The 144,179-nt window shown below is 40.5% G+C and overlaps 4 protein-coding genes across 8 annotated transcripts in view; 3 read left to right on the forward strand and 1 right to left on the reverse strand.

Moving 5' to 3' along the window:
• Positions 1-16,946: 16,946 nt before the first annotated feature.
• Positions 16,947-120,169, reverse strand: LOC140202581 (uncharacterized). 5 transcript variants are annotated; one of them, XM_072267611.1, is made up of 5 exons: positions 120,126-120,169; positions 118,658-118,678; positions 104,765-104,877; positions 64,661-64,730; positions 16,947-19,480 (listed from the first exon to the last, which is right to left on the reverse strand). In XM_072267611.1, the coding sequence occupies exons 3-5, from the start codon at positions 104,841-104,843 to the stop codon at positions 19,105-19,107; spliced, it is 525 nt and encodes a 174-aa protein (XP_072123712.1). In that variant the 5' UTR covers positions 104,844-104,877; positions 118,658-118,678; positions 120,126-120,169; the 3' UTR covers positions 16,947-19,104. The 5 variants fall into 5 exon arrangements, 2 of the variants coding, with proteins under 2 accessions (XP_072123712.1, XP_072123711.1); XM_072267610.1 differs by lacking the exons at positions 64,661-64,730; positions 104,765-104,877; positions 118,658-118,678; positions 120,126-120,169 and adding exons at positions 32,034-32,107; positions 59,045-59,175; positions 61,071-61,195; XR_011887131.1 differs by lacking the exons at positions 64,661-64,730; positions 104,765-104,877; positions 118,658-118,678; positions 120,126-120,169 and adding exons at positions 32,034-32,107; positions 61,071-61,195.
• Positions 61,642-64,100, forward strand: LOC140202582 (small integral membrane protein 30). Its single transcript, XM_072267612.1, has one exon. It carries the CDS (start codon positions 61,669-61,671, stop codon positions 61,849-61,851), a length of 183 nt encoding a protein of 60 aa, XP_072123713.1. The 5' UTR covers positions 61,642-61,668; the 3' UTR covers positions 61,852-64,100.
• Positions 71,125-72,252, forward strand: gpr85 (G protein-coupled receptor 85). The gene has a single exon (XM_072269366.1). It carries the CDS (start codon positions 71,125-71,127, stop codon positions 72,250-72,252), a length of 1,128 nt encoding a protein of 375 aa, XP_072125467.1.
• Positions 120,170-125,266: 5,097 nt separating the features above from the next.
• samtor (S-adenosylmethionine sensor upstream of mTORC1) overlaps positions 125,267-144,179 on the forward strand; it is an 86,593-nt gene continuing 67,680 nt past the window's right edge. The window contains exon 1 of the mRNA XM_072267613.1: positions 125,267-125,468. Within this exon, the coding sequence (XP_072123714.1) occupies positions 125,294-125,468 (175 nt within the window). The 5' untranslated portion in view covers positions 125,267-125,293. The remainder of the gene's footprint in view (positions 125,469-144,179) is intronic.

Here is a 144,179-nt window from a genome sequence, read left to right on the forward strand (position 1 = left end):
TCCCCCGGGATCAATAAAGTATGACTATGACTATGACTAATAAAGTATAGCTGCTGTCTTGCCTTCTTTATAACTACATCAATATGTTGGGACCAAGTTAGATCCTCAAAGATCTTGACACCCAGGAACTTGAAACTGTTCACTCTCTCCACTTCTGATCCCTCTATGAGAATTGGTATGTGTTTCTTCATCTTACCCTTCCTGAAGTCCACAATCAGCTCTTTCATCTTATTGATGTTGAGTGCCATGTTGTTGCTGCAGCACCACTCCACTAGTTGGTATATCTCACTCCTGTACGCCCTCTCGTCACCACCTGATTCTACCAACAATGGCTGTATTGTCAGCAAATTTATAGATGGCATTTGAGCTATGCCTAGCCACACAGTCATGTGTATATCGAGAGTCGGGCATTGGGCTAAGCACACACCCCTGAGGTGCGCCAGTGTTGATCATCAGCAAGGAGGATATGTTATTACCAATCCGCAGAGACTGTGGCCTTCCGGATAGGAAGTCAAGGGTTGTGGGTATGATGGTAATAAGTGCTGAGCTATAGTCGATGAACAGCATCCTGATGTAGGTGTTTGTGTTGTCTAGGTGGTCTAAACCTGTGTGAAGACCCATGGAGATTGTGTCTGCCGTTGACCTGTTGTGACGATAGGCAAACTGCAATGGGTCCAGGTCCTTGCTGAGGCAGGAGTTCAGTCTAGTCATGACCAACCTCTCAAAGCATTTCATCACTGTCGATGTGAGTGCTACCAGATGATAGTCATTAAGGCAGCCCACATTATTCTTCTTAGGCACTGGTATAATTGTTACCTTTTTGAGCAAGTGGGAACTTCCACACATAGCAGTGAGAGGTTGAATATGTCCTGGGTACGCCTGCTAGTTGGTTGGCACAGGTTTTTAAGAGCCTTACCAGGTACTCCATCGGGACCTTTCACCTTGCAAGGGTTCACTCTCTTTAAAGACAGCCTAACATTGGCCTCCAAGACAGAGATCACAGGGTCATCAGGGATCTTCACAGCTGCAGTTATATTCTCCCCTTCAAAGTGGGCATAGAAGGCACTCAGTCCATCTGGCAGTGAAGCATCACTGTCATTCATGCTATTAGGTTTCGCTTTGTAGGAAGTAACATCTTGCAGACCCTGCCAGAGTTGCCGTGCATCCGATATCACCTCCAAACTGGTTCAAAATGGTCTCTTTGCCCTTGAAATAGCCCTCCGCAAATCATACCTGGTTTTCTGGTACAGGCCTGGGTTGGCAGGCTTGAATGCCACTGATCTAGCCTTCAGCAGACGGTGTACCTCCTGATTCATCCACGGCTTTTGGTTTGGGAGTGTACAGTAAGTCTCCGCAGGCACACACTCATCCAAACAGGTTTTAATGAAGTCGGTAACAACTGCGGCATACTCATCAAGGTTCAAAGATGAATCCCTGATTTCAGTCAAGTCCACCGATTCAAAGCAGTCCTGTAGGCACTCCTGTGCTTCCCTTGTCCATACCTTCTTGGGCCTCACTGCTGGTGCTGCAGTCTTCAGTCTCTGCCTACACTCAGGGAGCAGAAGTATAGCTAGGTGATCAGACTTCCCGAAGTGAGGGCGTGGAATAGCACGGTGGGTATTCTTGACGGTCATGTAGCAATAGTCCAGTGTGTTGTTTCCTCTGGTATTGCAAGTGATCTGTTGATGGTAGTTGCTTAGTGATTTTTTCAGACTGGCCTGGTTAAAATCTCCCAAAACGTTGGTGAAGGCATTAGGGTGCACTGTTTCGTGCATGTTGATCAAATCATCTAAAGCTTGCTTGACATTGGCCTGAGGTGGAATGTAAACTGCTACCAAAATGACCCCAGAGAACTCCCGTGGTAGGTAAAAGGGACAGCACTTTAACTGCTAGAAATTCCAGGTCTGGTGAGCAGAACTCGGACAGCACTGATATATTTGTACACCAAGAGGAGTTGACCATGAGGCACACTCCTCCACCTCTGCTTTTGCGAGACTCTATAGATCTATCCTGATGGAATTCATGCATTGGGAAATTAGTAGACCACATAACAACCATAGCATAGTTTAGATAGAGGTCCAGATGCCGTTTGAAGGGAAATTACAGTATCAACTAAAATTATTTTCATGATACAGAGAATGTGATAGCAGCTTCTGAAATTTGCATATTTGCTGCTATGCACAGAAACCTAAAATTTACACAGAGTTACTCTGGTCCTCCATGCATGATCACATTACAGTGCCTCCCCAATGGAGACACCACTGAAGTTAATGCCATGGCAAAACGTTGCATACTTACTCATGGTTTACCCAATAAATACGGCAGAAAGGTTGGACTGCTATTGTGACGGTAGGCTGACTCATAATGAACACTGAATTGTCATTCTAAGAGTGCAAATTTAATCCTATGGTTGTGAACCTCGAAGATTCAAAGTACATATGCAGTATACAACCCTGAGATTCATCTTCTCACTAACAGCCACAAAACAAATAAACACCTTAGAACCCGTTCAAAGGAAACATCAAACACCCAATGTACAAAAAGACAAACAAGTTGCACAAACAGAAAAAAATAAGTGAAAAACAGCACATATAAAATGTCAAGCCACTGAAACAGTCTAGAAATGTTCATAAAGTTTAGCTTAGTTCAATTTTGGGCTGTGTTGTTCATTAACTACAGACCACAGAGTCAGCCCACCTCAATCAAAATTGGACAGCACTCGTGAAACTCATGCTTTTGAATGGTTTTTCTTTGCATCTCCTAGATGTCTCTGTCTCTCTCGCCCCCTCAGTATTTCTATCCCTCCCTTAATTCCCTCTTCATTTCCAATTCTTTATTTCTCTTTCTGTACATCATTAGAACCAAAAATTTCTGTTTTATCCCTCTTCATTTAAAACCTGCCTTACAGAGGAGATTCTCACTGTTCACAAGCTCTAAATCTGATACAGACAACTGTCAGGGTAGTGAATGGTAAGAGGGAGCAAAATGCTGCAGATGCTCAAAATCTGAAATAAAAATAGATAATGCTAGCAGTAGTCATCAAAGCAGGCAGTATTTGTGAAGAGAAAAATAAGCAATGTTAATGTTTCAGGTTGATGGCATTTCATATACAGTAAATGATAATGCTCTTACTTTGCTGTTGACCACAAAATATAGAATAACTCCCCTGTCATAGATGAATGTAGCTAATGGTCCAAGTGACATAATGGTCAAGTCACTGATCTCAAAATCCAGAGATATGTGCTACTGATCCAGATACAAATTAAAATATCTAGATAAATTTTAAGGGGAATAACATCTGGAAGGCTATAGAGAAAGATGGATGAATTTGGTGAGTTCTTTTGGCAGAGAGCTAAGGCATGAAAGGATAAATTTCCCCTTCTATGCTTTAACCAATGTCAAGATCAATGATAAAACTGGAATAATCTGTGATGGTGACCATGAAGCTACTAGATGGTCATAAAAGCATCTCTGGATCATTATGTGTTTTATCTCTTCTTGGTCAGAGTACTGATTCTCCTAACGTGCCTCTGACAAGATGCAAGTTAATCTGTTCAAGAAAACTTTGGAATGGACAATTAATATTGTCCTTGCCACCAATACCCATATCTCATGAACAAGCCAAATGGGAAAAATGTCTGAAGACACATAATTAGACAAAAGCTTTCTTCAAGCCAAAATAGTCTTCGATGCTTTCTAGGGTAAAGGATTAAAATAAGGTACTTTGATTAGCATTTCAAAGTGGAAATATTGTGGGGGGCAAAAATCTCCAGTTCTCAGAGTCTGAATGGGTGAAGGCAAGGCATACATTTTCTGAGCAAACAAATTTGGGGAGTGTACAGGAATTTTCAGAGAACAGTCAAGATAAAGAAGTTTAAAAAAGAGAGGACCAGGGCAATGGATTTAAACAAAAGGATGGAAATGTTGGTGATTGCTAATGTAAGTCAGTGAACACAATTATAGATGAGCAACTTGACGCAGATTAAGACATTATGCTTAATTAATTTTAATGGATGGAAAATCATAATAGAACACTCATTTCTCAATAGATAAGGGTACCTGTCAGCAGTAACAATTTAAAGTGCCTGTGAAATCAAGAACACTGGGGCTATTAATCCTCAAAATCAGATTCTGAGCAAAGCTATATAATTCTATAATGCCAGTCTCCACACAAGCAAGGATAACATGATTACCAAAGCAAGCATCATGGAGCAGAATGATATTACTTTGACATTATCTGCTTCAACATAATATGATGCCCGAGGCTTCCATAATGCAGCATCATAGATACAGATTTGTTTTACTGTTCATTTCTGAAATCTGCACGCAAAGAACTGAACAGTTCTTTATTCAGATTGTTAGCAGAAAATAGTTGGCAATTGCATCACAAGTGCCTGTCTCCTCTGTACTTTGTGATTCAATTTCATTTCAACAAAAAAGAAAATTGTTATTTAAGGACTTTTAATGAGTTGCATAAGGCCTTGAATTTTGTTTTATCTTCTCTCTGACTTATATGCCAATGTACGCAGGACCCCAGATGTGTGCAGTGACATCCAGTCAAATGTGTCATGCAGACAACACTCCTATAATATTCAATGGAATAATTGGGTCACGTGTAGAATATGGCGTTTGATGCCTCCTTTCATGTTCCTTGAAGGTAACCTATCTGACTTGGATCCAAAATAATAAAGACCAACAAGATTGCAGATACTGGAATCTCAAGTGAAAAATAGGACACTTGAAGAACTCAGCAGGTCAAGCAGCACTTGTGGATGCAAAATGGTGTAGGTTGACATTTGGATCTAGATACTGCATCTCCTCTGAGATAAGTACATATCCATCATGCCAGGAAAATCACAACACGTAATTCTACGAGGAAAGAACCCCTTCCCTCACAGAATCGTACGGCAAGGAAACAGACCATTTGGGCTAGCTCGTCTATGCCAATCAGTGGGCACCTTCTCCACTAACACCAAGGCCCAGTACTTGGTCCATGGATCTCTGATCCTAAGTGATTCATGTGTTCGTCTAAGCTTCAACCACTATATTCCACACACTTACCACATTCTGGGTGAAGATGAAGCCCCTCATATCCTTTCTAAATCTCTTTCCCCTTACCCTGAACTTATGTAGGTCCTCTAGCTTCATCTACAGTACTGTGCAAAAGTCTTAGGCATATATATATATATATATATATATATATATATATATATATATATATAGCTTGGATGCCCTAAGACGTTTGTATTTGTCAACGTGGAGCGGAGAGAAAGTTTGTAAACCCAGCGGAGCTGAGGATGTTGGGAATGGTAAGGGTGGAGTGCCGTTGGGCAGGTGGAAGAGAAGGAGTGCCAGGGGCAGGGAGGGGCGGTGTGGGTGCAGATACACCCAGCCCTGAGTCACCAGGCAAAGTCTTTTGATTCCAAACAGTTGGTTCATTGATCATTACAGAATGTCGCTCCGCTGCTTCCCGTTCCCTGCCCTCTCCCTTCACCTTACTCTTACAAAGTGAAACCAAGTGACATAGGTTTCACTAAGTGACATAGGCGACAACAACAAAGCTTCACTTCCAGGTTACTTCCGGGGTGCCCTCAAGGAGGTGACTCATGTGAACAGCTCTGATGTTAATCATCAAATATTCCCATTTTAGACTGCTACAGCTGAAAAGCACTGCTACATCTATGGACCATATAGTAATTAACATTGTTTTAAGGTGATTAAAGTATCTATTGCTGCTGAAAATTGACAAAACACGAATGGGCTCTGGTCGCTGACACGGTTCCCCTTTAAGACAGAAGAGAGGATCCCATGCTGGTTTGAAAGTTTATTTAAGGAAGCATGGGTTTCGGCTCCCACTGTCAACTATCCTGCTGGCAAACATACAGTCTCTGGTAAGTAAAACTGAAGACCTCAGAGCAAGATTGCTGTACCAGAGGGACATTAAAAGCTGTTGCATTTTTTTTGGATTTCACGGAGAATTGGATGTCTCCAACCATTCTGGATGCAGCGATAACAGTTTGATAGCTTCACAATTCACTGCCAAGATAGGACTGCTGAGTCTTTCAAAGGCAGAGGAGTTACAGCAAGGATGGCCAACCTATGGCGCATGCGCCAAAAGTGGCACATTGCACCCCAGTGATAATAATAAAAAGTAAGCCTACTCATGCAAAAAGTATTAACCAAAAACTGATTTGCACAAAAAAAATTTATAACAGGAATTCAAGTAGCTTAGAGCTAGAAATGGGTTTTACTGAGAATAAACCTAAAACTTAGCAATTATTTTTTGCGATTTTATTATTTCGTACACATCTTTTGGCGAATGTTATCTTCTATCACATTAATCTGTTTTGAATTTTTAAAAAATGTTCAGTGAGTCAAACTAGGAAAGAAGGACTTTTGTTCTGCAGTCGTTCCATAACTGTTCAATACACCTTTGATACTTGTTTGATCCTGAGGCGCCAGGCATCTGCACCAGCGGTGCATCACAGGTTTTTGCCAGTCAGTTTACAATTGACACTCATGGACTACGGAGTTGTGCTTTGTTCGTCCTTTGTGAACACTTGCAGTTTTGTACTTTTTCAAAAATTAAGCCTTGTTCTTACATTCTGTTATCCATCACAGTGCAAAAGAAAATGAGCAAAAGAAAAGCAGAAAGTGGTAGTAAGTGTGAATTCAATGAACAGTGGGAAAATGAGTTCTTATTTATAGCAGGTCTGTCAGGAAAACCACTGTGCATTGTTTGTGAAAACACTTTCTCACATAATAGAAGACATGATCTTAATAGACACTATAAAATACAACATCAGACTGAAGTAGAAGGAAAACTGAAGCTAGTGCTTGGGTCTGAGTTACAGAAAGAATATGTGATTAAGAAAAAGGAAGAAATCAAAATAAGACAAAGTATATTTGTTAAAAGTTTCATTAAGGTAAGTAATGTTTATCTTGTTTTTATATTAAACCAATATATCATGTAAAATGCTAAATATGTCTATATTAACATATTTTACAAGAATTGAATGGGGGTACAAGAGTTGTATGGCACATCTGAACTCGTGTGTGAAAAAATTGACGCATGGAATGTAAAAGGTTGGCCACCCCTGAGTTAGAGTATGCTTCATGATCAACTCCTTGAGGTGTACAAATGTGGCAGTGCTATTCCAGTCCTGCTCACCTGACCTGGAACATCTCACGATCAAGTGTCGTCAATATTATCTGCCACGGGAGTATTCAGCCATCAGCTTGGTAGTGATGTAATCCCCACCGCAGGCGATAGTAAAATGCTCTAGACAAACTGAGCGATATAATAAGCAGGCATGAAACAGTGCCTTCCCCATCATTCTGGGGGATTTTAACCAGGATAGCTTGAAAATGTCACTGAATAATTATTACCGGCATATCACTTTTGGAACCAGAGGAGCCTGCACACTGGACCATTGTTACACCACCAAGAGCACTTACCGTGCTGCCCCACACCACACCCACACTTTGGAAAATCTGACCACCTGACTGTACTCCCTGGGTATGGGCAGAGACTGATGACTGCACACCATTAGTGAGGACCAAAAAGGGTATGGACATGAGCACTTACAGGATTCCTCTGAGTCAGCGAACTGGACTGTATTCAGGGATTCATTGTCGAGTCTAAGTGAGAATGCCACAGCTGTCACTGACTTGAGTTGCCGTAGAAGAGCAGCATCCATCATCTTTTTTTGCTGCTGCCATCAGGTAGAAGGTACAAGAGCCTCAGGACTCGCACCACCAAGTTCAAGAACAATTATTACCCCTCAACCATCAGTCTCTTTAACAAAAGGAGATAACTACACTCATTCTATTTCTGGTGTTCCCACAACTGATGGCCTCAAGGACTCTTTGTCTTGTTATTTCATGCTTTTTCATTTCATGTTATTTCATACTCATTATTTATTGCTATTTACTTATATTTTCATTGCAGAGTTTGTTGTTCATTGATCCTATTTACTGTATAGATTTGCTAAGCATGCCTGCAGGAAAAACAATCTCAGGGTTGTATGTGGTGACATGTATGTACTCTGATAGTACATTTGACTTTGAACTTTGAACTTTTGACCTTATTAAAACCTGTGCGGATGAGTGTGTGCCTACGAGAACATCCTGCACATACCTGAATCAAAAGTTGCGGATGAACCAGGAAGTTTGTAATCTGCTGAGGGCTAGATCAGTGGCATTCAAGTCTGGCAACCCAGGACTACAGAAGAAAACCAAGAGTTGATTTACAGAGGGCAATCTCAAGAGCAAAGGAAAAATTCTGAATGAGGTTGGAGGCAGAATCACATGCTCGTCAACCCTGGCAGGGTTTTACTTCTTACAAAATGAAACCTAACATCATGAATGACAGTGTTGCTTCACTCCCTGATGAGCTCAAAGCCTTTTATGCTCGCTTTGAAAGGGAGAATAAAACTACAGCTACGAGGATCTTTGCAGCAACCAGTGACCCTGTGATCTCTGTCTCAGAGGCCGACATCAGACTGTCTTTCAAGAGGGTGAACTATCGCAAGGCAACAAGCCCTGATGGAGTACCGGGTAGGGCTCCAAAAACCTATGCCGACCAACTGGCGGGGTTGTTTAACGACCTTGCCAATCTCTTATTGCTACAGTCAGAAGTTCCCACCTGCTTCAAAAGGGTAACAAATCATACCAGTGCCCAAGAAGAGCAGGGTGAGCTGCTTTAACGACTATCATCCAGTAGCACTCATATCTACAGTGATGAAGTGCTTTGAGAGGTTGGTTATGGCGAGAATTAACTCCTGTCTCAGCTAGAACCCGGACCCACTGCAATCTGCCTATCTCCATAATAGGTCTACAGTGGATGAAATCTCACTGGTTCTTCAGGCAGCCTTGGATCTCCTGGATAATACAAATACCTACGTCAGGATGCTATTTACTGACTACAGCTCAGTGTTTAACGCAATCATTCCTATGGTTCTGACGAAGAAAGCTTTAAAACCTGACCACCCGCTGCAACTGCATCCTTGACATCCTAACCGGAAGACCACAATCTGTGTGGATTGGAAATAACATCTCCACTTCACAATTATCTACACTGGCGCACTTCAAGGATGAGAGCTTAGCCCACTGCTCTACTCTTTCTACACCCATGACTGTGTGGCTAGGCACAACTCAAATCCCATCCATAAATTTGCTGATGACACAGCTATTGTTGGCAGAATTTCAGATGGTGGCAGGAGGGCGTACAGGAGTGAGACAGATCAGCTGGTTGAGTAGGTGGTGCAGCAACAATCTTGCACTCAACGTTGGCAAGACCAAAGAGCTGACTGTGGACTTCAGAAAGGGTAAGAGGAGGGAACACAAACCAATCCTCATGGAGGGATCAGAAGTGGAGAAATTGAACAGTTTCAAGTTCCTAGGTGTCAACATCTCTGAGGATCTATCCTGGGCCCAACATATCGACGGAGTTACAAAGAAGGTCCTACAGTGGCTATATTTCATTAGGAGCTTGAGGAAATTTCACCAAAGGCACTGGCAAATTTCCACAGATGTACAATGTACAGCATTCTAACTGGCTGCATCACAATCTGGTATGGAAGTGGGGGGGGGGGGCTACTGAACAGAATCTAAATAAGCTGCAGAGAGTTGTAAACTTACTCAGCTACATCACAGGCACTAGTCTCCATAGCATCAAGGACATATTCAAGGAGCGATGCCTCAGAAAGGAGCATCCATCATTAAGGATCCTACCACCCAGGACATGCCCCCTTCTCATTGCTACCATCAGGAAGGAGGTACAGAAGCATGAAGACACACACTCAATGACCCAGAAACAGCTTCTTCCCCTCTGCCATTCGAATGGACCCACGAACACTGCCTCATTGCTTTTTTTGCATAATTTAACTGTTATATATATTTATACTTATGGTAATTAAGTTTTTATTATTATGTATTGCAATATTCTGCTGCTGCAATAACACCAAATTTCATGACATATGTTGGTGATATTGAACCTGATTCTGAATCTGATTCTGACCAATCCATGTCATAGAAAGGTGTCGGTACCCACCACTTTACCCTAGTGAAGCCAGAACTAATCTTATTCTCAGTTGAGTTGTTCAAAATATTTGCAGCACATTTGAGTGAAACACATAAAAAGGAGGGAAATATCAATTGGATTAAGAGAGAATAAAAGAATCAGAATTTTTAAAAATTCTATTTTTGAAATTTGCAATTCTCCCATGGCAATTAAAGATGTAAAATGTCAATCTCAGCGAGGTTGGCTGGTAATGTTAAATATTTATCATGAAAAGAAATGCTCATATTGAAATGAACAAGACCTTTTGAGGCAATTTCCGTTCATATCAATTAAATGCAGCAACTTCATCCATTCAGTGCATTTTAATGGTGACCCTAGATGTCAGATGCAATTTTCCTGAAGCTGACAGTGGAATAGTTCATCTGAAATAACAGCTTATGGATTTTCACTTTCAACCTCAGATATGCCATTGCTTTAAATTGCTCTATATACATTTCTGCATAACTAACACAATAGCATTAACCTTACAATTGATTTGACAGCATATTGCAACCATTATAAAATTACAGTTCCAATTAACATATCCTGTATATTCGTGAGGAAATTGTTATCATATGAAAATCAGAAGGAATTATAATTAGAAATTATAAACTATCATCAACATATTCTCTGGCCTGCAGAGGCAGGCACCTCCCAGACTCCACCCAGCTAACAGGAGTCACCCGCCACTTATTTCCAAATCATTAACTGCACCCTATTTAAACCCAGCTTTCATCTAAAGTCATTACTCACTCATTGAACCAGCTGGCCTCAACTAATTGCTTCCAGCTTTCATTTCCCTTGTTGTCTATTGTGTTTAGTATCTGTTCGCTTTTGTTCTGTGGCTCCTCATGGCTTGTTATTTTGCACTTTATTAGGAAAGTGCTGTTTATTCTAAACCCACTCTGCTTTTGGATCAAGCCTCCTCTCCATTTCCTGACAGAATGGGTGAATCCGAGATTTGAGATTGCTCGCCTCAAGGAAGTTGTCTATTGACATAAGCCCCCCCACCCCAATCCAGGAGCAGCAGGAAACCATCAGCCATCTGTTTGTCATTGTTAATCAACTCTCTGTCTTGAAACAGCAACTCCGCAGCAGTCAACTTCCTTCCTTGGAGCCCCATTTTCTGGTGCCAGAATGCTTCAACAGATCCCCAACCTGATGACGTAACTTCCCGTCTCTGTGTATCTTGCACTTCGAGCTCCAGCCATCTCTGTATGTTTTGGACCGAGCCAAGTTTGCCTTCATTATCTCCCTCTTGACTGGGTGCAGTCAGACCTGGGCTGTCTCTGACCAGGACAATAAGACCACTATTTGCAAAAGATGTGAGGGTTTTACCACTGAGATGCACTGGGTTTTCAATCATCTGGGAAGTGGAAAAGAGGCAGCAGATCAGATACTTTGCCTGCATGAATGCTCATGCTTGGGGCTGGATTGCACTGCAGAATTCAGGACCCCCATGGTGGAGCGTGACTGGAATGTGAAAGAACTGTTGGCCCATTACCATCACGACCTTTCGGAGCCCTTGAAAGATGAGCTGTCTACCTGGGAGATGCACACCAACCTCAAAAGCCTCATCCCTTAGGCTCTTCATATTGACAAGTTTTGGAACAACCCTCCAGACCCCCATTTCTGTTCAGCTCCCTTGAGACCCCAAAAGCACGAGCATACAAAGAAACAAGTCATGTGCCTGCTGCAGGGCAGCTGACCACAAATGTATCAAACAGCCACAGTGTCTGGCACTTCCAGGTAGAGATGAGGCAATACGGCAAGTTCTCCCCAGCCACTCATTTCAGCACCATAACCCAGCTCATTCACTCTGTCCTTTCCCAACACCCCGATGGTTGTACAAGTACAGGCGGCTCTCGTGGATTCTGGTGCAGCAGGCAACTTTCTGAACTGGACTATGTGTGTGAAGTTTGAGCCCATCTCTTACCCCTTCTGCTTCATGGCCATCTTGGGGTCTGGGATAGTCAGAGAGAACACAAGGCCTGTGCACATCAGCATTGGAGAGCATTGCGAGTTCATCCAATTCTTCCTGATCAACTCACCGAAGACTTATCTCACCACTCATGACCCTTACTTCACCTGGTCATCTGGTTCATTGCTGAACTGGGGACCCACCTGCCTGACCATCTTCCTGCAGCCTCAGGTGACTTCATCCAATAAATCCGTGGAGACCGAGGAAACACTTGACCTCAGCAGACTCCCGAAGGAATACCACATCCTTGCCATCACCTTCAGTAAAAGGGAAGCTAGCACCCTGCCACTTCACAAATCACACGACTGTGCGATTGACCTCCTCCCAGGAACCAGCCCTCCCCGAGGTCATCTGTTCTCCCTCTCCCCTCCTGAGGCCCAAGCCAGGATAACTACATCGCCAAAGCGCTACGCCACGGCTTAATTCGTCCACCCCAGTATTCAGCCAGTGCAGGAATTTTTCTTTGTCAATAAGAAAGATGGGAGTGTCCGTCCCTATCTCGTCTACCATGGCCTCCATAACATTAACATTACAAACTGCTACCCTCTTCCCCTTGATGCATAGTCCATTTGAAACACTCCGTAGGGCCCTGATCTTCACCAAACTGGACCTATAGAATTCATGTAACCTGATCTGCATCCACCAGGGATGAGTTGAAGATGGCATTCATAAAACCCACTGGCCTCCATAAATACTTGGTGATAACTTTAGGGCTTTACAGTAGCCCAGCCATTTTCCAAAACTTCATTCACAAGATCCTTGAAGGTGGGTGTTCATCAACCTCAGCAACATTCTTATGTTCTCCAAGTACCTCCAACACCACATCTGCGACATCCATTCAGTTCTTCAGTGTGTCCTCAAAGTACTGCAAATTGTAGATATTCCAGTTCCACACAGGAGTCATTTCCTTGCTGGGTTACATCCATTCATCCAAAGGCAGAACAACAGATCCAGAAATTGTGCACCATCAAGCTCCCTCAAACAGTTACAATGCTTCTTGGGCTTCCCCAACTTCTACAGAAATTTCATCAGAAATTACAACCAAATCACTGCTCCTCTCACCTCTCACCTCCTTCAGCAAGTCACTTACCTCACAGATAAGCTGGCCTGCCGTCGTAGACCATGTTTTCAAGGCTCTTGAGATGCTTCACACTGCTTCCAATCTCCGCCATCCGAACCCCTCCAGACCTTGCGTGGTAGAGGTGGGTACACCTGACGTGAGCACCAGGGTCATCCTCTCCCAGCAAGGTCTGAACGGGGAACACACGCTCTTGTGCCGCCGCCTTGTGCATTCAATCCTACACAGTGCTGTTATGGAGTAGGAGATGGAAATCCTCGCCATTAAATGGTAACATGGACTGATAAGAGACACTGAGCACTTCTAGATCTGGACTGGCCAACAGAGCCTTATATCGATAAAACAAACATGCCAACTCAACTCACATCAAGCTCACTCAGTGGTCTTACTCGAACAATTCAATTTTGACATCTCCTACTGACCATGTTGCAAGAATACAAACACTGAAGCCCTGTCGCAATAGTTTGACCCAGCTGAAATGGAGATCAGCCCTTAGCCCATCATCCATCTTCTGAGATCTTTGCCCCAGTCATAAGGGACCTTGATTTGCCAGGCCCTACAGCAAGAGTCTGCTCCAGCTGACATACCTGACAATGGCATGTGCTCTGAGGCACTCCAGTAGGCCCTCCCTTCATCTTCTCTGGCCATCCAGGTGCATGACAGACTCTGGATTTTCTGCGATGCCAGTTCTCGTGGCCCACCACAATCGCAGGCGTGCGTCCATTTATTGCTGCCTGCCCTCAATGTGCCCAGCTGAATTCATCCAACCAGCATCCCTCTGGGCTCCTACAGTCCCTATCAGCTCCGCATCCCCCATGGTTCCACACCACCATGGATTTCATCATTGTTTGCCACCTTCCATTGGGGCCACAGTGATCATGATTGTGGTGGACCGATACTCCAAGGTGGTGCACTTCATTGCCCTCCCCAGACTTCTGTCAGCCTTTCAGACAGCGGACCTAGTTGTCCAACATGTATTTTGCCTCCTTGCTTTCCCTCAGGACATTGTGTCAGAGTGGGGCTCACAATTTGTCTCCCTCTTCTGGCAAGCCTTCTGCTGCCTCCTCCACACCTCATGAGTTTATCCTCTGGCTATCGTCCCAGACCGAAGTTCAGTCAGAAGGAGCCAGTCAGCCAGTGGAGGGGTTTCAGTGATGCTCTGCCGCCTCTTACCCTTCCACGTGGAATAAGTACCTGCTCTGAGCTAAGTTGTCTCATAATCCACACACCACCTCTGCTACAGGCATGTCATCCTTTTGATTTGCTCATGGCTACCATGGAGGAGCCAACGGAGGAGGTCCCATCAACCAGGACCCTGGTTGGCCACCGCCAGAATGCCTGGAGGAGGGTACAGAGCGCTATCCTAGCTCACAGCTGTGCCTATTACTGCCAGGCTAACCACCAGCAGAACCTGGCCGGATTGCTCCTGCCTGGGGACCATGTCTGACTCTCCACCCAAGATCTACCCTTGTGCACTGACTTCTGCAAGCTCTTGCCCAGGTTCGTTGGTCTCCAAGGTCACCCATCTCATCAATCCTGTCACTGACTGTCTCCAGCTGCCACCGTCCCTCGGGGTCACACCTACCCTCCAAGTGTCCTGCCTCAAACCTGTTGTCCATGGACCACTCAAGCCGCCTGAGCGTGCAGCTCCCAGTACTCAGGATGGTGGAAGGTGATCCAGCGTATATGGTTTGCCAGTTGATGGATTCACATCGTTGTGGATGGGGTGTGCAGTACCCTGTTGACAGGGAAGTATGTGGCCCAGAGGAGAGGTCTTGGGTGCCATCTAGTTTCATATTGGATCAGTTGCTCATTAAGGAGTTCCACCATTAAGGACATCCAGATTGTCCTGGGCCGTCAGGTGCCAGCCATAGGAGGGATGTTCCATCAGCCCTGAACATACAGGCACCTCCCAGTCTCCACTCATCCAACAGGAGTCACCTGCCACTCGTTTCCAACTCATCACCTGCAGCCTATTTAAACCCAGCTCTCATCCATGGTCCTTGTCCACCCATTGAACCAACCAGCCTCAACCAGCTGCTCCAACCCTACAATTATTTTGTTGCCTGCTGTGTTTAATATCTGTTCTCTCTTGTTTTGTGGCCCCCTCATGACTTGTTATTTTGCAGTTTATTAGTAAAATATCATATACTGCTCAATTCTCTGCTGCTCTGCTTTTGGGTCAAGCTTCCTCTACATATCCTGACAGGATGGGTAATCCAGTGATTGCCCAGCAGAGTTTGCTATACTAAAGGAAGTCATCCATTGAAATGAGCACACAATCCGAAAGCAGCAGGAAACCACTTAACATCTGCCCACCACTCTCAACCATGCCATTAGGTTCAGGTGTAATTGTTGCCCTGCTGCCATTGGTCTCCTGGACTGGGTTTACTCACCTCAGTGCTGAACTGACTCCACAACTGTCGACTCACTTTCAAGAGCACTGCAGTTCGTGTTCCATGTGCCACTTGTTTGGTTTTTAATTATTTGCACGATTTGTTTTTTTTTTGCATATTGGATGTTTGTCGGTATTTGTGTGTGGTTTTTTGTGGATTCTACTGTGTTTCTTTGTTTTGTGGCTGCCTGCAAGAATATGAATCTCAAGGTTGTATATAGTATACATACTTTGATAATAAATTTACTTTGAATTTTGTACCTTGTGTATATCCCATCACAACCTGGTGACTTATCCACCTTATTCACAACCAGTGATGCTGACACCTCAATAGCAATAGATGAGACCTTGCAGTTTAATACTTCTTTACACAATGCACGCAAAGGAATGGATGATCTTCTGGGGAGCACGTCCTCTGTTCTCACTGGACTAAGGGATCAGCAGGTGACTCTCAAGGTGGGACACTACAACGCGTGTGGAATCTCTGAAAGGACACTGCTCTCTGTAACCCTTCTATTTTGTATTACCCTGTGCTGACATTAAATTCAAATTATTTCATAATTGATGTCTCCATTCATGGGCTGCAATATTAACATAACTGTGACATAAACATCAACAAATGGGCTGGTATGCTCTCATGTCCTTTCTTTACTGCTTGGTATCATTAATCCATAGCATCTTGATTTCATGTTGGTCTCCAACTTCAGACTCTATTGGAATAGACTTGATTGGCCAAGAGGCCTAATTCTTATCTTATGATTTTAATGTTCTTTAAAAGACCCAATGCTACCTCCCTTCTTTATCTCACAATTCCCTAGTAAATTAGCACACTCCACAAACCTCTTGCTATCCTCCCCACCTTCTCCTTGGTAAATATTGTTGCAAAGTACTCATTTTAGGACCTCACCCACATCCTCTGTCTCCAAGTGCATGTTTCCTCCTTTATCCTTGAGTCATCCTAAAAGCTCTCTAGTTATCCTCTTGCTCTTGATGTACTGTATACATATGTAGAATGGTTGAAACTTGATTTAATCCTACTTGCTTAGGACTTTTCATGGCCTCTCCTGGCTCACCTAATTCCTTTCTCGAGTTCTTTCTTGGGTCTGTTTGGTTTTGGCTTCCTAAACCTTATATTTACTTCCTCTTTTTTTTTCTTCTTGGCCAAATTCCCCATCTTTCTCGACATCCAAGGTTCCTCTAGCTTGCCATCTTGTTTGTGTATGACAATTAACTCAACTTTAACATTTTTAAGTTCATGAATTTATTGTGTGATAAAACTTTGCATGCTCACAATTCCACTTAAAACTTGTAACAAGTGTTATCATTTGCCTATACTTTGTTTTATCAACTACACAAAAGCATTTGATAAAGTGAAGCACAGTAAGTTATTTTAAATATTACAGGAAACTCTAAATCTAGATTCGAAAGACCTCCACCTAATCAGAAATCTATACTGTACTGGGAACAAACTGCCGCTGTAAGAATAGATGGAGAAGTGTGTCAGTTTACGAAAATCAAGAGAGGCATTAGACAAGGGTGTGTTTTCTCCCCGATTTGTTTAATGTGTACAGTGAAACAATATTACAAAAAATAAGAGACATCTTGGGAATCAAAGTTGGCGGTGAAAACATCAATAATTTCAGATATGCAGATGACACTGTGTTCATTGCAAGTACGGAGGAAGAACTACAAAACTTGACGTAGTTGTTGAAGAAAGTGCAAAAATGGTTCTATCAATCGCAAAAAGACAGAATATATGGTGATATCCAAAAAGGAGACTCCTATCTGCAGGCTGAAAATAAACAGGGAAGACATAAGACAAGTACAGAACTTTTGCTACTTAGGAAGCTGGGTGACATCAGATGGCAGGTGTGACATGGACATCAAAAGAAGAATAGGGATCGCAAAAGACACCTTTACAAGAATGAAGAGTATAAAGATCAACACTAAACTAGGCATGACAACCCGCCTCAGAGTACTGAAATGTTACATTGGCCAATATCTAGTAACATGAGGAAATGAATTGAAGCAGCAGAGATGTGATTTTTGAGGAGGATGCAAAGAATATCATGGACGAAACAAAATATCTAACAAGGATGTCATGAATAGAGCAAGCACAACAAGAGAAATAATATATGAGATCATGAAAAGGACATGTGATTAGGAAAGAGGAGTTAGAATGCACGGTAATTATGGGAAAGGTTGAAGGGAAGAAAGCAAGAGGAAGGCAAAGACAAATGATGATGGAGACAGCAGCCAGAGAACTAGAAATGAATACCAATGAATTGATCCACTTGACCCGAAACAGGAGTGTGTGGGCCATGGCAGTCAAAGCTCAAACTGGGCACGGCACCAGATGACAATGATGATGATACTATTCAATATGTTTGATGAAAAGAACTTTAAAGGTGTTAACCTTCAATGTAAACGCCCAGTAGACAAAACAAAATTGACACAATGCTTTGATCTTTACAAACACATGGGTCATCCTTTAAAAAAAGTAGGTACATCATTTGCCTGTGGGGCCATCCACCACAGGGAAATCTTTACTCTCAACATTTCAGACTTTCTATATCTGTGCTGCATTGTAGTCTGAAACATAACTTAGCTCTGTGCATGTTCTTTTTCTTCTCTACCTTCTCTTTCAGAATTACTTCTCTTTTCTCTGATTGTAACAATAATTCACAGGGAAATCTCACCTGCACTTTACTCAGCCTCCTCTCACCAAAATTTCCTGAAACAAAGCCTCAGCACTTACACCTCGAACACAGCCACTCCCAAAAATGCCCACCCTGCTAGAACCTGTTTTCCATGCAAATGAAACGCAACTGGACATATCTTAACTAAAAAAAAACAGAACTCTAAAAGCTACTGGCTCCTCTCCTCTGTCCCTGGGCAGTAAACAATGGATAAACAAGCACTTAACTGAAAAAGAATGCTCAAAAAGCCAAGAACTTGTGAAATAGTAACAATACAAAAAAAGTAATGAACAATAGCTACAAACAGATAAATATACTTTCACCCATGACTTACAGTATATGCAACTTATGTATATGGTTACATTCCAAGAAAGCAAATACACAATAACACTTACTGCGAGTTTTTCACTGAACCTGTTCTTATATGTTTTATGCATATGACAATTAACTCAATTTTGACTCTTTGACATCATACTCCTTTGAGTTCATGAATTTATTAGGTGTGATAAAACTTCATATGCTCATAATTTCACTTAAAACTTGTAACAAACGTTATTAAATTTCAAAGGTTTCAAAGGTATATTTAAAGTCAGAGAAATGTATATAATATACATCCTGAAATGCTTTTTCTTCACAAACATCCACAGAAAAACAGAGGAATGCCCCCAATGAATGAATGACAGTTAAGTGCTCTCTCCCTCCAGCACGTAAGCAATAGCAAGCAACAATCCCCCCCCTCACCCCTCCTCCCACGGCAAAAAAAAGCATCAGGACCCACCACTGAGCACTTAAGCATGAGCAAAGCAACAGCAAAGACATGGACTTGCAGTACTCCAAAGACTACTTTTTCTCCCGTTATTCAACATACCACAGGCTCTCTCTCTCTCCCTAATAAGGGTGAAAGAGATGTCTCCGTTTCTCAGTGAGAGGGAAGACATAACAACCAACTCTCTGGTTTACGATGTTAAAAGTCTGTTGCGTTGCTTTTTCCGAGCTCCGTGCCCAAAGAACTTGGGTCCCTGGGCACACAGCCTTAGATCTTCCATCTCCCACGACACACCAACCTCCTGCCCAGACACTGACCTCCAATCCCCCCCTGTCTCCAGAGACACAGAATCTCGGTCCTCCAAAGGTGAGCAGAGCTTTTAGGTCGCGCCCTTGGCGTGCCAAATAACGATCATTTGTGAAACCTCGAGAGCAGGTCCTATTCCCACAATGAACCACAGTCAGCGTGTAACTCCAGGTCAGCGTCTTCAAAAGAACCCTGAAAGGGAAAAATAGAGATATTGAAGATGGAGATAGGGCTGTTTCTGAAGATGCAAGCAAAGGAATGTCCGTTAGGCGCCACTGATTCTCCTAAGCTCCTCTATACTTTGTATTCAACTTGTTTGATAAAATGAACTTTAAAGGTGTTAACCTTCAATGTAAACACACAGTAGATAAAATAAAATTGGGGCATCCACTACAGGGAAATCCTTACTCACAACATTTCAGACTTTCTATATCTTTTCAGATTGCTGCTGTGGCAATCGCCTCGCTTAGGTGGTGGATGGTCATATGAGCAGTTAGTGCATATCGCAAGCCCTGGTTATGCAACCACTGATGCCAGGTAGACAACCTCTGAAGAATATTAATAATGGCTGGGGTCACCCATCTTGTAAAGACACTACCGAGAAGAAAACAATGGCAAACCACTTCTGTAGAAAACTTTGCCAAGAACTATCATGGTCATGGATGCCCATGTCATACAACAAGGCACATAATGAATGAACGAACTTCTATATTATTAAGGAGATCTTGAATTTATACATAATATCCCTCTTTCCCATAGTTCATTGAACTAGCTACATAGAGTCCATTGCACTTCGGAGTCCCTGAAGCATCAAGTCTCACAGACAACAGACATTCCTTAAAGCATCTGCAATTTGGAGATAGCTGCGTGGTTGCTGTGTGGTGATCTCCAACTGTCACTGTTTGGTTGCCAATCAGTCTGCTGGAAGTTCAATGTTCCCCCACTCTGCTCAATTTCTACCCTCATAGATTCCTTGAAATAGCAGCTCTCCTTAGATATTGAATAAAGTCTTTTTTTTGTTTAGAAGCAAATCATTGATGTGTTTTTTGCTTCCAGGATATCCTTCTTGCCTTCTTTCTTCATCTCATTTCCCACTATACCTGATCCCAATCTGTAGATTCCCTCTGCTGAGCTCATTTTACTAACTTTTGGTCCCAATCTTTGTGATTACATTGAATATCTAGTATGTGGAAATCTGAAATAAGAACAGAAAGAGCTGGAAACATTCATCAGATCTAGCAACATCTGTGGAGAGAGGAATAGAGCTAACATTTTTAGTTAATGACTTTAAACAAAAGTGAAGAAATGTGAAAATAAGTGTTTTTTAAATTGTAGAAAGAGGGAAGAATGAAGGAAAGAAAGTGAATGTCTGTGATGGGGAAGAGACCAATGTTGTTCAGGTGACAAAACTGCTACTGGCCCCATCTGATTAAGGCCGTTAGAGAATTTTTAAAAAATGAAAAGCACTTTGCAGCCCTCACGATGCAATATAGAATTCAATAACTTCAGATAGCCAGACTTTCCTGCTTGTGTCAGTTCTAAAGTAAGTCATCCATTCCTTTCCCTCGGATGTTATCTGATTTGATAGGTACTTCCAGTATTGTTTGTTTTTTCCTGATTTCCAACAATTGCTCCATTCTCCTATTCACAGTTCCAACATGCTCTTTTGTTTTTCCATGTTCATTCTAGTTTCTCTCATTAATCTATTAAATGGACAGGTCTGAAAGCAGTACCTGCTCTGGGCAATCTCGGCATCCATTTTATTTACAGACATTCTCTTTGTTCCTTCCATCATTCCCCATTTTGCAAATTGAAAACACACCTGTTTTCTCAATTACTCAAAAACCCTCAAGAAAATGAACCTCCGGGTTGTATAAGGTGACATATATGTATGTATTTTGTTAATAAATTTACTTTGAATCTTTGAATACTGTAAATAAAAATTGAAAAGGCTGGAAACATTCAGCAAGTAAGACAGCATCTTTAAAAGGTTTAAGACTTTAAGAAAAAAACATGGTAGTTTTAAGCTGTAGAGATGTTGTGGGAGGGATGGATAAAACAAAAGGAATTCCTGTAATAGGCTATGGGCAGGCTATGGGGATAGGTTGCAGGGGAACATCTAGCCAATGAATTAAAAAGGGCAATTACGGAGTGATTATTATACAAAGAAGTGTAGGAGGTATGTGAAATCCACAAATGAAGGTCATGTCTCGTAAGTCAAGTAGTATTAATTGTGATACCACAAATTGATAACTCACCATAAAAATTGACAGTTTTGATAGAACCAAAGAAGCTAAGTTATCTTAAGTTGCGGAATTTGAAACTGGTTTGGCTTATTATTGATAATGGTTTATTAATATTTTCATTGTGCTGAGATATAGTAAAAAGCTTGTCTTGTATATTGTTCATACAGATCTAATCATTACACAGAGCATTGAGGTAAAACAAGATAAACCAATAATAATGCAGAATAAAGAATAAAATCTACACAGAATGTGCAGTGCAGGTAAACAATAAAGTGCAAAATCATAATGAGGTACATTTTGAGGGCAAGAGTCCATTTTATTGTACTAGATGTGTGCTTAAGAGTCTGATAACAGTGGGATTGAAGCTGTCCCTGAGTCTGGTGGTGTGTGTGGTCAGATTTTGTATCTTCTGCCCCAATGGAAGAGGTGATAAGAGAGATAGTCTGGCATGAGTGGGGTCTTTGATTATGCTGGCTACTTTACGATCCAGCAAGAAGCATAGACAGAATCCACAGAGGGGAGGCCATTTCCTGTGATGTGCTGAGCTGTGTTCACAACTCTCTGCAGTCTCTTGCATCGTGTACAGAACCGCCAAGCCATTGTGCATTCAGATTGATGTTTTCTATGGTGCTTGATAAAAATTGGTGAGGGTTGACAAAGATATGCCAAATATCTTTAGTGTCCTGAGGAATTAGAGGCATTGATGAGCTTTCTTGGCCTTATGATCAATGTGGTTGCAATCCAACAGGCTATTGGTGGTGTTCACTCCTAGGAATTTGTAACTCTCAGCACTCTCAACCTCAGCACTACTGACATAGACAGGAACATGTGTACCACCACCTACCTGCTCCTTTTTTTTTTACTTCTTTAAAGCCCATTCAACAGAAGATTGTTCAAATTAAAATATCATTGTAATAGAATTACAGTACAAATTGTTTCCAAGACTGACATTCACCACCAATCAAATTATACAGTAGTACCAACACAGACTTCATCTTAATGAGAATATGGATGATGCTTCTGCACAAAATGGTTTAGTGCCCACGTTTAATTTCTCATGAACTAATCATAGTTCCAGGCAATTTCTGGAGACATTGAGGCTTCAAACACATGGGGTGAATTTGGAGTCCCATGTAGGCCATGTTGAGTAAGTACAGCAGATTTCTTCCTGTTGAAGGACTTCAGAGAATTTGTAAAAAAAAACTTCCAAATTGTTTTTATGACAATCTGGAAGTTTTTACAGTCTTCATTACTAGCTAGAGTTGGATGTATTTGTCCAAATTCCAAATTATTAATGGGATATTAAATTCCACAGTTGCCATGACAAGATTTGGCCTTGGTTTCTGAACTCGTAATCCAGGCCTCTATTGGCAAGTTCCCAACTTAGAATGTTTGTGCTGCCAGTTAAATTCTATTAAGTTTGTCAGTCATTTTCTGTCATTTTCTTTAGTTTCACTACCACGAATATCAATATGTCAAAGAAAGGGGTATCATCGCATTCTCTAAATATTCCAAATATTATAACACAGGTCATTGTAATCTTAATTAATACAATGTTGGTGTGATGACAGGAGATTGCCCTGAAACTAAAGAAAGTAATGTTTATAATTCTACTATCCTAATTTATAAAATGAAGAAACACCTCAAGCATGTGGATTTTATTTGCAGTTGTCCTCCATGCATTGTCTTGAAAGCATTCATTAATCAAACACACCCTTCGCCTTCCACCAGATGGTAAGTATTTGACAACATAAGCCTGAGATCATTTTTACTCCAGCCAAAAATGTATTGACTTTTTTTCTGTAATGGATGGGGCTACCAGATGAGGGTATTGGAATTCAGAACTTGGAGCTATCATTCATCACATGGAAAACTCTTCAGATGGAAAAGAGCTAAGTAATTGGATCGAGCTGTCGTTTGTCAATGTGCCATTGCTGATTTGAGAAATTCACAAATAGGTTAAACTGAGAGGATATCCTATTCCAGTGGAAGATAATTACTTGGCCTTTGATATATTGATGCAATGGTGCATGAGTACAGACTGAGATAGTAGCACTGAAAAACTGGGTGTCTTTTGAATTCCTCTGGCCTCTTCATAAGGCATGGCTTTAGTATATTAGATCTCAAATTACATTTCAACTATCCAATAAAGAGAAAATTTAAGTATCACTACACGTATATTTGACTAAAAATATTATCAGACCAAAACTGGGACAATGCAATTTCCTGAGCCTGGTGACTCTAAATATGCAACAAAAGGAACTCTTTCTTTCATGTGAATAAACTTGCTTCCTGTTGGAGTATGTCACCTCAAGTCAGCATGAGTCTAGAGATTAGATTGGACCATTAATGTCTATGTATGGATCATGAATTCTTCATCTGTTTGTGATTCTGCATTTTGAACACATATGGGCTCTCTCCAATTCATTGCACAATTTGTGGAAAATCGTGAAGCAGTTTCACTAGCAGAACTCAGAATTTCCTGCCTCAAGATGCTTACAAAACCTGAACCTAATATTGTTCACTGAAGGAGACAGTGTTGAGCTAGGGTACAGCTGAGGCCTCAATGGAAAATTTGGTGCTTTAAAAGTACATTATGTTATTGCTGAAAATAGAATATTTATGTAGGCACGTGACAAAAATTCAGTCCCATTTGCTTGAAAATGATGCATTAGCCAACTATTTCATGCTCTCACTGGTATTTTTCCACATAATAGAACATTTTGAATAAAAAACAGATTAATAAAATAAGTAAATAAAGTCTCCTGACAAGCTCCTCTCCAGTTCAAATAAATATTCTTCTTGAGGGTGAAGTTTTACATTGAATAGCATTCCTCAAGTATTTCAAGTGTGATGGTGATTGAATTAACATGTTAACTCTTTGATTATGGAAGATAACGTGATCCTCTAGTAAATTTACTTATTGATTTCTACTGACTTTTGATTGTAGGAGCTTTCTCAATACTTCTGGTGGACATCTAACGCCAATTACTCCTTTAGGATGGTGCACTAGTGTTTACCATACTGAGCTCCAGGGTCTATTTGGCCTGATACTGAATACATACAAAAGGGGTCAAGGAAGGAAATTGCCGATGAAGAACTTCAGTTGCTGGTAAAATTTATCTAAGTACACCCTCTTACTGTTAAGTGAAAAGATCTCAAGGTCCTAGTCCTTGTTTTTTTTATTTATTTAGAGATTCAGCATGGTAACAAAACCAATTACACCCACGTGACCAATTAACACACTGACCCATACATCTTTGAAATGTGGGAGGAAACCAGAGCATCTGGAGTAAATCTACACAATTATGGAGAGAACGTATTACAGACAGCAGTGGAATTGAACCTGGTTAGTGGTGCTGTAACAGCATTGCATTGCCACTACAGTAGCATCACTCTACCGGACCAACTCTATGGGGAGAAATTGGATAACCTGTTATAGCTTTTGTAGTGCTTTAATTCACAAAGATTTACATTGAATTTAACTAAGAACTTCTGACCCTATGCTTATTACCAAGTTCTAACCAACAAAAATCACTGGCAAGAAGAGCTTCCTTCACCTTAAGAGCCCCTTTTATTTCTGCTGCACTTTAGTAAATGATGGACTGGGTGCACTCTGGTTTGTACACACCGAATTTAATTAAAAATTAAAAGTGAAGTAACCGGAACAGAAAATTACACATGGAACAAATTCAGCGTGGACTGAACAGGATTCCAAGGGATGAAATTTCATCCAATTGCATGTGACTACAACACGTCACTGTAACAACCTTGGCAGACAGAAATCGGCTCAGTCTGAAATAGTTCTCATTATTTCATCGTACTGTTATAAAATTAAGGCAAGAATTATATAGTTAGTTTGTTTCGACCCACATCACACCCTGATGCCCTGTATTCTACATTCAAAGTACACATTTTCACCATTCAGCCAAAGACTTGCTATGAAGGCTGGAGAGTACACCGTACATGTTGTTGAGCTCCAGATCGGAGTCTGGAAATCTCATCAACAAACTCTGCTCTAATAAACAAGATGTAACAGTTATCACTGCTCTCCCAGAATAGTTTCTTGCGTTTTGCTGAAACTACTGAATGATTTTGAAATTAATTAGATGGAACAGCATTCAGAATTTAGCTATTTAATCCTGGGATCTAATAACAATATATTAGAGCCAGTGAAATGAGTTTACACAGTCTTAATTTTTCTGTTGCTTAAATGACAAGAGGCTACAAAATTGCTATTTGCAATCCATTAACAATGCCAGCAAAATCGGTTAGCTCATAAAAACATTTAAAATGGAAATAAACTCTTTAGGTAATACGGCTCTGCAAAACTGGATCTCAGGGTCCATTTGTTCTGAATAACAAGGAAAATCCTCGCTGTCAGGCCATCGAAGATTAAGATTAGCTTCATTTGTCATGTATACATCAAAACATCCAGTGAAATGTGTTACAGGTCGACCTTCACTAATCCAGCACCATTGGGACCTGAGGAGTGCCGGATTAGTGAAAATGCCGAATTACAGAAGGATCACATTAAACCATAGCTAACCACCTCATCATACCTTTAAAATATCATGTAAATCAGTACAAGTTAGATAATAATGAAACAGAAATATTAAATGAGTAGCAAGTGAAATTTTAATAAAGTAATGTACGGTACAGGGACAGGTAAAATAAAGGGTAAATGTACAGGAATTAACTTATACAGAAAAGTTGAGCACTTCCGCTTTTAAAATGAGACGTTTAATATACCTTCAGGCAAAGTTACATGTCTGCAAGCGTGGGGTTGTCAGGATCATCAACATCTTCATCTTGAAAAATGAGTGAAGCATCAGGAACTGGTGCTGAAACTGGCACAAGTTTCTTCACAAACTGTTGACGTTGGTGGCAGCACATCTGGGTGAGCAGAAGTTGATGGCACTGGATTTTGAAGTGTTAGCTCCCCTGTTGCACTTTCTTTAGCAATTTCTTTGAATATATCTTCCAAGGTAAGCTCTTTCATATATTTTGGTCTCTCTCTGATTAGCTTATCCTGCAGCATATAAACACTCATTATTTCTTGCTCAGTTGTAAAACATCGTTGCTCTAATCCTTTCAGCAATTCACCTGTCAACTTAATTACCCTGTCAATAGAAAATCTCTCCGCTACAGGAAATTGCATCATACCTTTGAAGGCCCTGGGATATAAACTTTTGCCAGTGACCAGTAACTTACATCTATGGGTTCCTGCAGCATTTGGACAGCCTAGCAAAGTCACACAATCTCTCGATGCCTTATACCCGGTTGGCGGTTCTGCATCTGCTGTTGTTCGTGTTCTTCTTGGTGCACATCTCTAATACAAAGCAGTCTCCTCAGCATTGTACACCTGCTCGGGGCTTAATTTTTCATCAGAGACTAACCTAGCGAACTCGTCAACAAACTCTGCTGCTGCTTCCTTGTCTGCTGAACGTTTTTCACCACACACTGCACGAAACTGTACGCCATGACGCTGTTTGAACCGGAGAAGCCAGCCTTCACTATAGTCACACTCATAATCTAGTCCCAGTTCTTCATGAAACACTTTTGCTTATTCCTTCACCATATCTCCAGATAGTTCAACACCTTCACTTACATGAAGATTAAACCACATTATCAGCACTTCATTTAGTTCCGAACTTCTTCCGTCTTTCATTGTTTTTCTTACGCACATCTATTTCTTTGTGCTACTATCAGCAAGAAAATGTGGCAGTTTTTCTTTCTGTTTCTTTATATTGTACACTGTGGAAGAGCCAATGTTGTAACACTCGCACAAGCTTTTCACCGATACACCACTGTCCGGTTTTTCCAAGAGCTCAACCTTATCTTTAATGGATAATGTGCGGTGTTTTCGCTTCACAGCACGAGGTGCATTTCCTTTACTCACTGGGGCCGACAACTGGGGCTAAAAAAGAGCCAATGATACTAATAAATGCAGGAAAACAAGCACGAATCGCCTGTCTGTGCTTACAAGAGCGCGCCAACACGTGAACAGATCTAGCACAATCAAAACAATGTGCAGCAGATTGGTACGGTGGCCCGGGAAATTTGAAATTACAGTCGTGCGGAAAATTTGAAATCAGTGCCGGATTATTGAAGGAACCGGATTACAGGTAGCCGAATTAGTGAAGGTCGACTGCATTTGCATCTTCGTTTGTGATGCGCTGAGGGCAGCTCGCAAGTGTTGTCGCACTTCCCGTGCCAGCATAATATGCTCACAACCTGATCTGTATATCTTTTTGGAATATGGGAGGAAACCAGAGAACCTGGAGGAAATCCACTCAGTCACGGGGAGAAGGTACAAATTCCTTACATATAGTGATGGGAATTGAACCACAATCATCCAAACTGCAGGTGCTATAAAGCATTACACTAACTGCTATACTACCACGCTGCTCTCAATCTATTGCGATGAATATTCTACAGGAGGAAGTCAGTGAGCTGAGCAGCTTCTCTGCCCAGCAGCTGAAGTCCTAGTGCTGGGCTTTGACCCAAAAAAAGGGCAATTCTTCACCCCCACAGATGCTGCACAACCTCCAGCATGTGGCTTGTTGCTCCAGATTCCAGCATTGGCAGTTTCTTGGGTCTAATAACTTGATTATCTTATTCAGAAAAGTAGCTGATGCAAGAAATTGGGGGAGCAAGGTCACAGTCATAAAATAAGTTTTGGGCTTTGCAGCTGAAGTTGGGATATGATTTGGGGCTTCAGATTCTGAAACTGGCTGATCCAGGACAGTTCATGTCCATTGCCAGTAATTCTATGATTAAGCACTCCATTTCCATCAACGTGTTTCACCTTCATCATTATATATATTTTTTAAAAATCATTCAAAGTTCAATTTATTATCAAACTACATATCTGTCACCATATACAACCCTGAGATTTATTTTCTTGTGAGCACACTCGATAAATCCATAATAAAATAATAACCACAATAGAATCAATGAAAGTCCGCACCAACTTGGGCATTCGACCAGTGTGCAAAAGACAACAAACTCTGCAATTCAGAAAGAAAGAAATAATAATAAATAAATAAGCAGTAATTATTGAGAAGATGATATGAAGAGTCCTTGAAAGACAGTCTATAGGTTGAGGGAATAATTCAGTGATGAGGCAAGTGAAACTGAGTGAAGTTATCTCCTTTGGCCCAAGAGCCTGATGGTTGAGTGGTAATAACTGTTCCTGAACCTGGTCGTATGAGTCCTGAGACTTCTGGATGGAGAGGTCGAGCAAGTAGGCAAGAAGCGGACAGCTAATGTGGAAAAAATTAGGGTTATTTATCTTGTAGGAAAAATAAAAAAGAACCTTGTGAAGTGGTGAGAAACTAGCAAGTATTAGTTTAGATAAGTATTTTGGTGCACAGTAAGTAAACATGAAGGTACGTCAAATAAACTGGAAAACAAAAGGTTTATTAGGCATTATTGCAAGCTGGGTGGGGCAGAGAAAGGGATAAAGCCTTGCTGCAAAGATCAATGACAGGACTACTCCTGGAGAAATGTGTCTGATTCCAATGTCCACACCAAGGAAGCTTACACATGCCCTTGAGTTAATTGACCAGCTTGGATTTACTAGGTTGATTCTAGTTTGTGGAGGTTATTCCGTGGACAGGGATTGGATAACCACAAACAAGAGAAAATCTGCAGATTCTAGAAATCCAAGCAACACATACAAAGTGCTGAGGAACTCAGCAGGCCAGGCAGCATCTCTGGAAAGGAGTACAGTCGATATTTCGGGCTGAGGCCTTTTGTCGGGACAGTCCTTCATTAGAATGACATTTTAAAAGAATGTGAACAGATGTCAATGAAAAATAAAATATTCTCAGACAACAATGCCTCATTTGCTTGTTCGAAAGTCAGATAATGTGATTAGTTGGTTGATACAGCTGTTTTGAATTCCTAATTTCAAGGCTCTTGGAATTTGTGACCATTGAAGCAGTTGTAGCAACTGTTATCCTACTGAGATCTTTACTATGGAGATGCAAATTTCTCATTTATGATTCTGTTTGCTCATCATCTGCTTATCACGTTACATCAATCGAATTTCAGAAAGGCTCTACATTTGATATCTATTGAATATATAATTGTTCCTGGTGCTGGAACTTTGGGAAATGAAACTGAATCAATTGTGCTGCTTTTCAGTTCGGACAAAATGATAGATATACAAGTAGATATACTATCAACATCCTGGGGTTTACCATTGACAGGAAACTGAACTGGTCTAGCCATATAAATACTGTGGCTACCAGAGCAGGTCAAAGGCTAGGAATCCTGCGGCAGGTAACTCACCTCGTGATTCCCCAAAGCCTGTCCACCATCTACAAGGCTCAGGTCAGGAGTGTAATGAAATACTCGTCACTCACTTGGATGAATGCAGCTCCATCAACACTCAAGAAGTTTGTCATCATCCAGTGCAAGGCAGTCCACTTGATTAGTACCCCTTCCACAAGCATCCAATCCCTCCACCATCAACAAACAGTTTCAGCAGTGTGCACTATCTACAAGATGCACTCAACAACACACCAAAGTTCCTAAGGCAGCACCTTCTAGACCCATGACCACTACCATCTAGAAGGACGAGAACAGCTGATCCCTGGGAACACCACCATTTGGAAATCCCCTTCCAAGTCACTCACCATCCTGTCTTGGAAACATTCTTTCATTGTTGCTGGGTAAAAATCATGGAATTCCCTCCCTAACAGCACTGTGACTGCAGCGGTTCAAGAAGGCAGCTCATCACCACCTTCTCAAAGGCATCTAGAGATGGGCAATAAATGCTGGCACAGCTGGCGATGCCCACATCCCGTAAATGAATTAAAAAATAAGTAATTGAGGAGTTACAACATGTGGAGCTGATGTCGACTTTTTTATGCCTTTCTGATAATGATCCAGTTGTGTATGCCCTCATAAAACAAAGTACTTCCCAGCACAGGCTGAAGTTAATGAGATAATTGTCCAATGACTGCAGACTGATAATAGATAGGTGTTATTATGCATTCAATTTTTCGATTTTGTGCTCTGCATTTCATAACCACATCAAATTCAACTTGATAAAGTCCTTGAAGAATAATAGAATTCATATATGTTTGTAGCTCTTCAAGGCTCCTGAGCACATAGTGTATCGTCATTGATGAAATTTTAACTTTGAACAAATTTAGCAGCATTTGAAAAGATCTCAACAAGTCCATGAGATTTTACAGTTCCTCATGGAATGTTTGGGAGGAGCAATAGATGTCCACGTTGTGTCAATGAGCTAAAAAAGTACTTCTTTAGTGTATGCTTTGATGTGATATGCATTATTATACAGACTAATCATGGTGTATCTTGAGTTTCTCTAAGAAGATATTTAATGATAATTTAATTTAGTCAATATAAAATAATATTGCAACAAGAATGTACTAATGCATTTTTACAGAATGGACCAGATATTGTTCCATGTTTTTTTGGCATTAAAACAGTATTATGGGTACCCCATTGTCATAGAGTATGTAAACAGGCCATTTGATCCAACAGGCCATTTGACCTTCGTCGGGAGGAGAGAGTGCAGCGCACCACACGTGCGCAGTCCTCCAGTAAAAATTGATATTGTATCAGTTAAATAGGGGTCGTGGACAATTCTGATTTGATGGAGACAGACGTGAAAGCACAGAGGAACATCTGGAGAAATTTCTGAAATGCCCGTTCGCTGCTATCGTTACTGCGCGATCGTGAATCTTCGGGAGGGAAGGCCTCAAATTCCCCGGTATTGCCTGCTGTTGGCGACCGAGATTGAGGTCGAATCGCTTGGATAGAGATGGTGCTCGGTACTCAGTCTCGGAGGGCTGATCGGAGGCTCGAAGTTTTCGGACGACTCGGAGTCGGACTGTGGTCGGGTATGGCAGGGAGAGTTTTTCTTCCTTCTCCCGTCTGCGTGAGACGTGGGACATTTGAGAGACTTTGAACTTTTTACCGTGCTCATAGACTGTTCTTCATCAAGTTATGGTATTGTTGCACTGTTGTAACTATATGTTATAATTATGTGGTTTTGTTTGTTTTTTCAGTCTTGGTCTGTCCTGTGTTTTGTGATATCACACCGGAGGAAATATTGTATCATTTCTTAATGCATGCATTACTAAATGACAATAAAAGAGGACTGCATGTCTTCATAATCATATATGTCCGTACCCATCCATATTAATCCCAATTTCCAACATTTGGCCCATATCCTTCAATACCTAGGAGTTAAGTATTTATATAGACTTATCAGTGACTTAGCTTCCACCACTCTCCTGGCTCTCCTACGTACTCACTGGTCTCAAGTGAAAAAGATCCCTCTCAGATCTCCTCTAAATCTCTAACCACTTACAGTAAATCAATGTTTTCTAGCTTAGTTCACTTCTGATAAACAGAAAGGATTCAGCCAGCCTACCCTATCTATACCTCATAATGTGTTTTGGAGTTATACGAAGAGCGAAAACTTCATTGTCCTTTCTGGATCGTCCATTTACCTACACAGATGCTGCCTGTTCTGCTGAGCTCCTCTAGCTTTTTGTGTTACCCGGATTCCAGTAGTCTCTTGTATCTGTAAGAAAAGTTCAAGTGTTGGTTTCGTTGTGTAACTTCAAGCATAAACAGGCATTATCATTTCCATACAGTATCCTCCATTGATGTGTTGTGAGTTCCTGCAATTCTCAGTGTGTAACACATCAGGTGTTGGCGCATGGCCAAGTGGTTAAGGCGTTCGTCTAGTGATTTGAAGGTCGCTAGTTTGAGCCTTGGCTGAGGCAGTGTGTGTGTCCTTGAGCAAGGCACTTAACCATACATTGCTCTGCAACGACACTGGTGCCAAGCTATATGGGTCCTAATGCCCTTCCCTTGGACAACATCAGTGGTGTGAAGAGGGGAGACTTGCAGCATGGGCAACTGCTGGTCTTCCATATAACCTTGCCCAGGCCTGCGCCCTGGAAACTTTCCAAGGCGCAAATTTATGGCCTCATGAGACTAACAGATGCCTATATAAATAAACACATCAGGTTGCTTTCCTAAAGGGACACTCCACAATGCAAGCTTCATTCTTCTGGTTGCTGAGTTACAATGAGCACACTACAATGATGGGAGGATGTCAGAGAAATCTCCCAGGAATAAGAGGGACATAGACCAGCAGATCCATCCAGCAGGGATGTTCTCTATGAAAACAGAAACCTTCCATAGTCACAGCCAACCAATCCTGCCAGGATGTAGCCAAAACTTTTCTGCAGGAACTTAAAATACGTATCTGAAAGCCTGAACTTTAGAGTGATGGGTTTATACAACATAGAAACAAGCTTTCAGCCCACTTATATTAATCCATGTGCCCACATTGGATATGATTCCTGCTCTGCCTTGCATACTCAAGTGTCTCTCAAATGTAAAGATTTCACCACCTCCTCTGGAAACAAGTTCCAGATGTCAACTACTCAATGAGTAAAAAATGGTGTCCAATCAAATTCCCTTTAAAGCTTCTTCCTCTCACCTTAAAACAACGTTGTCTTGTTTCTGACACCTCTCCCTAGGGAAAAGGATCCTGACTATCTGTCTTGTCCATGCCTCTTGTAATATTTATACCTCTCATGGTAATCCATTGTTGGATCTGCCTGCCCCATAAGGATGGATGGAATAGTAAATGAATTCTCTTCCGCTTAAGAATGAAATTTGAGGAGTTATCTCGATGTAGCAGTGGGCAGTAAACTACGAGATGTAGCAGAGATCAGCCAATGCAACAACAATCCCAATGATTATAAACTGAGTGACCATGACTTGATCCCCACTGGCAAAATAATCCAGAAACACATGTATGGCTACATCTGGGGCAGCAGGAGGCCTCAGGTTTAGTGAGGGAAAAAAGTAGTTGGTGTTTTAGTCATACAGGGAACATTGTGCTCTGAATAAATAAGAAATGCCAGTACATATATTTAAAAAAAATGTGCTGTAGGACTAAAATCTCACTGGTGAATGCGGAAATAAACTTCACTGTATCACTAAAGCTCCCAAAGTTTCCATTACTCACATCCTGTGCTCCTGTACTTAAGAAGAGCTAAATGTGTTGTTAGCACACTCAGTCTGAAAATGAATAATTCCACTGTCAAGTTCGAGCTAGTCACTGGAGCTCAGTGTAATGCTTTACCATGATCAACCTCACACTAAACTTAAAATCCAGTGGGAAGGTGTTATATTTTAACCACAACACTGAGCCAAAAGCAAGTGTAACCTGATTTGTCACAATAGATAAATAGCAAACACTGGAATTTCAGCAGATGGAATGCTGACAGAACTGATTGTAAAAATTGATGCACTCATTAACGATAAACGCCCAAACATGTCCACAGGGAAATGCCCCGAGGTAATAAGGCTTGGAGTACATAATAGAAAATCAGAATGTGTAACTGAAAACAGGCATCACAGTAAAGGTAGGTATCAGTGACAACTTGTGTTACAATTTTTGTTGACCTAAACAGAATGTGGGAATTTGGTACTTTAACAAAAGCCAAGAAACCAAGCCAGGAAGCCAGCAGCACAGTGGTAATAGCCAGTCTTAACATTCAACAAGATTATTGGTTCAAAATGTTTCTAAAAATAAAAGACTGCAGAAAGAGAATGTCCTCCAGGGTAATAAGTAGGCTTGTCATAATCAAATGCACATTGTATCTATTGACAAGTCAAACTGGATAAAAAATGTGTTAAAATTCTGTCTAAATATATAGCTCTACTAGCAGGTGAGTGGAGGCCCTGATTTTCATCATCTAGAGCTGAGGATTTGGATATACACTTCATAGATAATGGTGAATAGAGGTTGGACTAGTCATGATGCTCTTTATTGGCTACTATTCAACAGACTATCAACCCCTTGAAGCTCATCAGTAAGCTTCAAGACCTGGGCCTCGAGACCTCTTTATGCAACTGGATCCATGATTTCCTCATTGGCAGACCCCAAGTTGTACTGATTGGCAACAACATCTCCTCCACACTCAACATCAGCACTCTTGCACCACAGGACTGTGTGCTTAGCTCCCCTACTTCACTCATTTTATACCTATGATTGTGTGGCTACGTTCAGCTCTAATGCCTATTTAAATTTGCTGATGACACCACTTTTGTTGGCCGAAACAAAGGTGGTGACAAACTGGCATACAGGAGGGAGATTGAAAATCTGGTTGAGTGATGCCGCAACAACAATCTCTCATGCAATGTCAGACAAGCCAAAAATCTGATTATTGAATACAGGATGAAGCAGGAGCTCCACAAACCAGTCCTCATTAGAGGAATGGAGGTGGAAAGAGTCATTAGCTTTAAATTCCTTGGTATTAACATATCAGAGGACCTGTCCTGGGACCAGCATGAAAGTGCCAGCACAAAGATGGCATGACAGTGCATCTACTTTCTTAGAGACTTGTGTAGATTCAGAAAGTCACTAAAAACTTTGGCAAACTTCTATAGATGCACAGTGGAGTGTATCCTAACTGGTTGTATCATGGCGCGGTATGGAATCACTGATGCCCAGGAATGGAAGATATGACAAAAAGTCGAGGATACAGCCCAGTCCATCACAAGCAAAGCCCTCCGCACCACTGAGTACACTTGGAAAAGAGTAAACAGTCAACGTTTCAGGCCTGTTCACTCCAGCATCTTGTGCATGTTGCTTGGATTCCCAGCATCTGCAGACTTTCTCGTTTGTGACTGAGTACACTCACATGGAGCACTGCCACAAGAAAGCAGCATCCATCATCAAAAATCCCCGCCCATCCAGGGCATGCTCCCCTTTAATTACTACCATTGGGCTGGAGGTAAAGAAGCCTTAGGTCCCATAATACCAGGTTCAGGAACTGTTATTACCCTATAAGCAGTGGGCTCCTGAACTGGTCTGGATAACTTCACTCACCACTATTCTGAACTGATTCTATGACATATAGACTCAATTTCAAGGACTCGTTACAACTCATGTTCTCCGTATGACTTTTAATTGCACCATTTGTCTTCTTTTGCACATTGGTTGCTTGTTTATAGATTTTTATAGATTTTGTTGTACTTCTTTATTACTCTGTAAATGCCTGTAAGAAAATGAATCTTAGGTAGTATATGGTAATACATACGTACTTTGATAATAAATTTATTTTGAACTTTGACGCAGTGACTTGTACAAGAAGAAGCTGAATCTCCATACATTTCCCAAGCTGACCTTCCCCGACATTGAACTGAGCATATGCACATAACTAATTTCAAGGCCTTTTATTGAAAGTGTCCATGCTCAGTCACCTGTATAAAGGCTTAGATGTACTGTTTTGAAAAAGTTGGACACAGGTTATATTTATACTTTCTCAAATGACAGGAGCCTAGGTATGTAGAGAGGACCGGCAAGCACACAGGCTTCAGTAATCATCTTTAAGAAATATGAGATTATGTACAAATGCACATGCGTGGACACACACACCTTTTCCAGCAGTTGTTAATTGAAATCCTACATACCCCACTATCACTTGGTGCTACTTTGACAGAGCTGCCTGCTGAAATAGTTTCTGATGCGGTAAGAGGTGAGAGACAAATATAAAACAACCAGATCCCAAACACTGCCAACACTCCCCTTCTTCCAGCACTTTCCCAAGCATCTGCAGCAAATACAACATTTGTCCCTTTATTTCTTCTCTTCCTGCTGACCAGGAACCCAAGTCCTGCCAAGTGAAGAAGCAATTCACTTGCACACCTTCCAGTCTAGTGCGCTGTTGTTCATGGTGTGGTCTGCCCTACACTGGTGAAATAAATCATAGACTGGGTGACTGCTTCATGGAGAACATACACTCAGTCCATGGCAGTGACCCAAAACTCCCTGCTGCCTGCCACTTTAATTCACAATCCCACTCCCACGCTGAACTATTTCTATGTAGCCCCCTGCAATATTATGATGAACAGCACCTTATTTCCATCCGAGTACATTGCAGCCATCAGGAACCAGGGTCAAATTCTCCAGCTTCAGATTATTCACTTTCTTTGTCTGTATTAGAACTGGTCATTCCAAACACAAGTCATCCGTCGATTATATTGGTCCTATTTAACTCTTTCTCTCTCTATTGGCATAGATGAACCTAAATCCCTAAATGTTGTATTTTTTTTCCTTTGTTTGAGCTCTCAATCTCTAACTGCCCTCATTTCATGGCTTTTGTACATTTCTCTCTCTCTCTCTCTGTCTTAATATATTATTATCTCTCCCCCTCCCTGCACCTATTTACCAGGTGACCTCAACAACATATCTCATGGCAACCTTGGTCTCACCCTATTATGGATTTCTCTTATCCCGTCCATTCTTCCACCATCCTCTCTGCAAATTAATTAATATTTTTTGCCTCTTCCCCAGTTCTAACAAAGAGAATTTGACCTGAAAATATAATTCAATTGATTTTTGCGCAAATACAGTAATTCCTGAACTGCTGAGTTTACTGGCATTATTTTTAATTTTATTTCAGATTTGCAGAACCTGCAACTTTTCATTGCCATAAATGTGTAAGTTTTGTTCACGAGGTTTATAGCTGCCAGTAAAACCTAGTTAGTTGCTATGAGCATGTTAAAGAAAGCTAAGTCAGAATTGTTCAAGTGTAGGAACTCACATAACAAAATTCTATTTAACACTCTGATGGATATTCCCTTTCCAGGACCCAAGAGACTTATTGCCAACAGCTTTCTTGCACAGCAGCATGACTTTTCCAAAGGGTCAGAGTTCTTTGGACAAAGTTAAACTTTTAACCAATATTCCTTGCTCAGCTTCTTGTTGTAAACAAGTAAACAGTGAGTTCTTATAGGCCCATGTTTAATCAATGTAAAACAATTGGGCTATGCTAATTGGCCTGCATCAAAGCAGACACAACTGGCTAAGTTATTTGCACTATTGTGATTGAGTTTAAGGAAGCTTGCAGATCAGACTCATTTTATCACTTAGCACATGTAACACGGTCAGAGTTGATCTATCAATAGCTGGGATATTTGTGTACCCAGAAAGTCAACCCTCACAACACTAATCCTGGGCATCTAGCTCTCTGTCCTCACCATCTGTGTGAATTACTCTGTAGTAGCAAAAATATTTGAAAAACATCACATGCCGATAATGTCACCTGGTAGCAAAGGAATATAAATGTTAGAAAGCATTGGGGTTTGTTAGAAATGACAAGGAGAATGACAGAAAGACAGGATGACAGAAAAAAGAACCAGAATTCATTCCTCAACTTTTTGTTTCTGGGATGTAAGACTCATTCATCTACAATGCTTTGATATATTCTTTCAGTTTGTAAAAATTGCACCTGTCCTTTGAAATCCTTTGTAGTTTATAAAACTTTTGTAATTCAGAAATCTTTAAAAAATCAGAAATTCTCTGTGAATGTTAAATGTGTGTTAAGAACTATTTGTCCAAATTTAATAATGTTTCAATAAAAATAAAATAAACTGTATTTGAACTACTTTGTTAGCTGGAAGTATCTCTTCCTTGGTAGGAAGGGAGGACCCACCACTTATATAGTGGGTACTTGCAGCAAGACTTCACCACAGAGACTAGACAGGAACATAAGCTAGTCTTTAAAGTCTAGGTTGATACAGTATAACCTCCCTATACTGAGGGTACATGTAGAAATCTATAATCGGATAGGACTTAAAATCTTCTTTTGACTTTACAGCTCTGCGAACGGTAAAACCAATACCATTACAACACCCTATTCAGTATTCCTTGGGTAGTTAATTATCATTCGGCCGCTTCTGCAGTTTGACTTGTATATTCCCTTAGTGGCCATTTTATTAGGTACTTCTGTACTTAATAAAGTGGCCATTGAGTCTATGTTCATGGTCACTTCTGTGTATATTCTGTGACTCGGAAGGGAAGGGGGGAGAAGAGGTATGCTATGGTGATGGGGGATCCGTTGGTTAGGGGAATGGACAGGAGGTTCCATGGGCGAGAACAAGATACTGGATAGTATGTTGCCTCCAGGGTGCCAGGGTCTGGGATATCTTAGATCGAGTCCCCAGCATTAAGTGGGAGGGTGAATGGCCAGAAGTCATGGTCCACGTAGGTATCAATGACATGGGTAGGACGAGTGATGAGGCTCTGCATAGGGAATTCGGGGAGTTCGGAGCTACTTGAAGGGCAGGACCTCCACAGTTGTGCTCTCAAGATTTCTACCCGTGGCATGCGCTGGTGGGTCAGAACAAGGAAGATTATACAGTTTAATACGTGGCTAAGGAGTTGGTGTAGGACAGCGGACATAAGATTTTTGGATCATTGGAATCTTTTCCAGGGAAGGTGGGACTTGTACAGAAGAGATGGTTTGCACCAGAACTGGGGGTCTAATATCCTAGTGGGAAGGTTTGTTAATGCTGCATGGTGGGGTTTAAACTAGAGTTTCAGGAGGATGGGAACCAGAATGTCAGAACAGTTAGTAGAGAGGTTGTGGAGCCAGATGTTGGTAAGACTGCAGATAAAGTTAGGAATCAAAAGGCTAAGCATGGTGCGACTAGTGTCCTGAGCTGCGTATATTTCATTGCAAGAAGTTTCGTAGGAAACGCAGATGATAGTGCCGAAGGTGAGGTAGCTGGATTACAAACAGAAGAAAAAATAAACGGGCAGACTATTATTTAAATGGGGAAAGAATTCAAAGTTCTGAGATGCAAGGGGACTTGGGAGTCCTCATACAGGATACCCTTAAAGTTAACCTCCAGGTTGAGTCAGTAGTGAAGGAGGCGAATGCAATGTTGGCATTCATTTCTAGAGGAATAGAGTATAAGAGCAGGGATGTGAGGTTAAGGCTCTATAAGGTGCTGGTGAGACCTCACTTGGAGTACTGTGGGCAGTTTTGGTCTCCTTATTTAAGAAAGGATGTGCTGACGTTGGAGAGGGTACAGAGAAGATTCACTAGAATGATTCCGGGAATGAGAGGGTTAACATATGAGGAACCTTTGTCCACTCTTGGACTGTATTCCTTGGAGTTTAGAAGAATGAAGGGAGACCTCATAGAAACATTTTGAATGTTGAAAGGCATGGACAGAGTGGATGTGGCAAAGTTGTTTCCCATGATGGGGGAGTCTAGTACGAGAGGCCATGACTTAAGGATTGAAGGGCGCCCATTCAGAACAGAAATGCGAAGAAATTTTTTTGGTCAGAGGGTGGTGGATCTATGGAATTTGTTGCCACGGGCAGCAGTGGAGGCCAAGTCATTGGGTGTATTTAAGGCAGAGATTGATAGGTACCTGAGTGGCCAGGGCATCAAAGGTTATGGCGAGAAGGCGGGGGAGTGGGACTAAATGGGAGAATGGATCAGCTCATGATAAAATGGCGGAGCAAACTCGATGGGCCGAATGGCCGACTTCTGCTCCTTTGTCTTATGGTCTAATATGTAGTGAGGAGCGGCTGTTAATAGAACAAAATTGCAGTCAACAGGATGAGTTGCAACGTAAAAGGCCAACAAAATCGATAAGGGTAAATACAGTACTGAAGTTGTTATATAATAACGTAGATGAATTTGCAACACAGTTGCAGATTGGCAGGTGTGATGTTGAAGGCATCAATGAATCATGATTGAAAGAAGATTATAGGTGGGAGCTTAATATCCAAGGACACACGTTATATTGAAGAGAGGCAGGAAGGCAGAAGAGGCAGCATTGCTCTGCTGGTAAAAATTGAAATCAAGTAATTAGAAAGAGGTGACATAGGGTTAGAAGATGTTGAATCATTGTGGATAGAGCTAAGGAACGACAAAAAGACCTTGATGGGATTTGTATGCAGACACCCAAACAGATCTACAAACTACAACGGGCGTTAGAAAATGCATGCCAAAAGAACAATGTTAAAATAGTAATGGGGGATGCAGGTAATAGGTTGGTGCTGGATTACAACAGGAGGGGGAATTTCTAGAGGCCTCCGAGATGGCTTTTTAGAGCAGCTCATGGTTGAGCCCACTAGAGGATCATCTATTCTGGATTGGGTGTTGTGCAATGAACCAGAATTGATCAGAGAGCTTAAGTTAAAAGAACCCATAGGGGTAAGTGTCATATTATGATTGAATTCACCCTGAAATTTGAGAAGGAGAAGCTAAAGTCAGATGTATCAGTATTACAGTGGAGTAAAGGGAATTACAGAGGCATTAGAGAGGAGTTGGCCAGAATTGATTAGAAAAGAACACTGGCAGGGATGATGGCAAAGCAGCAAAAACTGGAATTTCTGTAAGCAATTCAGAAGGCACAAGATATATACATCCCAAAGAGGAAGAAGTATTCTAAAGGAAAGATGACACAACTGTGGCTAACAGTTGGCTAACAGAGCCAACATAAAAGCCAAAGAGAGGGCATATAATAGAGCAAAAATTAGTGAAAAGTTAAAGGATTGGGAAGCTTTTAAAAATCAACAGAAGGTAACTAAAAAGTCATTAAGAAGGTAAAGATGGAATATGAATGTAAGCTAGCCAATAATATTAAGGAGGATATGAAAAGTTTCTTCAGATACATGAAGTGTAAAAGAGAGCTGACTAGTGGATATCGGACTCTTAGGAAATGACACTGGAGAGGTAGCAATAGGGGCAATGAAATGTCAGACAAAGGGAATAAGTAAGTTGCACCAGTCTTCTCTGTGAAGACACTAGCAGTATGGTGGAAGTTCCAGGTATCAGGGGTCATGAAGTGTGTGAAGTAACTAGATGGAAGGTTCTTGGGGAAACTAGAAGGTCTGAATGTAGATAAGTCACCTGGACCAGATGGTATACAGCCCAGGGTTCTGAAGAAGGTGGCTGAAGAGATCATGGAAGCATTAGTAATGATCTTTCAAGAATCATTAGATGCTGCAATGGTTCTGGAAGACTGGAAAATTGCAAACGTCATTCCACTCTTCAAGAAGGGAGAAAGGCAGATGAAAGGAAACTATAGGCCAGTTAGTTTGACCTCAGTAGTTCAGAAGATGTTGGAGTCAATTAGTAAGGATGAAGTCTCAGGGTACTTGGAGCCACATGATAAAATAGGCCGCAGTCAGCATAGTTTCCTTAAGGGAAAACCTTGCCGGACAAATCTGTTGGAATCCCTTGAAGAAATAACAAGCAGGTTAGACAAAGGAGAATCAGTTGATGTAGTGTGCTTCGATTTTCAGAAGGCCTTTGACAAGGTGCCACACATGAGGTTGCTTAACAAGCTACAAGCCTATGGTATTACAGGAAAGATTCTAGCATGGAAAAGCAGTGGCTGATTGGCAGGAGGCAAAGAGTGGGAATAAAGGGAGCCTTTTCTGGTTGGCTGCTGGTGATTAATGGTGTTCCACACAGGTCTGTGTTGGGATCAATTCTTTTTATGTTATATGTCAATGATTTGGATGATGGAATTGATGACTTTGTTGCAAAGTTTGTACATAGTATGACTATGTAATGAATAGGTGAATAGGTAGTTTTGAGGATGTAGAGAGGCTACAAAAGGACAGACAGATTATGAAAATGGGCAAAGAAATGGCAGATGGAATACACTGTAGGAAGAGTATGGTCATGCATTTTGGTAGAAGAAATGAAAGTGTTGACTATTTTCTAATTGGAGAGAAAATACAGAAAACTGAGGGGCAAGGGGACTTGAGAGTCCTTGTGCAGGATTTCCTAAAGGTTAATTTGCAAATTGAGTCTGTGGTGAGGAAAGCAAATGTGATGTTAGCATTCATTTCAAGAGGACTAGAATATTAAAGCAAGGATGTAATGCTAAGGCTCTATAAGGCACTGGTGAGGCCACATTTGGAGTAATGTGAGCAGTTCCGGACCCCTTGTCCAAGAAAGAATGTGCTGGAGAAGGTTTAGAGGATGTTCGCGGGAATGATTCTAGGAATGAAAGGATTATCTTATGAGGAGCACCTGATGGCTCTGGGCCAGTACTTGCTGAAGTTTAGAAGAATGATTGGGGATCTCATTGAAACTTATTGAAAGTTGAAAGCCCTAGGTAGCGTGGATGTGGAGAGGATAGGGGGGAGCAGAGATAACAGCTTCAGAATAGAAGGATGTCCTTTAGAACAAAGGAGAGGAGGAATTTCTTTAGTCAGAGGGTGGAGAATCTGTGGAATTCGTTACCACAGGCTGCTGTGGAGTCCAGGTCATTGTGTGCACTTAAGTTCTTGATTAGTCAGGGTGTGAAAGGTTACAGAAAAAAAGACAGGAGAATGGGGTTGAGAGGGAAAATGGATCAGCCATGATGAAATGGTGGAACACACTCAGTAGTCCAAATAGCCTAATCTTGCTCCTATCTCTTACAGTGTTCTGGTATAAGTTATTGTTAAGAAAGCTGCTTAACAGAATCAAGCATACTGTGACATGGACTTCCAGTTATCTTGCAATTATTAGGTACAGGCTGTTAGGCATTGCTGGCGTCCAGACACACTGACATTCGCAAGGACTCTGAATAGCTAATCACATTCATATGCACATGGAAAGTATCAAACATGCACATTGACATATATTTAAAGCTCTTTTCAAAGTTTGGAACAGTGCAGGAGAAAAAAGAAGCAGTTTAAATATCTGATGCAATAGCTACGACTGTTTCATTATGGCCAAGCTAATGTCAGAGGCATGTGAGTATTGCAGCTGCTTGTGTTTGAAGAGAGTGCATTCAAAGCACTGCTTTAAACGTTAACACACACAATCTAGAATATCTTATCAGATCATTGAACTGCTGCCACTGTCAATCCCAATTATGTGGTAATTCACTCCAGAAGGACTTTCCAGGAGCTACTATTTCCTTCATTTTAGTTCCAAGTATCATCCTGGAAACACTATCATAGGTGACTTCCGCCTGCTCTTCACCTCATCTGTAAGAATTTGATTAGACCATAGATGCACATCAATTTCCAGAACAGTGGTACTGTGGCCTACGGTGGAGTCACTTTATCACAGCCGAAGACCTGACATTTATTTGCTTTGGAATGAGCCAACATGAGTCACAGAAACATAGAAACCCTACAACACAATACAGGCGCTTTGGCCCACAAAGCTGTGCTGAATATGTCCCTACCTCAGAACTACCTAGGCTTTACCCATAGCCCTTTATTTTTCTAAGCTCCATGTAGCCATCCAGGAGTCTCTTAAAAGGCCCTATCGTTTCCGCCTCCACCACTGCCGCCGGCAGCCCATTCCACGCACTCACCAATATCTGCATAAAAAACTTACCCCTGACATCTCCCCTGTACCTACTCCCCAGCACCTTAAAACTATGCCCTCTCATGCTAGCCACTTCAGCCCTGGGGAACAGCCTCTGACTATCCACACGATCAATGCCTCTCATTATCTTATACACCTCTATCAGGTCACCTCTCATTCTCCATCGCTCCAAGGAGAAAAGGCTGAGTTCACTCAACCTATTCTCATAACGCATGCTCTCCAATCCAGACAACATCCTTGTCAATCTCCTCTGCACCCTTTCTATGGTTTCCATGTCCTTCCTGCAGTGAGGCGACCAGAACTGAGCACAGTACTCCAAGTGGGCTCTGACCAGGGTCCTATGTAGCTGCAACATTACCTCTCGGCTCTTAAACTCAATCCCACGATTGATGAAGGCTAATGCGAAGTATGCCTTCTTAACGAAAGAGTCAACCTGCGTAGCAGTTTTGACTCGGATCCCAAGATCCCTCTGATCCTTCACACTGCCAAGAGTCTTACCATTAATGCTACGTTCTGCCATCATATTTGACCTACCAAAATGAACCACTTCACACTTATTTGGGTTGAACTCCATCTGCCACCTCTCAGCCCAGTTTTGCATTCTACCAATGTCCCATTGTAACCTCTAACAGCCCTCCACACTATCCACAACACCCCCAACCTTTGTGTCATCAGCAAATTTACTAACCCATCCCTCCACTTCCTCATCCAGGTCATTTATAAAAATCACAAATAGTAGGGGTCCCAGAACAGATCCCTGAGGCACTCAGTGGTCACCGGCCTCCATGCAGAATATGCCCCATCTACAACCACTCTTTGCCTTTTGTCAGCAAGTCAGTTCTGGATCCACAAAGCAATGTACTCTTGAGTCAATGAGTTAACTGATGTGGTTATTGTCGGAACCCACACCAACACACTATAAGACACACCACAAGTCTATAAGACATAGGAGCATAAGTAGGCCACTCGGCCCACTGAGTCTGCTCTGCTATTCGATCATGGCTGATTTACCTTCCCTTTCAATCCCATTCACCTGCCTTCTCCCTGTAACCTTTAATGTCCTGACTAATCAACAACCTATCAATCTCCATTTTAAGTATACCCCAATGATTTGGCTTCCACAGTCATCTGCAGCAAGAATTCCATGGAATCACCGCCCTCTAGCTAAAGAAATTCCTCCTCATCTTTGTTCTAAAGGGACATCCTTCTATTGGTCTTAGAATCTGCCACTATTGGAAACATCTTCTTCATGTCCACTCCATCTGGATGATTCAATATTTGATGGGTTTCTTTGAAATCCCCTTCATTCTTCTAAACTTCAGTGAGTACTGGCCCAGAAGTATCAAACACTGCTAATGTGTTAACCATTTCATAACTGGGATCATTCTCCTCTGGACCCTCTCCAATGCCAGCACATCCTTTCTTAGATTGAAGCCCAAAACTGCTCACAATACACCTAATGTGTTCCAACCAATATTTTATAAAGCCGCAGCATTATTTCCTTACTTTTATATTCTAGTCATCTTGAAATTAATGTTAACATTGCATACTCCTTCCTTACTACCAACTCAACCTGCAGGTTAATCTTTAGGAAGTCTTGACATGGCCTTCCAAAACCTATTTGCACCACTGATTTCTGAAATCACTCCCTGTTTAGTCAATAGTCTATGCCTGAATTCCTTCTTGCATGACCGTGTACTTCCCTGTATTGTATTTCAATTGCCACTCTTTTGCCCATTCTCCTAATCTGTCCAAGTCTTTCTGCAGACTCCTTACTTCCATATTACCACCCCTCCAACTATCTTTGTACCATCCATAAAATCTGCAGTTCAGGGGGACATTCAAAGCTTTCTTCGGAGAAATGATATTTAACAAGAGTGGAGCAGACAGCCTGAGAGATTGAACAAGATTGTTGCTTGTCTTTTTTTAACAATAAAACACTCTTCAACTACATGGAAAGCACACAACGACAGTGAGCCTATTAAACGGGGTCAGACTCCCACGGCCCACTTTTCATCAATCAAATCGTACTTCATTCTGTGAAGAGAGTGATAATAGCTTTATAGAGGCTCTTGATTTCTTAGCCAATCAACAAGCCACAACCAATGCAAAAATCATTAAATAGAAGTTAATTTTATTCAATTCTTTCACAAGTAATATATTGCACTCTTTACTTATTCAGCCATTACTGCAAATGCATGTGCAGGTAGGTCGAACTATATCTTGAAGTTAAGCTCTAATTTAGTCCCGCTGGTGTCACTGTCTTGTTGCAAGGACTAATACAGAGATGCTGATGATATAGTTTGGTATTCTGGCTAATTGTGTCAATCCATGAGATAACTATTTTATCCTGCAACTTGATAAGTCTGTTATTCAACAGTACCAGCTTTGGCATTGAATTCCAGATGTTAATGGAAGGATCAACAGATCAAATTCAATGCCTTGGAAACAGCTGAAATTTACGCCCTAGTTTCATCTCTGCTTCTCTTTCCTGTGATTTGATATAAGAGAGCAGCTTTATGAGCCACCAGAGGGCAGTCAGGAGAGTAAACAGGTTGATAGGTCTCTCTTCTTCAAGGGCAACAGTAAACTCATTGCAAGTTTGGTTTTTGGCTTCCTGGTTAGCTTTACTGATCTTATATTTCTAGATTTTGTTTCTGATATGCTAAATGGGGATTGTGGCAATAAACACATTTTTAGGCCTTCTTTTTAGGTCTTATTTTCACCATGGATGTCTAGTTCCTATGCACCTCCATCCCTCACCAGGAAGGCCTGAAAGCTCTGTTTCTTTCTGGACACCAGACCAGACCAGTTCCCCTCCACCATCAATCTCCTCCATCTGGCAGAACTTGTCTTCACTCTCAATAATTTCTCCTTTGGCTCCTCCCACTTCCTTCAAAGAAAAGGGGCAGCCATGGGTACTTGCATGGGTCCCAGTTGTGCCTGCCTTTTTGGTGACTATGTGGAATAGTCACTGTTCCAAGCCTACACTGGTGTCACTCCCCAACTTTTCCTATGCTACATCAATGACTGCATTGGTGCTGCTTCCTGCACCCGTAAAGAGCTCCTCAACTTTGCCTCCAACTTCCACCCTACCCTCAAATTTACTTGGTCCATTCCCAACACCTCCCTCCCCTCTCTAGATTTCTCTGTCTCTATCTCTGGAGATAGCTTATCCACTGATGTCTATTATAAACTCACTGACTCTCACATCTACCTGAACTATATGTCTTCCCACCCTGTTACTTCTTCCCACCCTTCTCTCAAGTCCTCCATCTCTGCCTCATCTGCTCTCAGGATGAGACTTTTCATTCCAGAACGAAGGAGATGTCCTCCTTTTTCAAAGAAAGGAGCTTCCCTTCCTTCACCATCAACACTGCCCTCAACCGGATCTCTTCCATTTCACACAATTCTTCCCTCACCCCATCCTTCCGCCACCCCACCAGGGATAGGGTTCCTCTTGTCCTCACCTACCACCCCACCAGCCTCCGGGTCCAGCACATAATTCTTCTTAACTTCCTCCAAAAAGATCCCACCACCAAGCACATCTTTCCCTCCTTCCCTCTTTCTGCTTTCCACAGAGATCATTCCCTATGTGACTTCCTTGTCCATTCGTCCCTCCCTACTGATTTCCCTCCTGGCAATTATCTTTGCAAGTGGAACAAGTGCTACACCTGCCCCTACACCTTCTCCCTCACTACTATTCAGAGCCCCAAACAGTCCTTCCAGGTGAGGTGACATTTCACCTGTGTGTCTGTTTGGGTCACCTTCTGTATCCGGTGCTCCTGGTGCGGCATCCTGTAAATCAGTGAGAATCAACATAGATTGGGAGATCGCTTTGCTGAACACCTACGCCCCATCCACCAGAAAAAGTGGGATCTCCCAGTGGCCAACCATTTTAATTCCACTTCCCATTTCCACTCTGATATGTCCATCCATGGCCTCCCCTACTATTGCAATGTGGCCACACTCAGGGTGGAGGAGCAACATCTTATATTCTGTCTGGGCAGCCTCCAACCTGATGGCATGAACATCAATTTCTTAAACTTCTGGTAATGCCGCCTCCCCCCCCCCCCCCACCCCAACCCTTCACCATTCCCCATTCCCTTTTCCCTTTCTCACCTTATCTCCTTACCTGCCCATCACCCCCCTCTGGTACACCTCTCCCTTTTCTTTTTTCCATGGCCTTCTGTCCTCTCCTGTCAGATTCTCCCTTCTCCAGCCCTTTATCGCTTTCACCAATCAACTTCCCAGCTCTTTACTTCACCCCTACCCACCCCCTCCCGGTTTCACCTAACCTCGTGCTTCTTCCTCCCCTGGCCTCCACCTTACAACTTTGATCCTCATATTTTTTCTTTTTTTTTCAATATTTTTATTGATATTATATAAATTACATGAATACAAATAAAAAATTCATAAGGATACAAGTAAATAATACGAATTACACTACATTTAAATCACAGTAATATGATCACAGTATCCCATATTCCAAAACATCATGTATAAAAAAAGATTGAATTATGAAATGAAATAAAATAAAATAATTATATTTTATTTTAAAAAATCTACCCCCACTACCAAAATGAGCTGGTTGGTAAAAAAAAAAAAAGAAAAATACCTTACCATATGATATTATAATAATACTGGCTCAGATCCATACTTTAATAACAGTTCAAAAATGTGAAAATAAGTCAGAAAGGGTCCCCATAACATAAGAAAATCATATTTAGAACCAGAAATCGAACAATGGATCTTCTCTAGATCAAGGCACCCGCAAATTAGATGGCTTCAGTTTTGTAGTACTATCCTCAATAATACCAAACATGGCAGTCAAAGGATTGGGCTTAAAGCTGACATTGAAAAGTGCAGAAAAAGTTTGAAATACATCTTTCCAGAATTTTTCAAGGCTCGGACATGTCCAAAACATATGAATTAGTGTGGCCACTCCATTAGCACATCTATCACAGTGAGGGGAAATATCTGCATAGAAACAGGAAAGCTTATCTTTAGACATATGAACTCTATGTAGCAATTTGAATTGTAATAAAGAATGATGAGCACATAATGATGAAGAATTAATCAATTTTAAAATAATCTTCCAGCTCTCATCAGGTATGAAAATCTGTAAATCCTCTTCCCAGTGTCCTTAAATTTCGTCTAAAGAGGCCATTTTCAGTCCCAACAGTAGAACATAAATGTACGATATTGAACCGTTATCAAAGGGTTTCAGATTAAAAATTGTATCTATTATATTCTTATCTGGACTTGTAGGAAATGTAAGTAATTGAGATCTTAAAAAATCTCTAATCTGTAAGTATCGAAAAAAGTGAGTGTTGGAAAGGTTAAATTTCGTTGAAAGTTGCACAAAAGAAGAGAGATTCCCTCCATCAAACAAATCTTGAAATTGTTTAATAGCCTATCTATCCCATTCTTTAAAAGTTAAGTCAATTAAAGATGGTTTGAAAAAACAATCAGAAAATATGAGACTTGAGAGGGAGAATCTCAATAAACCAAAATGTTTTCTAAACTGTAACCAAATCCTCAATGTATGTTTAACCACCAAATTGTCAATTAGTTTATTTAAAGATAAAGGAAGCGAGGATCCAAGTAAAGAAATAATGGAAAACTTTATAACAGAGTTGACTTCCAAAGAAACCCATATAGGGCAATTCTCATGGTTAATGTAATATATCCAGAATGTACTATTACGTATATTAACTGCCCAATAATATAACCTAAAATTGGGTAAGGCAAATCCTCCATTCTGTTTGGTTTTTTGAAGGTGAGCTTTATTTATACAAGGTTTTTTATTCTTCCATATACAGGAAGAAAGAATTCAATCCAAAGAGTCAAAAAAAGATTTAGGAATAAAAACAGGCACAGCTTGAAAAAGGTATATAAATTTAGATAAGATATTCATTTTAATAGAATTGATTCGGCCAATCAGTGATAAAGAGAGAGGCGACCAATTAGAAAGTGTTTTTTTAACATAATTCAATAAACTTAGAAAATTTTCCTTAAATAAATCTTTATAATTCTTAGTAATTGTTCCTCCTAAATAAGTAAATTGTTTTCTTAAAATTTTAAAAGGAAGGTTAATTATCAGTTGGTAATAAATTGTTTAAAGGAAACAGTTCACTCTTCTGTAAATTTAATTTATATCCTGAGAAATGACTAAAATTAGTCAGTAAACGGAACACAAATGATAAGGAATAAGTCATCAGCATAGAGCGACACTTTATGAATAGTACCTCTCCTTAAAATACCAGTGATCTCTTTAGACTCTAGAAAAGCAATTGCTAAGGGTTCTAATACCAAATCAAAAAGCAGAGGGCTCAAAGGGCAACCTTGTCTAGTTCCACATTGGAGTTTAAAGGGTTTAGAATTCTGAAAATTAGTAAGGACCCGAGCAGAGGGAGGTAAAAAAAAATAATTTTTTCCAATGAATAAAATTAGGTCCAAAATTAAATTTTTCTAAGGATGTAAATAGAAAGTTCCATTTAACTCTGTCAAAAGCCTTCTCCGCATCCAAAGATATCACACATTCCAATATTTCCTTAGATGGAGAGTGCATAACATTGAACAAATGCCGTATATTAAAATAGGAATATTGATTCTTAATAAAACCTGTCTGAACATCCGAAACTATAGAAGATATAATATTTTCAAGTCTGCGAGCCAACACTTTAGATAAAATTTTAGTCTCAAAATTGAGTAAAGAGATAGGTCTATACGAAGAACATTCAGTAGGATTCTTATTCGTTTTGAGAATGAGGGAAATGGAAGCTTCGTAAAAAGACTGCGGTAGTCTTCCTACCTTAAAGGAATCAGTAACGATAGAACATAAGTGTGGTATAAGCAAGGAGGGAAAAGCCTTATAAACCTTTCCAGAGAATCCATCGGGTCCTGGGGATTTCCCAGAATGAAACTCTCAAATAGCCTGAGCAATTTCCTCCTGGAAAACAGGTTGATCCAATTGCCTACGATCATCTATCGAAAGATTAGGAATATTTAATTGATCTAAAAAATTATTCATTGCAATACTATCATTGACAGAGTCAGAACTATACAATTTAGAATAAAATTCTCTAAGAGTGTCATAATTTCAAGGGGGACCATAAATATGCTTTGGTACCTGATCCTGAAACATCTAAGAGACGTATTGAAACTAAAACTAAATATGACCTTCTTTTAACGTATCTAATTGAAAGCCAACTAATTGAAAGTCAATTTTGTATTCACAGAGATAAAACTGGTAAGCTACTGCCTAATCAATTGAAGCCATTTTCAGCGAAGTGGTAAATTAAACAAATACATAAAATTAATGGGGACATGACAACCCATATTTTTTATCCAGTCCTGCTGAAGGGTTTCAGCTCAAAACATTGACTACACACAAAAGTGTGCCTGGTCTACTGAGTTCCTCTGGCATTTTTTGTGCGTTGCTTAGATTTCCAGCATCTGCAGATTCTTTCATTTGTTTTTTTAAGCCTTGATTGTAACATTCCAAGTATTTCTTGGCATTCATTGATCGGTTCACTTGGGGCATGGAAAGGTGTAATAAAGATTCACTAGAACTTCATCATGGAAGTTTTGAAGAGAAGCAAAGTGTTTTTTTCACTTGAATGGATAAAGTGCAGGGGCACTTCACATTATTGCAAGAGATTCTGGAAAGTAAATAACATTTATGAACTACATAGTACACTGGATTATCATCACTAAGGAGTACTGTTGAAGTTGAGATACACTCCCCCCCCCAAAGTAATTTAGAAAATATGCTTTTTGAGAAGCTATTTTACTGCCAAAAACTAAGAGGAGGGCTATAAAACTGATTACTTCAGTGTGAAGCAGGGGTCCCCAACCTTTTTTATGTCATGGGCCCCTACCATTAACCCAAGGGGTCAGTGGACCCCTGGCATAAAGCTAATCTCATGAAATTTCATCCACTACTGAAATCACCTTAATGATATTTAAATTTCTGGAAATCAAGCTAAAAATCTACTCCCATAACACTTAAAACAAGACTGCTAATTGATAGGCAAAACTTACAAAACTATGAAGTTGGGTGGGAGTGATACAAGAAAGAAGATTGGGTTCTTTGATTAACATATCTACATTGTCACATGTGTGTAAAAAAAAACTTTTTTCAGCCTGTGTTTCGTTTGTTATGCATGACTAAGGCAGACTAACAACTCTCAATTTCACAACTTTTTCCTCAAGTTACAGAAAAATGATGGGAGTTCCATCAGGATGCTCATGTTGTAAATTATAAATGCAACAACAAACATTATTCTAACTTAAACTCTTGATCACAAACCTACAAAGCTAACTTGGCAGGAAAAAGCCAATGAAAATAACCTGTAACATAAGCCCATTTTAGAGTAACAGTTCTGATTTACAGGAACTCAAATCTGAACAGTTAAATCCCACTGTTGATTTTCTTTAAATGGCCTCCAGTAAGATTTAACCTAGGATTGTCCTACCAAACGTAGGTCTGTAGTTGGCTTCTAGCTCATTATAAGAGCAGCCAGGATTGATTGCTATCTTTGACCATTTCTAGTTGAGCGAAAACCAAGTTAAAGTGAGGGTTTGCTTTCCAAAATGAGTAAGTTTCAACTTCAAAATGGCTGCAAGGCTGGCCCAATTTCAGCAAACACCTGCTCATTGCTTGGAAGTCCCAAAGCAACAACATTCAAATCACATTTATTAAAAACATAGAACATAGAACATAGAAATTTACAGCACATTACAGGCCTTTCGGCCCACAACATTGTGCCGACCATGTAACCTACTCTAGAAACTGCCTAGAATTTCCCCAGCACATAGCGCTGTATTTTTCTAAGCTCAGTGTACCTACCTAAGAGGCTCTTAAGAGACTCTATTGATCTGCTTCCAGCGCCCACCACTCTCTGTGTGGAAAATTTACCCCTGACATGTCCTCAGTACCTATTACCAAGCACCTTAAAACTATGCTCCTCATGTTAGCCATTTCAGCCCTGGGAAAAAGCCTCTGGCTATCCACATGATCAATGACCATCATCATCTTATACACCTCTATCAGGTCACCTCTCATCCTCTGTCGCTCCAAGGAGAAAAGGCCAAGTTCATCCAACCTATTCTCATAAGGTACGCCCTCCAAACCAGAGAACATCCTTGTAAATCTCCTCTGCACTCTCTCAATAATGAGGTGACCAGAACTGAACACAGTACTCTAAGTAGGGTTTGACCAAGGTACATTACTGAAATAAATTGAGAATAAATTCCAATATATTTTTTTTACCCCAACTGCAGTTTTTACAAAATGTTTTTTACATGTGTTGGATTTTGATGTTTTTGATCCAAGGTTCATTTAGAAGTCAGGAAAGAGGCACAAAATTTGTTGCTTCATGATCATTTTATTGAATTAATAAAACAAAGGGAAATTGAAACAGCCAGTGATAGGGGTTTACCACTTGAGACAAGAGGAAGAAACTAAAGATGGCACCTAGCATAAAATTGTTACTGTATTTTTATACTACTTAGATAAAGAAAATTCCATTCAAATGTGTAGATGAGACAACAAATTAAAAAGCATTGATTCGAATACTGTAGTACCAAGTCAACAAATAAGAAAGCACTTATTAAGTATTGCAGAATAAGGAAACTTCCAGAGCTTTCCAGAATTATACTTTGTATAACCACTAGAGGAATTTAAACTGTAATGTGGAAGTTGGAATTATAGAAAGTAGTTATTTGTATATAAGTAATTATGTAAAATACAAACAGATAATCAATTGTTAAACTGCAAAGAAAATGACAATTAAACAAATAAACTCTACTTAGGCTTCCAGCCGAGTACAGGTATTGATTTTCACCAATGTTTCAAATACAAACTCAGCCACCTTCATCAGGGTTGATGCCTGGGCAACTCTAGTCTGGTGGTTTTTATACCCGAGTGTTCTGTCCTTTCTGATTGGTTGGCCCTCATCCAATCAGGTTTCCACTCTCCCATCTTGTTTACAATCAAATTCCAGTTCTTACTTAGAGGGAGACCTTCATCTTCTTTAAAGTCCTTTTCCTCTGGTTTTATTTCAATTGCTTCCTTTACCAGGTGGTCCCAAAAGCCATTGGCGTGGCACAGTAGTTTGGTGCTGTCAAAATCAATTCTATGGCCATTGTGAACAGAGTGTTCTGCTAATGCCAATCTCTCCAGGTAACCCAAACGGATACTCCTCCTGTGCAACACCACCTGGGACTCAGTTTGGCTGGCATTTACAGCAATCCCAGTGAATGCCGAGCAGCATACATTGGCCGGAGGTTGAAACCCACATCAAAGAGTGATGTAAATAGAGGATTTACTTTGGTGCAGAAAATGGACTAAAATTGTCGGACATTGAATCAGAACCAGAATGAGACTTATTATCATGAACATAAGTTGTGAAAAATGTTGTTTTATAGTAGCTGTACAGTGTAAAAACATAAAGGTTACTGTAAATTACAGTAAGAAATATCATAGAGCAAAATAGCGAGCTAGTGTTCACGAACGGTTCAGAAATCTAATGGCGGAGAAGAAACTGTTCCTAAACCATTAATTGTAGAGATAAAGCACAGAAAAAGGTCTATCAACCCATTAAGTCAATGCCAACCATCAAACACCCATTTACAGTAAACCTACACTGATCCCACTTTATCCTCTCTACATTCCCATCAGCGCCACTAAGTTCTACCACTTACCTACACATCAGGGACAATTTACAGTGGTCAATTAACAGCGGCAGTTTCAAGGATTTTTACAGTGGCCAATCAAATTCCTGATCTACACATTTTTGGCATTCAGGAGGAAACCCTCAGAGTTACAGGATGAATGTCCAAACCTGGCCACACACACACACACACACACACACACACACACACACACACACACACACACACACACAACACACAAAGCACTGACGATCATGATTTAACAGAGGTCAGTGGAGCTGAGAAGCAGTGGCTCTGTCATCTATACCACTGTGCTGCCCGTGATTGCATGTGGAAAACTCTGAAAGGCAACTCGTGTCTATCTGAACCTTAAATTATTGTTTTTAAAGAAGGAATCTGATAATGTTCCACATAAGGAATAATGTGGTGTTAGAACTCAGCATTTGTGGAGGGGGAAGGAATTGTCAATGTTTCAGGTTGCATCAGGACCCAAAACGTCAGCCTTTCCCCCTTTACAGATGCTGCTTGACATACTGAGTTCTCCAGCAAGTTGCTTGTTACTCCAGGTTCCAGTGCCTGCAGTCTCCTGTATCTCCACTTAATAATCAGTTGACAAAAATATAAAGACTTAAAATTAGAGGCAATCCATTAGCTGGAACAAAGAATAAGTTTTCAGCTAGGAAACAATAAAACAGGCATCTAAGTTGGCAGACTGTGACAAATAGCATCCTTGAGGGGTCTGTACTGGTCTCTCAAATTTTTCATCATACTTAAACAAGGTTTGCATGATGGAACATGATTCCCTATATCTAGGTTTGTTGACAAGGTTATTAATTGGATCATACGAATGCAAAGAGATTTGATAGGATTAATGAGTGGGCAAAACAATGACAGGTGAAATCCAGTGCAGAATATTCTGGAATATTCATACATGAGGATATTTTCCAAGGGGAAGAAGCTTGAAACTGTGAATGATAAATAATATTTTAGGTTTGAGGTAAAGAAAGCCTTAAAAGTTGGAAAATGGGTAAAGGAAAATATTGAAGGCCTAACAGTATGATGGGTTTTATCTTAAATGAGCTAGAATACAAAGAGGTAGAAGTTCTACTAAAACTATGCACCAACATTAGCTGGCCCCACCAGGCATGACACGTTGACATCTAGGCTCTGCATCTGAAGGCACACACCAGTAATTCACCAGAATGATACACCAGCAAAAAAAGTATGGTTACAAGGACAAGTTCTATCAGCTTGCCTTGCATTTCTATGAACACTGAAGGTTAGAGTGATCTAATTGAGCTATCTCATTAGACTAATATATTAAGGGAGTTGATAGGATAGATTAAAGCAGTATCTCTTCAAATGGGGGAGTCAGTAAAGGTGTCATCACCAATATTATTTCAGCCGTGAAATTAGGATACATTTCTTCACAAATAAATCCATGTAAAGTATCCCATTGCAAATTACCCCCACACCAATAAAGCTGTAATATCAATTCAGTAGAAAATGTTAAAACTGAAATTTAATAAGGTTTAGTTGGCAAGGATATCACAGATTTTGAAATGAAGGCGAGTGGATGGAACTAAAACGCGAGTAACCCATGATTAATTAAATAGCCCATCAGGTACAAGGTGGGTGAATAACCAACTGAAGTCTCTCTCTTACAGTTTGTCAAAATAACTCATTTAGTGTAACACCTGGTTACTTACACAACCTAGCCAAGCGGCAAGTAAAATGTGTCGTACACTCTGTGCTTTCCATTCTGCCCGCTGAAAGGACAAGCAGACCTAATGACGTGGCTTTAAATAAATGCAGCAAGAGATTCATTATGATGATCATTTTGGCTTGATGTTTGGGAACCCCTGCTGTAGAGGATGGGGATTCTACTTACCAGAGTAACCGGAGAGCTCAATAGGACATCTGCCTATGCCAGTTAAATTGTTCCATTTCCCCTTTCATGATTACTAACCATTAACCAGCAACTGCATTTTCAACTTCTTTCCCTCAAAGGCAGCTAGAATTTTCTCCACATGGGAAAATCATGCAAGATTACATAAATGGTGTTAAGTAACACACCCCACAGAAATCAAAATGGTCAGGTTTCTATTTAACCAGTAGGAGGACATTGATCGTGTTGCCTGCCGTCAAAATAATAAACAGGAATTTTCGATAGCGCTTGTACATACTTCACAATATTCAATCTGCAAAATCCTGCTACAATCGCAGCATTCAGTCAATAAAGTATAAAATGATTATGTATGTCCAGTGTACAGTCAGAGTCATAGGAATCCCAACATAAGCATACTTGATAAAATATCTTGGATAAGTAATACATGTATATAGAAATTTATTGGCTTATTTATTTGACAAACTGTTCCAAAAACAATCAACCAATGCAAATATGTATTTGACATGGAAATGAATGTATATAGTCTCTTAGAACACAATTTATTTGGCTAATATCAATTAATGTGGAAATAAAACGCAGGAGACAGAACAGACCCTCTTAATTATCTAGAAAAAGCACTAAAATTTTCAAGAGGCAGAATTTTATCCCTTACATGTTTCTGACACAAACTTTGAAACATTAATTTCTTCAGTTAGAGTATTATTTGCCATCTATTTTGAGTTACATATACTTTCTATGTGTTTTTGAGGCATCTATTAAGATATTAGAATTATATTCCTCAATGGGACCAATTGCTGAGGTATACCTTCATTGAAGTTACATCATTATTATTTTCTTCAATAAAAATTGGCTGCAAGTATTTTTCATTGGTGGGGTCTTAAATACATTTCAATTTATTTGGAATTACATTAAGTGTCGTCCTTGCTTCCGTGCAGCACTGTAATTTCAGTAGACAACCAAGACAGTCGCCCCAGAAATAATGCTGCTTCCACTGAAATGGAGAGATAGCTTTCCCAAATTGTTCTGGATCTTCCATGATACTTTCAGTTAAGATTTGAATTCCTCACTTGAATTCTTATTTAAATTCCTCTAAAAATAAATCAGCTTTCATAGGCAGATCTTTCTCTCCATGGTCCTGTATAGCATTACAAGTAGAACAAATCTAATGCAGTACGTTCTGTTCTGATAGTTAAAACATAAGTTAAATATTCAACTGCAGATGTTGGAAAGGTCAATCAGTTGATTCCTAAGGGATGATTTTTCTGAATGATGTACATGAGAGAGTTCAGTTCCTGGATGTGAAGCAGAGGAATGTGCTGCCTTGCCTCCATTTCTTTGTATCACTCCAAGATGTTGCCATTTCTCCCAGGATTGTGATGGAGTGCAGGAAGGTGTCAAAACCATAGTGTGGTTTATCACAAAGAACTGAACAACTAACAGGTAGGATATACAAGTCAGAGGCTCACATTATGGAAAAGATGAACCAAGAAAATTAGTTCAAACAAAAAGATAGATAGAAAATTGTAACAACAGGAATTCTGCAGATGCTGGAAATTCAAGCAACACACATCAAAGTTGCTGGTGAACGCAGCAGGCCAGGCAGCATCTCTAGGAAGAGGTACAATCGATGTTTCAGGCCGAGACCCTTCGTCAGGACTAACTGAAGGAAGAGTTAGTAAGAGATTTGAAAGTGGGAGGGGGAGGGGGAGATCCAAAATGATAGGAGAAGACAGGAGGGGGAGGGATGGAGCCAAGAGCTTCTCCTATTATTTTGGATGTCCCCCTCCCACTTTCAAATCTCTTACTTACTCTTCCTTCAGTTAGTCCTGACGAAGGGTCTCGGCCTGAAACGTCGACTGTACCTCTTCCTAGAGATGCTGTCTGGCCTGCTGCGTTCACCAGCAACTTTGATGTGTGTTGATAGAAAATTATTAAAGTTTGTATGGATTTGGGTATAGCAACAAAAGTGAAATTCCTGGAATCATTGTGACCTTCCAAATGGATGTTCTGTTACTGGATTATAGAGCCATAGTCATAGAACACTACAGCACAGAAACAGGCCCTTCAGCCCAACTAGTCCATGCCAAACTATTAATCTGTCAAGTCCCATCGACCTGCACCTGGACCATAACCCTCCATACCCCTCCCCTCCATGTACTTAAAATGTTGCAATCGACCGTGTATCCACCACTTGTGCTGACAGCTCGTTCGCTCCACACTCTCACCACGCTGTGGGTAAAGAAGTTCCTCCTCATAGTTCCCTTAGACAGTTCACCTTTCAACCTTAACCCATGATCCCCAGTTCTAGTCTCACCCAACCTCAATGGTAAAACCTGCTTTCATTTACCCTATATATATCCTTCATAATTTTGTAACCCATTATCAAATCTCCCCTCATTCTTTTATGCTCTAGGGAATACAGTTCTAACCTAATCAACCTTCCTCTATAACTCAAGTCCTAGTCCTGGAAACATCCCTGTAAATTTTCTCTGTACTCTTTCAATCTTACTGATATCTTTCCTTTAGGTAGGTAACCAAAACTGCACACAATACTCCAAATTAGTCCTCACTAACATCTTATACAACTTCAACATTTCTGCACTCAATAATTTATGAAGGACAATATTTCAAAAGCTTTCTTTATGACCCTATCTACCTGTGACTACCACTTTCAATGAATTATGGATCTGTATTCCCAGATCTCTCTATTCTACCACACTCCTCAGAGCCTTACCGCTCACCGTGTAAAACCCACCTTGGTTGATCCTCCCAAAGTACCATATTTCACACTTGTCTGCATTAAATTCCATCTGCCATTTTCCAGCCGGTCCAGATCCTGATGCAAGCTTTGATAGTCTTCCTCACTGTCCAGTGTCATCCATAAATCTGCAGATCCAATTAACCATATTATCATCCAGAACATTGATACACATGACAAACAACAATGGACCCAGCACCAATTCCTGCAGCTCGTGACAAGTCACAGGCCCCAAGAGAGGCAATCATTTACTACCACTCTCTGGCTCCTCCCGCGAAGCCAAAGTCTAATCCAATTTACTATCTCATCTTGAATGACAAGCAACCAAACCTTCTTCACCAGCCTCCCATGTGAGACCTTGCAAAATCCTTTCTAAAGTTGAAGTAGACAACATCCACTATGCTGCCTTCATCAACTTTCCTGGTAACTTCCTCGAAAAACTATACGATTGGTTAGACACAACCTAGCATACACAAAGCCACATTGACAATCAGTCCATGTCTATGCAAATACTCATTGATCCAGTCTCTTAGAATACCTTACAATAATTTTCCCACTATTGATGTCGGGCTCATTGGCCCATAAGTTCATAGCTTATTCTTAGAGCTTTTCTTAAACAATGGAACAACATTAGCTACCCTCCAATCCTCCGGTACAAAGTATGTTTTAAATATCTGTTAGAGATCCTGCAATTTCTGCACTAGCCTTCCACAGGGTCAAATGGAACACCTTTTCAGGTCCTGGAGATTTATCAAGCTGAATTTTCCCCAAGACAGCAAACACCTCCTCCTTCTCCGTAATCTGAATAGGCTCCATGACTTCACTGCTGCTTTACCTCATTTCTATAAACTCTCTGTCTGTTTCCCGAGGAAATATAGATGTAAAACATCCATTTAAGATCTCCTCCATCTCTTTCAGATCCACACATAGATTACCACTCCAATCTTCCAGAGCACCAATTTTATCCTTTACTCTCCCTTTGCTCTTAATATACAATATCTGAAGCACTTAGGATTTTCCTTCACCTTGTCTGCTAGTGCAACCTCATGTCTTCTTTCAGCCCTCCTGATTTCCTTCTGAAGTGTTATCTTGCATTTCTTATACTCCTGTATAAGGATTGTTGCTGAAGTCCCATTATATCCCAAGGAACTGATTGGCAATGATTTATCAATCCTATTTCCATCAGAAATGAATGTTTTTATTTATATCATGTACTTTGCAGAATCACATTTCATTATTACCAGTACTGTATGTGAAACATACCAGAATTAATTGTGGTTCCGTGCCAAATATAAAGCACAGAAAAATGCCATAATACGCAACGCAATAGAAGCCGACAATTTACAAGACAATAGTGCAAACAGCCGTGGGCAATCAACAACTAGCAGAACGGTCACATGCACAAACATCAATAACCAAACTTAAATAATTATGACCATATGAGCAGACTCAATAATTATCAACAGAACAAGGAGAGCAGGAAAGACCATTGAACAGATGTTGTGCAGGGACAGTCAGGGTATTACACCACAGTGGCTTTTGTTGAGAAGCTGGACGGCTGCAGGAAAGAAGCTTTGGAGATGGTGTGGTCCTGATGGCGAAGGACTTGTAGTGTCTCCCGAATGGCAATTTAGTAAGGAGGTGACTGATAGGGTGTGCGGAGTCAACAGTAATTTTTTCACCTCTTTTCTTCGCTCTGGCAATGAACAGGTATTTTAATGTCAATAGCTGACAGCCAATGATCTCGTCTGCTGTGCGAACCATTCGCTGCAACCGGTGTTGGAAAGGGAGGAGGCAGCGAGAAACCAAACGGTGATACAGGTGTCACAACACTCTCAGTGACTACTCATTCAAACTACTCCTAACCCACCCGAAGCAATGTCTGCATACCCTACCTACACAGGGACTCGTCGGCCACCTCAAAAAGAGAGTGGAAGTAAAGTCATCCTCAGCATGCGGTCTAGGCCAAAATGAATGTGAAGAAAATAAGTATTACATTGCCAACAAAAGCAAAGTTGCTTACTATCTAGTGTAATGCGAAAGATCAGCTGCATCGAAGAATACTTTGTCCTTCAGATGAAAGTTTAAACTCCTAGACAGAAGATCCGGCTCCGCCGATTCGATGCTGTGGGTGATAATCCCGGATTCCATACCACTGCCCATGCGTCGTTACAGACAACCCCGGCTGGAGAACTGCACACAATATAAACGCTCCTCCGAACCTATGGTAGGAGCTATTGTTCATCATTGATGACAGGAATGAACAAAAAAAGAACAGTTTCCTTTACATAAATAACTACTATTTAACAGTTTTATTAAATAGCACGAGACTAGTTGCTGGTTCTATGTTTTTTTATGGGGAGGCAACAGGTTGGTTCGATTGTCCATGTCGATGGTTGAATGTGTATATTGCAGGAATGTTTACTCATTAAGAGGGCAAAATGAAAAGCGTGAGTGTTATAACACAAACTGAACATAACATAAAGGATTTTAGCGCCGCGGCTCGCCGCTCGGTTCACGCTACCGCCTTTGAATGGAAGCAACGCCCCGAAATTGAGGGCGGAAGTTGAGTGTGATCATCTGATAGAAGGAGATCAAGTGATCAGGCTGTCACATGCAACATGGCTTCCTGGTGGGGATTGCAGTTGGTGTTGGTGCTGGTCACGTTGCTGGCGGCCGTCCCGGGAGCCAAGGCTCTGGACGGAGGGGACGCGGTGGCGCTGCTGCTGGGACTGGCGCTGAGCACGGTGGGGCTGTGCGCCTGCCTGGGCTGGTACGCCCGCAGGAGGAACGGGCAGCTGTGAGCCGAGCCAAAGAGATGCAAGTGTCGCCGCGGCCGGGTCCCCAGAGCAACCGGTTTATCGAAACCCCGAGAGAGATAGGAGGGGGTCGCCGGCGTGCCGAGCTTCCTCGCCGGGACGCTGCAGGGGACTCGCCCCATTCATTTCCCCGGCTGCTGCACTCCTGAACCAGCCACATGGGCGTCTCTGCAAGGCGACAACTTTTGGATCTCTCTGACCCTCCACCCTCCCTAAAGTCCCGAGACCGTGCTATTGACCAGGTGTGCTGGCTCGCAGTCCTTCAAAGTGACGTTTAAAAGTTTCTCAAAGGCCGAATTGGAGCAGCAACTAAATTACAACGCGGAAGTGCTCGTCCTGGCTTCAGTTTTTCCGCTACCCGCAGGAACACGCACTGCTTCTGACGAGAAACTGGGACTTTTACACCTAAGGATGTTTGCGCAAAACGTTCAGTAATCTATCTCGCCAGGGTAAAAGTTGGACATGTGTTCGAGCTGAACTGTTACGTTTCGGTTATTGAAACCCCCCACCTTAGTTTGAATATTGCCACCTGGTGTCGCGAAAACCCAGTGTTTGCGATAACGTTTCACTTCTGTTCATTTGCAGTCTTTTTGTTCCACGCTTCCTTGTAGGCTTAGTTTTTGCATTGCTGTCAGTTGTACAAAGAAACGGTGAGATCAGTCTTCAACCAGTGGATTTCTTTAGTGACTAGAGTACTTAATACTATGCGATTTGTATGAATCTGCCTTTTTTGTGAAGGTAGCACAACGAATCAATTTTTGGTGTGTTTCTTTGAAGAATTGGTTTTAAAACGTGTTCATTAATCACTTAATTGTTCGGCGGGCATCAACTTGTTACTACAGCTGTCCGTTCTATAAATTCGGATGATATAAATTTGTTTATATAGCTCTTGTATTTTTATAATTGTGATAGTGAACATTTTAAACAGCAAGAGAGGAATCCAGATCAGAATTCCTGTAGATTTAAAACAAGCTTCTGGACCATGGGATAAGTCAGCATTTTAGGTTGTGACCCGGCATTAGGACCTGAAAAATTGAGTATCCCATTGCCTCCACAGATGCTGACTGACCTGCTGAGTTCCTGCAGCAGTATTTTTTTTGTTCCGGATTCCAGCACCTACAATCTGTTGTTTCCCCTGTGATTTTGATGCAGCTACCTCTTAAGTCAGGTGTTCCCAACTTTTTAATGCCATGGAAACCTATCATTAACCTGGGTCCATGTCACCAGGTTGAGAACCCATGTCTTAAATTGTGTGGCTTAAAAACAGCCCCAGGCTTAAATTTGTACAGGCTACAGCACAGGTTAACTGACATTTTGCCACTTGCCAACAGCAGAGTACACTGTTGCAAAGCCAACTTAAAATGTGTACCACATCCAATAATCACTGTTATGTATTGAAACATGACAGGCTGAGTTGAACACAAGATAATATGCAACAAGGTTTTGAAACTTTCAACTGATAGCAAACTATTTCAAACATCTGTGTTTGCCAAGCTATATTTTTCAGAAAAGACCATGCCCTGTGAACCAGCTTCAAATGGAGTTTGCTGTGATTGTTAATTAGGGTGAGGCAGGCTACAACACTACCTGGAGCTTGGTTATAAGAAGAATAGTTATACATACTACATTGGGCCTTCATATGATAATTTATTTCCCTAATTAGCATTTGCATAGTGTTTGTTTCAAGCTTTGCTTTCAGAATCTATTAAATGTGATAATTACTCAATTAGAAATTGAAGATTACCTATTTACAAAGATACAGATGATTGAAAACTTTGGCAGTGTGAAGTTTTCTTATTGACCCCACTTTCCATTGAATCTACTTGCAGCTTGTAAACTTCCTGTTCTTTAAGTCTCAAACACCTATACTAGTAGTTTTCATATCCTGAATTATTTTCATGATCTAGTCCATTAATTTTATGCGTAATATGCACACAAGATTGTTGTGGAATATGTGCGAGTCAAGTAATTGTATTAGTGTTACCAATGCTAATTTTATGAACTTATCAATGCATATCTATATTAAAGTCTTGTATAGTTAGTCATATAGAGAACAGCATTGATAAAGTCATATTTTGCATTTGTCAACCATTCGTCCTTCAATAAGTACTCCATTTGATAACAGCCGCAAGGAATATTTTGGTTCATTTACTGTGATACATTATCCTTGTATCAATGGAATAGAAATGTCTAAGACAAGTACTGTAATAAAATGTAATTGGACGTACATTCAATATATTAATAGCTTGTGGTGTGCATTGGCCTTTTGCACCTTCTTATCTGCCTTTATTCTCTTCTCAAATTCAGGATAATTAATCTCTTGAAGTCTTGTGATGTTACTTGTTAGAAATAAAATGCATTAGCTTAAGACCACAAACAATAAAATAGAAGCAGATGTAGGATATTTGGCTACTGCCTGCTCATCGCTCAATAAAATCATGGCTCAACTTTTGCAAGGTTATTGTAGTAAATTAGAAACTTCTGTAGATGGCCATTGTGCTGGTCATATCTTCACAGCCTGACAATCTTTCTGTTGGAAAAATTCTGGCATTGTGTTTTGAAGCTAATTTTCATGTAAATTTCAAATCAGTTCAAGAATATGCAGTAGTTGCTATTTGAAGTATATACCTTGAATCAATTTAGGGATAGGGTAAGTTGAGGTATAGACTGACCATTGTTGAGTTAAATGATTTAATGGTTGAAGGCCACTATCGCCATGATTTTTATTCCATTCCTGTCAGTATTGTGCCACTTGTTTCTATAAATAACTATTAGCTCAGAATTATCAGCTCACCTGTTGTTGAGAATTTTGTAGTCCCTGGTGTCTGCCAGAAGGTATGTGACATTTTGCACTTTCAATCTATCTGAAAACAGATTGAGCAAATATTTAGTTAACTGGGACTAGATACAGATCATTAAGTTGCTCTGTTTCGCAAATAAACATTTAGACATTGAATATGTTTACTGCACAGTTGTGATAATGGTACACTGCTCTCTCATCTTATTGCTAGGCTTAAACAAAATGAATTAGAAGTAATTCTCTGTACTCCCAATTGTCTTAATGCCCTTTGATTGACAGTCCATCTCTTTCTTTCTGTAAGAGAAAGATCGAAAAGCACAGTTAAGCAGGAGGCTCAAAAAGTAAATGCTGCAAAGCAATGCGGGGAGCAATCAAATGTCAAGAACCTACAGAACCAGTACACCTAGCTGATGAAGGGAATAGCTGTTACCTGTAAATATAAACCTCATTGCATCATCAACGTACCTCTAACCTTCAGGAAGATGATAGTTTCAAATTTGGGACTTGATAAGTTGGGGGGGGAGTCAAAATTGATTGCTCAAAACTAAGCAATACTAGAAAACAATAGATTTAGTAGTTAGTCTTAATCGTGCATGAAATTGGTCTTGTGAAGTACGAGCCACATAATGTGGCTAAAATTGCATATGTTGTGTGGAGGAGGGATGAGCATTTTTGTAATTGTGTGTTGATGCATTTCTTAATTTGTTTGCACGACGCATTTTCTCAATTTGCACATAATAGAAATGTTTTTTTCCCAAGTATCAGTAAAATCTATAAGATCTTTCCTAATCTTTTGCCTAATATGTACTTGCAATCTGGTTGCTTGTTTACTCATCCACTGTTTAATGACGTGTTTCAATCTAGTGTCACTGGCTGTGTTCTCAGTATTCTTTCTATTACCCTCTGTTAATACTGTATGTATAGCTTCAAAGTTTCTTCCACAATTAATTTGACTTTTTTTGTTTTCTCCATGCTGAAAACAAAGGATTCTGTTCACTAGCCACTCTCAGTACTGACTTTATTTTTGGTAGCTAAAGACACTTTGCTTCTAATTATATCCATCTTGTACAGCTATCTGATTTTTAGTGTGGTCTCTGTAGTCAGTTTGAAGCATGAGAGGTGCAATAGCTAGATTAGCTTGATCAGCTCAGTTAATTATACTAGCAAACGACAAAGGGTAAGATAGTTGTGATGGTTGGAGTGCCAATATTAAAGACTACATTTCCCCTGTCAGTAATATACAGGACAAGAGAAGTTTCATGCTACCTCAGATGACCAAGGTCAGTTTGTATGTTAACAACTGCTTCACTAAAGTGTTCACTCACTTGAATAGAGTAATTTCAAAGCTACAAATCCAATTTTGGGCCTCCATTAAGCACTATGGTCCTTCAATCTTTTAATTGCATTTGATCATAACGTGTAACATTGTGGCCTGGATACTGTCACGTGAGTACAGCAGTGTTACAGGGTGTTTGGTCTGTGATATCTGCTGAACACAATGCAAATTTAAACTAATCTAATATGCATGCAGTTGTCTGTATCCTGCAGGCCTCTCCCCAACTGTGTTCCTGTTATCTCCTTCGGGTGCTCCTCCCCCTTCGCTTTCTTCCATGGCCTTCAGTCCTCTCCTATCAGCTTCCCCCTTCTCCAGCCCTTTATCTCTTCACTTGACTTCCTAGCTCTTCACCTTACCCCTACACACCTCCCAGTTTCACCTATCACCTACTATGTGGTATTTCTTCATTCCCCCCCCCCTCCACCTTCTTACTCTGCCTTCCCATTTTTTTTCTCCAGTTCCAATAAAGGGTCTTGGCCCAAAACATTGGCTGTTTACTCTTTTCTATAGAGGCTGCCTGGGTTGCTGAGTTCCTCCAGCATTTTGTGTGTGTGTGTGTGTTTTGCTTTGGATTTCCAGCATCTGCAGATTTTTTTTTTGTTTTTATTCCTGTCTAATTGCTTCTTAAATGTCTAACTGCTTCCACCATTTTCCCTGAACCTATGCTCAGTTTGTAACTCTATAATCTCCTTTTAAATTTTCTGCCCCTCACTTTAAATTTATGTCCTCCAGATTCTGACAGTTCCACACTGGGGGAAAAAGACTCTGTTTTCCCCATTTTTGCCTTTGTCCTTATGTACTATCAGGTTGCTCCTCATTCCACACTGGGGGAAAAAGACTCTGTTTGCCCCATTTTTGCCTTTGTTCTTATGTACTATCAGGTTGCTCCTCAGCCTCTGTTGCTCCAGATGAAATAATCCAAGCTTGATTTAATTAGTTCATGTATGTTAAAGATTAGCTTTATTTGTCACATGTACATCAAAACATACAGTGAAGTGCAGGGGGCAGCATACAAGTGTTGCCTTACTTCCAACTTCAACAGAGCATGCCCACAGCTTACTAACCCCTAAATACAAGGGCTAAAAGGTAGCCTGGCTGTGGTGTTGAATTTGCTCCAGAACTAGCTACGGCTTTTATTAAGCAGCTCTTGTTACCTGCAACATTGGCATCTACCCAAAAATATGAAAGTCATCAAAGCACCCTATGTCCAGAAAAAGTCAAGTTCAATCTGATCTAAACCATTTGTTTCTGGATTTCTTCAGGATCTTGGTCAAAACATGGGAGACAAAGCCTAAATTCCAGAGGTGAGTTAATACTAATATTAACTACCTATATCAGAGCTTACACTTGGGGTGTGAACAATGGACGTTCTCCAGCGCAAGCACTCGGCAACATAAGGATAGGTATAATATACAGTATGAACTACATTCCAAGCAAAGTAAGCAAATTTAAATTCCCGTGTTGCCCTTGCATAAGTGAAAACACATTCAACCTGTTTCATTAACACACTTCCCATCTATTATGAGATTGGAAGTGGGCTGTTTGCTGATGATAAGACAGTTTTCAGCTACATTCTCAGTTTCAAAGCAAATGAAGCATTTTGAATGCAGGAATTCTTGGACAACATCCAAGGTCTGACCAATAAGTGACAAGTAACGTTGAAACCACACAAGCTCCAGGTGATGATCATTGTCAAGAGAGAACATAAACAGCTCACATTGACTTCCAATGGCATTTTCATTACAGAGTCTCTGACCGTCAACATTCTCGAGGTCACCAGTGACAGAGCTCAAAAAGAACAGGTACATAAATCAGAATGGTGCAGCAAAGGGAGATGGTTGAAAGAAGTTATCAGCCTAGCAACTCTGCTACAGCCAGCTTCCACTAGATTCCAGATCCAAAACAAGGCACTGCACAAAACCTTCAGCTTAATGGGGGTGTTCACCTCATAAACACAGCATATATGTGTATCCTCTGCTTATCAACCTTGCACCTCTCATTCATTTTCATATCACCTCATGATTTTGAACACTGCCTCTTGTTACATATTATCAGGATGAGATTAAGGTCTAGGCTATATTATCTACATATATAATGTGAAAAACCTCCAGGAACGTTCATACCCTCTAATCAAGGTAGCACCTCTTCTGCACTCTCTCCAGTGTCCACATCCTCTTTATAATGGGGCAGACATTATATACACCAAGTGCAGTCTGACTGGAGTTTTGTGTACATGTAGCATAACTTCCTTACTTCTTGTATTGAAATCCCCATGAAGGTAATGCCTTATCACATTAAATTTCATAGCCGCTTTCAGTGAAGTCTGGACATGAACCCAAAATCACTCTGTACCTCAATGCTATGAAAGGGTATACTGTCTCATTTGACTTCCCAAAGTGCAAAACTTCACACTTTCCTGGATTAAACTCAATCTGCCACTTTTCTGCCCATATTTGTAACAGATCTCTATCATGTTGTATTCTTTGATAGTCCGTTGCACTATCCACCACTCCACAATCTTAGATTCATCCACAAACTTATTAATCCAACCCTCTACATTTTCATCCAAACCATCACAGAGGTCCCCAGGACCTGATGAAGAGTTGTGGCCCTAAACATAGACAGTTTATTCTCCTCCATAGATGCTGCATGACCTGCTGAGTTTCCCTCAGCATTGTGTGTGTGTTACTCTAGATTTCCAGCTTCAGTAGGATCTAATATATTTATGGGCCACAGCAGCAATCCTTGTGAAACACCACCGGTTGTGAAATCTCTAGCCAGAATTAGTCTTCCCCCACACCTGTTGTCATCTCAGATGTCCCTGGAATTTTCAGGGCAAAATATTCTCTGTCAGACATGGTTGACATGATTGAGTCAAGGTATTACATGAGAGGTGCCCCTCATGGGTTTCTCCAGCTTCCTGTTCACAGATTTGCTTTCACATAAATTCCTAATTGTCACCGAGGTACACTGAACTGTGCTCACTAGAGACACCTGGCAAAGAGACAAGGTAAGCCATTGAATTGATTGCACAACATTGTCATTCTTACCTGATTAATTTGCAATGCTTTTTCAAAGCAAAATGACACAATTGTAATGACACACTCAAATAATTTAATCTGTTAAAATGTATTCTCTTGATTCAGCTGTTTCAATGGAAGTTGAAGTCCCCAGTAGATTCAAGATTCCAATTTGTTTATCACATACAGTGAAGTGTCATTTACATTAACAATGATAACAATCAAATATGAAAACTACAAATTTTAAAAAGTTAACAACACAAAAACTGAGCTAACAGTCAGAAATTGAGTGAACTCTAGGACCCTGATTGTCCTATGGGAAGAAAGTGATCCCAAAAAAAGTTAAGTATGAGTACAAAGATGACTTGTGTTACTCTGTCCTAAACTCTACAATACTCGAAACAGCCCAGTTCATCAAGGGTAAGGTCCTCCCAACCATTGAGCAGATCTACATGAAACACTGTCGTAGGAAAGCAGAATCCACCATCATTGGACCCCCTCCACCCAGGTCATGCTCTCGTCTCACTGACACCATCAGGGAAAAGATACAGGAACCTCAGGACACCCCCAAAATCAGGTTCAGGAGCAGTTTCTACCCCTCATCCATTAGGCCCCTGAACCAAACGGCATAATTCACTCAACTTCACGCTCTATCATTGAAATGTTCCTGCGGCAATGGATTCACTTTCAAGGACTCTTTATCTCAAGTTCTTAATATTTATTGTTTGTTTATTTATTTTTTGTTTTTGTATTTGCATATTTTGTTGCCTTCTACATTCTGGTTGAACACCCAAGTTGGGTGGTCCTTAATTGATTCTGTTATGGTTATCCTATTGATTTATTGAGTATGCCCATGGGGAAAATGAATCTCAGCATTGTATATCGTGACATACATGTACTTTGATAAATTTTCTTTGAACTTTGAACTCACCAGACACAATGGAAAATTCAATAATGCTGACGAATCATATACTCCAAGTTTATAAATCTAATTAAACAAAATAAATGGTATACCAGGTCGTTAAGTCATAGCTGCTTGCTATGCAGTTTTGTAGTTAATCTAAACTACAGTATCCTAACTAACTTCAGAAAATAACATAGGTAGAAAAACAAAGTGCAGTCCAAAATTGTGAAGTAACACAGAGTCAATAATCACCATTTGACTTCCCAAAGGCTGTTCATAAATGTTAAGTAGTGATGAATGAGTATGTGCAGCCAAACGCTCATTTTGCATACCAATATAATTAATGAAAATGCGTATTAAAAGCTAATTGTTACACGGATGTAAGTTTTTCAATAGAATATGTAGCAACTAAGAACTGGCGAAATAAATCTATTTGACAATGCAGCGTGTGCCAGAGGTTATCTTTACCAGGCTCGGTCGTTTGTAAAGCTTTGCAATGCCTGGCTGGGCTGAAGTAACATAAATTAGCGTTAATCGCGTTCCCGATGGAGCGGACGTGTTACATTTAAGCGCCTTTGCCTTTGCTGTGTGTATGTGTGTGGAAGGAGGAGAGATGCGACAGCAGAAGACGCGGCAGGGATTACAAATAGGCTCGGTGCGCAGTCTCCGTCTCAGGCACTTGCTATCCATTCACTCCCAGCAAGCTACTGACAGCAGGAGACAGCAACTCCTTGTGACACCACAGTCAGCCCTACAGAGAGAGAGAGAGAGAGAGAGGAAAAAAAACAACACAGGTACGTGCTTTTCCATCTTCCTGAATAAATGTATTTCTGCTCAAGACACGGAAAATGTCGATGAAATGATGCTTTAAAATGTTAATTGTCAGTTTGCTGTGCATCTTTCCACAGAAATAAGAGGCTGCTTTTTGAAATATATGATGATTCATTTTATAGGCTCCTCGCCGTAAATAATTACCCGGGATCGGGTGGATTTTATAGATGCCTTTAATGAGAGTGACGCCCGGGTAGGGCCGGACACGCCAGCTCTGGATTTTTTTCCACCTCTACCTATTTACACAGAAGAGCTAGACGGGAGGGGTGGGAGACTGGATTTTTTTTTATATACCGGCGCTCTCCTTCCATCATGACTCTTCACTGCCGTGGCTGAGGCTGTTGCCAGATTCCCACTGTCTGGATCTATGGCGAACTACAGCCATGCGGGTACTGGGAGCAGCGAGAACCTAATGCAGAATGTATCTCCCCTGGCGACGTTCTTCAAGCTGACATCGCTGGGGTTCATCATTGGAGTCGGCGTGCTGGGCAACCTCCTCATCTCCTTCCTGCTGGTTAAAGACAAGACCCTACACCGGGCTCCTTACTACTTCTTGCTGGATCTCTGCTCATCTGATATCATCCGTTCGGCGGTGTGCTTCCCTTTTGTGTTCCTCTCAGTGAAAAACGGCTCCTCCTGGTCCTACGGGACCCTGAGCTGCAAAGTGATCGCCTTCGTCGGGGTCCTCTCCTGCTTCCACGCCGTCTTCATGCTCTTCTGCGTGAGTGTCACCCGCTACATCGCCATCGCCCACCACCGTTTCTACTCTAAGCGGCTGACTTTCTGGACCTGCTTGGCCATCATCTGTATGGTGTGGACCCTATCGGTGGCCATGGCTTTCCCTCCAGTCTTCGACGTGGGCACTTACACCTTCATCAGGGAGGAAGAGCAGTGCATCTTTGAACACAGGTACTTCAAAGTCAACGACTCGTTGGGCTTCATGCTCATGTTCGTAGTCATCGTCCTGGCCACTCACATCGTGTATCTGAAGTTGATCTTCTTTGTGTATGACAGGCGCAAGATGAAGCCCGTCCAACTGGTGCCGGCAGTGAGCCAGAACTGGACTTTCCACGGCCCCGGGGCCAACGGACAAGCGGCTGCCAACTGGATCGCTGGCTTTGGCCGAGGCCCAACCCCACCCACCCTATTGGGAATCAGACAAAATCCTCAGGGCCAGGGCATGAGGAGGAGGCTGCTAGTCATGGACGAGTTCAAAACGGAGAAAAGAATTGGCAGGATGTTCTACCTGATTACCTTTTTCTTCGTAGCTCTCTGGTGCCCATATCTAGTGGCTTGCTACTGGCGCGTCTTTGTGAAAGGCCCCGCTGTTCCACGTGGTTACATGACGGCTGCCGTCTGGATGACTTTTGCCCAAGCTGGAGTCAATCCGTTTATCTGCATCTTCTCCAATAGGGAGCTAAGACGTTGTTTCAGCACCAACATCCTTTACTGTCGAAAATCCAGATTACCAAGGGAACCTTACTGCGTTATATGAGCACTAGTGCTGTATGTATCTGAGACGGAAATTACCCTAATTTTATCAAGCAACAGACGAAACAGTAATTGTCGTGGTCTGCGGCACTGGGGCCCCTTTTGGTGTTCTGGCGAGGGCGATTTGCAAAGAAACGATCATCAACCTTTCGCAGAATGGTCTTTAATTTATTTCTGCTATCTCTGTGTTAATGTTCAAGGTATTTCAATACAGTTTCTGTGGAAATTAGTATTATTATCATGCCATCTGCACATTCATTTACACGTTTGTTTTTGAACTAACCAATCCATGTCATAAATTACAGTTTTAGAATATATATTGACTTTTATACTTTTTGGAAAAAAAAAGGTCTTTTGCATCCATGGATGCACACCAGACAAAACATGTTTAAATGATTTGACTTAATTAAAAGTGACAATACCTTCATCAGTTGACTGGCGGGTATGCATGACCGACAGGGTTAATGTTTGATTATGTACAGATTAGTTTCCTCAACTTTTCCTTTAAATCTACACTGGATCTAAACTTGTACCAGGTACAGGCACCCTGCCCAAGTGGTTAAGCCTGCCGCGTAATTACATTTATGCAACATGGTTGATGTCTGTTCCTATATTTTTAGACCGTGGTCATATCCACAGCAGAACGAGTTGGTTTCAAACCTTGCACAATCTGTGAGAAATTTGTTCTATGGTTGCATATTGTTTACAATATTTTCCTCCTCATTGTTCAGTTCAGTCTTTCGTGTTTCAACTGTGATATTGTTCTATTATCATTTTATCTCAAAAAGGTGATATGGCTTATACCATTTCCTTAGTGTTGCGGGGGGAGGGTGGAATGTATGTGAATTGAAGTAAAACTGCATCCAGTAAAATGTGTGGGATCTCATCAACATTTTGGAAATAAAATGTATATCATATTATACAGTTATCAATTCGCCTAAGTCCAGCTGCTTTTTCTTGAAGTAGACGATAATTATTTTCGCAAATATGCACAGAATTTCAACATTACGATTCTTTGTAATAAGTTTAAAAGAGATAACATCTGACTGAATACGTGAATGATTGATGGGAACCACAAGATTGATCGAAGGCGTAATACCAAAGAATTCCTGTGCACTTTATTGTCCTTAATTTTCCAATGTTGTGACATTCTTTGTAAGTGTCCTGTACATTAATATAAAATAATTTAACGTGGGAAAAATCGGAGAGAAAAATGTAAAATTGCTTATAGATGTTGTGTATGTAATAACAATTGTGAAACTAATTGAACTGGTATCACTTACAGAGCCATATAATTAATGATCTCTGACTGGAAATTTCTTAGACTTCTCATTCTCTATTCTTACATTTCCCAGAGATTGTTTAATAATCTCATGCCTTACACATTTTCAGTTTTGCTTTTCAATCTGTTCATGATTTAGATTTTGTTTGACGTTTTTGGATAGGCTTATTACATCAGCAATTCGCTTTTATTTCCATTTGTTCCTTAATGCCATTGCATTTTCTTATTTCAATGTTCCTTGTATATATTTTCTTGTTACCTTTCCTTTCTTCAAAATGCTTCCCATTCTTTTTTCAAATTTCTACTTTCTTTAGTTGAATGTACCTGTCAAACATTTATTTTACCCAGTAGTACCATTAATTTCCTATTTCCATTTTATATTGTTTGCTTACTGTGTTATTTTTAATGTTTTTCCATAATATTAATCTGAGAAGCTAGGTACCTTCATTCTTAACATCATTTATGTGTTTAGTTTTCTGGAAGTACCAATCTTTCATAATTACTGAAGGCTCCAGCCCATAACAAGAAATTCACCTAAAATAAACAACAAAATAGTAAATGTAATTTAAATTAATCTTTTATCTTCATTTCCTGATCTGACCAGATGGTCTAGGTATAGTCATGCAGTACACATTATTTGCATTACTAAGGTGGTCGAATGGAAGAGCGGAAGACTTGGATTCAAGCCCTGGTCTTGGCCGCATCCTAACTTGCTTCTTGCTGAGTTCTGAGTTGTTTATCTCAGGTAGGTTGCCACAGCACCAAAGAATGAAAGCACTAACCTAACAGGAGTGATGGGACTCCAACTACTGCCAAAGTTGATGTCAGTAGCCAACCTTAATTATTAAAGGATGTAGAAAATGTCCAGTATTGGAATAATGCATATACAACAAAGCAGCTCTTAAATTTTTTTAATAAAATGCACTATGGTCCCAATATCTGAACTAGGGTAGTTGTTTCATAGTTTAAGTATCATCCCTTGAAAGTGATCCCTAAGTACTTTGATCCAATTAGATAAATAAATACACAGGCACTGTAGATAACAATTTAAAAAGGAAGTTTGTTGGGAGAAGGACAAAAATTGAAACAAGTTTTCTGTGTCTGCTGGTTAATTATTGATTTCATCATATGCATAGTCAAAAGTCCTAACTTAATCCACATTTCGAATCTAAAGTTAAAGCATAATGCAATATGCTTTGAGCAACACACACAAAATGCTGGTGGAACACATCAGGCCAGGCATTATCTATAGGAAGAAGTACAGTCGATGTTTTGGGCCGACACCCTTCGTCAGGGTCTGCTGCGTTCCACCAGCATTTTGTGTGTGTTGCTTGAATTTCCAGCATCTGCAGATTTCCTGGTGTTTGCAATATGCTTTGTTTCTTCTTTCTCAACATTTGTTCCAATTCGAAACACTTGATGCCTAAATATTTGGAATCGTTCATTATTCTATAATTATATTGAGTAATAATAACTCAGAGCAATAGCAAAATGATAATTAAATATCCAAGAGTTTGATTACGTATAAGTACTTACCTTGTCTTGAACCCAGCCCATGAAATAGGCTTTGAAGTTCCACTGATAACGTATAAGCGATAATGGCAAATTAAATGGATGCTGCCTGTGAATGCTTTTTAATATGTTTATTGTGTCTGACATACATTTTATGGTATGTTATCATCTATACATTTTCAATAGATTTATGAATTATTCCTTCATGAAAACACTTCATCACTGTAATTCATAGCTGACACATTTCAATCATCGTTATATGACAAATTGCATTGTTTCACTTTTGCTGTTTAAGCAGGTTTCTCTCAACATAATGCACTGGAGTGGAAATTGCTGCTGTTAGATCTTCTGATGAATACCAGTGCCATTATGGCTGAAAATTAATAATTAAGCAATGCAACCTTGTTATACTGTAAAACCTGCTCAACAAAGTGCTTATAAATATTTTTAAATCCTTTGTTCATTATATCTATTTATGTTTTAAAATGCTGTAAAATGGGAGGATATTTTAATGTTTTTTACATCTGTATTGTATATTTTCTTTGAGGAAAATAAAAATAGAAAATGCTGGAAATAATCAGCACCTGTGGATGGCATTTCAAGGACAATGTTTTAAGTTAGAAGTATGTTATCAAACTGGAAATAGTTAAAGATGCACAGGTTTTAAGATGTAGAAAAGAGGAGGAGGACAGGGAATTGTCCACCTTGAAATTCTTCTCTTCCTCTCTGATTTCTGTTCATGTCTTTTGCTTCTTTACCTTTATGGCCTTCCCTTCTCTTTATACCTTTCATTGGTTACCCACCAAAATCCGCTTTCACAGCTCAGATTCAGCCCACATGAATCCCTATTGAAACTCCACATCAAATACCAACAAGATATTCATTGTTTCTTAAACATTATTCTCAAAACATCCTACAACCCATGCTTTATGTAAATGTCAGCACAAACCTGGCCATGGCCTCCCTTTGTACCAACATTGATTCTCCTTTTCTCATAACTGTCGTGATCTACTGCTTCAGTTCATCTTTCTCCTCATCTGGTGCTATAACTGACTTTCATTCCTTGCTTTCTGCACCTAAAAACCTGTGTGTTGCCAAATATACTTGGTTGTTATGAAAGGTAATTGAATTAAACATTAATTGTTTCTTGATAAAACTATGATAAAAACTTTTTTAAGAAAAAGTTTTTATTGTAGTTTTGGAAGCTACTATCAGTTTTCGTTAAAATTGACTATGCAATTTTGTGAACTTCTGCCTTGTGATAATATTTAGGGAATTTTAAGCAAAAGCAACAAAAGTAAGTTGCAGTTTTTAATCTTTTAATTCATTGTAAACTCAGCAATGTATCTCAGTAAGAGATAGACAAGAAGTATTTGGTGAGGATATGGTTCAAGCTCCCAGCAATTCATATTTCAACATTCTGTTAATTATTATGTTCTGCCAAATGATCAAATGACAGCTGCAGTAAGTTAACATTTAACCTGTTCCTTGCTCTCTTCTTCATCTGGCTAAGTTGATGAAATAACAATATATCAAAGCTATCATTCTCGGCACCCAGAAAAAGATGCCAATGCTTTCCTTCACACCCAGAAAATGTGGTTTAGTCGTAGAAAGCTGATTGATATGTTGTTTAAGCAAGAAGTAGGCTTCAGAGGGTATCCAATATGAGATAATTCCATCTTTATCCAACACTCTCTATCTTTGACCCACCATGGTAGAACACATTTTCATGTTTTTGTTATCTCAAGATTTGATACTTGAACAGGACCATGTTGGCTTTCAGAATCTTCTTTGTACTAACTTAATCTTTTTCATAAAGTTAACTGCTTCCAGGTTATCTCACTCTGTGCCTCTTTCTAGTAATTGCACTTCAAAAATAACAAAACTTTAATATGAATTAGTTGTATGTGATTTCCTTTGAAACATTCTGAAAATGTAGAAGATTTAGAAGATTCTGTTATGGATCTCTATTGTGGACTGAGAGTGGGAAGAGGGCAGGGAGAGGAGAATCATGGTTGGGAAAAGAGGAACGGAGAGGGGAAGGAGTGGGAAACACCAGAGAAACATTCTGTAATGTTCAATAAACCCTGCATGGAGTCTCAGGGCTGGGAGTGTCTGCACCCACCCTGGCGTTCCTTCTCTTCCACCTGTCCCACCCCCTCCTGTGTGGCTCCACCCTCCCTATTCCCAACATCCTTTGCTCCCACCAGATTTACAAACTCACTCTCTGCCCCATGTTGACAAAAATAGTACTATGCAAAAGTCTTAGGCACCTTAGCTGCATAAGACTTTTGTACACTATTCTTTATTTTTTTTTAAATCATGATTGTATCATGCTCTATCTTTATAGCCCTCTCTATTACCTAAACCAGTGACAACTTATGCTCTTTTAACATTGGTCCCCAGTGCATCATTCCCTCATCCTTCACCAGAGGTCTTTAACCACTGAGCTTCAATATTCTTCAACTCAGCCACTGAAAATTTGTTTCCTATCTTGAAAGTCTCCACAAAACTAATCCTTTCTATTTCATGTTTAGTTATTAATCACAATTCTGTACTACTCTAATAGTTTCCACTCTCGAAACAGAAAAGCTTCTGATCTTTATTATAACAAAGTTGTTTCTTCTTTAAATTCCTATATTGATTTCCCAGCCCATGAGACTAAGGTCAAGTGTGCACTTTATTTTTGCAAATATTTATCTTTAATTAAATACAAAGATTAATTTTATAGCTTAACTTTTGTTTTCTTTTTGTTCTATTGCTAAGATTGCATTCCATAATTCCCAATACCCCTGGATATTATAAGGTTACCAAGCCAACTTCCTTCATCATTTCCAAATGCTTTAATCCATTTGATTCTTAGGCTATAAAGTTTAAATTACAAGAACAGTTTGAATAGTCTTAGGTTCTAGTTCAATTCATATAAATGATTAAGGGAAAACTAATTAAGGTTTTTAAGATAATTAAGCAATTTAATACCTTTATTTCTCTTTTAGGAGTTTTGAAAAGTGAACTACAAGAATTGTTTAGTTCACATGATAGGTTAGGAATTACATCTTCAGACAAAGGTAGTGGAAACCTGGAGTTTCAAAATGTTGTTCGGAAGGCAGTGATTTGAAAATTTCGAACTAATATTACTCCCATTTTTGTCAGGCAAGTGTAAAAAGAATTATGAAACCGAGGCTGATAAATAAGAAACACTGGAAATTCTGTAGATGCTGGAAATCCTGAGAAACACACAGAAAAGTCTAGTGGAACTCAGCATGTAAGGCAGCATCAGGAACTGACATAAAGCATGAATACCTGGGGCTCATATGAGTGCCAATGGCAACACCTTTGGTTTGGTAGTCCTGATGAAGGGCAAAATGTAGTCTTTTTATTTCCCTTCATAGATATTACCTGACTTGCAAATAAATAAATTATAAATCAGGCTTCATTTAGTTGTAAGGTGGAAAAAGCTTGAGGGACTCAGTTGTCCACTCCTGACTTTATGCTTCCCTGCATCATTTTCTTAAAATAAATAATCCAAGTGTATCAGGTCTTTTATTACAGTTTAGTCTTTTGTTACAGATATTGCACAAATGCTTCATAGTTATACTTTCTGTAAGTTCTAAAGTGAGGCACTTAGAACTAAACACAATATTCTAAATGAAGTCTGATTATATTCCAAATGAAGTTCTGTGTAATAGCAGGAGCACTTGATCATTCTTACATTTTATACCTAAAGTAATTAATTATACTATCTTAGTACATTTGGTACTAGATTGTAATGGATTTTCAATACCTAAAACTTTTAGTTAAGCTGTCATGATATTTCTCAATTTAGATTTTCCGTCATCCGCCAGTTTTGCAACTATTATGTGTAACAGCTGCAGCATGCTTTATGTTTTGTCTTGGTCCTGCCTTTCAGCTAATTGTGTCCTTATGCAATTTTATGTCTTCTGTAATTTTATGTTTACTTCACCATTCAGTATACTTCCTAACCTGTCAGTTTTTGCCCTAGCTTATTATATAGAGAGATGATAACATGATAATAGAATGAACATGTCCATTTGTTCAAGAAATCAGATGACACAGACGATACAATTATTTTGCATCTGTAGTAATAGTATGAAAGGGTAAATTTAAATACTATGCAACTATACCACTTAATGTTTGTGATAGATCTGTTTGTTAATATTCATGTGCTATAGCCTGTGCTTTGGTTGAACCCAGCCAAAATTAATAAACTGAAATACACTTTTGATGGAATCAAAAAGTCATTCCCATATTTGTATAATTCCATTCCATATTTGCTTAATTGGTGTTGATACTGGTCTAACTACAGGTCGGCATCTACCTTCTTAGTCTACCAAATTAATTAAGCTGAAGTATTAACAACTAATCTGTTAAATTACTAAAAATCTTAGGCTTAAATCACTTTGTACCTCAATTGTGGTGCTTTGAAGCGTGCAAGATTTAAGCCTAGATAAAGAAATCTATCATTTGACAATGAATGAATGATGATTTATTCTATTGCATCTAATTAATTTTAGGACTAATAAATACAGAAATAATGCCTAATTAATTTATAATGGAAGCATCAGGTATGGAAAAAATACATTCCCAGAGGAGTAATTGGACTTTAGTTTATGTTGCTTAAATCATGCAAAAATTGACCACTCCTATCTGCACTTTAAGTTCTGGAGAGGTCAATGGAAGCAAATGTGCAAAGGTGTGCACTTCCGGTATATTTCTGCATGCTTTAATGGTAAATGACACGTTCCTTATCTGGAATATTGATTTGATCTTTCTGAGTCTAATCCATACTAATATTGAATTTGCACCTACAACACATTGTCATTTGATTTCAGTTTTATGGTTCCTACAGTAAACTATCTTTCAAGATATGCACCTTTATGTACATTCTGTAAAAGTATATTTCTGCAAATGTTTACTTTTAAATGTTACAATGTAGATTGAGAAAAATGTTCAAGTTTAAAGAACTTTATTTGGTTTCCACTACTCTGAAAATAAAGTAAAATACTAGTTTTCTCTCTTGGAGTTTTATTCCATAAACATTTTTTAATGAGTCACCACAGTATGACAACATGACTCAGAAGAAATCAGACTCTGCCCCCATTACTTTTCTATTAGCTTCCAATGACACTTACAAGCTTCTTTGTAGTATAGCAATGAGGACTCCAAAGTAAGTGATGCTACCCTTTCAGATCTATTTCAGTATATTTTTTCATGGACCTCATGTACATGCAGGTACATTCATCCTTTTCTCTTGCACATTCACATCTGTCCATCTGCAAGCACTCATTGCTAATCAGCTTTATCTTCACAAAATTATATCCTCTTCCTCACAATTACCAACTAAAATCAATACCTATCCATATGTTTTAGAGAATATTATCGCTCAATGGTGTCTTCTTGCCCGCATGGGAGAAGGGAGCATGAAGCTACATAAATGTATAGAATCCAAAATTGCCTTCTAGCCTTCACCCACTAGTATATGCAAATAAAAAAAACAGGGACTTTAGAATATATGGTTCTTTTAGAATGGGGAGGAGGAGGTTTTATTATGATCTGTGATAGAATTGCATCTCATCCAGCAACCTTGCTTAAAACATCCACTGGATTGGATGTCAGCAAAAATTAAAAAGTAATCAGGTATAAAATTAAAATCTTAAAAATACCTTGAGAATAGTAATTCACATCTTTAAACTCCCATGAACCCACAACAGGAGGGCAATGTTGAAGGCTCTTCCAAGGTGGTCCCCATTCTGAGGCTCTGTTTCGTAGGCCTCATGCTTATTCTCCACGCACAGGTTCTCACACTTTAAGACAGGCTCAAAATCACCAAGTATGCAGAATGGAGGAAGCAATGACAGTAGTGGAATTTCTAGAAGACACAGGGCTCTCCAAACTCAACTGAGCTGGATATACTGTAGATGATGCATCTCGGGAAACACAAATGCAGAGGTGCATAGATAGATATCCCAGCATCAAAGTACAGAGTCATCCTTGAGATGGAGGGCTGTGATGATATTATTTGCTGATCATCATTGAGCAATAAGTGCGGCATAATAGTGAATACAAATCCTTGCTGAGAACTGCACACTGAATGACAGACATCCTAATCTGGGCCATTCTGTGTTCCACTGGCCTACAGACACACAGCAAAACTGTTAGCAGTGTAGTTTTAACCCCAAATATAGAAAAGCTGTAAGGTGATGAGAGCAAACGTACAAGTAGAACTTCAATCAATGCCCCTCCCTTTTCCTAGAGAATTCACCCACCATTTAGTGCCCTGATGGTATTGTTGTATGGGGAGGAAGGTTCTGGAATGCATAAAACTCTTAGGAAGTGACCACAAGTATTTCAGACATTCAGAGCAAACTGCTGCTGTGGAAACTCTCGAAGCTATGGATAATACATTCCATTGCAACATCAGGAAAGGGAAAGTAAGGATAACAATATTTACCCAACATTAGAGTTTCATGTTTGTGTTGGTTGCAATGGCAAAAAATAAGTGACAACATTTTCTGAGCAATAATTATAGTTTTTGAATAACAAATGCATTTTTAAAATCTGTAATGGTGATTTCATGATCTAACTCTACTATCAGAGTTGACAACTGAACTAGGGTGGTGCATGAACTTGTTTTGGATTTTGTGAAGGAAGTGAGGCAATGTTAATATTGGATATTGCAGATGTTAGTTTACATGGATTACACCTTGTGGTTCTGAAAGATGTAGCTGAAGAGATTGTGGAGGCATTAGTAATGCTCTGTGAAGAATCACTAAATAATGGAGTGGTTCCAGAGGACTTGAAAATTGCAGATGTTTGTCCACACTTCAAGAAGAGATAGAAGCAGAAGAAAGTATAGACCAGTTAGCCTGATTTCAGTGGTTGGGAAGATGTTGGAGTCCATTATTAATGATAAGGCATCAGAGTACTAATCAGGTTTCAGGCACATGATAAGTAGGCCAAACTCAACACGGTTTCTTTAAGGGGAAATCTTGCATAACACATTGGGAAATAATAGTCAGGATAGAAAAAGGGTAGTGAGTGGATGTTATTTCTTTGTATTTTCAGCAGGCCTTTGACAAGGTGCCACAAATGAGGCTGCTTAACAAGTGCCCATGGCATTACAGTAAAGCTACTAGCATGAATAGAAGGCAGGAGGCAAAGAGTCATAAAGGGGGCCTATTCTGGTTGGCTGCCTTTGACAAGTGGTGTTCCACAGGGGATGGTATTGGGACCATTTCACATTAAATGTCGGTGATTTGGATGATAGGATTGATAGCTTTATAACCAAGTTTGCAGAAGATGCAAAGATAGGTGGAGGAGCCAACAGTGGTGAGAAAGCAGGGAGTCTGCAGAAGGTCTTGGACAGACTGAGAGAAGTGGTAGATAGAATATGGTGGAGGGAAGTGTATAGCCTTACATTTTGGGAGAAGGATAAACGTACACTATTTTCTCAATGGAGAGCAAATTCTAAAATCAGAGTTGCAGAGGGACTTGGGAGTCCTTTTGCTGGGTTCCATAAAGGTTGACTTTCAGGTTGAGTCTGTGGTAAGGAAGCCAAATGCGATGTTAGCAAGGCTGTGATGCTGAGCCTTTATAAGGCGTTGGTCAGAGCACACTTGGAGAGTTGTGAGTAGTTTTGGATCCCTTATCTAAGAAAATATGTGCAGGCATTGGACTGGGTCCAAAAGGAGTTCACAAAAAATAAAAGGGTTATCATATGAGGAGTGTTTGATGGTTCTGGGCCTGAATACCCTGGAGTTTAGAAGAATAAGGGGTATTCTCATTGAAGTCTATCGAACATTGAAAGGCCTAGACAGGTGGATGTGGAGAGGATGTTTTCTATAATGTGTGAGTCTACTGCTAGGAGACACAGCCTCAGAATAGAGGGATGCCCATTTTGAACAGAGATGAGAATGAATTTCTTTAGCAAGAGGGTGGTAATTCTGTGGGAGTCATTGCCACGGATGTCTGTGGAGGCCAAATCATTGAGTTAGTTCGGGCATCAAAGGTAATGGGCAGAAGGCAAGAGAATAGTGTTGAGAGGGATAATAAATCAACCATGATAGAATAATGGAGCAGACTTGATGGACCAAGAGGCCTAATTTTACTCCTTATGGTCTTATGGTCTTTCCTCTTCAGGATCTGGTTGTCATCTACAAAGTCCAACACTTAATTTCCATCTCTAATTCCCTTGGAAAAAGTGGTGATGAGCTAGATCTTTCCATCTCAACAGTACATGTAGAGAACATTTCTCCTAGTACTTTGGTACAATGTGACTACCATGCACAGACCACAGTACTTTGGGACTAAAGTCATCAGATTTCCCTGCCAAAAAGACGTAAGTGGTCCAGTTGGGTTTTGATGACTAGCTGGGTAGCTTCACGATCAGTTTTGATGATACCAGTTTTTTAAATTCCACATTATGTAATAAATTATTTACATTTCTCATTTCCATTGAAGGAATTTTATCTCATGCCTTAGGATCTTTAGTTCAGGTTTCTGGATTACGGTTCCAACAGTTTCACTTGGAGGACTTCAGCCAGAGCAGTGAGTTCATATTCCTTCTCAGTCTGGTGGTCCGTCACAAATAGAACATCTGGATCTGCCTTGTGCATGAACGTTCAGCAGATTAAGGAATCCTGGCAACATCTCTATCAGAATGTTGAAATCATCCAAAAGTACGAAAGTCTACGACTACAGCCAAAGGTAAACTGTGTCCATCAGGTTGTGAAAACAACAGACCTTGTTCAAGCCTGCCAAGATTTGATAGTTTGAGCCACATTCTATAGTTCTTATGAAGGTTGAACAATGCACCTCTAGCTCTGATGCAACTGCAGATGGCCAACGGGTGTTGCTGGCTGTCCAGGCAGTGCCTCTTCGACTTCTTACGGTATGACAGCACAAGCAACGCTGATCCACAAAGTTGCAGTGAAGAAATTGGAACAAAAAGGTGAGCCTAATTCCACTCTAAGGTTTGCAGAGGGGGAAAAAAATCATACCTGCTCCTGAAGAGTGCAAACGTGAAATAAAATTAGAGAATCCTAGAAATCGCAGGTCAGGCAGCATCTGTGGAAACTGAAACGGAATTAGCATTTCAGGTCAAAGACCCTCTGTTAGATCAGTGAGTCCGCACTTTCAGAGGTAGTGGCAGAGCAAGAGATCAGTTGCACCCATGTCTGCCCTGTATCGTATGCTGTGCATGCCTGTTGTGGTGTGCAGGCGTAGAAATCCACAGCACACACTGGAGCTGCCTAGAGGTCCTCTACAGGCGCGTGATGAACAGTCAACATGAACCACCCCATTATTTTCTCATTACACCAATAGACACTCTGCCTTTGCCAGATTTTTCCGAGACTGGGAAACACATGCCCTAGTAATTGTATTTCCAACCTGCTGGTGAAGTGGCTGTAAACTAGCAATTAACTTTAAATTACCAAACCATCAGAAAAACACACTTTGATTAAACCTGGAAATTGGCTGCTGTATCATGTGTGTGGTGGCTATAAACCTCTGTCTACCATGAAACAGAGTCACTCTCTGGGATTAAATTTCTCCCCCAATCCCTTGTTTCAAGAATGGATGTAAAGCATCAGGATTCTGGCAGAAGTGCCGTTATTGAATTTAACTGATTTAAAAGAGTCCTTCATTTAAACAGACTGCCTTTATGGCAGCATCAAAAGGCTACCTCTCTAAAATGTCTTCTTACCAATTCCTATTTTTAAAATAGCATTTATAGTCAGAATGTTCTTTTCCAAACTAAGAAGGAAGGCTTTGGTTAATGTCAGTATTATTGCATTCAAAATCAAAGACAAAATTTAGATATCATATCTGCACCATACCATATCAAAACCTAGTATCAGTAAAATTATAATACAAGATTGAAGAAGAGTTGTTTACTCAGGAGTATGGCTAATAACTGCTGTTTGATCTGCATACTACAAATCAAATAGGTAGTTTGTAATAAACCCTAGTTCCCTTTCTCTTCTTAACAGGTACATCAAATAGCTTATTTTAATAATTACCTTGTCAATTAGTGGTATAATACATTTTGGAAACTTTCCAAAGGAAACCTAATTGAAACAGAATAACAATGCCTTTGAACAGGAAGTCCTACAAAAAGTAGTGGATTTGGCCCAGTATATCACAGATAAAGCCCTCCCAACCATTAAGCACATCTACATGAAACACTGTCATAGGAAAGTAGCATCAGGGAGCCCCACCACCCAGATTATACTCTCTTCTCACTGCTGCCATCAGGCAGCAGGTACAAGAGCTTCAGGACTTGCACCACCAGGTTCAGGAACAGTTACTACCCCTGAACCATCAGGCTGTTGAGCATAAAGGGATAATTACACTCAACTTTACTTGCCCCATCATTGAAATGTTACCACAACCAATGAACTCACTTTCATGGACTCTTCATCTCATGTTTTCTTTATTTATTGCTATTTATTTATATTTGCATTTGCACAATTTGTTGTCTTCTATAACAATGGTTGATCTTTCATTGTTCCTGTTACAGTTACTATTCTATAGATTTGTTGAGGATGTCCTTAAGAATATAAATCTCAGGGTTGTGTATGGGATAGTAATAGACTTCGATTAAAAATGTACTTTGAACTTTGAACTTTAACCTTTATTTATGCACTACAACTTATTTTCTGATACACGGTTGTATTGTTGCATGGTAACTTTAATTACTTGATAATGCATTGGTTACTTACATAAATAACCCTGGGATCGGGTATATAGTTATGATGTACGTATTACAAATTGTAAGAAAATACATTGCAGAAGACAGAATGCTGGTTACTTCTTGGATTCACCAGAAATTCCTTTCTTAGTCACATCTGGGACAACCTTATAGAATGGTGTTTGGAAGAAGCTGAATCTACAAAGGGTAAATAAACTGACCCTGTTAAATTGGTGACCAGTCCTGGGCTGCATTGAAGTAAGTGATTAATATGCACTCATTTCTGAAGACTAGTATATGATCTCTAATTAAATAGGTGCAACGTCTTGGAAGTGGAATAAAACAGATAAGCAAATAACTTTCGTATTATTTGATTTTGACTAGCTATTTTTATAAAGAAACTAAAGATATGTGAAATAATTTCTAGTCAAAATATAGAATTGCTGTAGGAGAAATCAGACCAAGATTAAAGCGGCATGACATTCTTCATTTGATGCCATAAAGTGCATGGTGCTTACCGACATGCACATGTCACAAGATCTCATGAAGCTAATTGGATCATTGACAAGCATTCTGCAGTTATTCACAAACTATTATGAATCAGTTTATTTCAATTTCCACCACTACAACGTTGCAATAATGTTTAAATCACCATAAGTGATAACAAAGCGTTTTCTGAGTGAGTGATAGTGTTTGTATTCAAATTCTGAGATCAGCTGAACTTGAAAATAAATCAAGATTACATACTGTCTGATATTATCATCTTTGATTGACACTCAAGAGGGTGTATTGTACTATATCTATTTTAGAATACATTTAAAATCCACAATAAAAATAGAATTAAAAGGACATACATATCTTTAGTTACATTACCAGTGCAATATCCCACTAAATTTAAGCCCTTGAAGTGTATTTGTCGTATTTTGCCAAATGTACCTTATACTACTTACTCCCATTTCTTTTATTCTGCCTTTCAGCCACTAAATTTCCAAAATAAATTTGGGAATATCCTCCACAATTTTCTTTTAGTTGATGTACCTGTCACAATTAAAAGTGATAAGGTTAATGAGCTGGGAAAAGGAAAATGGCACAACTTAATAACTTATGGAGATACAATATATTCTTTATGCAGATGTTGGTGTTGTGTATTTAATATTTCACAAGAGATAACAGGATTTTCCATACTGAATGGATTTTGCAGTATTTTAAAGCAAATGGAATAGCCAATGAGAAACAAGCACCAATTTTTCTGACTGTATTGGATTTAAAGGCATACGGTTTGCTTACAAGTAATACAAAATAGAACATAGAACAATACAGCACAGAAACAGGCCTTTTGGCCCTTCTTAGATGTGACAAACCATTTTTGGTTGGAGGAACTCCAACCAAATGATGTAGGAACTCAGCAGGCCAGGCAGCATCTATGAAAAAGAGTAAGCAGTCAACGTTTTGGGCCAAGAGTCTTCATCAGGACTAGAAAGAAAGAGGAGAAGTCAGGTTAAGAAGGTGGGGAGAGGGAAAGAGATTTACTTAGAAGATTGATTTCTCCAACCAAACCAGCCAAAATGAGCTTTGCTGATATCATGTAAGTAATGCAAGACTATCTGGAATTGAAATCATTGTTGATTGCAGAATGCTTAAGGTTTCATAAGTGGGATCAAAAGGAAAGGGAGCATACGTGTTGAATTGAAGAGGTTTACTGAGCATTGTCAGTTTGGTAATGGACTTTGTGATGCACTGAGAGATTATTTTGTTCGTGGTATCTTACAAGAAAGCATCAAAATGGCTCTTAACTGAAGCACACCTTACATTTAAAAGAGCAGTTGAAATAGCTGTATTAATGGAAACATCAGACAGAGACACAATTAAGTTGCAATCAGGAATGAAAGTGAGTGTGAACAAAATTACAACGTCTAAACAGAAACTGGCCTGGCCACACAAATTGTGTTACCATTGTGGTAGGGGCTCACGCACCAAACTGATGCAGATTTAAAGCTGCAACTTGCAGAAATTGCAACTAAGTAGGATGCATACAAAGAGCATGTTGGTCAGATAAAAATAAATGGACTGCAAAGGGAAGAGAAAAAGATAAAAATTCTGGTTGCAGTTGTAAAAAGAGCACCAATCTGCATGCTGTTGATGAAAAATCTGATAATGATGAAAGTGGCACAAGACTGCGTAGCCCTGAGATTTACAACAAGACACAAGCAATATGCTTACACCAGAAGTGAATAACAAATTAATTAAAGTCAAATTGGACATTGGTTTGGCTGTTCAGCATCTGATATGTTAATCAGGCAGTTACTTCCAAAATGTGTCTTGCATTTAAACTGGAAGGGAGTTCAAAGAGCTTCTGGAAAGGTGCAGGCATTCGTCTTTTCTGAGTATAAGAAACCAGAAGCTACTTTGTGTGCATTTAGGTTATTGCATGAACTTCAAGTGAGAGACAAAAAGCTGCTTGTAAAAGTAGATGCAAAGACCAAACCCCAGCTGGATGAATGAAAGGGCCGAAAGGAAAGGAGTCAATGAAGATACAAGGGGTGATTGATAAGTTCGTGGCCTAAGGTAGAAGGAGTCAATTTTAGAAAACATAGTACATTTATTTTTCAACATAGACCCCTCCTACATGTACGGACTTAGCCCAGCGGTCGTGGAGCATATGAATCCCTTCTTTGTAGAAGTGGTCCGCAGCAGGGTGATTGATAAGTTCGTGGCCTAAGGTAGAAGGAGATGAGTTATTAACTTTGAACTTTCTGTATTATCACTCAAAGAGTTGAACTGCACGTGCATGTAACGAGAGCATCCTGGACCTCCATGTGGTCCACAGCAGGGGTGATTGATACGTTCGTGGCCTAAGGTAGAAAGAGGTGAGTTATACAGCTCTCGTTACATGCACGTGCAGTTCAACTCTTTGAGTGAAAATCCAGAAAGTTTGAAATTTCTCCTCATTTCCTTGCACTTTAGGCCACAAACTTATCAATCACCCCTGTTGTGGACCACTTTCTGGAGGTTCAAGACGCCCACTTCTACAAAGGAGGGATCTGTATGCTCCACGACTGCTGGACTAAGTGTGTAAATGTAGGAAAAATAAATGTGCTAGGTTTTCTAAAATTGACTCCATCTCCCTTAGGCCTTAAACTTATCAATCATCCCTCTTACGAAAACAAAGGATTCATAAGATGATGTTGTGGATGAGGAAACCAAGTGGAGAGATCAGATCCTAAAGGAGCAATATTCCAGTAAACTAAATGTACATTTAGATGCACGAACTAGAAGAATAAAAAGGAAAGAGAAAAAGAGTGTCCACAACTGTCAGAACCACATCCTGCAGACTCAGAGTCATCTCCTACAACCTCCACAGAGGAGGCCCCAGAACCCTGAGATTGTTTTCACAGCCACAAGTCTCATAAGACCATAAGATATAGGAGCTGAAGTAGGTCATTCGGCTCTTCGCGTCTGCTCCACCATTCAATCATGGATTGATCTAATTCTTCCAGTCATCCCCACTCCCCTGCTTTCACCCCGTACCCTTTGATGTCCTGGCTAATCAAGAACCTGTCTATTTCTTCCTTAAATACACCCAATGACTTGGCCTCCACAGCCGCTCATGGCAACAAATTCTACAGATTTACCACCCTCTGACTAAAGTAATTTGTCCACATCTCAGTTCTAAATGGACATCCTTCAATCCCGAAGTCGCGCCCTCTTGTCCTAGAATCCCCTACCATGGGAAATAACTTTGCCGTATCTAATCTGTTCAGGCCTTTTAACATTCTGAATGTTTCTATGAGATCCCCCTTCATTCTCCTGAACTCCAGGGAATACAGCCCAAGAGCTGCCAGACGTTCATCATATGGTAACCCTTTCATTCCTGGAATCATTCTCATGAATCTTCTCTTAAACCTCTTCAATGTCAGTATATCCTTTCTAAAATAAGGAGGCCAAGACTGCAGACAACACTCCAAGTGTGGTCTCATGAGTGCCTTATAGAGCCTCAACATCACAACCCTGCTCTTATATTCTATACCTCTAGAAATGGAATGGCAACATTGCATTTGCCTTCTTCACAACCGACTCAACTTGGAGATTAACCTTTAAGGGCATCTTGCACAAGGACTCCCAAGTCCCTTTGCATCTTTGCATTTTGAACTCTTTCCCCATCTAAATAATAGTATGCCCATTTATTTCTTCCACCAAAGTTCATGACCATACACTTTCCAACATTGTATTTCATTTGCCACTTCTTTTCCCATTCTCCTAAACTATCTAAGTCTCTCTGCCGGCTCTCTGTTTCCTCAACACTACCCAGCAGATACCTTCCTTGTACCAAGTATCAAGTTCCTTGTCAGGAAAGACATTACCCTACAAGAATAAGAAATCCTCCACATTGATTAAATCTTTAAACCTGAAGGGGACTATTTAAAACCTACTATGCAGTGGATGTCTATATACAAGGGGTGATTGATAAGTTTGTGGCCTAAGGTAGAAAGAGTCAATTTTAGAAGACCTAGCATATTTATTTTTCAACATAGCCCCCTCCTACATGTACGCACTTAGTCCAGTGGTCGTGGAGCATACAGATCCCTTCTTTGTGGAAGTGGTCCACAGCAGGAGTGATTGATAAGTTCGTGGCCTAAGGTAGAAGGAGATGAGTTATTAACTTTGAACTTTCTGCACTATCACTCAAAGAGTTGAACTGCATGTGCATGTAACAAGAGCGTCTTGGACCTCCAGGTGATCCACAGCAAGAGTGATTGATAAGTTCGTGGCCTAAGGTAGAAGGAGATGAGTTATACAGCTCTTGTTACATGCACGTGCAGTTCAACTCTTTGAGTGAAAATGCAGAAAGTTTGAAATTTCTCCTCATCTCCTTCTACTTTAGGCCACAAACTTATCAATCACCTCTGCTGTGGACCACTTTCTGGAGGTCCAAGATGGCGACTTCTACAAAGAAGGGATCCGTATGCTCCACGACTGCTGGACTAAGTGTGTAAATGTAGGAAAAATAAATGTGCTAGGTTTTCTAAAATTGACTCTTTCTACCTTAGGCCACGAACTTATCAATAACCCCTCGTAGTAGTTATAGTATACTGTATATATACTGTTGTATATTTAATATTTCAGTAATATTGTAAATATATTGTTTGATTAAGCATTCGTTGTTGTTTAAATAATTCACTATGGGTTATATATAAAAGTACTTGCATGGCATACATCATTGTGCCAACACGTTATACGTTTGCAGCTCACTTAAAGTAAAAACAAAGTTAGACTCGCGTTCTGGACTCTCCGTGTTTTCCTTACAATTAGTTTTATGCTTTGGAGTTACAAAAGATAACATTTGGAATCCGGAGGAGCTCAGCAGGCTGAGCAACATTGGCAAGAAGAAATGAATTTCAGATCAAAACCCCGCATCAAGACAAATTCTTATGGGATATCTACACTGTTACTCCTGGGAAGCCATTTTATTACTTTCAAGGTAAATGTGTTTTAGGTATACAAACATTTGTATATTACCTGAGAAGCACAAACCTGTCATTACTGCATACAGAAAACAATTTCCAGCTTTCCAAAAGATGTGGCAGCAAAACTATTTGGCTTGGCCTCAGAGAAGGGAAGGTCAGAGGAGATGAAGACCTGGCATGGATGAGAGCGAGGATCAGAGGGCAGGATGGGGTTTGTAGTGTCAGAGGAGAGGGGAGGGTTGGGGTGTTCAGGGAAGGTGGAGTGAGAAGAAGATGGAGTCTCCAAGCACCCAAGAGCTGGTGGTGGAGCCTGAGAGACATGGGATTGCAGAGTAGTGGTGGGGGGAGATGAGGAGTCAGAGTAAGAAAGTTGGGGGGAGGAAATGTTGACTGTACTCTTTTCCATAGATGCTGCCTGGCCTGCTGAGTTCCTCCAGTATCTTGTGTGTGTTGCTCAGTAGAAAAAAGCCTGCTTGCATCTACCCTATCTATACCCCTCATAATTTTGTATATCTCTATCAACTCTCCCTTCATTTTCCTGCACTCAATGGAATAAAGTCCTAATCTATTTAACCTTTCCTTATATCTCACGTCCTGGCAACATCATTGTAAATTTTCTCTGCACTCTTTGAAAGGTTCCTTTATTATCCACGCATGTATCCATACACATTTCAATTTTATTGATATTTTTCCTGTGGGTATGTGACCAGAAGTGCACGCAATATTCCAAACTAGGCCTCACCAACATCTTATACTTCAACATAACATCCCAACTCCTGTACTCAGTACTTCGATTTATAAAAACCAAAGTGCCAGAAGTTCTCTTTACGACCCTATCTACCTGTGGCACTATAAGGAATCTATATACCTAGATTCCCCTGTTCTACCACAGTCCTTTGTCCCCTACAGCTCACCATGTAAGTTCTACACTTGTTTGTCCTCCCAAAGTGCAATACCTCACATTTGTGTGCATTAAATTCCTTCTGCCATTTTTCATTTCATTTTTCTAGCTGGTCCAGATCCCACTGCAAGCTTGATAGCCTTCCTCACTATCAACTATGCCCCTACCCTGGAGTCATCTGCAAATTTGCTGGTCCGGTTTACCATATAAGTTTCCAGATCATCGATATAGATGACAATTCTGTTCTGATTTTTATGACATTCCATGACAATTAAGTAATGCAAAATAAAAGGATAATGAAGTTACACTCAATGAAATTATATGCTCTTTAAATGAAGTTTCTCACATATGTTACAATATTTTTTGCTTAACCCATTCAGTCATACAGAATTGCAAGTATTATTATGAGGCCATCTCAGCTTCAATGAGACTTGGCTTCTATTATATCAGAATATGCCAGAATGACAAGAATAATTAATAGGATTGCCCACAAAATAGATGCAAAGGTAGAAAATTGCTTCATTAAAAATTCATAAATTAATTTAGTTATGCAGTGAAGTCAACTCCTGATAAATGTATATTTCTTTCAAGCATAATTCTGAGTCAAGTTTAGATAGTACAAAATCACATCCTAATCATTCTCACTGTGTACAATTGACCCTTGGATAATAATGTTATGTCCTTGAATACACTGGATTCTACCTAACAACCAGATATTAGTCCATATCGACTAATATATATGGACCCACCTGCCCATATTCACCAACACTTATCTTGTTGGTGCTCTACATGTGGGAAATACCTGCTTAGATGTGCCAAAGTCTCAACAGAAAATAAATCTTGTAGAACCACCTCCAAGGCCACCTTAGACAGTAGCTCAAACTGTGGGTTGGACTTAGAAACTTTTGACAACCTGTAAAGCCATTGCAACAATTTTAAATGCCTCTGATGTAGAGAGAAAAATATTTAGTTTCAAAGTCCATAAATACTGATATTCAGAGGTATTTAAAGCAATCAAAATTGCTGTGGAAGAACAAAAAGAATTAGAAACCGAAAAATCAATGCTCATTTGAACGTTGTTTCTGCTGAGTGCTCACACCTCAACTGATAACAAAACGTTTGTGACCTAACCTTCAGGCTCGGACAAGCAAGGAGTATCTGTACATAAGGTGACTCTGACAGGAAATAATAAAGTAGTGATGGTGGGAGATGTCGTTGGGTGATTTCATGGGGGAAGACGTTGATCAGCCTTACTGCTTAGAGAAAGTCACTGATTTTGAATCTGTTGGTTCTGGCGTGGATGCTGTGTAGCCCCCTCCTTGATGGCGTTGGAACCCACCGTCCATAACAGGTGTGGGTAGGATCCTTGATGATGCTGCTGCCCTTAAAAACTACTTCTTAAAACTTCTTCTTAAAGCTTCTTTTGAAGAAGCATCTTAATAACTACTTCTTTCATCCAGCTTTGTATCTCCTTGCAAAAGATAATGCTCCTGTGAAATGCCATAGGATGTCAGACTAAGTTAAAGACACTATAAATATACTTTCTTGATGTATGAGAAGAAATAAACTATAGAATCAATCTTTAGATTTCTACATTTACAGATGAAAGCTTTTAAAATTATTTTGAGCATAAAAACAATATTCCATTTATATCTAAAATCTTTAGTGAATTTTATATAACTAGGCTTTATTCATATGGATTTTGCATAACAAGCATGATTTATTTTCTAGCTAGCTTTAGCACATTATTTGTGAGAATGCTTTGGGACCAGTCTTATGGCCTCAATCTATCATAGGAGTTTGGGCCTGACAATTTAAAATATGCCTCACTGATTTATTTGAATACTAATCTTTTGCTTAACAGTAAAGAGAATATGATTTAAATCTGACTTCAGAATCTGAGAACAAAGATTTGAATTAAGTAGACTGATAGCAGTTCTGGACGCAACTGCTGTCAACCATTAAGGCCTCTGCTCCTTTCAGACTACAGTGCTTGTACAGTGAAATGCTGAAGTGTGGGATGAGTTAGAGGTCAGGTGCTGGTGCATTTGACCATCTACTCCACCACTGAGTCCAACATTGAGGCAGTGATGCACGGAGGAGAAAGGGCCAGATGCACTTTGCATCTGGTCTCTTAGCTTTATGCCAGGGATGGCAGGTGTATGAAAAGAAACTCCATTCATTTGAGTAGTTTACCAACCTTACAGAATAAAATAAATGCATTGAAGCATCTGAGTTCCTTTATTTGAATTTTAAATTATCTGTTGGAATTTTAATGCATTGTCAACTTTCAGAGGGTTCTTTTTAAAAAAAAAATCCTATTTATTAATCACTTGAGTAGCATTTAAATGTCTCTTGCCATCATTTGCTACTAAAAACTCTTCAAAGTCCTCTGAGGGCTGATGAGTAATCAGTGCTGTCAATGGTTAAGGGGTTAGTTAGTCCTCAGGGTAAAATGGCTCCGGTCTACTTCATGTTCAGAGCATGATTCTCTTATTGCACAGGGTCAATTCATCTGCCCTGTTTCCAAGAAAAGTAGGTGCAAGTGAGAACTATGAGTGATGATACTGTGAATCGCCAAGGCATTCTGGCCCATTTTCTAGTCTGATCCATTTTGCAGTAGAGATGCATCATCTTTAAATGTAATATTGAACTAAGGCCTTTAACAGAAGATGTTAAAGATCCATACTATTGTTTCCAGAAGAGCAGGGGAGAGTTCTGGAAAATAATTTTTATTGTCAAAGTAAACTTTATTCATAATAAAAATATTTACAAGAATAAACTGTTCAATGTATTTTAATTCTTTACATTCATAGTCAATGTTTTGCATATTATTCTACTACGTTCCTACACATCAATAGCACTGCTACCACTCATGTGGCCCCTGGGGTGGTGTACCACTACAATAATTGAGGGCTTCCTCTCCCAACCCCCACCCTCCCCCTCCAGTAGAAGAAGAAACCTATGGTTTGACTCTTCCACAGCGAGCCATTGCGGTGACTGCACCAAGTTTCAGTAGGTCCCTCAACAGCCTAGAATGTGCCAACTATTCCTCAAAATAATTGCCAAAATAAATGTTCTGCAATAGAGCAGTGATACTATTCTGAATGGTTTACTATTTCATTCATCAAGAGCTTAGGAATATCCCAGGAATGTGAAAAATGCATCATGTATTTCCTCATTTTCCAAATTTAATGCAACCATGAAACATTATTTTTCAGCATATGAAGTCAAATAGAGCTAAGGAATTAAAGGGGTCAGATATATAACATAAGTAATTAACATATAACTCCAACCTGATTGGCTAACATGATTTTTGTAATGAACTATTTATTTATTAATAAATGTTTTACTCAGTGCTGTGAGTCAGGCAAGACAGTGGGACACAGCAGGAAAATGGAAAATTATGTGATTATTACATAATTGTCCTATTCATATGTCTGGCCATGTTTACATATTAATGTTCAGAAGGCAGGACAAGGAATGGAAAATAACTTGCATGGAGATAACTCATCATAAACATCAACCCCGATTGCACAATGAACTTTTTAAAATTGAAGGTAAAATTTCGAAGGTCACATCTTTAACGTTTGTTGATGGCATATAAATGACATTCAGCTTGTGTATTGAATGGGTAAATGTTGCAATAAATGAGATTTACTTCTTATTTTCCTCCTTGAATCGAGAACAGTGCTGCAATGGTCCTGATGAACACTGAACATAAATACAAACAGCCCCTTTGTCCCATGTTATCTATGCCGACCATAAAGCCAATCTAAACTAATCTCGTACCTACACATGGTTTATATCATTCTGTTATCTACCTATTCATATGCCTGTCTAAATCCCTCTTCAACATTGCTATTTGCTTCCACTACTTCCCATGGCAACAAGTTCCAGGCACCTACCACTCTCTGTGTTAAAATAAAGCTTGCCTTGAAAAGCTCCTTTTAATGTCCCCCCCCCCAAAAAAAAACACCCTCACCTTAAAGCTAGGCCCTTTATAATTTGATATTTCTACGCTGGTGAAAAGACTGTGACTATCTATCCCATTTATGCCTCTCATAATTTTTTTATACTTCTATCAGGTTGCTTCTCAACCTCTCACATCCCAAACAAAATGATCCAAGTATGCCTCACTTCTCAATATTTTTAATACTCTCTAGCCCAGGCACCATCCCAATGAATCTTTTATTTATTGATTGATTGATTGAGATAGGACATGGAATAGGCCCTTCCAGCTCTTAGAGTTGAGCCGCACCGTACAGCAGTCTCCTGAGTTAATGCCAGCCTAATCACAGGACAATTTACAATGATCAATTAATCTACCAACCGGTACGTCTTTGGACTGTGGGAGGAAACCAGAGCACCCTGAGGAAACCTATGCGGTCATGGGGAGAACATACAAACTCCTTACAGGCAGCAGGGGGAACTGAGCCCGGTTCACTGCGCCAACCACTAAGCTAATGTGCCACCCCTTTTCTCAAAAGCTCCCCATCCTTCCTGTAGTGCAGTGACCAGAACTGCACACAATATTCTGAATGTTCAAAGTTTAAAATTTCATACAAGCCCATGCTGACTATCCCTAATAAGTAAGCGCAAGAGATCCTGCAGATGCTGGAAATCCAGAGCAACTCACACAAAATGCTGGAGAGGCTCAGCAGGTCAGGCAGCATCTTCGGAAATGAATAAACAGTTGATGTTTCTGGCTGAGACCCTTCATCGGGACTGGAAAGGAAGGAGAAAGATGCCAAAATAAAAAGGTGAGGAGAGGGTAAAGAGGAAAAGCTAGAAGGTGATAGGTCCCTAATAAGTTTATGCTTTTTCCGGATGCAGTAGATCCCATCCCTGAGAATCTTCTTCAATAATTTCCTCACCTCTAATGTAAAGCTCACTGGTCTATAATTTCTTGGTTTGTCTCTAAACCCTTCATCAACAGGAGAATAACAATGGATGTTCTCAAGTTCTCTGGAACCTCACCTGTGGCTAAAGACAAAGCCTCAATAATTTCCTCTTTTGCCTCTCTAGCCCTAGCCCTAGCAATACACTAACTCAGCAATGTGGGATAGATCCCATTGATTCCTGGGGACTTATTCACCAATACATTTCATGACCCCTTTTCAATTTCTCTTCTGCTTCATTGATATTCTTTAAAGGATCTGTCAAATTTCTGATTTCTGAACCTTACGTGTGCTTTTCTTTCTTTTTCATTTTGGCTAAATTTTCAACATCATCCTGAACCTTATTTCTTCCTCACAGGAATGTGTTGGTCCTGAATTCTGACCAGCTGGCCTTCTAATGACTCCCACAAGACAGATGCAGACTTACACAATTACAGCTGCTCCCAATCTATTTTCCTGAGCTCCTGCCTGATAATTTTGTAACTGGCCTTTTCAGGCTTATCCAGGCTTATCCTTATGCATCATTACCTGAAAACTTATAGTCACTGTTCCCAAAATGCTCTTCCATTGAAACCCCAATCACCTAGCCAGGCTCAGTTTCAAATACAATATCTTCTTTGGCTGGATTATCTACATACTGTGTCAATAAATACTCCCTGATCTTGCTCTCCTCTGTGTCTTTGCTGTCCTCGATGTCTATGTCCCACCTAACTAAATCTTTCCCATCTGTGCCTTTGGCACCAAGAGAATGCTAGTCAACATTTTGGAAATTGAACTCACCAACTACAACTGCCCTATAGCTTTTATATTTTTCCATAATCTTCTTACATATCTGTTCCTTTAACTCCCACTGGCTATTGAGAGAGCAGTAGCATAACCCTATCATAATGATTATACCTTTTTTATTCCTGAACTCTACCATCTTGCCTTCCTAGATGAGCCAATCATAATGCCTTAAGGCAGCAGACCCCAACCACTGGGCCGCGGACCGGTACCGGGCCGCAAGGCATGTGCTACCGGGCCGCGAGGAAATTATATGATTTGGCGATATGAGTCAGCTGCACCTTTTCTCATTCCCTGTCATGCCCTGTTGAGCTTGAACGCGAGTGAGGTCATTACCCACGTGTCAGCCGTGTCAGCGAGGGAAGGAGATCAACTCCTCGAGCTTGCAAATGATGGCGGGCTGAAAAGTATGTTTGACATAACATCTCTGCTGGCATTCCGGATCTAAGTCAAGGCTAAATATCCTGAGATAGCCACGAAAACACTGAAAACTTTGCTTCCACTTCCAACATATCTCTGCAATTAATGAAACGAAAACTAAATTGCGGAATAGTCTGGACATAAGGAACCCCCTTCGAGTATCACTGTCTCCCATCACCTCTCGATAGGACCGTATTGTTGCAGGGAAACAAGCCCAGGGCTCCCACTGGTTCAGTGATATTGGTGTGTTGTAATGATTTTATATGTTCGTACGAGGAAAATATGTGCTGTGTGTTTAATATCCAAACGTTACTTAAAATGTTATGATGCTATTGACTTATAAGTGACTTATATAACCATATAACAATTACAGCATGGAAACAGGCCATCTCTGCCCTTCTAGTCTGTGCCGAATGCTACTCTCTCCTAGTCCCACCGACCTGCTCTCAGCCCATAACCCTCCATTCCTTTCCTGTCCATATACCTATCCAAATTTTCTTTAAATAATATCGAACCTGCCTCTACCACTTCTACTGGAAGTTCATTCAACACTTAATTCAAGCTCCGCTGTCCTTTCCTGATAATTGACTTATCACTATATTCATGTGAAGAAAATACGCGCTGCGTGTTTAATATTAAATTCATTAGATAAACCCTTTTAGAAATGAAATTGAGTGTATTAGCCACTTATCACCTCTATTCCAGCCATGATTAACACCACACCCCCTCCCCGGAACAAAATCGCCAAAAACAATTTGTAGAAAAAAATTGGCATGTACACGCATGTGCACTGGTGCCCGCGCAAGGCTTCATGGTCGTTGTAGTCTTTCTCGGGGTAAACACAATGTATTTGACTGCTACCCTTGTCCGTTGGCGACCATACCCCCCCCCCCCCCCCCGGTCAGCCGGTCCGCAAGAATAAGAATATTGTCAATAATAAACCGGTCCACGTGCAAAAAAGGTTGGGGACCCCTGCCTGACGGGTCTGATATTTGCCCTGAGCATTAGAGCATCTCCCCTACCTCTTTTATACCTCATTCAGTGACATCAGAAACATCTCAACCCTAGCATATTGGGCTGTCCTTTCTGCCTTTCTCCCAAACAAGTCGCTTTAATGAATATATCACTGTAGCTCTTGCTCAAGAAACTACCCTTTTATCATTAATAGTTCAAAGATGGGGATTCTTAGATATAATTCAGTTCTCAAAATAATGGTTCTTAAAATTATTTAATGTCAGCTATTCATGACTTTTCAAAATGAAATAATATCATTTATTGCTCATTATCAAGCACAGACTGAGGAGAAACTTAATATCTTAAACCAGGAAATTCAAACTGGCCAAATCTTCAACCATCAAAGTACTTGGCCCTCTTTCACAGCTAACAGATGACAATAGCAGTACCAAAACAATTTTTCTTAAACTGCACAGTTCTTACTACTGCGGCCATAAAAACACACACAGCTATTTTTTTCTTTAAGGTAGTTCCCAATAAAGGGAATAGCAAAAGTCACAGCAACTCTGATATCACTGCGTAAGTCTGAAAGTTTCAGTGAGTGATACCATCTTCTGTTATTGGGCCTCTTTTTTTCAGTCTTCAATGGAGAAAGTGGCAAATAATGGTGATTTTATGTTCATATTTTTCTTTCCTGTATTATTCTATCTGGACATAAATCATTGAAAATAATAAATTAAAAATGGAGGAGTAACACCTTATGTTCCATCTGGGTGACTTCCTAACCGATGGGATGAATATCAATTTCTCCTTCCAGTAAAATAATTTTCCCTCCCCCTTCCCTCTTTTTCTATTCCCTACTCTGGCCTCTTACCTCTCTTCACCGGCTTATCACTTCCCCCTGAGTCTACTACTCCTTCCCTTTCTCCTATCAGATTCCTTCCTCTCCAGCCCTTTACCTTTCCTACCCACTTGGCTTCACCTATCACCTTCCAGTTATCCTCCTTGTCCTCACTCCCCAAACACCAAAGCAAAATTAGAGGGAAAAACAGAGGATTGGGAAGCTTTTAAAATCCTACAGAGAGCAACTAGAAGAATCATTCGAAAGGAAAAGATGAAATATGAAAGTAAGCTGGCAAACAATATCAAAGTGGATAGTAAAAGCTTTTTCAAGTGTGTAAGAAATAAAAGAGAGATAAGAGTGGATATAGGACTGCTAGAAAATGAGGCCAAAGAAATAATAATGGGGGCCAAGGAAATGGCAGATGAACTAAATGAGTATTTTGCATTGGTCTTCACTGTGGAAGACACTAGCAGTGTGCCAGATGTTGAAGAGGGTGAGGGAAGAGAAGTGAGTGCAGTTTCTATTACAAAAGAGAATGTGCTCAAAAAGCTGAAAGACCTAAGGGTACATAAGTCATACACCAGATGAATTGTACCTTTGGTTCTGAAAGAGGTAGCAGTAGAGATTGTGGAGGCATTATTAGTGATCTTTCAAAAATCTTTGGATTCTGGCATGGTGCCAAAGGACTGGAAAATTGCAATTGTCACTTCACTCTTTAAGAAAGGAGGAAGGCAGCGAAAAGGAAATTATAGACCAGTTAACCTGACCTCAGTGGTTGGGAAGATGTTAGAATCAATTGTTAAGGATGAGGTGATGGAGTACTTGGTGACACAGGACAAGATAGGACAAAGTCAGCATGGTTTCCCTCAGGGAAAATCTTGCCTGACAAACCTGTTGGAATTCTTTGAGAAGATGACACGTAGGATAGATAAAGGGGATGCAGTGAATGTTGTATATTTGGACTTTCAGAAGGCCTTTGGCAAGGTGCCACACATGAGGCTGCTTACCAAATTAAGAGCCCATGATATTACAGGAAAGTTACTAGCATGGTTTGAGAATTGGTTGATTGGTAGGAGGCAGCGAGTGGGAATAAAAGGATCCTTTTCTGGTTGACTGCCAATGATTAGTGGTGCTCCACAGAGGTTGGTGTTGGGACCACTTCTTTTTTATGCTGTATATCAATGATTTAGATGATGGAGTAGGTGGCTTTGTTGCCAAGTTTGTAGAGGATACAAAGATTGGTGAAGGGACAAGTAGTGTTGAGGAAACAAGTAGGCTGTAGAAGGACTTAGACAGATTAGGAGAATGGGCAAGAGAGTGGCAAATGAAATACAACATTGGGAAAATGCATGGTCATGTACTTTGGTAGTAGAAATAAATATGCAGACTATTTTCTAAACGGGGAGAAAATCCAAAAATCTGAGTTGCAAAGGAATTTGGGAGTCCTTGTGCAGAGCACCCTAAGGGTTAACTTACAGATTAAGTCGGTTGTAAGGAAGGCAAATGCGATGTTAGCATTCATTTCAAGAGGCCTAGAATACAAGAGCAGGGATGTGATCCTGAGGCCTCTCCTGGAGTATCGTGAACAGTTTTGGGCTCTTCGACTAAGTAAGCATGTGTTGGCATTGGAGAGGGTTCAGAGGAGTTTCACAAGAATGATTCTGAAAATGAAAGGGTTATCATATGAGGAGCATTTGATAGCTCTGGGTCTGTATTCACTGGAATTTAGAAGGGTGAGGGGGGACCTCATTGAAACTTTTCGAATATTGAAAGGCCTGGACAGAGTCAATGTGGAAAGGATGTTTCCGATGGTGGGGGAAGTCCAGGACAAGAGGGCACAGCCTCAGGATAGAGGGGTGTCCACTTAAAACAGAAATGTGGAGAAATGTCTTTAGCCAGAGGGTGGTGAATTTGTATAATTTATTACCACTTGTATCTGTGGAGACCAGGTCATTGGGACGAAGTTGATAGGTTCTTGATTGGATATAGCATCAAAGGTTATGGGGAGAGGCTGGGGAGTGGGGCTGAGGAGGGGAGAAGAAGATCAGCCATGATTGAATGCAAACAACAGGAATTCTGCAGATGCTGGAAATTCAAGCAACACACATCAAAGTTGCTGGTGAACGCAGCAGGCCAGGCAGCATCTGTAGGAAGAGGTGCAGTCGACGTTTCAGGCCGAGACCCTTCATCAAGACTAACTGAAGGAAGAGTGAGTAAGGGATTTGAAAGTAGGAGGGGGAGGGGGAGATCCAAAATGATAGGAGAAGACAGGAGGGGGAGGGATAGAGCCAAGAGCTGGACAGGTGATAGGCAAAAGGGGATACGAGAGGATCATGGGACAGGAGATCCGGGAAGAAAGACAAGGAGGTGGGGGGGGGGGACCCAGAGGATGGGCAAGAGGTATATTCAGAGGGACAGAGGGAGAAAAAGGAGAGTGAGAGAAAGAATGTGTGCATAAAAATAAGTAACATATGGGGTACGGGGGTCCGCCACCTCCAACGGGATCCCACCACTAAGCACATCTTTCCCTCCCCCACCCCTGCATTCCGCAGGGATCGCTCCCTACGCAACTCCCTTGTCCATTCGTCCCCCCCCATCCCTCCCCACTGATCTCCCTCCTGGCACTTATCCGTGTAAGCAGAACAAGTGCTACACATGCCCTTACACTTCCTCCCTTACCACCATTCAGGGCCCCAAACAGTCCTTCCAGGTGAGGCAACACTTCACCTGTGAGTCGATTGGGGTGATATACTGCATCCGGTGCTCCCGATGTGGCCTTTTATATATTGGCGAGACCCGACGCAGACTAGGAGACCGCTTTGCTGAACATCTATGCTCTGTCTGCCAGAGAAAGCAGGATCTCCCAGTGGCCACACATTTTAATTCCACATCCCATTCCCATTCTGACATGTCTATCCACGGCCTCCTCTACTGTAAAGATGAAGCCACACTCAGGTTGGAGGAACAACACCTTATATTCCGTCTGGGTAGCCTCCAACCTGATGGCATGAACATCCACTTCTCTAACTTCTGCTAATGCCCCACTTCCCCCTTGTACCCCATCTGTTACTTATTTTTATGCACACATTCTTTCTCTCACTCTCCTTTTTCTCCCTCTGTCCCTCTGAATATACCTCTTGCCCATCCTCTGGGTCCCCCCCCCCCCTTGTCTTTCTTCCCGGACCTTCTGTCCCATGATCCTCTCATATCCCCTTTTGCCTATCACCTGTCCAGCTCTTGGCTCTATCCCTCCCCCTCCTGTCTTCTCCTATCATTTTGGATCTCCCCCTCCCCCTCCTACTTTCAAATCCCTTACTCACTCTTCCTTCAGTTAGTCCTGACGAAGGGTCTCGGCCTGAAACGTCGACTGCACCTCTTCCTAGAGATGTTGCCTGGCCTGCTGTGTTCACCAGCAACTTTGATGTGTGTAGCCATGATTGAATGGCAGAGCAGACTCGATGGGCCAAATAGTTTAATTCTGCTCCTATGTCTTATGGTCTTATAGTCTAATTTGATTTCAATATATCTTTTTAACTGTAAAAGAAACTAATACTGCAAAAGTTTTATCTTATTTATACATGGAAAACCTATGAACAATTCAGTAAAGAATAAATATAAAAGAATCTCTCAGTATTCAGTCCTTATTTTGTTATGATAACATTATGAATGTAATATTTATAGAAATGACAGGTTGCAAAATCTCCTCAGTGGTCTGGATTAGAACTTCTCTGTGTTGTACGTGTCCTTTATGGTCTGAGGCAGACAACGTTATGACTCCTCACAGTCTCTGGTGACCAATGTGTTGACATCAAGAGAAGCTGAATACATTATACAGGAGCAGTTACGAAGGTCACTTTTGACTTAATAAATCTTCCATGCAGGCAGTTTAAATAAGACAATGTTACAGTTAATTAAAATTAACACTATGTTCCCAAATTTCAAAGATTGCACTAGTTTAGAAATTATGCCAAAACAGGGAAAAAAATAATTAGTGTAAATCCCTATTTCAAAACTGGAGCAGAATCTACATAAAATATAGTTTAATTTCTGCATGGATGCTGTGAATTCACATGAACAACAGGTATAGACATACTTTAAAACATAATTTCAAGTTGTAAACTATTAAAAGAAGGAAGCAAAATTGTAAATTGATAAAAGTAAAATGTGGGTGGTGTCAAAAGGAACATTGTTCGGTTGAATCTTCCAGCTGAGGTAATGGAATCTCCCTAACTCTTTCAATTGATGCTGACCAATTCCATGACAATTTTCATTGTGCTCTGTTCTTATTTCAGACTTACAGCTGCTCTGTTTCTCACGATGGAACATAGAACACGAAGAAGCAAGCATAGTACAGGCCCTTCGGCCCACAATTTATGCTGATCTGTACAAACCTACATAATCAGTCTCACACTTCTTATAGAACATAGAGCTTTAGAAACAACACACAAAAATACTGGAGGAACTTAGCAAATCAGGCAGCATCTACAGAGAGGAATAGAATTCTTATAGATAATTATCTTTTGTTTTGATTTATGCAGCACATTCTTCAATGTAAACATATGCAAGAACATAAATGCTTTTTTAAAAGAAATGATAAAGCAGGCAATAGATGTAGGAAAGCCACAGGTAGTACCTGAAGAATGATCTATAATTTAGAAAGGATATTTGGCATTTTGCGTTTGGCCGATCCCACAATCTGGAATTGATACTTATGGTCCTTGTTGTATGTACTTAACTGACCTGGGTGTTGAGGATCCATTTCACTGGCCCTGGGAAGCAGGAAGTGAGGTTTCGGCAGCAATAAGGCTTCAGGCAGCATACTGCAACCGCCACAACTCCAGAACAAGCCAGACCTGGCAGGAGGAAAATTAAAGATGGTATTTTTACTTTTATCAAAACTATGATGGTGTTTCTTTTTTCATGTTTGGCATTCAAACATATTAAATGTATATTAAAATAGACAATTTTAAAATGGATTTTTAAACAACTGATAAATAATACATTGAAAAACTTACAAATCATTAAAACATATAAGTAATGTAAAATATTTTAAAATAATAAATTACTTATTCCACAGACAGTAAATCTCCACTCAAAAGAATAGCATTTTGCTGGGGAGTTTCTGTGTCTGACTTGCCTGCTTGGATTCCAGCAATGAACAACAGGATCTGAATATATCCAGGACAGGGTCACTTCAAAACTTCTGACCACAGCCAGGAAGATATGGCTCTGGAATTGGTCCTAACTTCATTTCCCCATTTGCATGATCCTAACCTTCTCCATTGACAGCACATCCTATCCTAGATAAGGGGCCAAAACTGCTCACAATACTCCAAGTGATACCTCACCAGTGCTTTATAACAGTGGTCCCCAACCACCGGGCCGCGAGGAAATGATATGATTTGGCGATATGAGTCAGCTGCACCTTTCCTCATTCCCTGTCACGCCCACTGTTGAGCTTGAACGCACGCGAGGTCATTACCCGCGCGTCATCCATGTCAGCGCCGGAAGGAGATAAACTCTTCGAGCGTACAAATGACGGTGGGCTGAAAAGTATGTTTGACATAACATCTCTGCTGGCATTCTGGATCAAAGTCAAGGCTAAATATCCTGAGATAGCCACGAAAGCACTGAAAACGTTGCTTCCATTTCCAACATATCTCTGCAATGAATGCAACGAAAAGTAAATTGCAGAATAGCCTGGACATAAGGAACCCTCTTCGAGTGTCACTGTCTCCCATCACCCCTCGATAGGACCGTCTTGTTGCAGGAAAACAAGCCCAGGGCTCCCACTGACTCAGCAATATTGGTGTGTTGCAATGGTTTTATATGTTCATACGAGGAAAGTATGCGCTGTGTGTTTAATATCCAAACGTTACTTAAAATGTGATGATGCTATTGACTTATAAGTGACTTATATAACCATATAACAATTACAGCACAGAAACAGGCCATCTCGGCCCTTCTAGTCAGTGCCGAACGCTACTCTCGCCTAGTCCCACCGACCTGCACTCAGCCCATAACCCTCCATTCCTTTCCTGTCCATATACCTATCCAATTTTTCTTTAAATGATAATATCGAACCTGCCTCTACCACTTCTACTGGAAGTTCGTTCAACACTTTCTTCAAGCTCCCCGTCCTCCCTTGATAATTGTCATCACTACATTCATGCGAGGAAAATATGCGCTGTGTGATTAATATTAAATTTGTTCGATAAACCCTTTTAGAAACGAAATTGAGTGTATTAGCCACTTATCACCTATATTCCGGTCGTGATTAACACCCCCCCCCCCCCCGGGTATAGAACCGCAAAAATGATTTGCAGGAAAAAAATCATCAGCAGGTACACGCATGCGCACTGGTGCCCGCGCAAGGCTTCATGGTCATTGTAGTCTTTCTCTGGGTAAACACAACGTATTTGACTGCTACTCTTGTCTGTTGGCAACCCTACCCCAGTCGGCCGGTCCGCAAAAATATTGTCAATATTAAACTGGTCCGCAGTGCAAAAAAGGTTGGGGACCCCTGCTTTATAAAGCCTCAACATTACATCCTTGTTTTTATCTTGCGGTCCTCTTGAAATGAATGCCAACATCACATTAACCTTCATCACCACCAACTTAACCTGCAAGTTAACCTTTAGGGAATCCAGCACAAAGACTGCCAAGTCTGTTTGTACCACAGATTTTTAAATTTTCTCTTCATTTAGGAAATAGTCTATGCCTTTACTTCTTCTAGCAAAGTGCATAACCATACACTTCCCAAAACAGTTTTCTATCTGCCACCTCTTTGTCCATTCTCTTAATCTGTATATGTCCTTCTGTAGCCTCTCTACTTCCTCAAAACTACCTAACCCTCCACCTATCTTTGTATCATCCACAAACTTTGCACAAAGCCATCCATTCTGTCATCCAAATCATTGACATATAACATAAAAGGAAGCGGTATCTTCATATATCGTCTAGGTAGTCCCTCATATACCGTCTAGGTAGTCTCCAGCCCCTTGGTATGAACATAGAATTCTCCAACTTCTGGTAATTCCCCCCCTCCCTTCTCCTATCCCTATGTCACTCTGCCCCCTCCCCCAGCTGCCTACCACTTCCCTCATGGTTCCGCCTCCTTCTACTACCCATTGTGTTTTCCCCTATTCATTCTTCACCTTTCCTGCCTATCACCTCCCTGCCTCCCCCCCCCCACCCCTTTATCTTTCCCCTTACTGTTTTTTTACCTGGAACCTACCAGCCTTCTCCCTCCCACCCTCCCCCCACCTTCTTTTTAGGGCCTCTGCCCCTTCCCCCTACAGTCCTGACGAAGGGTTCTGGCCCGAAACGTCGACTAATCATTTTCACGGATGCTGCCCGACCTGCTGAGTTGCTCCAGCGCGTTGTGAGTGTTCCCTTAACAGACTTACTATTGCCTCACTGGCTATATCAACTTCTGTGTGGACACTGTAATACCATCAAGGAGTGTTTGCTGCTTCCCTAACAACAAACCATGGGTCACCAGTGATCTAAAGGTTCATCTCAACCACAAAAAGCAAGCAATCAGATTAGGAGACAGGGAAGAATTCGAACATGTGCCGAGGGAGCTAAAGGAGAAGATCAAGAGGGCTAAACAGCAAAGCAGGAGAGAGCTGGAGAACAAGCTTGCGCAGAGTAGCACACAGGAGGTATGAAGAACATCATTAGCTTTAGAGCCTTTGCAGCTGTGAGTGGGATAATGAGTTAAGCCAATTCTTCAATAGGTTTGACAATTGCCCTCCTGCTCACACCCCTCTCAGCACTCTAGTCCAGCTGCGAGGCAACCAATCCTCACTCAGCACCACTGCTTCCCTCCTCCCTCCTCCCTCTCCAGTTCAACACGAGGATGAACAACACAAGCTCCCACTGTCTACTTACCCTCCTTGCCCTGCATCTACCATCCACACCTCCGCATACCAACTGCTATCATCCCAAACTTCACCTCCCCCAGTCCCCTCCTTCCACCAACTCCTCAGTCATCATTGACTCACCTTCACTACGGAGCAGGTGAGAAGGGCTCTGGGGAAACTCGGGACAGGGCAAAGCATTGAGACCAGACCGTGTGAACCCCTGGTCCTGGAGGAGTGTGTTGAGCAGCTGTGTGGAGTTCTGCAGCGCATTTTCAATCTGAGTCTCAGCCTGGAAAGGGTCCCGACTGTGTGGAAAACATCATGTGTGGTTCCAGTAACCAAATAGGGCCAATTGAAAGTTCTGAATGACTACCGTCCAGTGGTCCTGAACTCGCACATCATGAAGCCCCTAGAAAGGCTGGTCCTAGCTCACTGGCAACCCCTAGTCAGATCAGCCCTCGAGGCCCTGCAGTTTGCCTACCAGGAGCACACTGGAGTCAACAATCCTGCTGAATATACTCCCATTTGGATAAGCAGGGCAGCACTGTGAGGATCATGTTTTTTGATTTCTCAAATGCCTTCAATACCATACAGCCCTCATTGCTGGAGAAAAAGCTCCATTCAATACAGATGGGCTCTTCTATTGTATCCTGGATAATGAACTACCTGAGTGGCAAACCAAAGTTAGTGCGGCTTCAGAGCTGTGTGTCAGGCATAGATATAAGCAGCACTGGGGAGCCACAGGGGACTGTATTGGCTCCCTTCCTGTTTGCCCTGTATACCTGGGACTTCAGATACAAGAATGAGTCATGACATCTGCAGAAGTTCTCTGATGACTCAGGAATAGTTGGGTGTATAAAGGGAGGACAGAAGGATGAATACAGAGCCCTGGTGGAGGACTTCATTAAATGGTGCTTGCTGAATCATCTGCAGCTCGGGACAGTAAGACAGAGGAGATGGTGACTGACTTAAGGAAGAAAAAACCTGTAATGCTCCCTGTTACTATTGATGGTGAGGACGTGGATGTGGTGAGGACCTACAAGTACCTGGGGGTGCATGTGGATGACAGACTTGAGTGAAGCACCAACACAAAGGCTTGTGTACTGTCATGTGACCAGCAACAATGAATATATAATTGAGTCAAGTTTTATAAACAAACATAAACATTTATTTAACTCTGCTCAACAATTGCGAAAAGTATTCAAACAACTAATTTAACCAGAAGTTAACTGCTATACGGCAACTCTGGAACAGTTCTTAAAATGGTAAATTCGAAAGTCCAAGTGAACACAGTCAATTAGGAGAGACTTCTCTGGAAACGGATTTCTTCGGAGACATGACGTTACTGCTGGTTCTGTCCAAAGGATTCATGATGAAGGAAATAAAATGGCTTAAAGGAACTGACCTTTTCCTGGCAAATGGACACTGCCAAAAACCTTCCTGATATTACAGGGGTTATCTCAGATGCAGGTCACTATTTCTGAATGAAGATTCAATCAGGTCGATCCTATATGAAACTGCCGAATGACACCAACTTTACTCAATCCTTCAGGTTCCCGTACTTACTAAGGTCTTCACTCTCCAATACTAGACTTACAATAGAAAGTAAAACTCCACTTTAAAACAGAACTGTGTCATGAGACGAATACGCAACATAACGGAGTAACTAACAAATTAAACAATGAACTAAATTGCATAACGACAGGGGTTACCCATTATATACCTGTTGAGAACATGTCATCACGTGACCTCACACTGGCGGGAAAATCACATCACCCCACCATCACAAGACCATTAGATCATGCTCACAAGATACTCACTTACATCATGGCCATTAGACAGTCACAAGGTACCCACGAGGTATGTAACACCACCCTCCAAAAAAGGAAAATTTTTGGTCTTTTATGAGCAAAATTTTAACAACTATTTACAAAAAAACACGCATGTATAAAACCTACAACATACACAATATACACAGTATTATCATACAGAACCTTCCCTCCATCAAAAAAAATTTACATTGTACATTCAACATTGAGATAGACAGTCAGCAATCATATTATCTTTACCTTTAATGTGTTATCAAAATATTATACTCCTGTAACATCAAACTCCAATTCAGTAACCTTCTATTTTTGTTTTTCATCTTACTCAAAAACACTAACAGATTATGATCGGTGTAAACTGAGTGGTTTCTGAGTTGTACCAACGTACACATCAAAATGTTGTAAAGCCAAAACGGGATAATAATTCTTTTTCTATGGTTGAATAATTTCTTTGATGCAAATTAAATTTCTTAGAAAAGTAAGCTACTGGATGATCAACCTCATTACCATCATCCCTTTGAAGTAACACTGCTCCAGCAGCCTCAACACTGGCATCCACAGCTAATGAAAATGGTTTTGCAAAGTCAGGTGATTTGAGCACAGGTTGATGACATAGCATAGTTTTCAATTTATCAAATGCCTCCTGACAAGGCTCTGTCCAAACAAACTTTGCACTTTTCTTGAAAAGATTAGTTAATAGAAGGGCAATGTCAGCAAAATTCTTGCAAAATTTATGGTAATATCCTACTATTCCCAAGAATCTTCTGAGAGTCTTTTTACCAGTTGGAGTGGGTACCTCTAAAATTGCCTGAACAAGAGCTAACTTACTCTGACCCACAACATAACCAAGGTAAGTCACAGTGGCATGTCCAAATTCACTTTTAGCTAAGTTAATAGTTAAATTAGCTTTTGAAAGCCTTTCAAATAGTTTCTCCACCGCAGTAATATGTGCTTCCCAAGTATTATTTCCTGTAACTAAATCATCAATATAGGCATCTGTATCTTTTAACCCATGAATCACAGAATTAATCATTCTCTGGAAAGTTCCTGGTGCATTCTTCATCCCAAAGGAAAGAACATTATATTCATATAACCCAGATGGGGTTACAAATGCAGAAATCTCTCTACCTCTATCCGTCAATGGAACACACCAATAACCTTTTAACAAATCAATCTTTGTAAGGAACTTTGCTTTTCCCACTTTATCCACACAATTATCCACTCTAGGGATTGGATATGCATCAGTTTTTGTCACAACATTCACCTTCCTGTAATCAGTACAAAACTGAATACTACCATCTGACTTAGGCACCATAACACACGATGAACTCCAATTCGAATTAGAAGGTCTAATAATATTATTCTCTAACATATACTTAATTTCTTGTTCAGCAAGTTCACATTTTTCCATGTTCATCCAATATGGATGTTGCTTTACAGGTTTGGCATCTCCAACATCTATATCATGTGAAGCTACTGTGGTTGTTTTGGGAAAATCTGGAAATAAATCCCTATATTTAATATTAACTGCTTCATCTGCTGCCTCTGCTCTGGCTGTAACTGAGCTAATTTCTCATCAATATTTTCCAGAATTATTGAGTTTGGTAACCTGGCAGAAATAATGTTGGGTTTAAAATGAGTTTCAGGTGAATCATCCATTAAGTTCCTAGTGGGATCAGACCCATTATTATTGATCACAACAGTCATAGTAACAGACTGTTTCTCATAATGTGGTTTTATCATATTTATATGACAAATCTGTATTGGCCTTCTTCGATCTGGTGTTTTTATCACATAATCCACATCATTAACTTTAGATATAACCTCATAAGGACCATGAAATTTAGCTTGTAAAAGGTTCATTTGCACAGGGAAAAGAACTAACTCCTTATCTCCAGACTTAAATGACCTCATTCTAGCTTCCTTATCACAGCAAGTTTTCATTTTCTCCTGAACTGATTTTAAATTTTCCCTAGCCAAGCTACAAGCTTTATGCAATCTTTCCTTAAATTTTAAAACATAATCCAACAAATTAGTATGTACCTCTTTATTAATCCACTGTTCTTTTAACAAGGCCAAAGGTACTCTAACTCTATGCCCAAACACAAGTTCAAAAGGACTAAAACCTAGGGATTCCTGCACTGACTCCCATACTGCAAATAGAAGTAAATGTACGCCCCCATCCCAATCATTTTCATTTTCCACACAATACGTCCTAATCATAGCTTTGAGGGTAGAGTGGAACCTCTCCAAGGCTCCTTGCAATTCTGGATGGTATGCAGATGAGATAATCTGCTTTGCTCCCGGTTTATAAACTATCTGCTGAAGCAATCCAGATATAAAATTAATACCTTGATCAGATTGTATTTCCTTAGGCAACCCAAAGTAATTAAACAATTTTATGGGCCTTTATTACAGTTTTAGCCATTATATTCCTAAGTGGTATTGCCTCTGGAAACCTAGACACTGTGCACATGATGGTCAGCAAATATCGATGGCCAGTTTTGGTTTTTGGCAATGGGCTTACATAGTCTATAATAATTTTTGAAAATGGTTCACTAAATGTGGGAATAGGTTGCAGTGGGGCCACTGGAGTAACTTGATTAGGTTTACCCACAATTTGACAAGTATGACACATTCTGCAAAATGTCGCCACATCTTTTCTTAAACTATGCCGGTAAAAATATTTAAAAACCTTGTTCACAGTTTTCTTCACACCTTGATGACCACCCAAAGTCATACTATGAGCCATAGTTAAGATCTTATTCCAATAAACTTCAGGAACTACTACCTGGTGAAAAACCTTCCACTCCTCACTTGCAGGAATTGTAGGTGATCTCCACTTCCTCATTAATACTCCCTTCTCGAAATAATATCCTACTGGCACTTTCCAAATTTCACTATCTGGAAGAGCTTGTTCTTTTAATTTGATAATCTCAGGGTCTCTACTCTGCTCTGCTATCATCTCCTTCTGAGACAGAGACAAGTCTTCATGGTCAGACTTACTACAAGAACCTTGATCAAACAATGAAGATAAGAAAGTTTCTGACACATGCTCAAAATTCAAATCCCGAGTTGAACAGTCATGGGTAACAGACCCATCCTGCACATCAACCTTTTTAGCCATAGCTCAGGTTACAACACAGGAGGAATCCATGTTAGATTCCATCTTTGGTTCCTCAGAAATGGGCTTTATTGTCAAAGGCACTTCAGGAAAAACATGTCCATCTGCTAAGTCATTTCCTAACAATAAAAAAAACATCATTCATGGGAAAACTGGTTTGTAGTCCTAATTTAACAAGTCCTGTAGCTAACCCTGAACTTAAATTTACTTTGTGCAAATGTACAGGCATAAGGGCACTCCCAACACCTCGTATATAGTTTACCTCAGCAATGTCAGACTCATCACTAAACTTTAGAACACTGTCTAACATAAGTGAATAAGAAGCTCCAGTACCCCTAAGTACTTGTATTGGCACTGGAGTGGATCCCTCTTTCAAAGATACAAATCCTTCGGTTATAAAATGATCATATCCCCTCTTAACTTGGTCAGACTCTGACAAAGCTTCATTTGTATTTAAACGCAAACAACAGGAACTCTGCAGATGCTGGAAATTCAAGCAACACACATCAAAGTTGCTGGTGAACGCAGGAGGCCAGGCAGCATCTGTAGGAAGAGGTGCAGTCGGCAGTTCAGGCCGAGACCCTTTGTCAGGACTAACTGAAGGAAGAGTGAGTAAGGGATTTGAAAGTAGGAGGGGGAGGGGGAGATCCAAAATGATAGGAGAAGCCAGGAGGGGGAGGGATAGAGCCAAGAGCTGGACAGGTGATAGGCAAAAGGGGATATGAGAGGATCATGGGACAGGAGGTCCGGGAAGAAAGACAAGGGGGGGGACCCAGAGGATGGGCAAGAGGTATATTCAGAGGGACAGAGGGAGAAAAAGGAGAGTGAGAGAAAGAATGTGTGCATAAAAATAAGTAACAGATGGGGTACGAGGGGGAGGTGGGGCCTTAGCGGAAGTTAGAGAAGTGGACGTTCATGCCATCAGGTTGGAGGCTACCCAGACGGAATATAAGGTGTTGTTCCTCCAACCTGAGTGTGGCTTCATCTTTACAGTAGAGGAGGCCGTGGATAGCCATGTCAGAATGGGAATGGGATGTGGAACTAAAATGTGTGGCCACTGGGAGATCCTGCTTTCTCTGGCGGACAGAGCGTAGATGTTCAGCAAAGCGGTCTCCCAGTCTGCGTCGGGTCTCGCCAATATATAGAAGTCCACATCTGACATACACACATTCTTTCTCTCACTCTCCTTTTTCTCCCTCTGTCCCTCTGAATATACCCCTTGCCCATCCTCTGGGTCCCCCCCCCTTGTCTTTCTTCCCGGACCTCCTGTCCCATGATCCTCTCGTATCCCCTTTTGCCTATCACCTGTCCAGCTCTTGGCTCTATCCCTCCCCCTCCTGTCTTCTCCTATCATTTTGGATCTCCCCCTCCCCCTCCAACTTTCAAATCCCTTACTCACTCTTCCTTCAGTTAGTCCTGATGAAGGGTCTCGGCCTGAAACGTCGACTGCACCTCTTCCTACAGGTGCTGCCTGGCCTGCTGCGTTCACCAGCAACTTTGATGTTCATTTGTATTTATTGAACCCTGTGGATTTACAGGTGTTTCAATAAGTTGCACACAAGCATCTGGGACTGCTTCCTTCTCCTTCTTCTTCAGTCGGAAACAGTTAGCTATTACGTGACCAGGTTTCTTACAATAATTACAAATAGGACCAAAATGTCTTTCCTTCACATGTTTCCCTTCATCCTTACCTTTCTCACTAACTTCTGATTTAATTTCTGGTTTACCTAGACTCTCTGTGCTATTTTTCCTTTTAAAAGTTCTACCTGGAAGAAATTTACTCTTATGGATTAAAGCATACTCATCTGCTAATTTAGCAGACTCATGCAATGTAGCAGTGTCCCTCTCATTTAAGTATGTCCTTACTTCAACAGGGATGCTCCTTTTAAATTCCTCCAATAAAATCAACTCTATTAATTTATTATACTCCCCATTCACATTTTTAGAGGAAACCCATCTCTCTAAACACGCAGATTTATTGTAGGCAAATTCCACGTAAGTTTTTTCCACGGATTTCTTCAAATTTCTGAATCTTTCTCTATAAGTTTCCATAACCAGTTCATACGCTTTCAGTATATGCTGCTTCACAATATCATAATCAAGTGCTTGGTCAGCAGTTAAAGCTGTATAGACTTGTTGTGCCTTACCTCTAATTACACTTTGCAACATCACTGGCCATTTCTCTTTCGGCCACCTTGAAATCAGAGCAATAGATTCAAAATGTTGGAACTATTTGTCCACTTCTGTTTTATTAAATGAAGGAGCCAATATAACTTTCCGACTAGCAACAAACTGTTTCCTAGAACCAGAGGACTGACTCTCCATCTTTAATTTCTCTATCACTAGTTCAAACTCCCTCTTTTTATCTGCTTCTCTAGCTTCGAATTCCTTCTGTTTATTTGTAGCTTCTAACCGACTTTGTTCCAAATCAGCTTCTAACTTTTTCTGTTTTAAGTCAGCTTCTACTCTAGCTTTTCTAATGCTACCTGTTTCATGCACAACTGGATCACTGCTTTACTTACAGGGAACCTACCTAACTCCGCTTCATCAAAAACTCCCGAATTTATATAGTGTTCCGCGATTTTCCTCCGAATTACCAGCTTTGTTGTAACCTTCGAAATTCCTTTAAGGTCCAACCTTCTAGCAATTTCGGATACATCATCCTTTTTCACCTTCCTTAATAACTCCAGGTCTGGCAATGCAATAAACTCTTCAATATTCATTGCTGCCAAATACTACCTACAGACCAATCAAACAGAAGAATTGGGTATTTCCCTTTTCCAAATCAGATTGATAATTAAGCAAGCACTTAAGCTCAAAATCGGAACAATTCAGGACGAGCCCCCAATTTTGGCACGTGACCAGCAACAATGAATATAGAATTGAGTCAAGTTTTATAAACAAACATATACATTTATTAAACTCTGCTCAACAATAGCGAAAAGTATTCAAATGACTAACTTAACTGGAAGTTAACTGCTATATGGCAACTCTGGAACAGTTCTTAAAGTGGTAAATTCAAACACAGTTCTTAAAATGGTAAATTTGAAAGTCCAAGTGATTTTCACAGTCAATAAGGAGAGACTCCTCTGGAAATGGATTTCTTTGAAGACGTGACGTTACTGCTGATTCTGTCCAAAGGATTCATGACGAAGGAAATAAAACGGCTTAAAGGAACCTGGCGAATGAACACTGCAAAAGACCTTCCCGATATTACAGGCGTTATCTCAGATGCAGGTCACTATTTCTGAATGAAGATTCAATCAGGTCGATCCTATATGAAACCGCCGAATGACACCAACTTTACTCAATCCTTCAGCTTCTGGTACTTACTAAGGTCTTCACTCTCCAATACTAGACTTACAATAGAAAGTAAAACTCCACTTTAAAACGGAACCGGGTCATGAGACGAATACGCAGCATAATGGAGTAAGTGATGAATTAAACAACGAACTAAACTGCGTAACAACAGGGGTTTCCCTTTATATACCTGCTGAGAACATGTCATCACATGACCTCACACTGGCGGGAAAATCACATCATCCCACCATCACAAGACCATTACATCATGCTCACAAGATACTCACTTACATCATGGTCATAAGACAGTCACAAGATACGCACGAGGTATGTAACAGTACAAGAAGGGCCAGAGTTGCCTCTATTTCCTGGGGAGACTGAGGTCCTTTTGGAATATGCAGGCCTCTCCTTCACATGCTCTACCAGTATGTTGTCACCAATACAATCTTCTATGCGGTGGTGTGCTGGGACAATGACATCAACATGGGTGATACCAACCGGCTCAATAAACTGATTAGAAAGGCTGGCTCTATTATAGTAGTCAAGCTGGTCACACTGGAGGCTGTGGTAGAACAAAGGACCCTACAAAAATCCTGACAGTTCCGGAAAATTCTTCTCACCCTCTGCATGCCATCGTGGCTGAACAAAGGAGCACTTTTAGTAAAAGCCTAAGATAACTGCACTGCTCCAAAGAGTATTATATGAGGTCATTCTTACCCTTAGCCATTAGACTCTATAATGGGTCAGCCTATCGCCAGGGAAGTGATAACCCTTCTCCTGCTAGACTGTTTGAGGTAACATTTTTAATTTTTTTCTTACTCCTTTTCTAATATTGGTATAATTTGTATATCTGTGCATTTGTAATGCTACCGTGACACTATAATTTCTTTTGGGATCAATGAAGTATCTATCTATCTAGTGTATTCCACAGTGAAGACTGATGCAAAATATGTTTGTACTTATTCAGTTTATCCGCCATTTCATTGTCCCCCATTACTACCTCCCCAGCATCATTTTCCAGCTGTCCGATATCCACCCTCGCCTCTCTTTTACACTTTATGTATCTGAAGAAATGTTTGGTATCCTCTTTAATATTTTCGGCTATCTTACCTTTGCATTCCATCTTTCTTTCTTAATGACTTTTTAGTAGCCTTCTGTTGGTTTTTGAAAGCTTCCCAAACCTCTAACTTCCCACTAATTTTTGGTCTATTATAAGCCCTCTCTTTGACTTTAATGTTGGCTTTGACTTTCCTTGTCAGCCATAGTTGTGCCATCTTGGTTTTAGAAGCTTTCTTCTTCTTTGCGATGTATATATCCTGTGACTTCTGAATTGCTTTGAAATCCCAGCCATTGCTCCTCTGCTGTCATCCCTGCCTGTGTTCTTTCCCAATCAGTTTTGACCAGCCCCTCTCTTATTCCTCTGAAATTCCTTTTTCATCACTGTAATACTGATACATCTGACTTTCACTTCTCCTTCTCAAATTGCAGGGTGAATTCTATCATATTATGATCACTTTTCCCAAGGGTTCTTTCACAAGCTCTCCAATCAATTCTGATTCATTGCACAACACCCAATACAGAATAGCTGATCCCTAGTGGGCTCGACCATGAGCTGCTCTAAAAAGCCATCTCATAGGCATTCAACAAATTCACTCTCCTGGGATTCAGTTTCAACCTGATTTTCCCAATCTACAGTATCTGCAAATTGAAATCCCCCATGTCAGCAAGACCAGGGAGCTGATCATTGATTTCTGGAGGAAGAACCCAGAGATCTGTGAGCCAGTACTCATCAGAGGATCAGAGGAAGAGAGGACCAGTAAATTTAAATTTAGTGTTACTATTTTGAGGCACCTGTCCTGGGCCCAGCACATAAGTGCAATTACGAAGAAAGCATGGCAGCACCTCTAGTTCCTTTGGATTTTGCAAAGATTCAGCATAACATCTAAAACGGCCTTGATGGCCCAGTCCGTCACAGGTAAAGCTCTCACCACCATTGAGAACATCTGCGTGGAGCATTGTTGTAGTAAAATGGCATCTATCATTAGGAACACCCACCACCCAGAATGTTCCCTTCTCATTGCTGCCATCAGGAAGGAGATACAGGAGCCACAGGACTTATACCACCAGGTTTAGGAACAGTAATGACCCCTCAAACATCAGGCTCTTGAACCAAAGGCCCTTCACTGAACTTCCCTTGCTTCATCATTGAAATGTTCCCACAATATTTGGACTCATTTTCAAGGTCTATTCATTTCGTGTTTTTGATATTGATTGTTTATTTATTAATATTACTACTTCTTTTATTTCGTATTTCCACAGTTTGTTGTTCTTTGCACATTGGTTAAACACCCAATTTGGAACAATTTGGTACATTAGTTCTATTCTGGTTATTAACCTGTTATGGATTTATTGAGTATGCCCACAAGAAAATGAATCTTAGGGTTGTATAGTGACATATATGCACTTTGATAATAAATTTACTTTGAACTTTGAATAGAACTGCAGTTTCTCTTACCTGTGGCTTTTCTGTCAATGACTAGATAAAAGGAATGAGACAAAAATTAGTATTTAATAGCAGATGTAAGATTCAGAAGTTAAATGTTGTACAATACTCAAAAAGTTTGCTGTAATATAGTAAAGTCTGATCACACTTTCTGCAATGTAGCCACAACCTGAGGACCTTGCTGGTGGATTTGACAATTACTGCCACCTATTGACTAATTTAGATCACACTTTTGAAAAATGAGTGCTCTTCCACCCGTTCGCTTGTTAATCAGCAACTGCATTCAAGATCCTGGAAGCCCTGATAGAAGTCATATTGCCTGCACAATTTTATTGCTGGCTGTGGTAAACATCTTCCTTTTAAGATGCTTTAAGCAGCAGCCAACACACTCCTGTAAATCCCAGCCACTCACTCAGCAAACTACTATAAAATACTGGCCACAAGAGTGCTAAAAGCACCATAATGAAGAGTGTACCAGGTACAAGAAATGCATGCTTGTCAGTTATTACTGTACTTTGTTATGGGCTTCAACTGAAAATCTCTTCCTTTGCATCCCTAAGGATGTTATGAAACATAATCTATTGTTAGTAAGGACAAGAAAAGCAGTCTTGCCAGTGCCATTTTCAACTCAAGAACAAAATTACTTTTTTAAAAATTCTTTTCCCTGTCCTCTGCAGGATAACTCAAGAAGCTGCTCCATAGAAAAAGAAATATGGAGGAGTTTTCAAATCTTCTGAGGTAATTTGCCAACTCAAGGCAATAATTCTGACAGATACTAAAGTGGCTTCCACAGCAAATCAAATCAAAATCAAGTTTAATTATCATACCCTGAGTGACATGCCCCACAAATTAATGGTACAGTTCCCAGAAATAGAATGTGCAGCGTGCAATCCAGCTCATCATTCCACTGATTGAACACTGGGGGGCAGCACCAACAGGAGTGGCCAGCCCCAAACTGAGTATGCCATGCTGCATTGCCTCTGGTGTCTCCTCTCCCGGACAGCAGCAGCAGGCAAGCCTGCGGCTTAAGACATAGTCCTCACTACACCCAAGGCTACACAGCTTCCATGCCACCTTTTGTATCAGCAAACAAGGGAAACAGACCTGCAGCATCTTACACTATCAATGTCCAACAGGGTCTTGCAATCGCAAGACAGACATCCAAGACAATCACCCACAGATACACTGCATGCCCTTCACGCACCAACTCTGACGTCTTTGAGTAGCAGACAGCTCATCCGAACCCAATTTGGCTCCTCCACCACGCTAGCTGGCTACTCTGATCAACGGACAGCTCACTGATGGTGTAGACCTGCAGTACCCAAAGTTCTTGAAGTCTAATATCGTCTTGTGATCATTAAAAAAAACTTACTTATCAAAGGAAGAAACACCTTTGGTTGGCTCATGAGAGGCCATTGTGTCCAAACATGCTGTTATCTTACCGTAAGATATCTGTAAGTTTTATTTTCTGAGCACTAACCGTTTGGATAATTTCCTATTTAGCAACTCATTTGGCATTGTAACCTGTCAAGAAATATTGATTAAAATATATTTTAATCACAGAAGTGATTAGATTACTAAAAACTGCACTGTTGTTTTGAGCATGTACAGCAATCATCACAGGACACTTAATACTTAATTTTGATCAAGATGTTTAATAAAATCATTGAACATTAATCAATTTATGAGAATGGAATGCTCCTTGGCAAACTGGAAATCTGATTGAATTTGAAGTCTGATTGTTTCTTTCTCCATCTTGGGATATGGCTTCACTGACAAGGCTTGTCCCTCATGGGCATAAGAATGTGGTATTCTTCTTCTGGAACCTATGCTGTCAGATTTCCCATAGGCAATGCTAAAAGAATTTTGACCAAATAACAATGAAAAATGTGGTAAATGTCACTAGTAATGTTGTCCTCACCAAGTTCTCCCAATAACATCTTAGGACTTGTGTCAAAGTTAAGAGAGTTAGGCACACTAGGCAAGTATATGCTGATGAATTCTTTGACATTGACTCCAGAATTCTTGTGGATCAGATCAAATGTAGCAAAGAAACACATTTTTAAAACTACCTTCCATCTTCGTTCATTTGATGAATCAGTGTTCATCCATGTTGAACGGCACTGGGAAGAAGTATTGAAAGTAACACAGTGTCCTTGGATGGGGAACTTCATTGTCAAGGCTTGGTAGCACCATCTTTGGGAGAACTGCCAGATTTCCACTGGTAGTTGAGACTAGAACTAGGAGACATAGCTTCCAGATTCGGGGGAGTAAATTTAGGATGGAGATGAGGAGAAGGTGCTTTTCCCAAAGAGTGGTGAATCTGTGGAATTCTCTGCCCTATGAAGCAGTGGAGGTTACCTCAGTAAATATATTTAAGACAAGGTTGGATAGATTTTTGCATAGTAGGGGAATTAAGGGTTATGGGGAAAAGGTAGGTAGGTGGAGATGAGTCCACGGTCAGATCAGCCATGATCTTATTGAATGGCGGAGCAAGCTCAACGGGCCAGATAGCCTACTCCTGCTCCTATTTCTTATGTTCTTGTGTTGGGAAGGATATACTGTATGTGTCAGGTTGGGTTTGTGGCATATAGTGAATGATTCAACAGGAGATGTAAATTTACATGACCTCATAATCACCAATCTATTTCTGGTTAAGTACATCAATCTACAATAACACTGTAAAAATGATCACCTCACAGTCCTTATGGAGAAAAAGTCCAGTCTTCATATGAATGACACCTTTCACCATGTTGTGAGACACTACATTTGTAATAAATGCAGAGACTTGGAGCAAACTTTGCAGCTCAAAATTGGAAAGGAGGTGCCATGGAATATCAGCAGCAAAATATTGCCTAGCATTTCCCTCACTTTGTTAATACTATCAAGGCAAAGTGTATAAGCCTTATACTATAAGGGCATGTCAGGAGCTACACAAGGCAACCCTAAAAATCTGCCAAACTTGTGAAGCTGAAACACAGGACTACAAGCATACTAAACTCCCAAGAAAAATATGCATTAGGTATACAGGGATAAGTCAGCTCACAACCAATGAACTAATGACTGTGCAGTCTCATTACAACAAATTGTGAAGGGTGCTAGACACTTTAAAAGATAACTGATGGGCAAGGCTTCAAGAACACCCCCATCCTCAACAATAGTAGGGTTCAGCAAGTGAGTCCATAGACAAGGCTTAAGCACTTGCAATCATGCTTGTTGAATAGTACTAAGTGAATGATCCATCTTAACTTCTTCCTTAAATCTTTAGCATTTCAGCAGCTAATCTTCATACTAATCCATTCGAGCCCAGTAATATCAAAATTGACTGAGCTAATTGAATATGAGATCATTTAGTGACAATGGGATCAAACAATATTTGGCTGTAGTACATAAGACTTGGTTTCTAGAATTAGTGTTGCCTCTAGCAAAGCTATTACAGTACAATTACATTAGATATCTACAATGCGGAAAATTGTCCAAATATGATCTATTCACCAGAAGCAGTACAATTCCAATTTGGATTTCACCAAATCAGTTCATTCTCATTCTTCAACAACATGATGGAAAATGTCATTGGCAGTGCTACCTTGAAGATATATTGTTGGTCCTTCATAACTGATGGATCTAAACGCAAACACGAGGAAATCTGCAGATGCAGGAATTTCAAGCAACACACATAAAAGTTGCTGGTGAGCGCAGCAGGCCAGGCAGCATCTCTAGGAAGAGGTACAGTCGACGTTTCGGACCGAGACATGACGAAGGGTCTCGGCCCGGAACGTCGACTGTACCTCTTCCTAGAGATGCTGCCTGGCCTGCTGCGTTCACCAGCAACTGTTATGTGTGTTGATGGATCTAAATCCCGACAGCAGCATGATAGTCATGAATGTTGGAAGTAATCAAGAAGGCAACTCATCACCAACTTCTCCAGAAATTAGGAGTGGGCAATAAATGATGGCCTAGCCAGTGACGCCCAGATCCTAAATAAATAAATAAACAAACAAACAAACAAATAAATAAATAAATGCAACAAATACTGTTTGATTTACAGGGGAACATTGGAGTATCATTTTTGATTGGGGAAAAAAACTACAGCAGCCTTAGTATGCTGGTAAAGGAGGGGATGGAATTTACACCTGTGATTGAAGTACTGATAAGTATGATTGCTTTGAATTAGTTGATGTAAAGTTTCTCGTGTTCATGCAACTGCACATATCCAGGCAAGTGGAAAGCATTCTATAACATTCCTGATTCAAGCCTTATAGCTGGTGAAATACCTTTGGAGAATTAGGCAGTAACAAACTCACTGCTGAGTACACAGACTTTGACTGGTTTAATTGCAAAAAATTTAGATGGCTGATTCAATATGGATTAGGTATTTTGAGTTGAAGCAAAACTAGAGTTTGTTGTGCAGGGACAAACTCAGGATGCAATGAATATTAAGCGCTCCTCAATTTTTGTTTTGAAATTGCGAATAGGTGATTCTTTAATTAGGGTAACTTTTCTGTCTCTGGGATTGATTTTCAAGAAAAAATTGCTTTTAAAATAGTTTAGTAATAATAGACCTAAACTTTTTTCAGTATTCTTCCTAAATAATATTTTCTTAATTTTTAAATGAATTAAAAACTTGAATATGCAAGAATTTCACTATTTTGGGCTTGTTTCCTATCCAGGCTTTGTAACTTTGTCTTCAAAATAAAGTAATAATAAGTATTAAAATGATCAAACTTTTAGTTTTTTTTCACACAAGAACTTTTAAACACATGTTAAAATCATGTGGGTTACTTTTTATACAACTTGTACATTTTTTATGACAAGGAACCACTATCCGCAACACTTCAGTCATTACCAACACACAACAGGTTTCAGAGATCAGTCAAGTTTTTTCAAACAACTGCTTATGTGGTTGCCATGGAAATGAGAATTGTGCTGTCCTGGCAGAAGGCTGACATTTTGATGTCCAGAAATGTGAGTAATTTAAAGATTTATACCTCCTGATCTGAGAGTACGTTTATTACGTGTCATTACCAAATGAGTCATTATTTGAGTGCTTTAACTGAGAAATAAATAACTTCACTTTATTTCTGTATATTTAAATTATGTTTACAAGCTAGCAATCCAGTTAAGTTAGCAAGTGTGAGGCTGAGCCCCCTTCTTCTTTAATAAGTGAAAAATGTCATTACCATCTCATGTCTTCACCATCACAAAGCTGACAAGATGGCCCCGAAATCATCAGCAGACCAATCAAAAAAAATACAGTGACACAATTAAAACAGATCTGGTGAAGTATCAGCAGTACATTGGAAAGAGAAAGAAAAAGATACAAAAAGAGAAGGGAGACGAGAAAACTTTAAAATCTTCTCACAATTACCAAAGGGCAAACAGAGACTGAAGAGATGACAGTGGAGAGCTAATTAAAGAAACAAAATGGCTGCTGAAAGATAGGCCGTACAAAGTCTTATAGCGGAGAATATCCCGCCTGAATCTCAGTAGGCCAGCAACGAGAATAACCTTCATCTTCCTGAGGCTTCACCTGTGACTATAAGAAGGTGCTTTAAATTTTAACTGCTGCTTTTTTCAGAGTTGTTGAGATTTCTGATAATGTTTCATATGTCTTACTGATAAAAACAAGTATGTAGAGGGTTGAGTAAATGTTTTGTCAGTGTTAAAAAAGAGTTCTCTCTTATGGACAGTTAAAAATAATGATCTCTATAATCTGTATGAAATTTGAATTACTGCTTATTCCAGAGTTGAGGAGGGTTAGGCAGATGTTTTGTAAGCATTATTATTTTTTAACAAGCCTAGTTTATACACACAGAATGCTGGAGGATCTCAGCAGGCCAGGCGCATTTATGGAAAAGAGTCAACCTGTCCTGATGAAGGGTCTCGGCCCGAAATGGCAACTTTACTCTTTTCCATTGATGCTGCCTGGCCTGTTGAGTTCTTCCAGTATTTTTTATTACATTGATTTCCAGCATCTGCAGATTTTCTCTTGTTTGTGAATGCCTAGTTTAGTTGGGCTGTCTATGTTCATGTTTCACGTGGGTGTTTTTAACAAAGTTCTCTGGCTGCTTGCCTTAAAAACTGTGATCTATTATAGAATTTTGATAAATAGTGTAGACTGTAAGGATGTGTTTCTAATTGTAAGTGTTGCTTCTTCTAGTTGGACAGATGTTTTATAAGGATTAGTGTTAAATTAAAACCATTGTTTGTCAATGTCAGAAGTATTTTGTCATCACCAGCAAAGCGAGTATTTTGATGAGAAATGAAGTTTTGTTTAGTAATATTGATCTGAACTCATTTGCTGGAGTCATGTGCTCTTATACAGAATTTCTCTTAAAGGTGGGTCAATGCCAAGATCTGATCTTCATTCCAGAGCCTAAAATAAAGGTTATAACATAAACACAAAGTTTCAAGAAATTTCATTTTTCAGAATGTCAAGTCGTCAAAAGTGGCCCTAGTTGAAGAATCACCCTTATACTTCCACAGCAATGAAATGAATTTGACTTACTTACAGACACAGGGGAAGAGAGAGAGACAAGACACACTCACACACCCAGACGGTGGGCGGGCGGACGAGGGGGAGGGAGGAGGCGGGGCTCTAGTCGAGCGGATCCGAGTGCTGTCGAACTGAGCCGATCGGCCAGCGGCATGGAGGAGGAGGTTGTCGGTGGGTGCAACGTTCAGGCGGCCGATCGAACGGTGCCTTCGACACTCATAGGCGGTCAGGCAGCGGCCTCCGAGGGCGACAGGAAACGGGAGCAAGAGAAACTCTCCGGGGTGGTGAAGAATGTCCACAGAAAGCTGCGCAAGAAATATCGAGAAGGTGAGAAAGGGGGCGGGTAGGCGGGTGAGCCATTGGGGCCCCGCTCGGTAAGCCCGAGGAGCCGGAGCCGGCGCCGGCATCGCCTGGGGCTCACGGCGGGCAGAGGAGAGGAGCCAGCTGTAACCGGGCCCTTGCCCTCTGCAGCACACCCGGCTGTGTTTATATCTTTACTTCTTGCTGCAGTTCTATTATGTCGCCGCTCTCCAATCCTGTCTCTATTAAAACACTGCTGATGTGATTGTTTTGAAGAAATCGCAACTTTTTGCAAGCGATTTATTTTAATATACTTGACCATCTTTACACCTTTCAATTTACTTTCCCAGTAAACATTTTCACAGCGTAGCACCGATACAAAAGACCTTTGTTATATCGGCAATACATTTATACTGTAAGTTTTTGAAATACTTATATTCAAGTAGTGTGTAAATCATTTATCTTTGTCATTGTCTTTGACTTTACGGCTAGGAATAATTGAACATTAATCGGCAAAAAAAAATCTTACAGTCTTGGGGATTTGTTATGGTGAGGTCTGGAAATGAATGCTCCCCCCTGCTTAATCTTCCAGCAAAGTGGAATATGTGGGTGGGGGGAGACTGAAGGAAAAATACTTTTTATAAGACGGGAATTGGTAATTTAGGTAAAAAAGAATGCACAGAGAAGGTGAGGCGTATCAGCGACTTCAGATGTTTTTGATCCTTTATGACTTCCAGGGTATCCCTGTAGAATGTGTGTGAGCTGTGCTTCAAACTGAAGCATCTTGAGCATATTTGTGTTGTTTGCTTTACATAAGCAGTTTTACGAGACCTTCTGAGGTTAGTGATTCAGTAGCTATGTGTTTTCTTTTAAACATCAAAACATAAACTGCATGTAGATGTGTAATATATACACAGTATACCGTTTTTGTTTCCAATGTTGAAATAGAATACTGTTGTATTCATATTGCAATAAATACTGCTGCTTGGGATGTTGATTTTTTACATTTTTTAATAATTGTGTAAGTTGTCAACCTCACAATAGATATATCTGCAATATCATGGAATTGTCTCAGAACAGAAGACCCTTTGAATTGCTTATCAAATCTCTGCTATATATTAGTAATATCCCAATGCAGCAATATTTCCCAAGCAAAGCAGTGGTCAAGAGTTTGTAGCTTGTGAAAAACTGACAGATTGTTGTTTACCACAGCAGAATGTGGTGAAAATGGGAGACATTCTCCCCAACATCAAGACTTGGGATTTTTTGCAGTGGAAACTTCTTTTTTTCCCCACATTAGGTGACAGTTCATTGGGATACCAGAGCCCAGTAATGATGGGGGTCATCAGTTTGGCTTTGTGTCCAATTGCTTTAAACAAATTCTCATCGGTAGAATGTCAAGAGTGCTAAATAGTTTTGGAATTTGCCGATCCGATGTGACTCAAATAGCTGAAGTGCCATAAGGTTATTAAATAACTTTTAAATTTAGTTTGAAGTATTTACATAAAGAAACTGCACAAAAGGCAAAGGTTTAAGTCGAAGTTTTTTTGAGCCTGTGGTTTCATATGACATGGAATTGTCACCAGAGCACTTGGGCTGCTCTGACCAATGGATTGTTCGGTTTAAGTGCCTAATGCCTAATGCCAAATGCCAGATCCCTGAAAGAAGCACTGGTCTTGGCTCAGGGTTTCCCAACCTGGGGTCCACAGGCCCCTTGCTTAATGGTATTGGTCCTTGGCATAAAAAAGTTGGGAGCACAGAAAACATATTTCAAGATTCAAGGGTATTTTTGAAGTTCCCTTGAAAACATTGCATATCTTTTCTATCTGATGGAAATCCTAAACCATGACTCCTCAGAATGGAGGAGGAGCTTCCAGGCGTTCAGATATCTGTGAACCTATGTACAGTGCAAACTGAACAATGCACAGTATCACAAATAATCAACACATCTTTCCTGTCATGCATTGCCTGCTCCATCTTTGGAAAAGTCTGTGCATCCTTTAGTAGGACTTCTAAATCACCTCAAAAGCAAGTGCAAATAACCTAATGGATTGGCTAAGAAGTAGATGCAATGAAAAGTTAATTTAGACTGCTAAACTAGCTGCAAAACTTGCAAGACTTAAGAAGGGACTAGTTTATAAAGAACTTAAATATACACCAGTCTAGTGATTTCTGTTGATTGCAGGGTAGCAAAATTAAATATTGAATCCTAGGTGTATAGTTTATCCCTGCCAGCAACCTCTGAATTTCTGTGATGTTAAGTTACTCCAAAATTGTAGTCAGTTTCAGGGAACAATGATGGTGAATGTTGATAATTGCACCATTAATACAAAGCCAAGGCCAATAATACTGTAACAAGTTATATAGCACAGAATAATAGCAATTGACCAGAATCAGAATAACCTAGTAAAAAAAAAGTGCTTTTTAATTATTGACTTTGTTTTTAGGGATCATTCTAGAGTGTAGGAGAATGAGGGGAGATTTGATAAGAGGTATGTAATATTTAGAGGGGTATAGATAGCATAAATGCAAGCAGACTTTTTCCACTGAGGGTGGTTGAGACTAGAACTGGAGGTCATGGATTAAGGGTGAAAGGTGAAATGTTTAATCATATAACCGTATAACAATTACAGCACTGAAACAGGCCATCTCGGCCCTTCTAGTCTGTGCCAAACTCTTACTCTCACCTAGTCCCACTGACTTGCACTCAGCGCATAACCATCCATTCATTTCCTGTCCATATAGCTATCGAATTTAACTTTAAATGACAACATCGAACCTGCCTCAACCACTTCTGCTGGAAGCTCGTTCCACACAGCTACCACTCTCTGAGTAAAGAAGTTCCCCCTCATGCCCTTTTTTTGCCCTTTAACTCTCAACTCATGTCCTTTTGTTTGAATCTCACCCATTCTCAATGGAAAAAGCCTATCCACGTCAACTCTATCACTCCCCCTCGTAATTTTAAATACCTTTATTAAGTCCCCCCTCAACTTTCTATGCTCTAAAGAATAAAGACCCAACTTGTTCAACCTTTCTCTGTAACTTAGGTGATGAAACCCAGGTAACATTCTAGTAAATCTTCTCTGTGCTCTCTCAATTTTGTTGACATCTTTCCTATAATTCGGTGACCAGAACTGTACACAATACTCCAAATTTGGCCTTACCAATGCCTTGTACAATTTCAACATTCCATCCCAACTCCTATACTCAATGCTCTGATTTATAAAGGCCAGCATACCAAAAGCTTTCTTCACCATCCTATCCACATGAGATTCCACCTTCAGGGAACTATGCACCATTATTCCTAGATCCCTCTGTTCTGCATTCTTCAATGCCCTACCAAAATGTAGCACCTCACATTTATCAGCATTAAACTCTATCTGCCATCTTTCAGCCCACTCTTCTAACGGGACTAAATCTCTCTGCAAGCTTTGAAAACCTACTTCGTTATCCACAGCTCCAGCTATCTTAGTATCATCTGCATATTTACTAATCCAATTTACCACCCTCTCATCCAGATCATTAATATGTATGACATACAACATTATCCACCAGGGATAAGGAGTTTAAGGGGAACATGAGAGAGAACTTATTCACTCAGAGGGTGGTGAGAGTGTGGAACAAGCTGCCAGTGGAAGTGGTTGATGTGGGTTTCATTTCATCATTTAAGAGAAGGTTAGATAAGTATAGGCAGGACTAAGCAGAGTAGTAGTTTGGTATGGTCCAGATGGGCTGAAGGGCCTGTTTCTGTGCTGTAGTACTCGATGACTCTATGGGTTATTTAATTTTCTATAAAATTAGAGCCTTCAAAAATTTATATATTACTCTAGTGATCACTTAATCTTGCTAACAATACAGAAGATTTGACTACTGACGTCTCTTTAGCCAAATGTTTTGAGGCATAATTTGTTACCCTATTAGATCTGTAACATGTTTGTCTTGAGTTTACGGAAGTAGAATTGTGTTGCTGTTAAGTAAACAACTTAGGTTGGTGTTGGTGTCTCACACTGTAGCGTCAAAGGAGAAGTTCCTTGGTGTCAGCTGTGGTTCCTGTTGTGTCTTAAAGTTCAAAGTAAGTTTATTATCCAAGTACACATATGTCACCCTGAGATTCATTTTCTTGTGGGCATACACAGTAAGTACAAAGGAACACAATAGAATCAATGAAGGACAGCACCCAAATAGGACGGACAAACAACCAATGTGCAAAAGACAACAAACTGTGTAAGTATGAGGGCGAGAGAGGAAAAAAATAGTAATAAATAATTAAACAAACAATAAATCCTGAACGTGAGATAAAGAGTCCTTGAAAGTAAGTCCATAGTTTATGGAAACAGTTCAGTGTTGAGTTAAGTGAAGCTGAGTGAAGTTATTCCCTTCTGGTTCAAGAGCCTGATGGTTGAGAGGTAATAACTGTTCCTGACCCTGGTGGTGCAGGTTCTGAGGCTCCTGTACCTTCTTCCTGATGGCAGCAGTGAGAAGAGAGCATGGTCTGGGTGGTGGGGCTCTTGACAGTAGGTGCTGTTTTCCTGTGATTGCGCTCTGTGTAGATGTGCTCAGTTGTGGGGAAGGCTTTGCCCTTTGTGGTCTTAACCTCATATATATTTAAGAGCATGAGGAGAAACTGGCTGATCCTTCACTGTTGTATTAAAGAAATCACTGTTTCAGATTAGATATTAAACCAATTCCCCATCTCCCCTTTCTGGCAGATGTGAAAAATTCCACGCCAAATTTGAAAGTTACCCCAGAGTCTCATCATTATTTATCGTACAACCACACAAAAGTAAAATAGATTATTTAATCATTATTACGTTGCTATCTGTGAATGCTTGCTCTGTGCAAATTAACTACTGTGTTTCCTTTATTGAAACAATGAATGCACTTCAGAAATACTTGGCTGAAAACTGTCTTTGGAACATCTTGGGACAGGGGATGGTGCAAGTGTTTTGTTGAATGGAATTAAAGTAAGTGTGGTTTATAGAATCATATAGTACCAAAGGAAGTTCTTAGGCCCATTATGTCTTGCAGTTATTTGAAAGACTTATCCCTTCCCATTGCTCTACAGTTTTCTTCATGCTTTTATCCAGTTTGCTTTGAAATTTACTATTAAATTTAAATCTGCTTTAATACACTCCAGGGACTGTAAACGTCATAGAAGTCACTTAATAAATTTTACTACTCATGTATAAAAGATAATGAGTTTTAAATCTCTCATTAAGACTTCTCCATTCACTGTCATTAAGATTCTTCTGCAGATAAAGAATTTTTATAAGTGTTGTAAATCTGAATAGAAAATGCTGAAAATACGTCAGTCTGATCCTCAATAAAAAAAATTTGATCCTGTGAAAGTGTTACGTGTATATTTTGTTTGTGAATAACTCTAATTCATATAAGAATAGATCTGATCAACGCTGCTAGACAAAAAACACACTTTTGGGTAAGTTAATTGGAATGACTTGGATTTTTTCCAATATACAGTACTTTCCTGTGAAATGCTGTGTAAGCAGATAATGTTTCTCATGAACTAATACCACCTCCCTTTCACTTACTTCCAAACTGAATTAACATATAATAATAGTTGAAAGATTTACTTGACAAAACAATTATAACAGCCATGAAAGGTACTCACTACCACTCTTGCAACCTTTAAAGACTCACAAACAACATTTTGTTTTGGTAATTGGTTTACTAATGTACCATTTACCAAGATGCAGTGAAAAGCTTTTAACTGCATGCCTTTCAAACAGAATATTCAAAACACTAGTATGTTGAGGTGGTACATCAGGCATTAAAAACAACACAGGATTTACATTTAGAATTATAGAGAAAGTGCAGTGGAGGACGATCCAGAACTAGATTGAGAGATCAAGCATTTATTTTGTAAGGTGCATGTAAAAATGTTAAAACAGCGGGCTAGAAGCTGACCCTGAGCCTGGTGATAAGCGTTCTCAAGTTTTTGTATCTTCTGCTTGATGAATGGGGTGGGGGTGGAGAAGAGAAAATGACTGGCATATTAATCCCTTGGAACTTAAAAACTCTCAACAATCTCCATCTTGGCGTCATTGATACCTGGGGTCCTCATTGGAGGATCAACAACTTTTAAGTTCCTTGGTGTTATTATTTCAGAGGACTTGTTCTGGGCCCAGCACATAAGTACAATAATGAAGAAAGCATGGCTGCACCTCTACTACTTCAGGAGTTTATGAAGATTCAGCATTACATCTGAAACTTTGACAAACCTCTGTAGACATGGGGTAGAGAGTATATTGATTGGCTGCATCAATCAATGCCTGGTATGGAAACCCCAATGCCCTTGAATGGAAAATGCTACAGAAAGTAGTGAATACGGCCCAGTCTATCATGGGTAAAGCCCTCCCAACCATTGAGCACACCTACATGGAGCGTTGCTACAGGAAAGGAGCATCGATCGGCAGGGACCCCCACCCCCCAGGTCATGCTGTCTTCTTGCTGCTGCCATCAGGAAGGTGGTACAGGTGCCCTAGAACTCACTATCAGGTTCTTGAACCAAAGAGGATAATATCACTGCCCCATCACTGAACTGTTCCCACAAACTATGGACTGTAGTCCTGACAGAGGGTCTCAGCTCAAAACGTCGACTGTACCTTTTCTTATAAATGCTGCCTGGCCTGCTGCGTTCCACCAGCATTTTGTGTATGTTGCTTGAATTTCCAGCATCTGCGGATTTCCTCGTGTTTGCGTTTTTAGACTCACTTTCAAAGACTCTTTGTCTCAAGTACGTGATATTTATTTATTGTTTATGATTATTTACTTATTTTTGTATTTGCACAGTCTTTTGCACACTGGTTGAATGTCCAAATTGGCACAATCTTTCATTGATTCCATTATGGTTATTATTCTATTGATTTATTGAATATGCCCACAAGAAACTGGATCTCAGAGTTGTACATGGTACTATAGATGTACTTTGATAAATTTACTTTGAACTTTGATACAGTTGGATGTGTATTCTGCCCAACTTCCTGATGTCAGTGCCCAGCTGTGGTTTTGCTGACATTGAGGGAGAGATGGTTGTCTTGACACCAGGCCATTAGGCTGTTTATCTCCTTTCAGTACTCTTTCTCATTGTGGTTTGAGATCTGGCCCAGAACAGTTGTGTTATCTGAAAACTTATAAATGGAGTTAGACCAGAAAGTGTCCATGCAGTTGAAATAGTCATCAGAAAAACAACTGCTTGACAAAATCGGCAGATTATGCAACATTTATATAGGGAAATGTACACTCAGAGTTTTGCATTGCGACCCTTCAGCTGTCCATTTCCCACTATAGATGCTGCCTGACTTGCTGAATTCTTCCAGCAGTTTATTTATTTTTGCTCCAGTTTCCACCATCTGCAGTCTCATCTTTGAACCACTTTCATTTTCATGAGCCACAGAGGCATATCTCATAAGCCACTGTAACTATAGTCAAGGTTATATTTATTTATATGTGTTCTTGTATTGTTTTTCTGTTGTTCATTAAGGTTATCCTCTTCCTAGATGCAAGACGACAACCTGAATTTTGAACATTACAAATTGCAAGTAATAGGTAGAAGCATAGTTAGAATTGGCTTACTTAAGTTTCGATATTTCTACAGCATTAAATATTGTGATTCCTGCCAGTCAGTATACTTTGAATTAATGTGCTTGCGGTGTAAAAGTTAGTCAATTGTACAACCATCCCTGTTCTAGTAATCTTATACAGGGATAAATCTTTTTGGATTCCAGACCTAATCAGTTCCCCTCTACCACCACTCTGCTCCGTCTAGCGGAATTAGTCCTTACTCTTAATAATTTCTCCTTTGGCTCCTCCCACTTCCTTCAAACTAAAGGTGTAGCTATGGGCACCCGTATGAGTCCTAGCTATGCCTGCCTTTTTGTTGGCTTTGTGGAACAATCTATGTTCCGTGCCCATTCTGGTATCTGTCCCCCACTTTTCCTTCGCTACATCGACGACTGCATTGGCGCTGCTTCCTGCACGCATGCAGAGCTCATTGACTTTATTAACTTTGCCTCCAGCTTTCACCCTGCCCTCAAGCTTACCTGGTCCATTTCTGACACCTCCCTTCCCTTTCTAGATCTTTCTGTGTCTGTCTCTGGAGACAGCTTATCCACTGATGTCTACTATAAGCCTACTGACTCTCACAGCTATCTGGACTATTCCTCTTCTCACCTTGTCTCTTGCAAAAACGCCATCCCCTTCTCGCAATTCCTCCGTCTCTGCCGCATCTGCTCTCAGGAAACACACATCAAAGTTGCTGGTGAATGCAGCAGGCCAGGCAGCATCTGTAGGAAGAGGTGCAGTCGACGTTTCAGGCCGAGACCCTTCGTCAGGACTAACTGAAGGAAGAGTGAGTAAGGGATTTGAAAGTTGGAGGGGGAGGGGGAGATCCAAAATGATAGGAGAAGACAGGAGGTGGAGGGATGGAGCCAAGAGCTGGACAGGTGATTGGCAAAAGGGGATACGAGAGGATCATGGGACAGGAGGTCCGGGAAGAAAGACAAGGGGGGGGGGACCCAGAGGATGGGCAAGAGGTATATTCAGAGGGACAGAGGGAGAAAAAGGAGAGTGAGAGAAAGAATGTGTGCATAAAAATGAGTAACAGATGGGATACGAGGGGGAGGTGGGGCCTTAGTGGAAGTTAGAGAAGTGGATGTTCATGCCATCAGGTTGGAGACTACCCAGACGGAATATAAGATGTTGTTCCTCCAACTTGAGTGTGGCTTCATCTTTACAGTAGAGGAGGCCGTGGATGGACATGTCAGAATGGGAATGGGATGTGGAATTAAAATGTGTGGCCACTGGGAGATCCTGCTTTCTCTGGCGGACAGAGCGTAGATGTTCAGCAAAGCGGTCTCCCAGTCTGCGTCGGGTCTCGCCAATATATAAAAGGCCACATCGGGAGCACCGGACGCAGTATATCACCCCAGTCGACTCACAGGTGAAGTGTTGCCTCACCTGGAAGGACTGTTTGGGGCCCTGAATGGTGGTAAGGGAGGAAGTGTAAGGGCATGTGTAGCACTTGTTCCGCTTACACGGATAAGTGCCAGGAGGGAGATCAGTGGGGAGGGATGGGGGGGACGAATGGACAAGGGAGTTATGTAGGGAGCGATCCCTGCGGAATGCAGAGAGAGGGGGGGAGGGAAAGATGTGCTTAGTGGTGGGATCCCATTGGAGGTGGCGGAAGTTACGGAGAATAATATGTTGGACCCGGAGGCTGGTGGGGTGGTAGGTGAGGACCAGGGGAACCCTATTCCTAGTGGGGTGGCGGGAGGATGGAGTGAGAGCAGATGTACGTGAAATGGGGGAGATGCGTTTAAGAGCAGAGTTGATAGTGGAGGAAGGGAAGCCCCTTTCTTTAAAAAAGGAAGACATCTCCCTCGTCCTAGAATGAAAAGCCTTATCTTGAGAGCAGATGCGGCGGAGACGGAGGAATTGCGAGAAGGGGATGGCGTTTTTGCAAGAGACAGGGTGAGAAGAGGAATAGTCCAGATAGCTGTGAGAGTCAGTAGGCTTATAGTAGACATCAGTGGATAAGCTGTCTCCAGAGACAGAGACAGAAAGATCTAGAAAGGGGAGGGAGGTGTCAGAAATGGACCAGGTAAACTTGAGGGCAGGGTGAAAGTTGGAGGCAAAGTTAATAAAGTCAACGAGTTCTGCATGCGTGCAGGAAGCAGCGCCAATGCAGTCATCGATGTAGCGAAGGAAAAGTGGGGGACAGATAGCAGAATAGGCACGGAACATAGATTGTTCCACAAAGCCAACAAAAAGGCAGGCATAGCTAGGACCCATACGGGTGCCCATAGCTACGCCTTTAGTTTGGAGGAAGTGGGAGGAGCCAAAGGAGAAATTATTAAGAGTAAGGACTAATTCCGCTAGACGGAGCAGAGTGGTGGTAGAGGGGAACTGATTAGGTCTGGAATCCAAAAAGAAGCGTAGAGCTTTAAGACCTTCCTGATGGGGGTTGGAAGTATATAAGGACTGGACATCCATGGTGAAAATAAAGCGGTGGGGGCCAGGGAACTTAAGGGTGAGGCTTTTCATTCTAGGACGAGGGAGATGTCTTCCTTTTTTAAAGAAAGGGGCTTCCCTTCCTCCACTATCAACTCTGCTCTTAAACGCAACTCCCCCATTTCACGTACATCTGCTCTCACTCCATCCTCCCGCCACCCCACTAGGAATAGGGTTCCCCTGGTCCTCACCTACCACCCCACCAGCCTCCGGGTCCAACATATTATTCTCCGTAACTTCCGCCACCTCCAACGGGATCCCACCACTAAGCACATCTTTCCCATCCCCCCCCCCCGCATTCCGCAGGGATCGCTCCCTACGCAACTCCCTTGTCCATTCGTCCCCCCCATCCCTCCCCACTGATCTCCCTCCTGGCACTTATCCGTGTAAACGGAACAAGTGCTACACATGCCCTTACATTTCCTCCCTTACCACCATTCAGGGCCCCAAACAGTCCTTCCAGGTGAGGCAACACTTCACCTGTGAGTCGACTGGGGTGATATACTGCGTCCGGTGCTCCCGATGTGGCCTTTTATATATTGGCGAGACCCGACACAGACTGGGAGACCGCTTTGCTGAACATCTACGTTCTGTCCGCCAGAGAAAGCAGGATCTCCCAGTGGCCACACATTTTAATTCCACATCCCATTCCCTTTCTGACATGTCTATCCACGGCCTCCTCTACTGTAAAGATGAAGCCACACTCAGGTTGGAGGAACAACACCTTATATTCTGTCTGGGTAGCCTCCAACCTGATGGCATGAACATCGACTTCTCTAACTTCCGCTAATGCCCCACCTCCCCCTCGTACCCCATCTGTTACTTATTTTTATACACACATTCTTTCTCTCACTCTCCTTTTTCTCCCTCTGTCCCTCTGAATATACCCCTTGCCCATCCTCTGGGTTCCCCCCCCCCCTTGTCTTTCTTCCCGGACCTCCTGTCCCATGATCCTCTCGTATCCCTTTTGCCTATCACCTGTCCAGCTCTTGGCTCCATCCCTCCCCCTCCTGTCTTCTATCATTTTGAATCTCCCCCTCCCCCTCCAACTTTCAAATCCCTTACTCACTCTTCCTTCAGTTAGTCCTGATGAAGGGTCTCGGCCTGAAACATCGACTGCACCTCTTCCTAGAGATGCTGCTTGGCCTGCTGCGTTCACCAGCAACTTTTATGTGTGTTGCTTATACAGGGATACAGTCTTTTGGGGTGTATGTAGTCTCCACTGCAGTCTAAAAAGCTTCCACTTTTCATATGTATAATGATGACAAAGAACAAAATGATGTGCATGTGAAGCAATTCTTTTGTCTTAGATAATATATGTAATTTTTTTTAAGATACAGTGGAATCCAGTCAATTGGGGCACATTGAGACCAGTACATTTTAGCTCAATTAAATGGCTGCCCCAATTCACTGAGGTTTCATGGAAATAGATAAAAGGTATAAAAGAGATAAACTACTGTTTAACCGAGTAACGATGTGTGTATTTAAATGAAATACAGAACAAATTAAAACACTACCAATACCACTTCAGTACTATAAAACTGTATTAGTTCCAAATAATTATCAATGGATTCATCTAAGTATGCTGCTGTGTTCTTTTGACTGTAAATGAACAAAATCAGCATAGACACCTAGTGCAGATAATAAACTGCCTTCATATAATGCCTTTCGCAATTCCATCCTCCAAGTCTTCGTTTTTCTTGTAACAGTCAATATGATTGTTAATACCTTAATTCTTCATAGTTCCTTGCTTGTTGAGGTAGTGAAATTATTTCCATTTCACTCCCAGCCATTTCTAGCATCTCCAAGCCTGAATGCTTGAAATCACAGTGAGCAAAGCAGTTCTGAATTATCTTATTGCTTATTTCTTACCAACTATCAGTGACAAAAATCACTGCTATTTGAAACAACACACACAACTGACGCTATTTAACAAGTGTTAGCTCTAAGCACGGTGAAGTGTCTAATGGCCACACAAGTGCACATGACTGACACTAGTTAGAAACTTTGGCAATAGTTTCCTGTTCCGATTAAGCGGCATAGTGTCCCAAATAAACAAAGAAAATCCCAGCTAATTTCTCAATTTTTGTTCTTTCAGAGTTGTCCCAAATAAGTGGCTTCCTTAATTAACTGATGGTCCAATTAACCGGTATTTATTTATTGTATTATCCTTTAAGTTTATAGGTTATCAAGCAAATTCAACACATGCACGTTATATAGAAAGATATCAGCAACACTAGAGAAGCCGAAGCTAAGGTAATTTGTAATCCTAATGATAGCTCAGTTTGAACCCCTAACTAAGGAGAAAATATGTGAACTAAATCTAATGAGCGCGTCTAACCAGACCTTCACAGTTCCTTATTTCTGTTTTGTTATTACACAGCACTTTCTTCCGGCTGCTGTTGCTCAGCCTTGTGATTATACTGTCCAAGAGTTTGTCTTGTGTTACTTTCATTCTACTCTATAGTGGGCAATTAGTTTATTCAACTATGATCTACTTTAAAATTCTTACTTCATCATCACAAGATACTTTGTCGGTTAGATGTTTAGATCATATAAATAACCTAGTTAAAGTAGTCAGTTCAATAGGGCCTAGTCTAAATTAAATAATTTAAAGGCTAGCCTTAGCACTGTGTTTACACCCTTTTCATTTGTGGCAGAGTCCAAAGATACAACATAGGATTCTTTGTCAAACTCAGACTTCCAGGAATGGAATTGAGAGCCATTCATACCTAACCTCAGGACTGCTAAAGAAAAAAACAAATGTTAGGTGTGGATCACTTTTTTTTCAGTGCTTCTATTAAGCTAAAACATGCAATATCTATTTGCATAACTTGCCTTGATCTATGGTTGTTTAGGACCATAGCTTCCTCCTGTATCACTTCACATGTATTGCTTTTAATCCATTTTAATAACAAAAAATGAGAATCTGTGCCAAGCTATACTGGTAACATTGTGTAACAGGAATATTGGGTAACAAACAAGGAAATGATTGTTTGGTGTTGCTTTACATTTAACATTCATTAGGTCCTACTGAAGATGAATTGTAGGAGTCTTTTTCTGATGGTAGAATTTTTTTGTGTGTATTACTTGGCTCTGATCAGCTTTCACCTTTCAATTTCCATTAGTTCAGCAAAAGCTTTATTATGTTCTCTTTTATATATAAAAACAAAGCATATTCAGTGCATACTTGAGCACTAAGTTGTTTGTGTTACAAGATAGAAGAGCATTTGGCCCATCAGGTCTACTCCACTATTTCATCATGGCTGATCCATTTCCACCTCAGCCCCAATCTCCTCCCTTCTCCCTGTATCCCTTCATGCCTTGACTAATCAAGAATCTACCAACCTCTGCTTTAAATATACCCAATGACTTGGCCTCCACAGCTGCCTGTGGCAATAAATTCCACAGATTCACCACTCCCTGGCTAAAGAAATCCTTACTCATCTGTTCTAAATGAGCGCCCCTCTTTTCAAAGACTCTGCCCTCTTGATCTTAGACTCCTTCACCATAGGAAACATCATCTCCATATCTACTCTATCTGGGCCTTTCAGCATTCGATATGTTTCAATAAGATCCTCCCTCATTCTTCTGAATTCCAGTGAGTACAGGCCGAGAGCCATCAAACACTCTTCATATAATAAGCCTTTCAATTCAAATTATGTTCTAATCATTACCTCTTGTTTTGTTTTTGCTTGTGCCTCTTTTACTAATGCTTGATCTTTTATGTTTTTATACCATAAGATTTGAAGTTCTTGCCAACAGCATTTGTAAGAGGATCTTCTCCCCTCAGTTCTCCCTTATCACTATCTCAAAGAAGGCATGCCAGCGGCTCTCCATTAGGAGTTTGAGGAGATTTAGTATGTCACCAAAGGTTCTTGCAAATTTCCACAAATACATGATGGAGAGCATCACTGCCTGGTATGGGGACTTCAGTGTACAGGATTGAAAGAGACTGTGGGGGGTTGAAGACTCAGCCAGCCCTTTTGACCAGTGAGGACACCATCAAAAGGCAGTGCCTTATGGATGGGCATCCATCCATAAAGAGGCTCACCATTTGCAACATGCCCTCTTGTTACTGCCATTGGGGTGCCTGAAGACTCATCCTTAATATTTTAAGAGCAGCTTCTTTTCCTTTGCCATCAGAGTTTTGAATGGTTCATAAACACTATCTCATTACTTGTCTTTTGCATTATTTATTTGTTTTTGTAACATAATCATTTTGCACTCAGTGGTCACTTTATTAGATAAGCCTGTACATCTACCCATGCAAATATCTAATCGGCCGGTCATGTAACAGTAACTCAATGCATAAAACGGTACAGGCATGGTCAAGCGGTTCAGTTATTATTCAGACCCAACATCATAATGGGGAAGAAATGTGATCTAAGTGACTTTGACTGTGGAATGATGTTGGTGCCAGACAGGGTGGTTTGACTATCTCAGAAACTGCTGATCTCTTGGGATTTTCATGCACAACAGTCTAGAGTTTACAGATGATGGTGCGAAAACAGAAGAAAAAATCCAGTTAATGCGGTTCTGTGGCAAAAACGCTTGTTAATGAGAGAGTTCAGAGGATAATGGCCAGACTGGCTCAAGCTGACAGGAAGGCAATGGTAACTCAAATAACTTCATGTTACAGTAGTAACGAGAAAATCTGCAGATGTTGGAAAGCTGATGAAGGGTTTCAGCCCAAAAATCAACTATTTACACTTTTCCATAGATGCTTCCTGGCCTGCTGAGTTCCTCTAACATTTTGTATATGTTACAACAATGGTCTGCAGAAGAGCATCTCTGAACACACAGTATGTTGAATTTTGAAGTGGATGGGCTAGAAGACCACAAACATACACTCAGTAGTTTTATTGGAATTGGGATATTCCAAAGTACATTGGAAACTTGGTTCGGAAAAAGGGAGATATCTACAATAAATATAGGCAGCATGGAGTAAATGAGGTGCTCGAGGAATATAAAGAATGTAAAAAGAATCTTAAGAAAGAAGTTAAAAAACTAAAAGAAGATATGAGATTGCTTTGGCAAGTAAGGTGAAAATAAATCCCAAGGGTTTCTACAGTTATATTAATAGCAAAAGGATAGTGAGGGATAAAATTGGTCCCTTAGAGAATTGGAGTGGACAGCTATGTGTGGAGCCAAAAGAGATGGGGGAGGCTTTGAACAATTTATTTTCTTCGGTATTCACTAAGGAGAAGGATATTGAATTGTGTAAGGTGAGGGAAACAGGGAAGTTATGGAAACTATGATGATTAAAGAAGAGGAAGTACTGGCGCTTTTGAGGAATATAAAAGTGGATAAGTCTCCGGGTCCTGACAGGATAATCCCTAGGACCTTGAGGGAAGTTAGTGTAGAAATAGCAGGGGCTCTGACAGAAATATTTCAAATGTCATTAGAAACGGGGATGGTGCCAGAGGATTGGCGTATTGCTTATGTTGTTCCATTGTTTAAAAAGGGTACGAAGAGTAACCCTAGCAATTATCGGCCTGTGAGTTTGACATCAGTGGTGGGTAAATTGATGGGAAGTATTCTTAGAGATGGTGTATATAATTATCTGGATAGACAGGGTCTGATTAGGAACAGTCAACATGGATTTGTGCGTGGAAGGTCATGTTTGACAAATCTTACTGAATTTTTTGAAGAGGTTACTAGGAAAGTTGACGAGAGTAAAGTGGTGGATGTTGTCTATATGGACTTTAGTAAGGCCTTTGACAAGGTTCCACAGGGAAGGTTCGTTAGGAAGGTTCAATCGTTAGGTATTAATATTGAAGTAGTAAAATGGATTCAGCAGTGGCTGGATGGGTGACGCCAGAGAGTAGTGGTGGATAACTGTTTGTCAGATTGGAGGCCAGTGACTAGTGGTGTGCCTCAGGGATCTGTACTGGGTCTAATGTTGTTTGTCATATACATTAATGATCTGGATGATGGGGTGGTAAAATGGATTAGTAAGTATGCAGATGATACCAAGATAGGTGGAGTTGTGGATAATGAAGTAGGTTTTCAAAGCTTGCAGAGAGATTTAGACCAGTTAGAAGAGTGGGCTGAAAGATGGCAGGTGTACTTCTCTAACTTCCGCTAAGGCCCCACCTCCCTCTCGTACCCCATCTGTTACTCATTTTTATGCACACATTCTTTCTCTCACTGTCCTTTTTCTCCCTCTGTCCCTCCGAATATACCTCTTGCCCATCCTCTGGGTCCCCCCCCCCATCTTTCTTCCCGAACCTCCTGTCCCATGACCCTCTCGTATCCCCTTTTGCCTATCACCTGTCCAGCTCTTGGCTCTATCCCTCCCCCTCCTGTCTTCTCCTATCATTTTGGATCTCCCCCTCCCCCTCCAACTTTCAAATCCCTTACTCACTCTTGCTTCAGTTAGTCCTGACGAAGAGTCTCGGCCTGAAACGTCGACTGCACCTCTTCCTACAGATGCTGCTTGGCCTGCTGCGTTCACCAGCAACTTTGATGTGTGTTGCTTAGATGGAGTTTAATGTTGATAAATGTGAGGTGCTACATTTTGGTAGGACTAATCAAAATAGGACATACATGGTAAATGGTAGGGCATTGAAGAATGCAGTAGAACAGAGGGACCTAGGAATAATGGTGCATCGTTCCCTGAAGATGAAATCTCATGTGGATAGGGTGGTGAAGAAAGCTTTTGGTATGCTGGCCTTTATAAATCAGAGCATTGAGTATAGGAGTTGGGATGTAATGTTAAAATTGTACAAGGCATTGGTAAGGCCAAATTTGGAGTATTGTGTACAGTTCTGGTCACCAGATTATAGGAAAGATGTCAACAAAATAGAGAGAGTACAGAGAAGATTTACTAGAATGTTACCTGGGTTTCATCTCCTAAGTTACAGGGAAAGGTTGAACAAGTTGGGTCTTTATTCTTTGTAGCGTAGAAGGTTGAGGGGGGGACTTGATAGAGGTATTTAAAATTAAGAGGGGGATAGAGTTGACGTGGATAGGCTTTTTCCATTGAGAGTAGGGGAGATTCAAACAAGAGGACATGAGTTGAGAGTTAAAGGGAAAAAGTTTAGGGGTAACATGAGGGGGAACGTCTTTGTTCAGAGAGTGGTAGCTGTGTGGAACGAGCTTCCAGCAGAAGTGGTTGAGGCAAGTTCGATATTGTTATTTAAAGTTAAATTGGATAGCTATATGGACAGGAATGGAATGGAGGGTTATGGGCTGAGTGAAGGTCGGTGGGACTAGGTGAGAGTAAGCATTCAGCACGGACTAGAAGGGCTGAGATGGCCTATTACTGTGCTGTAATTGTTATGTGGTTGTATGGTTATAGTTACTTATATTAGGTACAGGAGGAACTTAATAAAATGGCCACTGAGTATATTTCTCATCTTGCTAAGGAATTGGATTTCATTTCTTACCAAAAGAGCCACACCACCGTCTCTGCCTACCTGCCTGCCTTTTTGATAGGACGTGTAAGTGTAGATATTTAACTCGCAGCTGTGATCTTCTTTCAGCCATGTTCTAACTCAGCTGAGCACATCTACCTTGTTTTGTCAGCTATGCATTCAGTTATAGCCCTTGCAGTCCTGATTTGTTGACTCTGTTCTCAAATTTATCTCCATGTTGTCTGAATTTAAATTCTTACCCCTTTCTGGACATGTCTTTTGTTTTATTCTTGAGAATTCAGTAACCTCTCCTGCACTCTCCTGCCCTTTTACTTTATCCACACTTTTCTAATCTGTTGAACCCATCCCCTTACTAATTAGTTTTAAGACCCTAGATTTCTATTCACAAAATTTTCAAAGGGCATGGGAAGAAATTAGGAGTATGGTGTGGAGGTAAATGATCAGGCATGATTGTATTGAATGATGAACCAGGCTTGAATGGGACATGTTTGCTTACAATTTATATGTTTTAAATATAACTGACAACAATGAGATGAAGACAAGCCATTGAAATTAAAAACCTTGACAGAGTCGTCTCTGCACTATAGATATTTAAATAGTTCAGTTAAGTTCTTAAATTCTTCTGAATCCCCACACCATCAATTTTCATGAAGTCTGGGAAAAATAATAGTGCACATCTATGAAGGAAAAATTGAGAATCCATTATGACTTCCCTTATTCAACTCCTAATTTTCTTTTGACAGTGTGGGGACGTAGGAATCTGAACAATGCCCCATATAATTTAATCCAAATTGTGCAATAATCTTAAACAAAACAGCAAATTCAAAGTGTTATTCCTTTTGTAGGTTTAGATATCATCATAATGGTGTCAATTTATGTGAATTAATAAAACCCCTGAGGTGGAAAAAATAGAGTCAAACACCATTTTAAACTATTTCCCCATGTCCTGCTATCTTTAAAATTGTTCTTTTTTTAATCATAAGACCATAAAGTAAGATACAGGAGCAGAATTGGCCATTTGGCCCATTGAGTCTACTCCATGATGTCATCATGGCTGATCCAATTTTTCTCCTGGCCCCAATCTCCCACCTTCTCCCCTTATCCCATTATGCCCCGACCAATCAAGAATCTATCAACCTCTGCCTTAAATAGACATAAAGACTTGGCTTCCACTGCTGCATCTGGCAAAGAATTCCATAGATTCACCACTCTGTGGCTAAAGGAATTCCTCCTCATCTCCGTTCTAACAGAATACCCCTCTTCTGAGTCTGTGTCTTCTAGCCTTAGACTTTCCCACCATAGGAAGCATCCTGTGAGGCCACAGTTC

This window comes from Mobula birostris, chromosome 9 (assembly GCF_030028105.1).
Source record: "Mobula birostris isolate sMobBir1 chromosome 9, sMobBir1.hap1, whole genome shotgun sequence".
In the NCBI taxonomy this organism is placed as follows: domain Eukaryota; kingdom Metazoa; phylum Chordata; class Chondrichthyes; order Myliobatiformes; family Myliobatidae; genus Mobula; species Mobula birostris.

Coding starts and splice junctions, on each gene's coding strand:
- LOC140202581 (XM_072267610.1), bottom strand. CDS start 61,101: ATGCAGCTGATCTTTCGCATTACACTAGATA. Junction 32,108..59,044: donor CTTTGGGAGGATCAACCAAG/GTGGGTTTTACA, acceptor CTTTTCTTACAG/ATACAAGAGACTACTGGAAT. Junction 19,481..32,033: donor AACAGGCAGCATCTGTGTAG/GTAAATGGACGA, acceptor TTTCCCTTTCAG/GGTTCTTTTGAAGACGCTGA.
- LOC140202582 (XM_072267612.1), top strand. CDS start 61,669: ATGGCTTCCTGGTGGGGATTGCAGTTGGTGTTGGTGCTGGTCACGTTG.
- gpr85 (XM_072269366.1), top strand. CDS start 71,125: ATGGCGAACTACAGCCATGCGGGTACTGGGAGCAGCGAGAACCTAATG.